Source organism: Rhamphochromis sp. 'chilingali' (genome assembly GCF_963969265.1).
Source record: "Rhamphochromis sp. 'chilingali' genome assembly, chromosome: 17".
NCBI classification, from domain to species: Eukaryota; Metazoa; Chordata; class Actinopteri; order Cichliformes; family Cichlidae; genus Rhamphochromis; species Rhamphochromis sp. 'chilingali'.
The window spans coordinates 22,794,678-22,917,657 of NC_137944.1; the positions used below are offsets into that span (position 1 = coordinate 22,794,678).

A 122,980-nucleotide genomic window follows, 5' to 3' on the forward strand; every position below is an offset into this window, starting at 1 on the left:
ACAAGTGCAGATTCATGTAGATGGTGTGGAAATTGAAAGAGTACTTGAACATAAGTTTCTTGGTGTGATTATAGATGATAAATTAAACTGGAAGTCTCATATAAATCATATACATAACAAAATTTCAAGAAGTGTCTCAATCTTGAGTAAAGTAAAACACATTCTGGACCACAAATCACTCCACATTCTCTATTGTTCCCTGATTGCACCGTATTTGAATTACTGTGCAGAGGTTTGGGGCAATACTTACAAATGTTCGCTATCATCAATCTTTATATTACAAAAAAGGGCCATAAGGATAATCCATAAAACTGGTTACAGAGATCATACAAATCCACTATTCTTAAAATCAAAAATTCTAAAATTCACAGATCTGGTTCATTTTCTCACAGCACAAATTATATATAAAGCAATAAATAACCTGCTTCCTGACAATATTCTAAAAATGTTTTCTAAAAGGGAACGGGGATACAATTTGAGGGGGGAATTAAATTTAAAACATCCTCGTATCCGTACAACATTAAAAAGTTTTTGCATCTCTGTGTGTGGAGTGAAGCTGTGGAACAGACTAAGTAAAGATATGAAGCAATGTCCAAGCATGGCGCAGTTTAAAAAGCGGTTTAAGGATATGGTTTTTACAGGGTACAGGGAAAAGGTAGAGATTTGATAGGGTGTTCTTGTCTAATATTTTCATGTGTGTGCGCATGCACGGGTTTGTTGGTATGGGTATATATGTATGTGTGTATATATATATATATATGTGTATATGTGTATATGTATATATGTATGTGTATGTATGTATGTATATATATATATATATATATATGTGTATATGTATATATGTATGTGTATGTATGTATGTATGTATGTGTATATATATATATATATATATATATATATATATATATATATATATATATATATATATATATATATATATATATATATATATATATATATATATATATATATATATATATATATATATATATATAAATAAAAAAAATTGTAGGTTGTGTATCCTTCAGGTGTTAATGGGGTTATTGAAAATGTGTATATGTGCGTATGTGTGTATATACGTAGGTATGGATAGATAGAAACATATATGTGTATATATTAAAAAAAAAAAAAAAAAAATTACACATAACATATAATGTAATTACAAGGAGGTATTTCTGTAGTCTATTGATACTAGATAGTGGAAAAGGGGTGGGATTAAATAAGCTTATGCTTCTTCCTGCTCCTTTTTGAACATGGACGTTATTTGGAGTTGTGGTTGCTCGTTTTCCTTTTGTTTGCTTTGTTCATTTGTCTCTTTTAATTCTATTTTTTTTTTTTATACTTTTTCAACATGTTCAAAATAAAGATTCAATCAATCAATCAATCAATCAATATAAGAAGCAGTCCACTCACCATTTATATTCCCCCGTTGTTCTAAAACCAAGAAGAAACAGAGAGCTTTGCAATACATAGTAGAAAAAAACTATACAAGGCAACCGATAATGAGGATAATATTAAAATTAAGTCCAGTATGTGTTCATGTGATTTATCTGTATGTTGATAAAGTTTTAATCTGTAATACAGCTAATGCTAATAATGTTGTAATTACTTTGGTGTAGCCACAACTGATAGAGTCAGGAGAAGTAACATACATCTGTTGTAAACATGCATGAAAACTAATTTAGGAAAATTCAGTCAACGAATTGGTAAAATATTTTCTGGCCAAACCAGCAAAAGTGGTACAGTAACAAAAAAGTATATTCATTTTATTTAAAGTAGTAAATTTCCTACATAGAGTTTAAATGTTTGCTTTTGATTTCTTAGGTTGAGATTCGGAAAGGCAATGACAAGGGAAAGCAGGGGAAAGTTATCCAAGTCTTCAGACGCAGAAACTGGGTCATCCTGGAGGGACTGAACACAGTAAGGAAGTGTTGTTTATTTTTTTTTATTTGTTTATTGAGAAATGCGCATTATAGATTTTGCTTTTGAAATGTAAGTTACATGCCTTTTATTGAGTGAGCATTGTGTAAGTGTTGGGAGAAGATGAAAGGCTATCTGTTTTCCTACAAAAAATTTTCAGCATACACTTGAACTGTCCTGGACATGATTACATTACAGATTTTTTCATTTCCCCCAAAATTATATTAGCTGTTCCATTTCTTTTTTAGCTCTTTTAAAAATGCTTCATACTTATCTCGTTGCTCCACCAGGTGGAGCCAGATGTCTGGGATGTGGGTGGTCAGGGTGTAGCTGCAGACAAAGCACACCATTGAAAGCCTTTTGGCATTCATCTGTTTGCATTTTGTGCCTTTTAAATGGGAGAACTGTGAACTTTTTTTTCCCATCGTAGCATCACAGGTATATTGGAAAAACTGCAGATTACCGTGGGACGTACATTGCCAGTGAGGCTCCCATCCTGGTCCGTGATGTTGCCCTCGTTGACCCCTCAGACAGGTATGCTGAACTCAGCCTCAGTCCTAACATCTGTTGCTATGCTTATGCAGAACCTTAAACTAGATGGACCACGGGTTAGTTCTCAGTCTTAGTTTGGCTCCTTAAAAAAAACAAATAAATAAATAGTTAATTTTTGTAACCGTAAGTGTTAAAACTTACAGCTGTAATAGATTTTAACATAAGATTTTCTAGTGAAAAAACAGCATTCTGTAATCTCTGTGCATCTGTACAATATTCTTTTCCTTTACAGCACCATTAAAATAATTGTGATAACACAGCAATCTAAAGTCAAAAAATAGTTCACCTTTTCTTTTTCTTTTTCCTTTTCCATTTAAATGCTCCTGCTCTTTGGCATTTTTCCAGACCAGTTTTAACTTACTGATCTCGATCTTACAGGAAACCCACCGAGGTCGAGTGGAGGTTCACAGAAGAGGGTGAGAGAGTCCGAGTGTCGCTCAGGACGGGGAGAATCATCCCGAAACCAGTTGTGGAGCGACGAGATGGCATTGTGCCGCAGCAGTGGAAAGGTAAGGGTCTGTGTGTGTGTAAATTTCAGTAGCCATTTTATCTCAGGGGTTGCTTAGAGTCGTCACATTAAGACCAGCTGTTGTTTATTTTTCCGCCTGTTCAGACTTCTGTTTTTAAGTGATCCAGTTTGACTGTTTTGAAGTGGAAGAAATATTTCTTTCTAAACTTGAACGCACATAGGCAGGACTGTTTTTGCTAGTGCAGAACCAGCACACTATTTATTTCAAGTTCTTCTTGTGTGAAACTAAAAGTCTTCTGTTTGTCCAACAAAGTGATAGAAGTGTCTGATGATTGAAAAAATAGTTGGTGTCAATTGAAACGATGCATTCTGCTTTCACAGATGGACCTAAAGATACCAGTCCCGAAGATGCTCTTGAAAAGACATACATACCATCTCTGAAAACCCTGGAGGAGGAGGTCATGGAGAAACTCGGTATCCAGGAGAACAGGAGGCACCGAACGTCCTACTGGTACTGACCAGACAAATCAGAGACACTTAGCCTCCCCTTTGTGCTGACCAGTTTTCACAGGAGCTCTGGACATACCTTGTTCTGGAGTTGAGCAGAAGGTCAGGTCAAACAGAGACTGTGAAGATACCAAGTGGAGGCTGTACGGACTCTTAACAAACTGCTGCACCATGAAAATGATCTGTAAACAATATGAGGAAGTGAAGTCAGACTGCAGTTCACTTAGGTGTCCCTTTGTTTCTTTATAGTGTTGTGAATAAATGTCAGACTAAAGTGTTTGCATTTTCATGTGGAAAATCACAATCACGGGGTGCAAAGTTTAAAGATTTCATACAAAAAAAACCCAATGATCCTTGTTGCCCATTTTAAGTTTGTGTCAAACTTGTTTGGATACAAACCTATGAGGTAATAATATTAGTGTTTAAGACACGCTCCCTCGTGTGACTAAAAATCAGTTTATGCAGATTTTCAACAGTCAAAGCTAATGATTAGCCAATTGGCATCATGGGTGGGACAACTGATGTTGTCGAGCTTAAATGAAGGATGAGTGATAACAGAAGCACAGACAGTAGAAAGGGAATTCTTGTAGCAATTTGCTGAAACGTGCAAACATACATGAAAATGCAGTACATAAGACACAGTTTGTACAATTCTAACAAGCCCGAGTCAATGTTTTGTGCGACTTCCTTTATTCTTCAACACAGCCTGTTCTCCAAACTTCTTGAAGGACATTCAAAGCTCTTCTTTGGGTGTTGGCTGCCTTTTGTTCTGCTCTCTGTCAAAATGATCCCACACATCTTCAGTAATTTGGGGGTCCGGATTCCAGGGGAGGCCGAACCACGACTGATAGCGAAAGTTTATCTATCGAGGTATGCTTTTGCTGCATTGGGTTTGTGTTTGGGTCCCTTTCGACAGTCACTGTTGTCCTGCTCTTCTGACGTCCTCCATACACATTGATTTGAACCAAAACCTTTCATTTCCTAAGACCTGTTGCCATTGATTTTCGGTCCAGTTCTTGTGTAAGTTGAGATACCTCAGCCTTTTCTTTTCTTGCCGTTTCCCTTCTATCTGGTGAGGCTTCAGTGAACAATAGATTGATAAATTGAATGGCCAAGAGGTAAGTTGTTTATTTGTACAGACCACAATAGTTGGATCCCTTGAGTCAGATGCCTTTTTATCCTTGAATGATTCATAGGTCAGTGTTAAGTAGCTCAACAACCAAAAAAAACCACTTCTCTGAAAATAATTAGATACAAGGACTGAACTGAAAATGAGGGAAAAATCAGCCAAGGTCCAAAGAAAAACATTGAAAGACCTTTGGAAAGCCTGGAGAACTGTTTCTCAAGACCACTTTTAAAAATGTCAAGAAAATCTGGCTACCTAAAAGAAGAAACAATGGGCAGTTGAAGCACTTTTCTTTGCTCCCCTCGTACATGATTATGCTGACATGGCTACAGAACATAAAATCACATAAAACCAGGAACTTTGGTGTTGAGCGATTGGGTTGAGAAAATCCCCTCCTTCATGGAAATGGCTAAAGTCATCACCAGAACATTTGGCACTGGTGCAAATTTCTATTATTTGCCAATAAAAATCTTTGAAACTTCTTAAATGGTTATGAATGCTCTTGACTATATCATAGAAAGAATAATATAAATGGAAACCAAAGCAGCTTATTGTAAGAAACACATTTTCTGCCACTGCTAAAACATCTGGCTCTGACTGTAGAGTCATTAACAGACTGGAGATGGAAACGCAAACCTTTTGCTCTTAGAAGCACAAAACAGGTAGATAATTAGTATCTAAAGCTTATTTATCATTTCAACTAAAAAGTGTTACATAAGCTTGAACAGGAGCCTTGCATTAGGAGAACAGCAGTGCTCGTTCACAGCAGGCTTCATACATACAGTCTAATGTCAGAGAAGCGACAGTACTCTGGCTTTTGGCAGCATTAATAACGGTGGTGGTTACAGCCTGCTTGGATGATTCGTGAGGCTGAAAATAGCCATATTATTTTACAGAAGCCCAGACACAGAGCTCTCCAAAACTGAAAACCTTCAGACAAATGAGTCTGTCTTTCCAAAGTGTCTGGACAACCATGTGGAGAAAGAAATGGCTCGTCAGGAGCCAACATGGACTGGGTAGTCTCAACAAAGTCCTCACTCACCTCATTTGACATTTTATGCACTGGCACTGTGTCACACCTGCGTTGTGTAACACTTTTTCATGTTTCAATTATGACCTCATTCGCGAACAACTGTAGAAACTGACAAAGGCAGGAAAAAAGCTTTGAAACATCTATTACAGTTTCTTCACTACTTACATATCAATATACTGGTTAAATTACCCCAATCGTGCTTAATCACATATACATGGTTTTAATTTGGTTATTTGTGATGTGGTTTAAGATGTTTAGCTAGCTTTTTTCTTCCTTAACCTCTCAGCTTATTACTACATAGGATTTGCCTCTTGCTGTAATGCTTTAACTGTAAGCTTAATTTGTTTATTACTAAAGCATTTCAGGCCCAACTGATGAGAAGGAGCAAAAACTTCATAGTACGTTGTTTTCTTAGCTACACTTTACACTTAGTACTTTCAAGATTAGGCTCAAAACGTTACTTTTTCAATTGGCAAATTAATGATGATTCATTTAATAAATAATGACACACTGTTCTCACCTTCATAAGCTGCTTTTATAGGTTTAAAGTATTGGTATCTGCAATACCTGGTATCGGATCAATATCAAAATCTGCAGTATCACACAGCACTAAATTTGGCTTCCCATCATTGCCCCTGGTTCCTTTTCCTGTTAAAAGGAAGTTTTTCCTTCCCGCTGTCGCCAAGTGCTTGCTCATAGGAGTGCGTTTCATTGTTGGGGTTTCCTTCTAATATTCTTGAGAATTTACCTTATACTATAAAGTGCTTTGAGGCAACTGTTGTTGTGAATTGGCGTTATATACGTTTAATTATTTGAACTCAATTGAAACGGCTTGTTTCAGACACTACATGAACTGAAGTGTTGCACCAAGATTATTTTGAGCTGTGAATCATGCAATGGTGCTCTCCAAGAGTCCAAGAGGAAAAATATGGAGCTGGAATATATGATAATAGTATAATAGGCCCCATTAAAAGAGCAGTCAGCCCAAACAAAAACAGTTACTTCAGTAAAAAATATCTTAGCGTTGCTATAAATATCCAGAATTATCCTTATGAATAAAATCAGCTCTAGTTTTATCACTGATATATAAGTTTGGCAGCTTATGAAGCAAACGCAGTCTCTTTTTCCTCACTGGTTAACCACACATATTGATTTACTAAAAGACCAACTCGACTTGCTTCCAGATCTCCAGCTGGCGAAGCAACTAGCGTCACTGCCAGGCATTGAAACAAAAAAACGATGTGTCACAGATAATATAATTGCATCAAAATTTCACAGTGGCTCTCCATACCCTAATTTTTGGTCAGTGCAGTCAACATCATGCAGAAAGCATGGCAAGTTGATGGTTTGGCCAGTTTGCGGGATGAGTGCAGCAGTTTTCCCAGACTCGTCCCTCCTGAACCGGTTTGCCTCTGCCGCTCTGCATCCAAGAGGGAATAAAAGCAGCCAGTCAGCGGAAACTGGGTTTTGAGGTTTTTTTTCTTTATGGGAGGAAAAATGATTCAAAGGCTCGTCGTCTTTCCTGTCATTTCATGAGTGTTGTACAGATTTTGCTCTGCAACTGCAGCAAGGTGAAGTAGAACCTCTATGCTGCTCCATTTGTCTGAACATTTTCCATTTACACTCACAAAAGCACATTTTTATGGGAATCTTAACTTCTGCAGGGGAGTTTTTTTTTGTCCATCTTATAATTTGTGGTAAATTGACAGCTATGCTGGCAACCCAGTTAAATGAAACCACTGACATGACTCAAGCAGAATTAAAACTACTTTAAATAAACTGCATGGTGGGCTCTGTGTTTTAACTGAGTCACCCTTGCTGCTGAGCAACTTAAACTAATTAATCCCACCTGGTGGTGCACGCTGTATATGAGTCTGTATATGAGTCACGTTCACCATCAGAGGTTTGTCAGTCTAACAGGTCAGATTACATTAAAAGTGTCCAAAATGTGTCTTAAGCTTATAGATGCTGTAGCAATTGGGCACAAGCTGGTTAAAAATTTGTTTCCCAGAAAGATTTGTAACAGCTCAAACATCTGAAGACACTTTAAAACTAAATTTGAGTGCTGCTCTTGACTCAGTTGATGATCTAAGCTCAGCTACAATGTAATGATAGTGTCTAATTACAGGCTGGTTGTTTGAAGGCTGCTGGAAAATGTTAACGTTAGCTTGTATGCAGGTCTGAGGCATGGCACACATGCATGTTTAACTATGTTTGGTCTAATTTAGCTGGCTCCCAGTGGATTTTTGTGCATGAACTCAATATGTCACAATTAAGAGATGAAAAAGTCGGCAAAACACAGCTCTTCCTTCTCGTCTTGGGCTTTAATTTTCTCATCCATGCTTTGCTTTTAAGATGTTATGCTCATGTTAGCTGGGTCATTTAAATGCCGACCTTTAGTTCACAGAAAAAGCAGCTGCATATGTTTTATTTAGATAGCAAAACAGCATCTCAGCACATTCAACATGTTCTAGGAAATGTTCCTGCAGTTAAACGTATTTCATCTATGCAGAGATGCCAGTTAAAATGTTTAAAGGTAATCTAAAGTAAACATCCCCCTCCAAATTCGTGTTGCAAGAAGATTTTTTTTAGTATATGAGAGCCTAAAGAAATCATTTGTTACCTCTTTAACTCCTTGTCTGAATTCAGTGTAGTCTAAGTGGGAGTGGTGTAGACTGAAGCTCACTCTGTTACTAACATTACATTATTAACCATCTGACGAGGCTCTGGCATCAGTGGTGGAAGAAGTAATTTCATCCTGTTGCTAAGTAAAAGTATCCAATAACAATGCTAACTCCTGCCAGTTTTCAGTGTTTATTGTTATTATTGATATTATTATTATAGGTAGAGAAGAATTGAAATCCTTTTGCTTGTTCAGATGTGGCAAATTTTACTTATATATATGAGTAGGTTTCACTTGTATGAGAATGTACATTTTGTAAAGTAGTCATTTGTTTTGTGTGTAAAATCTAAAAACTGATGTAGGAAACATATATATGGACACAAACACACACACAAAAAGAATAATAACCTTTAAATGTGTCATTTAAATGTTCTAATGCTGTCTAGAAACTGTGCTATTTTGGGCTGTCTCAGACAAAAGAAATCTGATGTGGAAAAAATTGTGGTTATTCCTTAGTCATGATTTCAGGACATGAGGTCATGTGAAGAAAGTTTTAGGACTAAACTGCACCCTTACTGCCTACATGGGAATTAGTAAGGTTAGCAGCAGACAGATACTGCTAATCAAATGCATTTACCATGCAATACTCAGAGAAACCCCAAGATCTACATCTCAGACTCTACAGGCCTAGGTTAGCATGTTAAATTTTAAAGTTAATGACAGCACAATTATAAAAAGACTGAAGCCTCTTCCAAGCATAGTTTAGGTTTGCAAAGTTCCATCTGAACAAACCGCAAGACTTCTGGAACAATATCCTTTCTTTGGACAGGTGATATTGAAGTGGAGATGTTTGGGCATTCACAGCACCGCATTTGGTTAAAACCAAACAGAATGTCACCACAAACCCTTAAACCAAATTCCAAGCACGGTGGTGGAGGCATAATGATTTGGGCTTGTTTTGCAGGACCTGGGCATCTTGCAGTCATTCAGCTGGCCATGAATTCCTCTGTATACCAAAGTATTTTATAGCCAAATGTGAGGCCACCTGTCCGACAGCTAACACTTGACCGAAACTGGGTCATGTAACAAGATAATGATTCAAAGCACAGCAGCAAGTCTGCAACAGCTTCAAATCTTCAGGACTGAAAAGACATTAAAGCTCTGTTTAGAAACAGCAACCCGATCAATTGAGGATCCACTCTGTGTTAAATCTAAATAACTTCATGAATATATTTCTAAAACAATTTTTAAATTGATTTTGTTTTCTTCAGCGATTGGTAAGTCCTTGTTTTGAGTATTCATCAATGAACTGCATACTTAAAACTTTGTTACAAGTAATGGCTGTCGAAAACCTAGTGAAATATAACATTCTTTGCCCACGCCCTGCCTGCATCTTCATTTCATGATTGTGTCACATTTGCCTTGACTCAGAGTGAGTCTCACTGCCTCAGCTCAGCCGCAGGTTTGCTGTATGTAGGATGGATTTCAGAACCTTAAGTGCCAAAGAGCTCAATGACAGACACTCATAGGTGTAAGTGTGACCGCTGTCTGTTCTCCGGGCTTTGACATTTCCTTCCCAGACAGTCCCGCTGTTATCTGAGTGTGAGATTCCTGAGGTGTGCAGCATCGACCGCTGCTGCCGAGTCACAGTATGACCACTACAAAGCATCATTCACTCCCGCTGCAGAGTGCACAAGTACGCTCTAACATTTGCTCCTTTCATGTGTGTGTCTGTTGCGTATTTCATTAACAGATGTTGTAGAACGTTGCTGAAAATACAAATTGAGTGCATCAAGCTTTAACTTTTCCACTTTGTCACATTTTACTGACTGAGATGAGCCAGTGCACACCCCATAAATGGCAGGACCAAAGCCTGATTGTGTGGTTCTCAGTGACGTTCGGTCTATAGTGTTTCTGCTGGTTTGTGTGAAATGAAGAATAGAAAAACAGTTTTTAAATATACAACATTAAAGCACAATATTAGCTGAAACCTCCTGCAGAACCAGGCTGAAGGAAGTGCAGCCATCTGCTGCTTCATGCTAAGGGTGAGGGGATAGAGACAAAACACACACTAATAACTCCTAATTAAATGTAGAGTGATGTATAAACACATAGTGAGTGAAATGAGATGAATGTAGAAGAAATAGTGGATAATGGAAACCCTCAGCAGCTTAGACTTGTTACTAAGATATTGTTCATGGTCACCTGCAGCCCTATATGGTCCTCCTCGTGGTTTTACAGAAGAAGGACCTGAAAGCTGATGGCTCTGCCTCCCATTTAATTTTTTAAATATTCTAGGAACCACAAGTAAGACAGCATTGTGAGAGTGGAGTGCTGTGTTGAGATGATACAGTACTGTGAGGCCTTTAACATAAAATTACCTTTTATGTGAATTTGAAAACAAGAGGAGCTAAAATTGTCTCTCTCTCTAGTCTTTCATTCTTCAGCCATCATTTTGCACTTGTATCACTTACACAACATCATGAATAAGACTGTAACTGTGGACTTTTCAACCTGCCTTTAATTTGTTCATTGAAGAAAAGTTTTATTGTTGCTCATTTCTGCCAGAACCTCGATGAGGAGTAATCACATTTCATAGAAGTGCTGCATATTTGGCCCTATGTGGGCTACTTATGATTCATTTATGGCACAGGACACCTGAAATCTGTTCTTTATAGGGAAGGCTAGTCTGAGGCTAGTCAGCCAAACATGGCCACATTTGGCCTTGAGTAAAAGCCAGATCTTTTTGTTTTATGAATTTATTTATGCATCAATTTCAAATAAAAGTTTCAACTGTAAATAACATACTTTAAAGTGGTAAAAGTGATCTTGTTGTGACCCTTCAGTCATAGCAAAAGCTTCTGGGTTGCATACTGTTTTCAGCTTGTTCCATTCAAATCAAGCATGCTCTGCAGATTCCGATTGTAAATGACAGGGCAATGCTCTTGTGCAGGATTTTCCAGACCTCTCTCTCTGCGCCAGAATGCAAAGCTATTCATGATGATTTAAAAATATACCGCGGGGTGTGACAGATAACGAAGGAGGCGGTACTTTAAATTGTCCCTTATCGTTCTCCGGGATATGTGACTGTGCTGCAATATCAATACCTGCAGCAGCTTCAGCAGCTCACTCCGGACCGCTGCGCTGACTGCTCTCCCCTCACCCTGGTTCATCCAAGTGACGCTCAGTGAGTTCTCCGCTTCCCTGCAGTAAAAACATGCAGGTCATCTCCTCTCTGCAGGCTTCACTTCATAGCCTATAACATCGGTTTCTTTACTTGTCATCCCTCCCAATCCCCCTTGACAGGCATGCGCCATCTCCATCCCGATTGTTGGGTGAAAAAGTGGGCAGTTCAGGGTTTCATATCTGGCGTCACTTTCTCCCAACTCCCTCTTTTCTCCCCGAGCCTCTGAGTGTGCCGGTCCCAGCCACCGTTTACCTGCGCAGAGCATCCAGAGCCGCTTTTCCCGTGACAGGACAGTCGCACTGCAGCACGCTGACAGGCGCTCACGGAAAATACTCTTTACAGCAAAGAAGTGCAACCTGCATCAGCTGAGATGCTGCTGAGAGTCATCCGGTAGGCTTACCGTCTCTGTCTCTTTCTCTCCCTTAAGGTCGATGGGTCAATGATACGCAGTAGATGATGCGATTTGGTCTTTCCAAAGTTCTTTTGAATCTCCTGTGTCAGGTTAAATGGACGTATGATTAAAGACAATTATACTCATTGCCACTTAATTGCGCTGTAGTAATTGATGTTCTCCGAAAGGTCCTAAAATTAATTGTAAACTGCTGTCCCCCACTGTGTTTAAACCGTGTTTCCGTGTTTTACGCATGCACACCTACAAAGGTAAAGGAAGGATAACGGGCTATTTTAAACGCATTTACTATCAATTTGGACTCCTACAAAGCCCCCCCCCCCCCTGCCATTCAAAAGCTTTTCCTGGGATTTCACACTCAGTGCTTTTATTTGCCCTGTGGGAACAAAAAGCTGCTTTTTGTTTTAAGTGCGTATTTTAACTCTTCACTCGCTGTGGTCCACCTCAGGTGGAGTTCAGTAATGGACAGGTAGAAAGACAGAGGGCAAATTGAATGATGAAGCAGACTTTTAAGGATTTCTTTCTTCTGTTTAATAGGTTTGTGGCTCTCTGGTCAGATTTGAGCAGATATAGAAAGCAGTGGTGTGGTTATGCTGTAATTTCATGACAGAGTAATCATGTTATCATCTTCCAGTGGGATGCCATCGAATTGCTGGACCACAACCCTCTTCAAATCCTGATTTTATATTGATCTCAGCTGCACAGCTTAAAGTTTAGTGACTGTCTTGCACAGCTGCAATTCTCTCATGTGGACAAACTCTGTCCACAGACAAACACAGGCAAACATACAACAAGAAAAACCCACAAAAGTGGCCTTCCCCTCTCTACATGTTAAATTGGTCAGTACACAAAAAAATCACAAAGTCAAAACTAGCCACAGTCACAGCTGGTAAAAATGTGGCTCACAATCTATCTAGAGATCTGACCCAAACTAGAGTGATGAACTCTACACTAAATATAAGATGAAATGTAAAGCATGGTGGAGAATGGACGGCCATCTGCTCCAATTTAGAGCCAGATATGTTGTTGATCCTCCACTGCACCAGTAGGTTGTTCAGCTAAAGCTATAGTTACAGAAGTTGTTCTTGTTTTTGTTGTTGTTGTTGAGGATGAGTTGCACTCAGGTGTATAATTAGATAAATAGCAAGCCTTGCTCAGACCTCTGAATCGCTGCTCATGTCAAAATATTCAAAATGAATGAGCAATCCTGGCAATTCAAACTGAATATTAAGCTACTGCATATGACGGAGGACAACACATTTGTGCCCCGTGACACAAATGTCATGCAAAATAACCCCTGTGAGCCAAAAGTGCAGGCTCCAGGGTGCTTGAATAGCTCTGTTGCCATACCCACCTAGTATTCAGACCTTCTTCTTGAGAGGGGCAGCCAGTCAAAATAAGATTTATTTAAAGGGGTTCTTCTCTAAAAGGGAAGGAGCTTGTTTCAGAAAGCAGGTAAGCTGAAAGACTTTGCAGTGTTTCTAACTATCGCTCATGCAAAGCTACTTTAGTAGAGTCTGTGTATCTGAGTATTTGAGTGCAGATTTGAGCTCAAACTGCAGGTGCCTGACTCCTGGGCATGTTTGCCCTGAACGAAGAAAGTGATGCGTCTCAGAAAGCAGAGCCCACCTGATCCTGAACACAAGCGGAAATTGCCTCCTGTGTATAAAAGGACAGCTGTACAGGCTGAGCTTCATCTGTGGATCCACTGAGTCAAGCCTAGGATCAGGTGTTTGCGCAAAACACACTTTAATTTGTTCCCAGACAAAGTGGGTGGTGAATCAGCTGGTGGGTGGCTCTTCCAAAGTGGTAATCTTGTAGACAGGAGACAGACCACTGATGATGTAGGGAGTTGGAGGTGTGGTGCTGAGTGAATAGCCTCATTTACCAACTCGCTCTGCTGTTAAGTGTACAGTAGCCAGTGTTTATATTCAAAGTCTGGGTTTGATGTTTCTGAACTGAATCACCTCCTTTGACCCTGCCAAGGTCTCCAAATGAAGTAAAGACTGACATTAAGTTTATTTGTTTTGAGCTGGATGTAAAAGTGGTTTCTGTCTGGTTTAGGTCAGGCAAATGTCATCAACATAAATGGATTTGTTATTAAGGCAAATAGCAGCAAGAATGTATACTTGTGGGAGTCAGTTATTCAATCACAACTGTCCAACTGAATATCCAGCTGCTGACCAGAGTTCTGGTGTGTAGGGCCAATAAATAAAATTGATTTAGTTAATATGGTTTAAACTTCTTGTTCAATGTTAATTGCATTAGGAAGCAGCTGCTGGATAGAGTATAAACTCTGTGCTTAAATAATTTTTTCATACACTAGAAAAAGAAAAGAAGTTGAAATAAATGAACAGGCTGCTTTATGTTACATTTAACTTCTGTTTACATGTAGTCTGAAAACTGAAATCTTCTTTTAGAAGGAGAAGAAAAGAAGACAACAAATAGACCATAGTTGCAAAAACTGTGCATTTTTATGGGACCCTGTTCTGTTTTATCCTGGACATATCCCTCCTAAAGCCAGTTCCAGCTCAGCACTCCTCCAAGTTTACAGCACATCAGTCAAACTGACATGTCTGAGCTGGCTAAACTGGGATCAGGAGCCTCTTCCTGGTTTGTGTGCATTGACACTGATGCAGGCTGCAGAGGAATGTCTGTGCAGCACTGACAGGGATGTTTGCATAAAGTTGATGAGGTTTATTTAACGCCAATTTCTTATGTTTTCTTTTCCATAAATGCGTTAGTCTGTAGCTGATTATTCCACAGAAGATTCTGGATTAGTTGCCCTTTTGGATAGAGTGCTGGCTGCAGTTTGTGGGCCGTAGCTGCAGTGGGTGGCATTGATTTCAGCTTGACTTGTCTTCACTGCTAACCTCACTAAAACAAGCAGACCTGCAAAGTGCTTGGCGAAGGCGAGGCCGAAAAATGCGATCTAAAGACGGCACAAAACAACCAGCAGCAACTAGGATTTTCTCTGCTGTCATCAATCTGAAAGCACAAACCGGTATTTAAGCACACTGTCACATTATACCATTTGAATCAGTGTGCAGGGTCTTAATGTGGCCCTTTCTTTTGTACAAAGCCTGCCCTAGAATGATTCTTAGTGCTTTTAAACTTCCTTCTCCATCAATGAAAGGGGTGAAAGAAAGAAAAGAGAAAAAGCAAGCAAGTGTGCCAGTGCCCTGTCCTTTAATTTTCCCTGAAGCCCTTTGTAAGGGACTTGGTATGAAGTGAAAGCACAGTGTGCAGCTGTCCTCTTGGCCCGCTCCTCGCTTTTTTTGTGAAACGTCTTCTCAAGAATACTAATAGTGATACCAGCATCATGGAGTCCACCCAGCTGGCAAGAAAACAGACAACAGTTATTCTACCATCAAAGAAGGCCATTTAATGTGACACAAGTTACTGAGCTGTGTGTGCCGACTCCTTACCAGGGATCTACTTGATATACAGGAGGTCAATTCTTGTAGTACCGTACCTTGCAGAAGACAACTAGAGGCTCTGAGGCTCATATTGAGAAAGTTTATGGAAAAAACTAAGTGATGTGATAACATATATGGCTGTTTAAACCATCATCTTTAACGCTCTTTGCAAATTACAGCTTTATTGGATCGGTGGTATCAGCAAAGCACTAATCAGTGCAAAAGCTCCACCTTCCTTAGCTGTTAATGACGGAGATTGTGATCTCCGTCATTACAAGAACAGTAAAAATTTAAGATTATCAGTGGTGTGATTGTTGCTACTGCTGGACTCGATGTGTTGGATTGTCTGCGCTGGGTTGGGGTTTAAAATTTGGCATTGTAAAAACACACTGGTCTTCCACTAAGAAACAGAGATCCTGTTAGGCACCGGATAGTCATGCTGATTAGAGAGCGAGAGGGAGAGAGGAAATTTAAATCCACCAATCAAATGTCCACCAGCTGTCAGTTGCTTCCACCTGTGTCGCTCAAGCCCGGTTAGTTACCATGGTCATGGCATTTTGTGTAACTCAGAGTATCCAACCGTCCAAATCTCTCAAATGAGCTTCGCTCACCTCTTGTGAAACTGCTTATATCCTCTACACAGGTTTAAAAAGCATAAGGATCCCAAGTCATTGCTCCACAGTATCTGTAATTTTTTTTTAATGTTTCTGATGTTAAAATTGTGGTCGCAGGGGTGAGATAGAAATAGAGATCACTTTCATTTTTCTCCAGAAACCCTCGATCACTCAGATGCCTTGAGATCTAAAAGTGCAAGTCTGATGACTTGGAGGAACAGAGCATTTGAAAAAAGACTAATTTTCCTATGAGTCAGTGATAAAATGACATGTGTGGCATGAAAATTGTGGCCTCTGCCACAATTTTAAGTTTCTGCTTCTCCCACTATGTCAGTTAATCACTCGGTATACTGTAAATACTAAACTTTCTTTTGAAAGAAAACACAAGCAGGCGTCACAGGTTTTTACAGTGCTTGGACTGTGTTTCTATGTTTTTTTTGTACAGCAATATACAGTCAGATTGCTTGCTTTGCAATGGTGCCACCGGTTATTACCACCAGCCTCACATTGTACACATCCTCGTCATGGTGCCAAAACAGTTCTGACCCATTTGGGCACAGAAGGAGACCAGGGAATCCTCTGGGTCCTGTGGTTTGTGGGCTGGGTCTTAATGCGATCAGGATTATTTAGGCGTCTGTCGTTGATGCTCAGTCTAGTTATGCTGTTGCAGAGAGCATTCTTCTGTTGGGGGAGAGTGCTGCCATCGTGCTGTGCTGTTCGTTTAGGCTGAGCAGAACATTGCAGTATAATGAGATTATTAATGGTATTTACTCCAACTTCAAGTGTTGTGGCTGAAGTTAATACTATAAAGACTTGTATTGTACAGTGTAAAATTTCTGTTTTATAATAAAAGAAATTTCTTATCCGACAACTTTAGGTAGCAAGATTAAAGGTCTAACCTTGCACTATCAGTGTTTCTGGTGAAGTGTGAGGTTGGTTGAATATGACACTGACAGGAATACTGATGAAACACCTTGACGACTGTTGAAACTGTCCAGTATTTAATTGTTTTTCAATGACGGCCCAATCAGGAGGTTGTGTGAAGTCGCTGTGGATGTCTTGCCACGGCTGCTGGGTTAATAACAGGGCCAGACTGGTGACGGAGAACTGGCAGGATACCGCTGGGCTGAAACGCCGTGTCATTAGCTCCTGGAGGTGATGAATGAATTGTGGTCAGGAACCTCTGCTTCCAGCTTCCTTTCGAAAACCAGAGAAGTTGGTCTTTTATACTGTATGGCTGAGCTTTTTTTGGGACACGTGTGTTTTACTCAGAGCTTCTGCTCCAAAGTTACAACTTAAAACAAAGGGTCTTTCTCACAAAATTTTATAGTTATTGTATTTTTTTAATGTTTAAACTCTGTTGCCAGTTTTCTAGTGTGCTCAGCTAAAACTAATCCTGACTTATAGGAAAAAGGCCTGCTGTAAATTGTAGTTTTATGAGAACCATAATGCTCAGTGTTTGTTGAAGCAGTTTCACTGATGTGTTGAGGCCAAGTTTATGGTAAATTTAAAAGCTCTGGTATTATACTGAGACCTGTTTCTGACATTTTATGGGATAGAAATTACATTTGTGCAGCTAATAAAACATTATTACAGCTCCTTTATGTCAGCGGGATAACACCAAGTCTGTTCAATATAATGTGGATAGTTATTTCAGTCTTTCAACTGATATCCTGAAAACTGAAACTGAATCCCTCAGTTTTCTTATGTGTCTGGGACATTTGTTCCTTCTTATAGGTTAGATAAGATAAGATGAACCGACACAACATATGACCTCCGATGTCAGAAATCATTGTACTTATTAAAAATCCATTTTTATTTAATTCTACATATTTGTGAAATTGGAAGAAAAATATCTGCTTTTCTTCTTCATTTTATTTATTTTATTAATATTTTATTGTGTTTGCCTTTTTAATCTCCACAGACATGTGCAGATACTTCCACTTCTTTATGCAGTCTGCCATCTCACACTGGCCTTTCCCACCCAAACTCTACGGTACACATACGGTACGGTGTCTACATTTCCCCTGATCACTTTTTGATTCCATAAACAGAGACTACAAAAGTGCATTGAGAAGTGGGAGCATGATTCACTTTTCTTTTCTTTTTATTAATTTCCAGATGAGGTGGAGCAGCTCCACGTGAGCATCCCCCACTCAGGACCAGTTGTTGCTCCACTGAGCAGCTCCATTTCCATCCCTTGTGTGGTGTCTCTGTCCCCCATCTCCAACTCCACCTCCGCGACGCCTGTTGTACCGAGGGTCAAGTGGTCAGTCATATCAAGGGGGGTTGAAACGCAGATCTTAGTGGTACAGGGTCACAAGGTGAAGGTCAATGAAACGTACCGAGACCGAGCGGCGTTGCTCAACTACACCTCCTTCCCTGATGATGCGTCACTTTGGTTGGGAGATCTGCGCTCCAGCGACTCGGCTCACTACCGCTGCGAGGTGCAGCAGGGCCTGGAGGACGCCAGTGACCTCGTGGAGCTCAAGGTCAAAGGTAACGCGATGAAAGACATGGCTCATTAGTAAAGTTTGGGGTAGATTACACAGAATTATTAGAGACTGTGTTTTTTAACTACAATTCTCAGAAAAAGAAAGAAAAACCACAAGAAGGATACTGACTCTGCTAAAACTCCTGTGTTTTGAAATCATATCGCAGTTTGATTATTGGTTCCACACTGTGATTTTGGTAAGAAAATATCTGAATCTCTCATCTTAGTAGAATCCACTGAAAACTGCCTGAACCCAAAGATACCCAATCCTCTGTGTAATGATAATTAATGAGTTGTTTCTAGTTGTGTAGCTCAGTTTCCAGCTCAGTTTCTTTCCATTTAGTAAGATGTCTTTGTTCCTGGAGCTTTTCCAAATTATTGACTTAAAACAGTTGAAACAGGTAATGCAGTTAATGTATTTGTAGGTATGTTATTATGTGCATGCTGTGTGTGTTTTTAGGTGTTGTGTTCCACTACAGAGATGCTTTGGGTCGGTATGCCTTCACCTTCCATCAGGCCCAGAGGGCTTGTGAGGCCATCGGGGCACGAATCGCCACCGCCGACCAGCTGCTTGCATCTTATTACGACGGATATGAGCAGTGTGACGCGGGCTGGCTCGCAGACCAGTCTGTCAGGTATTTCATCACCTGTGTGCCCTCTGTATCATGCTCACAGTACAACTTATTAAAAAGACAGAGATAGATAAAACATATCTTACAGGCTCATGCAGCTGATATAGATGTTTTTGTTGTTTTACTCGACTTCTTGATATAAGTTTGTAATCACTGACGTCTTCATCGGTCAGACAGTGTTTCAGAGGTTGCTTACTTACAAAGTATAGCGGTACCGTTCTCCACCTGCCCCTCAGGTGTGCTTCACATCTCAATACAAACAAAATTATCTTACTATGGTAGCAACATTACAAAACAATGTCATATTATACTTACCTAACATAAGAAACCACTCACCAACCTCTAAACTGACCCATTTATGCACCTATAACAACTTCATTAGCAACACACTGTCCACCCTCTTTAACTGTATAGTGCAATATTCATTTCTGTTAAACATACACCCATACAGTAAAAGAGGCTCATGACAATAAAATCTAATTTATATGAATGACACCATCTAACAATGATGTAAAAAAACATTTTATATAGTAGAACAGCACCTGAGTATTGCAAGGGACCCACAAAACTAGTTTACTGTATTTAGAGACTATATCAAAAATGTAATGTCAGTTAAATAACTGTATAAATGTACTTAAGGCAATGAGATTTGAAACTATGTGTCAAACCCACAAGATCAAAATGGCATGCCATTATATGCATGTTGTCGATATACATAGGTAAATTGGAGTTGGAGTGGAGTTATGAAATCCTGTATTACCTACCATCCATCCATCAGCATAAACAAAGGAAACAATAAAGTAGCATGGGCATGTAGGCCTTTTAGTATGATAAAAAAAAAAACACCCAGACTCTTAAATAACATTATAGTTATTGTATATAGTTATTGTTATATGTAAATACATTATATTTGTGTTGCTCTATAAGTACCCATGTGTGAGCTGGTTATTGAGTGGCCACAGAGTAAACGTGTCATAACATTACCAGTTGGTAATGTTGCAGATTTACCAAGCTATCGCCAAATGCAGCATTGATGTTATGTCACATGTTTGTCGAGTCTTAAGTGAGGATGATGGTTGTTTTGCTGCTTTGTTGCAGGTATCCAATCCAAGTGCCTCGTGAAGGCTGCTATGGAGACATGGATGGGCAACCAGGAGTGAGAAACTATGGGACAATGGATCCAGATGATCTGTTCGATGTTTATTGTTATGTAGACGAAATTAATGGTAGGAATTTAACAGTTTAATAACTTCTATATGTAAATAGTAGGATTTGGGTTTTTTGTTTTTTTGCCAGTAGGCTTAATGCAATAATGATACATCTGGCCTAATTTGTCAGTAAGTCAAATTATACATTTTACATTTGGAAAACGGCATTAGGGATCTGTGATGGACAATAACTATTACAATGATTTTATTTAGTTCAAACATATAATTATATGTTTTTACTTTCTGTAGTGAAATGTCATGTGTCACATCAGATAAAAACATGCCACTTACTATATACAAATATCCATTATAAATTAAGACTGGCACATAATTGCAGTCGTGCCATTATGTGCCAGCATTTTACTCACTTGTATCCAGAAAAAGTAAAAGACTGAACAAATTTTCTGTCTGTAGGGGAGGTTTTCCATGACTTCATCCCACAGCAATTAACATTTAATGAAGCGCAGTCGTACTGCAGAGCTGCAGGGGCAGAGCTGGCTACAACAGCACAGCTTTACTTGGCTTGGAGTGAAGGACTGGACCATTGCAGCCCTGGCTGGCTGTCTGATGGCAGCGTACGGTACCCCATCATAACCCCAAGGGAACGCTGTGGGGGTGCTCTGCCTGGCGTCAAAACTCTCTACCAATTCAGCAACCAGACTGGCTTCCCAGAGCCATCCAGCCTTCATGATGTTTACTGTTTCAAAGGTGATAATGTTGTGCCTTTAAATGCAAACTGTTGATTGTTAATTTGACAAAAACTCTAAAGTGGACCTTTTATGATTTTCCCTTTTTTGGCTCGTATTTACTCAGTTTCTCCCTGGGATTAATACAGTTTCTCTAATTTGATCTGATTTAACAAGGCCACAGTTTGATATAATAACATCCTGCTTCAGATTGCAATAAATACCTGGCTTCAAAAAGGTCTGGTCTGTAATCTACAGTGGCTTGCAAAAGTATTCGGCCCCCTTGAACTTTCCCACATTTTGTCACATTACAGCCACAAACATGAATCAATTTTATTTGAACACGTGAGAAGTGGAACAAAAATCATACATGAGTCCAAACATTTTTTACAAATAAATAACTGAAAAGTGGGGTGTGCGTAATTATTCAGCCCCCTGAGTCAATACTTTGTAGAACCACCTTTGCTGCAATTACAGCTGCCAGTCTTTTAGGGTCTGTCTCAACCAGCTTTGCACATCTAGAGACTGAAATCCTTGCCCATTCTTCTTTCCAAAACAGCTCCAGTCAGATTAGATGGACAGCATTTGTGAACAGCAGTTTTCAGATCTTGCCACAGATTCTTGGCTGGATTTAGATCTGGACTTTGACTGGGCCATTCTAACACATGGATATGTTTTGTGTTAAACCATTCCATTGTTGCCCCGGCTTTATGTTTGGGTCGTTGTCCTGCTGGAAGGTGAACCTCCGCCCCAGTCTCAAGTCTTTTGCAGACTCAAAGAGGTTTTCTTCCAAGCTTGCCCTGTATTTGGCTCCATCCATCTTCCCATCAACTTCCCTGTCCCTGCTGAAGAGAAGCACCCCCAGAGCATGATGCTGCCACCACCATATTTGACAGTGGGGATGGTGTGTTCAGAGTGATGTGCAGTGATAGTTTTCCGCCACACGTAGCGTTTTGCATTTTGGCCTAAAAGTTCCATTTTGGTCTCATCTGATCAGAGCACCTTCTTCCACATGTTTGCTGTGTCCCCCACATGGCTTGTGGCAAACTGCAAACAGGACTTCTTATGGTTTTCTGTTAACAATGGCTTTCTTCTTGCCACTCTTCCATAAAGGCCAACTTTGTGCAATGCACAACTAATAGTTGTCCTATGGACAGATTCCCCCACCTGAGCTGTAGATCTCTGCAGCTCGTCCAGAGTCACCATGGGCCTCTTGGCTGCATTTCTGATCAGTGCTCTCCTTGTTCAGCCTGTGAGTTTAGGTGGACGGCCTTGTCTTGGGGATCATTTCTGAATGATCGCTTGAACAGTGCTCCGTGGGATATTCAAGGCTTGGGAAATCTTTTTGTAGCCTAAGCCTGCTTTATATTTCTCAATAACTTTATTCCTGACCTGTCTGGTGTGTTCTTTGGACTTCATGGTGTTGTTGCTCCTAATATTCTCTTAGACAACCTCTGAGGCCGTCACAGAGCAGCTGTATTTGTACTGACATTAGATTACACACAGGTGCACTCTATTTAGTCATTAGCACTCATCAGGCAATGTCTATGGGCAACTGACTGCACCCAGACCAAAGGGGGCTGAATAATTACGCACTCGCCACTTTGCAGTTATTTATTTGTAAAAAATGTTTGTAATCATGTCTGATTTTCGTTCCACTTCTCACGTGTACACCACTTTGTATCGGTCTTTCACGTGGAATTCCAATAAAATTGATTCATGTTTGTGGATGTAATGTGACAAAATGTGGGAAAGTTCAAGTGGGCCGAATACTTTTGCAAGCCACTGTATATGATGGCATCTGTATATGAAGATAACCTGGTAATCTCAAACACAGCTTGAAACTTGGCTTGAAGGGAGATGGGCCCAAACATATTGATTTAGACAGAGAATGAACTGAGAGTTCATATCAAAGCCCATCATCAGATAAATAAGCATTATTTTGACTGTTATGACTCATGAAAAGCTACTCTAGAAGGGAATAAAAATATGATGTTGGAACAATATGTAGTGCATATTTAACAAGAAAGAAAGCATAACTAGATTTGTTTGTTCCATATTTCACATGTTACATTTAATTGTTTGTCTGCTCTCTGCAGAAAACAGAAATGCTTCCACTGACTCTCCGATGGACTATGTGGGCACAGAACCTGAAGACATTGAACACAATGTTGTTATTCTTACGGAAAAATATCAAGAAATTCAGTTGAACCAACTAGCAGAACAGGTGGAGCGAGAGGCCCAGAGCATGCTTGAATCATTGCCTTATTTTACTGTCTCTGTAACTACAGAAAGCCCGGTTGATACACACCCAATGCTGATATCAGACACAACAGAGTCTCCCCTCCACACAACGCCTGCACTACACGAGCCGCTCGACCAAACTTTATCTCCCACAGAAATGAGCTACAATTCCCAGCATCCTACAGCACTGATGAGCAGCACTATCACAGAAACCCACAATTCAGCAGAGAACACATCATTTCTGCCCACTGATTACAATGAAACATATTCCAGCCAGAACTCGAGTCTCACCTTTCAGCAGTCTGAAAGACCCACATTTGAGCCTGAGATGCAGAACCAGACAGAGCCAGACACAAATATTGAAGTAAACACAGAGCCATCTGGAACTCTGAATGAGACCAAAGAAGTACAACAGACCACCCTGTCTTTTAACAAATCAGAACCCAACTACAGTGAGACCGACAGCAACCGTACTAAAGAGGACAGTTTATTGGAGGCTACTACTTTAACCCTTAACCCCATGGTTGAAGTGGAGCTGGAGGAGACCCGTGTAGACTCTGAGCAGATGTTTCCCCCAACTGAGGCCTCAAAAGAAGAAGAAGAAGAGGCAACACTTCTTACACAATTATCCCAAACTACTGAATCTACTCCGGAGGTGCTAACCTCAGTGTGGGCTCCTTTGGATGGTTCTGGAGATATTTCTGAAGGTATGTGCATGTCCCACAAAAGTTCAAACATTATTATCTTAGATAAATTACTTTCTTGTCAAGAGTTAGGCTAGCATGAGATATCCATGTCACATTTTATGTTTTTTATTATAATAGAAGAACTAAAAGGGTTATATTCTGGACTACCTTCTGGCTAAGAGCTGTAACGTCCTAGAGTTTGGTCACCTATGTGAAGAGGGCAGATTTTGTTACCTTCTGAAAAGCTAGCTGTTTTCCTGTTTCTAATCGTTTTGGTCTGAAGGTCAGAGATTGACAGTAGACTTATTGTTTCTTCTAATTTTTCTCATCCAAGCAATTAAATATACTTCTCAAAAACAATATGTAATCCCATAATGTTCTATGCTCTTTTCCAGAAAGCAAACTCGATATGAGTCCAGCCAGTTTCATCTCCACATCAGATTCCTCAACTTCTGGCTTCACCACTCACCCGTCTCCCATTGCTTCTGCCAGCAGCACCCATGCTGAACCTCAGACAGTGGTTCCACATTTGACAGCCTCATCTCAGTCACCCCTTTCTGACAAACTGGGCTTGGATATTCTTTCTACAGCCTCACAGCTGTGGGAGTCCCCCAACTCTAAACAGGAGGGAAGTGCAAGCTTAGAAATTGAAGATACGCTCAGTTTGGAAAATGAGGATAAAATGCTGCCCACATCAAAATCTGAAGACCTGCAAGTGTCTGGAGCAAGTTCAGTTACCACTCGCTCTCCAGACGTCTCAAACACTTCTCACTCATCCACCAGTTCGCCCACAGCACTATATCTAACATCAGGCTACAGAATGTATTTGGATACTGTGACCGATACTTATGAAGAAGCAAGTGGTCATGTACCTGATACACTTAGGACCACCCTTCAAGAAGACATAAAATTTGCTCCAACCTTTGAAGGTGAAGTGTCTTTAACTCTTGAAGAGGAAGCCAACATTTCCGTTTCTCTGGAAAAAGAAATAAAAATTTCCCCAACCCTTGCTCTTCAAAAAGAAGCAAATTTTTCTTTAAATTTTGAAGAAGAGAACATTGTTTCTCCAACGGTTGATTTTGAAGAAAATGTTTCCTCAGCCCATGAAAGTAATGCTGTCCCAACTGCTGTTTTTAAAGATGAAGAAGCTAATATTACGCCTACCTTTGAGTATGAAGAAAAGATAAATGCTTCTTTAACCCTTAAAGAGGAAGCTGATGTTCTCCCAACTATTGTCCTTGAAAAAGAACCTAATCTTTCCTCAAACATTAGCTTGCAAGAAAAGGCTAACACTTCCTCAGCTCTTGAAAAAGAAGCCAATATTTCTCCTACCTTTGAGTATGAAGAAAAAGCCAACACCTCTTCAACCCTTGAAGAAGAAGCTAATGTTTCTACTACCTTTGAGTATGAAGAAAAGGCTAACACGTCCTCAGCTCGAGTCTTTGAACAAGCTAATGTTGCTCCTTCCTTTGAGTATGAAGAAAAGGCTAACACGTCCTCAGCTCGAGTCTTTGAGCAAGCTAATGTTGCTCCTTCCTTTGAGTATGAAGAAAAGGCTAACATGTCCTCAGCTCGAGTCTTTGAACAAGCTAATGTTGCTCCTTCCTTTGAGTATGAAGAAAAGGCTAACACTTCTTCAACCCATGTCTATGAACAAGCTAATGTTAGCACAGCTCTTTTTACTGAGAAAGAAGCTGATGTTTCCTCAGCCCTAGAAGAAGATAGTGATTTTTCCCAAACTGTTGTGCTTGATGAAGACGAAGCCAACGTTATCCCAATCCGTGTCTTTGAAGAAGAGGCTACTGTTGCCCCGACCCTCGAAGATGAAACTAATGTTTCCCCGACATCTCAAGAGAAAACTGATGCCTCTGAGGACTTCGCCATCTTTCCTTCCAGTTCTCAAACATCCAAGTGGGATCTGTTGACCAGCACAACTCAACCCCAAGAATCTCGCAATGAGTACAGCCAAAAAACCTCCACAGCAGCTTCAAGTTCTTCTCGAGGTACAAAGCCCACAAAGACGACCACTGTCGCCACCACAACCACAACCGCAGCTACCACCACCACCACCACACACCGGTCCAGACACACCTGGAGCCCAACCACCACCACCCCCAAAATGTTGATACCACCAGTGGGTCACGCTCTGGAAGATGTTGACATTACTTTCACCCAGCCGCCAACTCTGCTTATCATGCCCAATGAGAGGGCAGCCGTAGGCGGTACTGGGAAATCTTCAGGTAATGTTAATGCCACTTTCATCAGTCTAACCGTCCTCTTCCTGCTCGACACAGTGATGCACTAAAACTCCTCGTCTTTCCTCTGCCCAACCTGCCTCTGCTCCATTTTCTGTAAAACACCCGTCCTGCTTTTCAAATGACTTCCCACGTTTTTTTCACCTGTTGTCTCAGCAAGCCCACTCACCCTTCTGACTCTTCCCACTTCCCCTTAAACACTCCTTACTCCTCTCCTTGTGACTCCCCCGCTCTACCCTCCAAGATTCTCACACTGGGACAGCTCCCATTTGACATTTGTCCACAGTCCAGTCTTGTTATGCATGATGTTTTTTCCTCATCCAAAGAATGACTTCTGTGAAGTACTGTATTTACTAGTGTTTTTGAATGACGGGTTTCTTCTCCAGTGAGGACCTGCCAGAGTGATGGTTATAGCTAAATTCATCAGATTTTATTTGTAAATCATCCATCTCTGGACCAAACAGGTGCAAAAGATATTATAAAATCATTTTCTTCTTGCTATCTTTCAATTTTCATAGTATCTTTTCCATTAATTGGGAAGCAACATAATAAGGGACTTAATCGTTCTCTGGAAAGTAACAATTACTTTGAATGTAACAGCACTGACCAATGAAGCTGCAGTAATGCTTTATATTTAAGTCTTAACTGATTTTCTTTCTTCCTTTTCATTGCTGTTTTAGTCACTGTGGTACAAAAAGCACAGATTATTATGTTTACAAGCACAAAACCTTTTCATTGTAGATTGCACGAGTGTTTGCATTTAGCAACATGTTCACGTGTCCTTTTGTCATTAATGTTTCATACTCGACTTAAAAATTGTTGTTTAATCACAGTTGTTCTAGATTTGTATTGTGTTTTTAGGTCTAATAATGATAAAGGCAACAAATCTTTATTGGTTTCTTGTCTTACCACAAGTTGATAAATGCATTACTTTATATTCCTTCCCTTTGGTACATTCGTTTTTTGACTTCATGTGGCAGCTGTGGATATTGATGCATTGTATGGAAGCTTATTTGTTCCACAAAACAAACAAACAAACAAACAAACATAAAACACAGTTCTCATGGTTTTAAATTCATCTTTTAAATGAAATATTTTTGAATTTTAATTCTCTTATTTAAAACTGCACTTTATTTTTCCATTGGAGCACTTGGCTTCCATATAATCGGGTTTATTGAATCTTCAAAAGAAGCAGCTGCCATTGTGGACTCAACTTCAAGAAATATGGGAAATTTAGGATGGAAACTTATTTAAGAGAAAAGCTGCTTTTAAGCTCTTAACATCCACCAGGTCACCAACAAACCATTTAAGGCTTGACTTGCATTTCATCAAGCACAGTTTCAGAAACTGGAAAAAGTCGACTTCAGAGTTCTTCTATTAAGATTTCCATGTGGGTATGTCAATAAAGGCCACTGACAACCTGGTGTATGTTAATATTGTAAGTCAAACACTATTCAGAATAATTCAGCTTTTGAAAAAAAACTAAGATATCGTGTGGATCTTGAGAAACAAAATATTTACACTAAAAATCTTTACTGAATGTAGAATTCGAGGTAAACGAAATTGAGAACTGTAGATTCGAAATCACAGCAAAAAAAACGTTAAAAAAAAATCAAAATCACAGTCGGATCCAACTTGTCTCATGATGTAGCAGTAATGTTTATTGCCCCATGTGCACTCCTGACAATGTGACAATGTCTGGTCGTGCTCCTGACTCGATGGCAGGTGGTGTTGTGGGGGATCTACTCCCAGACCTGAATCTCAGAGGCTCTCAATAAGATTCAGGTCTGGGGGATGTGTGGGTAAATCAATGGCATCAACGCATTGGTTCCCCAATAACTGCCTATACACACCGGCCACCCACTCTCAAACCAGAATGCGTAATGTTTGTCACAGCTTTTCCAGACTTTTTCGCCTCTGTCACAGAAGCTCAGTGTGAACCTGCTCTTTTTTGTGAGGTGAAAACGGCTACAGTGGTGGACCTGCCAGTACTGGTGTTCTCTGGCAAATGCCAATTGAGTTGTACGATGCTGAGCTGTGAGCACAAGTCCCAGTAAAAGATGCTGTACTGTCACGCCACCCTCATGGAGTCTGGATCTGATGGTTTGATCAGAAACACGCACATAAGTAACCTGCAGGAGGTTAAGGTTTTTGATAGTGCTTCTCCTGTTCCTCCATCCACATTGGAGCAGAAATTATTTTGCTGTTGGCTTAATGCCCATCTATAGCCCTGTCCAGCTCTCCTCACCGAAAAACATGTGTACTGGTATCTCCTCCACACTCAATAGTCACAATAGTCTGTGGCCGCCATATGCCAAACCTTATTACTTTAATTTGGACCCAAGTGGGCTTTACTTGCTGTTGTTTTAACCTCCTGAGACCTGAACTCTTTCATGGCATGCATTTTTAATTTCTCTTTGCTGTTTGGGCTGATTGGGACCTGATGAATATAAAAAAACAAAGAATTACCAGATTTTTTTTTTACCTGATTTTTGTTTCTGAGAAAAATGAGATCCACATATGAGGACATTCATTTTAAATTTCGATAGCGCAGTGGAAGTATAATGTCCTCCTAAGTGGATATTAGGCCCTTGTAGAGCAAAATTTTGTATTTTGGTTTAGACAGCCCAAAATGTGATGTCCACATACAACACATGTGGATGCCAGGTCCTAGGAGGTTAAGTAAAGTTTATATATTTTAAGTAAGTAAGTAAGCTTTTCATGGTTTTACTCCACAAATGGACTCATAAAGATGAAAAATATGGAAAACATGTGCATTCTCCAAGCTGCACTTCTATTACAAGACAATTTTCAAGCATCCAAACTGTTTGCCTTCCCCCCAAAAACCTCAGTATTACATAGATTAGTGCATGCAGAAGCCTTTCCTATTTCTCATACATAATTTCAGCTTCAGCACCATAATTAAGCCTTTTTTGGGGTGAATAATGATCTTTATACAATGGACTCTTCATGGTGATAAAATACTGCAGTCGGCAGCCTAAAGAGGAAAGGAGGCAGAGAAACACAATGAGAAAGTCATCAATCATTCAGTAATTGAAATTACTAGCCTTGCATTGTCGTCTGCAGACAAGTTATTGTTGTGTTGTTTGACAAAAGGGAAGGAAATCGGCTCACAGATGGAGCCGTGAATCTAAACTCTGTTTCTGTTGAAAAGCAAACAAAAACAAGTCTCAGATGTGAACACCGTCACAGTATAAAGTTTCATTTTTTGATAGGTAAGACTTGAAAGGCACCTCAGTGGTTTTCCATCCACCATCTGTGTATTCTTCATCAAAACTGAATGATGGTTTAACTTTGAGTGCACGTGAATCTCATTTGATTCGTGTAAAGCAGTTATTACCTTTCATACACACGATCTGAGCAATGAAAGAGATTTCTGAAGAGAGCAATATGTGGGGATAATGACAGGCAGCACATAGTTCTTGTTTACAGGGTGTCAAAGGAAGCAAACAAACCGAATCCACTTGTAAAATGTTTAATTCCAGCTTGAACACTCATGGTTTCGTTTTTCCTTTGTTTTACAAATTTAGAAAAGCAAAATGAAGCTTCAGAAGTGTTTTTCTCTTTAGATATCATCTGATTGTGATAAATATAACAAGATGCCAGTAGACATTCCCCAACCCCCCTGCAGACCCAGAACTAGATAAGCAGTTAGGAAAATGGATAAATATACAGTACACACGAAGTATTCACAGTGCTTCACTTGTTCCACGTTTTGTCCTGTTACAGCATTATTCCAAAACCCACTAAATTCCTTTTTTGACATTGAAATTCTACATACAATACCCCATAATGACAAAGTGAAAAAAGTTTGCTTGAAATTTTTGCAAACTTATTAAAAATCAAAAATCAAAAATATAACATGTACATAAGTACTCACAGCCTTTGCTTACGACTTTTTTGAAGAACCTTTAGTAGCACTTAAAGCCTCTTTTTGACTATGATGCTTCAAACTGGGCACACCTGTTTTTGGACAGTTTTTTCTTTGCAGAACTTCTGGAGCTCCATCGGGCTGGATGGGGAGCATCGGTCCGCAGTCATTTTCAGATCTTGGGTTGAAGACTGGGCTCTGGCTGAACTAATTAAGAACATTCACAGAGTGATCCCGAAGGCACTCCTTTGTTTCTTGAGTTAGTGCCGAGGGTATTTGTCCTGATAGAAGATGTCCAAGGTCCACAGTACTCTGGAGCAGGTTATCAACAAGGATGTCTCTGTACATTGCAGTATCCTTATTTCCCTTGACCCTGACTACTCTCCCAGTTCCTGCTGCTGAAAAACATCCCAGCATGATGCTACCACCACCATGCTTCACTCTACGGATGTTATTGTCCATGTGATGAATTCTGTTTGGTTTCTTCCAGACATGGCACTTCATGTTCAGGTTAAAAAGTTTAGTTGCCTTTTAGCAAACTCCAAGTATGCCCTCATGTGCCTCCTACTGAGCAGTGGTTTCAGTCTGGCCGCTCTACCATACAGGCCTGACTGGTGGAGTGCTGCACAAATGGTTGTCCTCACAGGGTAATGCTGTTACTCTGTCAATGTGAACAGAGTGGATTCTTGGTCACCTCAATGATTAAGGCCTGTCTACCCCAATCGTTCAGATTGGCCAGGAGGCTAATTCTGAGTCCTGGTGGTTCCAAATTTCTCCCATTTACGGTTGATGGAGGCCACTGTGCTCATTGGTACAATCCTGATACAATCCTGTCTTGGCGCTCTACAGACAGTTCTTTGGACTTCATGGCTTGGTTTGTGCTCTGGCATGCGCTGTTAGCTAAGAGACATTATAAAGACAGTTGTGTCTTTCTAAATTGTTTCCAGTCAACTTAATGCACCACAAGTGGACTCCAACTAAGTTGTAAAAATGTCTGACTTTGATGAACAGTGGAAACAGTATGTAACGTAGCTAAATTTTCAGTGTCAATGCAAAGGCTGTGAATACTTTTATGTTTTTGCAGACATGTGATGCAAACAGGGAATTTGCAGAGTGCCTTCTGGTGGACAAACTATGCAATGTCAACATTTAGCACGGCTGAAGGGTGTTTCTTTAGTTTTTTTCATCTTTTTAAAATTTTCACTTATAAATGTACACAATTCAACATTTTAATGAAAAGCAGCAGCAGGTCAGAAGGTGGTCAGTTGAATATTACTGTCCAATGACTTTAAAAAGGGCATGTTTTTCTCATCTCATCATCTCATCTTTTGATTAAAATGGTAAACAAAGCAAACAAAAGAGTTCATTGTACCACTGGCACACCAGCAAATCAGTGCATACCGCTTAATAAAATGACCAGTGGGCCCTTTTTTTAATTGTTAGAACCACAGGGCTCCATATTATAGGAAACAACCCCCACCCCCCCCACCCCCCCAACATTAATACATCCATGTCTAGATTCCCTCTTCCACAAGATTTTTGAGAGCGTTTATTACTAATGAAGAAATGAAGAAGAAAGAGAAGGAAGCATCGCACACATGCCAGAAGAAGATTTGACGATTTTTCCCTCTCAGGCCACGCTGTAAAGGTTCTCCTCTGCTGCCATCTGTTGGCTAACATCGACCCTGATGCCCTTTAGTTTCTAAATGGTTCCTGCTACATTTACTTACAGCTGTTTACCTAATGTCAGCATACGTGCTTCAACTGCCTTCTAATTAACACAGGCACCAATTAGACTTACACATAAATGAAGGCTGTCTTCCTGTACATGTGTAATTATTCAGTTACATAACAAATGAGTCTTTGACCAGTGGTTTCAGGTGCACAGTGATTTAAAGTTGCCCTCTGTTGTGTTTCAGATGCCTGTTTGCTCAACCCCTGTCTTAACGGAGGCACCTGCACGGACAGAGGTGGTCACATTAAATGCCTCTGTTTGCCGACGTATGAAGGAAACTTCTGTCAGGCCGGTGAGCTCGCTTCTGCTCTTTAATGGACGTTACATATGATGGGAATCAGCCAGAAGTTTCCAAACAAAAATAAGCCAAGCAGTAATTTTCTTACAATGCAGCCTGAAGTGAAAATTATATAATTATTCAGTATAAAAGCCTGCAGATACATCTGAAGACTCTTGTTGGTTTGGCTGTCCTGTTCTCTTCTCTGTGATGTTTTCAGACCGGGAGCGATGTGAACCGGGCTGGGATAAATTTCACGGTTTCTGCTATCGACACTTCAGCCAGCGTCTGAGCTGGGAGGCTGCAGAGCAGCATTGCCGCATGATGGGAGCTCACCTGGTGTCCATAATAACCCCTGAAGAACAGGCTTACATCAACAGTAGGTTTCCTTAACACATTTGGGAACGAGAAAACAATGTGGCTTTCATTTCTTTCCTCATAAATTCAATTCCACTTCTTGGTCAACAGACAACTACAAGGAATACCAGTGGACCGGTCTGAATGACAAGACCATTGAGGATGATTTCCACTGGTCTGATGGGAACCCACTGGTGAGGAGGTTTTATTATGTGTGCAAAAAACAAAACAAAACTGCAGAGTACAAAAAAACAAAAACAGGGAAATGCTCAAACTGGAGAACCAGACACCCGGTGTATTAATTAAGATCTACTTTCTATTTATCAAGATTCTTTTTCTTTTGCAGCCACGATAACTAAAATATATTGTTTCTTTGTGTTTGCTTCGTGATTAATTTTAGTTGCCTTGTAGTCTATTTAAGTTACTTGGAAGTTTTGATGTCAGATTGCATGCTATCCAGCACCTGTGCTTAGTTACATTTTTCTGGGTTCTAGAACATCTGAGGGTGACGGGGAATGAAACACTGATGCATTTGCTAGGCAGGCACTGAGATGTGACCGTAAAATTGAACCTAAAAGGCAATTATGTCAAGTGGTAGCACAAACAACAAGGGAAAAAAAAGACACAGTGAAAACAGTGAGGAATCCAGCGACCCCTTGTGAATAAGGGAGCATCTGAAAGTAGCACATCTGTAGGTTATTATTTATGATGGCCAGGATGATCATGAATGAAAATCTATTATCATAACGAGTTTTGCTGTTTATGTTTTTCTTTTTGAAACCTCTTATGTAAGACACAAACCAAGCAGGATGCAGGAAGGCACCAGACTATTAAATATTAACTACCTCAAAGAAGAAGAGGAGAATGAAAACATTATGTATATTATGCTTTTTCAACTATTTCTATTGTGATTATTGTTTCTTTGTATACACATAAAAATAACATACATAACACATACCTCACAGCTTTATGAGAATTGGTACAGGGGTCAGCCAGACAGCTACTTTCTCTCCGGAGAGGACTGTGTGGTGATGGTGTGGCACGATAACGGACGCTGGAGCGATGTGCCCTGCAACTATCACCTTTCATACACCTGCAAGAAAGGCACCTGTGAGTAACACTAATGGGACATCATTAAGAGCACTTCATTACTCATTAACTCCCTCGTGAGCTTGATGCTTCGAGCTGTTTTCTACTTATTCTAGCCCAGAGAAGGCACTTAAGCATCTTAACTCCTCCCACAGCCTCCTGTGGACCACCACCAAGGGTCAGAAATGCCTCCATATATGGAAAAGCTCGACAGACTTACGAGACCAACGCCGTGGTGCGCTATCGATGCGCAGAGGGCTTCCAGCAGAGGTTTAACCCCCTGATCAGGTGTCTGTCTGGAGGGTTCTGGGAGAGGCCGCAGATCCTCTGCTTGACTGGTGAGATAAGAGAAAAATCAAGAAAAGACATGAAACATACATTTAATATTCAATCGTCTTTTAATAGCTGATATGAAGTGATTAATAAATGTTAAATTAGAAGAAAAAAAGAGCAAATTCAGTCTTAACCACGGTGATTTTTTTCTAATTCAGAAGACGGGGGCCTGCTGTCAACGACCGACAACGATTTTGCTGCAGCCGAAGATGATTTTGAGGCCACTAAAGCGACGCTGCAGTACTGGGACATCAGGTTCTAAAAGTCAGCCGTGCTCTTCTTGTCTTGCTTTCTCAAACTTTGTTACTGTAACGTGACAGGGTGTAAAGAATCAGGTGCTTTTTACCAATGAACCAATCAAAACAGGATAAAAAAAACCCCACAGACGCACAAAAAGACACAAAGCAAAACTTCCCACCAGCCAATGAGAACAAGACTGAGTGCACAGGCAGGGAGATGAAACGCCCTATTTCTTGTCCTTTGTAATATTTTCTACCGTGTTTGGATAAGTATGCTTTAAATAGTTAGCAAAAAAAAAATCAAAAATTCTCCCAGTGATTCCCTGTTAAATCCCTTTGACTGAAAAGAAATAAATGTGTGAACTGTTTGTTACCAGGTCAGCTCTAAATCTATTTTTTCTCATTGTTATATCAAGAACCTTTTTAACAAAATGGTGCTAAAGTCTTTGAGACATTTGTAAAGTATCCAGTAGAAATGTTTTGCTGTTCTTTGTGTCGTCTTCCTTCTTTGTCAAAGATTCCTAAAACTCCAAAGTGAACCTTCAACAAACGCTCAATAAATACTGTACATAGAGTCCTTTTCAAATGATGTCCGCATTTTCCAGAGAGAAACTTTTCGTGTCCGGCAGACGCAGTTTTGTTCGTCAGCTTTATGTTGTAATAAAGTTTTGTAGAACAGAGCAAAGAATAAAGCTTTCTCCTATTTCACCTTCAGTGCTGTGTGTAGACTTCATGTCATGTATTGTATTTTCTGCCAGTGTGTTACCTGAAACTACAGTCGTGAGAAAGGAAAAGTACACCTCTGTCAGTTCTGAGATTGTCCGCATCAGGACATTAAAAAAATCATCTGGTCCTTAGCAGGTCTTAAATTGATTTAAATACAACCTCAGATGAACATCGTCACATGACATATTACAGTGTGTCAGTATTTATTTAAAAACTAAGCCAGAATGCAGAAGTAGTCTGTGAACATTGCAACACCTTAAATCATTCTGTTGGAGATTTGTTGCTGTGCTCGAGGTCACTGTCCTGCTGCATGACCCAGTTTGAGCTTTATTTGTCAGACAGATGGCCTCACAGTTTACTTTACAACACTGTGGTACACAGAGGAGCTCATGGTCGACTCACTGAATGCAAACAAGCCCAAATCATTAGCCCTCCACCACCGTGCTTCACAGTTATTTGTCTGTCATGGACTTTGATTTAACATGTTAAGTGAGGCCTTTGGGGTTTTTTTTTTCTTTTCTTGCACTATCTGACCTTGGGTTGAATTTTCTGAGACACCCACTGCAGGTAAGATATGATTATTTGTGTTATTACACACCAGTAAGAGTGTACTTGCAGTACAGGTGAACTTGGGGTGGGATTTTTCACATGCTGATTCTGTATCTTGGCTCAGTATTTGTTAAATACATAATGTAATGGTGAGTAATTTCATGTTTTTAGTTTCCTCATTACCTCGATTTTGACCTGTTGAGAAGAAGATGATTAATGTTCTAATTAATGTTCTAACATGTAAAACCTTTGAAATGAACGAGGGTGTACTTTGTTTTTCAAAATTGTATATTGGTTTTCTGCAGCGGCTGACACTCTGTTGTGTTTCTATGTGATTCCACTTTAGTAAGATATACTATAGACTGTGTTTTTAACTAGGTTTTTTTGTTAACATAAGGAAACTCTGAGGATAATATGGCTGCTCATTCTTTAGAAATAAATCACCTTCATATTTGCAGCTTACTGAATTGTGACCTGTTTCTCCTATACCATCACCAGAGAAAGAAAAAGAAAAAATATCAGTCAGTAAATCAAAAACTGGAGACAAGTTTTAAACAGGTGAGACTGAAATTTAATTAGTGACACTAATTTATGATACTACACAAATTCATTCATAAGCTAGACGAGTTTTCTTTAGACGAGATGATCATTTCAAAGAAATACAGATCAGTGAAGTTAAAAATGAGGGAAAGGCTGTTCTTAATACTCTTGATAAATTAGGTAAAGTCTAAGAAAAAATAACCAAGAAAAAGAAGAGCTCTTATTTTGAAATTTCCTCAGGGTTTAATGCGTATTTAGTGCACCCAGGAGTCATCTACTATAAATTTACTACATGAATGTTACTTTGTGGTATTTTAATTCAACACAGCTTTCTTCTGCCGTGTGAGCACTGCCGTGTACATAAACAGAATCAGTGTGACTCTCATTTTTATTTCACGCAGTTTAGTGAAGTTTTACTTGCAGCAGAGTAAAATAATCACAAAACATTGACAGCATTAACTGATATGAGGTGAATCCGGTTAGTTTAAACGTAGGTGGCTGCTAAAATCAGGGGGGGAGGGGGGTGATTGTATAGACGTTCCTATTGGTAATCGAGTGATCAATCTAAATGCTCATTGGCTACCAAAATGTGTGTCGTGGTTTCGGGTGGGAAAGTAAGGAAAATTGAGGGACAATAACAGCGAGAAAGTAAGTTTTAATGCATTTTTAATTTATTTTTTTAATTTTTTGTTTTATAGCGGATTAAAGTGTCAGTGAATCAAATGTGCAGTGATAATTGAGAAAGAGAAACTGAGTGTTTTCGGACGCTAGCATGTGCAGCGTTTCAAAGTAAAAGGTGAAAAGCGTCGAGAGAGCCATTTAAACGGGCAAACAGACATAATTGTAATTAATTAATTATTATTTACCGTAAGTATTATTGCAGATACACCAAGTTTCTATTTCTCGATTTGTAATTAATAATAATAAAGAATTTTAACCAAGCGGTATTTTTCAAAGCGATCAATCATAGCTCACATGCTGCACGTTACAGTTTTTTTCTACCACCAGGTGGCAGCATTGTTCCACGATTTGTCGCACGTGAGAGACTAAATGGCAAACTGTCAGGAGACGACGATGGAGTGTTTAATGTCACAGCTGAGCACTTACAACAACAACAAAAAACGTGTCGCTGACTGCCATACTAATAACCAGAAAGGCTCAAATAAACACAGCTGCTATGAGACTCAGGCACTGCAGTCTCAGTATTTGTTAAATCTTCTTCTACCTTGAATTTTCCACCACTTTCTTTCAAGTAAGTTTCTTGAAATAAAAGGAATAAAATCGTTTGCAGCTATAGAGAATAATCCATTTGGGAATTTCTAATCTGCAACCTACCGAGGTCATACCTCAGACTGCTGTGGATTATAATGCGTTCAGTTTAAAAATCTGTTTTATCTCCTTATTCTTGTATTTCCTTTAATTTACTGATAGAAGGAAGCTGAAACTTCCAATTAATCTTCAGTGTAAGCCTGAACTCTGATTTATGCTAAAAACCTTTACTAATAAAAATTAATCAGTTCATTTAGGATGTTTAGCAGGAAAGTATAAAAGTATAGAATTGTCTTGGTGTGCCGTTCAACACAACGATACTCACCTGCTTTATTAATGTCAACACCTTTGTGTGTTTCAGTATATTTGTTACATCTTGGGATTATTTAAAAGCAAACATGTCTAAGCACAGACTTGGATATGTCTGCTCCACCTCTTCCAAGTGTTGAATTTTCTTTCTGTAACACGTGAAACACACATGTTGTATTTAACTTTCTTGCAGTTGTGTTTTTTAGATTTGCACCACTCTCTTGCACGTTGTCAGTCTTACTTTTTCCTCATCTTCAACTTTATATTTGTTTTTTATTTTCTTTGTCTTTTTTATCACTGCTGTGTATATATAAAAACTGCACGTCTCACATTATAAGCCCCTCACTATGCACTTGTGGCACTTATTTATTTTAAACTGTACTAGTTTTAATGTTTATTCCGCTGCTGTAACGCAATAATTTCCCCTGTGGGATCAATAAACTATCTATCTATCTATCTATCTATCTATCTATCTATCTATCTATCTATCTATCTATCTATCTATCTATCTATCTATCTATCTATCTATCTATCTATCTATCTATCTATCTATCTATCTATTTATATTGGATAGCTTGCCCTCAAGGAATCAGTAAAATCCCAGCGTAACCATTTATAATAAATCATAATTTATTTGGAGTTTAGATTTGTAGTTAAAGTACAATAATTAAAAGTAGAAAGTAGAAAGTTAGATAATAATAAAGTAAGATAAAAGTAGAGGTTTCAGCCACAACTGACGTAACTTTGAAAGAGTAGTTTTGTGTGAAGAAAAACAGGAATTGCTTTTCTTTCCCAGTACTTCCATTGATTTACTTCTGCTTGAAACAGTTCCTCATTAGTGCTGCTCACTGATCACACGTACAGGTATGTAGTTGCCCCAGGCAGCTTCCCTGCTGTGCACTATATGTGTGTGCAGTTCAGGTCTGTACTATCTGAAGTGATCGAGGGGTGAAGCTGAATTCACAGAGCAGAGCTGATGAGAGTGGTGTCCCTGCCAGAGCAGGACCACAGTTCTCAGGCCCTGAATAGCCTCACACAGCTCGGCCTGAAAGCGGGAGGTCGGTATCCGTCCCCTTTGTCGTGGAGCCGATAACACCGTTCCGGACGGGAGCGCATTGTGGCCTGTGACCCCCGAGGTCATGGGGTGAGGGGAGAGTGAACAGAGGCCAGGCTTTAAGGACTGCTTATGGAGTTCCTCTTTCTTCCACGGGACACGTGGCTCGCTAATTGAGGAACCACCTCCTCAAACCTCAAGTGTGAGGCGCTTGACGCCCAAAAGTGACTGCTGCAGAGAAGTGCAGGGAGAGGAGTGAAACAAAGGGACAAAAATTGAGTGAAGAGTACTTTTTGTGGCAGTTTTGCTCAGCTCCGTTACTATTTTTTACAATTATTGGTTATTTTTGGCATTTATAGGTAATATTTTAACCTTTAAAATATATACATGTAAGTTGAGTCTTGAAAACTCAGTATGAACTAAATATATGTGTTTCCTAAATGATTATAAAGCTCAGAAATTTGGGAAATCTCCACATTTTTAAAAGCTAAAAATAGAAAACGTTTGTACTGAAATTAACCCCCAAAATTAATGGTTTCTTTCCATCAGCCAATCAGCTACTAGTCAGAGTGAAACTATTTCCACAGGCAAATAAAATGTAATAATAAAAAAAAAACATTTACGTTAAAAATGAGACCATAAATATCAAAATAAAGAATTATTGCTCTTCAAATTTTCTCAATGAAAAGCTTTCTCCACATCACGTGTGGCAGATTTTACACGATTCGATGTGCGATGGCGGCTGAGAGTTTCAGGAGAAACGGAGGATGATTTACCCCCGAAGATATCGCTAATGATCGGGCAATCCTTTCAAGACTTAACACGATTGCGTTCGTCTGCACAAGTAAGAGAAAGAAAGAGGGGGGTGGGGGGGGGGGCGAAGTTGAAAAGGAGTGCCAAGTTGGCTGGGAACCTCGGCACTGAGCTGTACCCACAGCCCTTCCTTCACCCCACCATCACAGCTCGCTGGGATACAAACAGCCTTTGTTGCTGCTCGTGCTTCTGAATTCCAATTTGGAAAAATGCAGAAGCTTTCTGTTTGTTTGTTTATTTGTTTGTTTTGGGTGTCTGATTTCTGGACTTAATACTACAATATTCAGGGATGTAACTGACATGTAATTGCGTGTGCGTGTCTACAAATTGCATTTTCTTAATTTTGCATTTAAAAAAAGAAAATCATATTTACATTTTCAAAGGTGCTTAAGAGACAGTAATGAACATAGACCTCAGTAAACAGACTGAAGAATTTCAGGCTTATTTTACAGTAATCGGTGAGCTGATCAGAACTGCGGAGAAGGAGGGAATGACCTTTTTTTGAACGTTCGTGTGTATTTTGCAGCAGAATCATTGGAATGGATGAGATTTAATTTAACGTGATCCACAGGTCTGAATCCTCACCAGTTTTGCAGCCTGTTACTGACAAAGACTTTACTCTCAGCATGATGTACCACATTAAGCCTTATGATGGCGTTAGGATAATAGCATTTCCAGTAATGAAAACTGAGATGGTAAATTGCACTTTTTTAAAAAGAGATCTTAATCCATTCATTGTCTGTAATGTAAATGGATGATATCACAAAAAAATCTAGAAAGTAAAATTATTTGGGTGTTTTTAACGTAGGTTATTATGCATTGGTTTTACTGCTTCAAACTAGAGCTTAAAGCAGTTTGAGACCACGGCTCTTGACTAAAATGTCACTGGTTAAGCACTTTTCATGCTCTAAATGTGCAATGCTGCAAACCATACGACTGCCAGTGATGGCCATTAAAGGCTAAGCTCTTGTTCAGTTATTTCTCATAAAACATAAAATAAGGAAGCATCTGTGCTGCTTTTTCTTTTGTTTGTAACACTATACACTGTTTCATGAATACATATCTAACACAAGCATTTCTCTCTCTCGCTCTCTTTTTTTAAAATTTTCAGTCCTTACTGTTTCTCGCTGTCACAGCCAAACACACAATTAGGCCTGCCTCCAGTATTGATTACTAAAGATTAGAATTATATGTCAGCTAGTATTCTTTTTAAAATTAATCATTTGTTGCAAACAGCCAGTGACAAATATCAGAAGGAGTCGTTAGCTTCTGTGGAGTGTAAGGCGAGTGCAGGCTGAGGCTGCAGCAGCTGGATGCAGCTGTATCGGTTTCTCAGCACGATGAAAAGTACGGGCCGCCTGCAGACTGCAGCTTTCAGATCAGCTCCACTGATATAATGGCTTCTTAAATCCGAGCCAATTAGACCCCACGGGGATCAGGGAGTGGCTGTTTTCACACTGCACCAATTTGCGCTGGGGGTGGGAGAGCTGATTGACAGGCAGCCGTGTGAACACGGAGACAAATAGGTTATAATTTGAACCTGTGGAGGTGCAACAAGGAGGAGGCGGCAGCCTGCGTGGGAAACACTTCACGTGGGAGTATAATTTACTGGGGTCTAAACTTTGACCACGTTCAGGGGTTTTTTGGTTAAATGAAATATTTGCACCGGTGAGGTACTTCCTGAAAAATGACTTTATTTCATCAGTTTATCTTCCATGTTGGAAGAGTTGTTTGCATGTTGATGTTCATTATTATCTGAAACCCTCCTTCCCCGTTTCTTTGGAGTTGCAACCCCCATAAACCAAACTCCCCATCTTTGTTTGAACATGTTTATGAGCTGCAAAGAGCTCTTTTATAAATTTAAATACATAGATTTTAAACAGGTATCTCCACAATAGCAGCAAAATGATTTTGATCTTTATTTCTTCAGTCATTTAAAATGAATTCTGCTCCCTCTCAGGTTTATCTTGGCTACAGGATGAGAAGAAATCTTGAAATGCTGAAGCTATAATAAAAAAATAAGATAAAGCAGAATTTCTAATTATTTCTAGTGCAGTAAAAATAATTAAAATCATTAAAAAAAACTTCAAATTGGCTGTTTTTAGTCATTTAGAAAGGGAAAAAAAATCACATTTTTAAATTTCAAGATCAACATGATCGCCATCTGTGTTGAAAATCAGAAAATTATTAGAAGAAAAGTTCAGACACATTGGAAGTCATATTTTTTTTTTGGTCCTATTTTCTGAGTGTTCGGACCTCACGGTGCTGCTCAGTAGCTGCAGTTGCTGCAGAGCTCCAGCAGGAGGCACCAGGAGCTGAAGTTGTACCTCCTGGATGACTGCATGAGAGTCATTCTTTTTGAATATTCATCCTCTGTTTGTGTGAAAATGTCCTGGGGGTGATTGTCAGTGCTCACATCAGCATCATACACGTCTGTTCTCACAGCTATTCCTCTACAATAGCCTTCATAACACTTTTGTGAGCGTCAAACCCCATTTTTAGTGAGATAGTGTAACATTGTTCTATTTTGTGTAATATTTAGTGTATTTTGAGGGTGTTGGGTGGGAGGGTTATTTACTTTTTTATGTAGATGACAGTAAAGACTTGGTGGGGGAAAGAGAAACAGCAACAAAAGGTCCTTGCAGTCTCAAGCCAGCGATACCGTGATTACACCATCAGCTCTCATGTTGTTGCTGCATGACCAAAGTGAGTCTTTAAATGCATTAGCTGGTTAAAACTCAACCCACACACCCCTGATTTTTTCTTTTTTTTATGACACTCTTGGGTTTCGGTCAACAGTGGCATTTTGAGGTCTTAAGACCTCCTCAGTGCTGGTTGTGTACAGTTAGGTCCTTGATTTGCTTGACCAAGACACATTTTGCTGCAGTTTTTGCTGCCGTAGGCACACCGTCACTGAGGATTTTAAATTAAACACAAAAAAAAAATCTGTATGTTGTTGAAAGGTTAGACTTTCAGCTTTAATTCAAGGAAGGCTACAAATATGTTGCTTTAACCGTTTCTATACATAAACCACTATTTTCAGAGGCATCATTTTATACTTTTAGATTTAAGGGTTGTTTTTATTGCTTGGATGAAAATCATTTACAGTCGGTGACTACCTGATGTCTAGAACCCATAATCATCACCAAATACCATTTTTTCTCCCTTGAAATTCTCAGCTGGCCCACCTTCCCTGGCTGCTTGTTTGTGGGTCCTTCCTTCTTCAGTTTTGTATTTAATAACTGGAAAGCTGGGTGCTCTGTTAGGTTGAGATCAGCTGACCGGCTTTGCTATCGAAGAACATCACAATTTCTTTGCCTTGAGAACCTCTTAGACTCATTTTGCATTATCTATTGGGTCATTATCCTTTTGCACTGTGAAGCAGCACTTGGCTGAATCTGAGCAGCGATTATAGCCCTGTACACTTCACAGTTCATTCTGCTGCTTCTAACAGCAGTCACATCACCAACAAACACCAGTGAGCCGGTTCCACTGGCAGCCATACGTGCCCGTATGACAAGACTGCCTCCACTGTGGTGCAGTATGTTTGTAAGCCTGTCTATCTAAGCCCAGGACACACTCACAGGAAAAAAAGAAGATTTAGGATTTATCCTCTTACTTAAACAAAGGTTTTTGTTGTTGGGGGTTGAGATGTGTCCTAACTAGTTCACTTAATGTTGGGTGGATTCAAATATACCAGTGTTTGAAAAGATTTTAGAGTGTTTTATTTTGTAAAGTAACAAGTAGTGTCAGATGGCGTGGCATTAAAGTGCAAAATGCCTATCTGAAAACACTGAATTGAACATGAATCACTCAGTTAAAGGTTTTACACCATAATTAATATATTCCTCTTTCCACCACTGTGCATAACATGCTAATAACTGACTGGCTATGACTCTCTAAATGCAGCTGGATCATCACAATTGTCTCTACCACCCTACCCTGTTTCTCTGTATTTTCTTGTGTTGATTTTAAACAGTTAGCACCCCGGTCTCATTTCTACTCGCCAGTTAAGCAGATGCATCCATCAAACATGAGTTTACGACACATTTCACTAAACAGTGTCCTAAAAACATTATAATCACCACTGTGTTTTTCTTGTGCCGTGCTGGAACATTAACATGTGAAAGCATCGTGTTCCTGTGAACTTATTTGACCTCTGACCTCCCCTCTATGTTTCACAGACAACAAATAGCTGCAGCTGGGATGGAGGGTTCCCAGTTGGTTCTCACCCACGGGCTGACTTAGAGATGTCTGCTCCAAGCAACACTGAGTGAGTAAGAATAAGTGATTATTATAAGTGGTTGTTTCGACCGTTAACGACTTCTTGGGACACATTCTATGTAGTCCCTGATTCACTTAATGTAGTTTAAACATGTTGGAGGCCGGGTCAGTCTAAAGAGACACGGTGGAGGCTAAAATTCAAACAGTTAAACTAGGGTTAATATCAAAACCTGCTCAGATATGTAGTATTTAATGTCCTGAAGAGGGTGCTGTGTTGAAATGAGAGGACAAATACACAGTAGACACTTCATGAGGGACATCGTTCAACTGCCCGTTAACTCCATTATCCAGTCAGCCAATCACATGGCAGCAGGGTAATACATTTAGTCATATTTATATATAATCAAGACAGCATGCTGAAGTCCAAACTGGGCATCAGAATGAGGAAAAAAGGTGATTTTAACTGATTTTGGACATGGTTGTTGGTGCTGGATTTTCCCATTTTCCCACACCACCAACAGAAAATAAAAAAATAATAAAGAGAGAGAAAATCCAGTGAGCGCCGATTCTGTGGGTGAAAATACCTTGTTGATACCAGTGGCCAGAGGAGAATGATCAGACTGCTTGGAAATGATAGAAATGCATCACTCAGAAAAATAACCACTCGTTACAGCCAAGGTATGCAGAAGAGCATCTCTGAACACAAAACATGTCAAACCAGGAAGCAGATGGGCTACAGCAGCAGAAGTTTTCTGAAAATCTTGTGAATGCGATAACTGCTTTCCTTACCTTTCCTAAAGGTCATAAACAATAACACAGGCGATAGAGGCGTGCACCTTTCAATGTTGTGAGGCAAACTTTCCAGATATCTTGTTCAAAGGAGTTTTTCAACTTCACATTTGCACCCTGGTTTTTAAAAATGCTTCATGTTTGTGTGGATAAAAGGCCAAAACAGATAGAAAAAGCTAAGTTTACCAAAACATGGGTGCCTTAGAGACACTTAAAAACACATTCACCATGTTAAATATGCATAGCATTTGACTATTGTACTCTAATAAACTAATCAAACTCCTATACAGCTATCATGAATGATATGTTTAAGGATGCAAATATATTTATTTCTTCTGCAAACTGGGTTCTTTACCATGTGAAGTCTGGAGATTGACTCGCTGTTGGAGCCAGCCTCAAGTATCTACTTTCCCATGTGCTTCATTTCTCCGTCAAGGTTTTCAGTCAAACAGTTTTACGTCAGCACACAAGATAATACTTGTGAGCACATTGAGGAATTTTTAATGGATAAACAGAGTTGGAGAGCTGATGTAGTGATTAACACATTTGGTTGACAAGTGAAAGTTGCTGGGTTGATTCGAGTCAGACACACTGATTTCTGTTGGGTTTGTGTCAGGAAGAGTATCCGGCATAAATTCTGTCTGATCAAACAGAGCTACTTGCTGTGGTGGCCACAGGGAGCAGCCAGCAGTAGGTTTTTTGGGGTTTTTTACCCCTCAGCCATTAAAGATTGATGGAGTATTTTCGTTATTGTGCTGGGCAGGCTTGACAGACAGGCAGACTTGAGAACAAAGCGATGTAGAAGTAGAGGTGTTTCTCCTAAAGATCTCAGATGAGCTATGATCTACATATGGGGGAAAAGGGTTTATTTTACAGCATAAACATTAAAGTCGCCATTGTTTAAGAAAGGATTAAACACAATAAAGTGTAAAGTCCAGGAAAGCCAAAAATAGTCCCCTTATGAGGGTGCAGGGTGGCAGGAGGTTAAATTTCAACCTCAGCCATGTTTACATCAGGCTAGATGAATGAACTACATTTCATAATATTGTAGTTTGACCACAGCAGAACACATTAACAACGCCAGCTGGTTAGTCCTGCATCTGAGCACCACGGCTCTCTTTCACCTCATGACGTTTTCCAGTTAAGAGTTTTTAGCTCAACCTTGCAACATACACTCCAACTTCAGTTTTAAACAAAGCTACAACCTGAAGCTACAAACACTTCATGTAAGCAGTGAGGCTCCTCGTCACCCTCAAACAGACCTCGAAGTGCAAACTTCTTGGTGACTCCTTGTCGCTGATTTCTCATAGTTTGACCTTGTGGTATATAAATAACTTTTAGAGAAAAATGATTCAGTGATGCTGATAATTTAATCTCTGAGAATAAAAAATAAAGAGCAGGGGGAGGCCTGACAGAAAAATGTAATATGATGTAGTATTTACCTTCTTTGCTGCTCTGTTAATCAGTCATGCATCTTAATAATCTCGACCCCCGCGAGGGTTGAATCTGCTGGCCGACAACGGCGCGATTCAACCAACCGAGCTCTGTATTCATGAGCACGTATTTTTAGCATGTGTTATTGCTTCATACCACAAAAGTAGTTTAATGTTTTTATCTTTAAGATTCCCATTCTGATGCTTTTTGTGTGCTCTTAAACTGCTGCATGTGTTTCTATGTGTGTGTGTGTGCCGTACACGTCTGGTTTAAAGCAGATTTACACAACCAGACTCCGTTACACCAAACAAAAAAAGCCACCACAGCGCGCCTTAAACATGTTATTCAATAACTCACACGGATGCACCAGACAGACACATTCCTGCACGCAGTCGGACGCAGACCCACACAGGCGAGACTCAGACATGCAAACGACACGGCGCACACTTTCTCACAGCGCCATCCAGACACACACACTCCCACAGTGTGACGCAGACAATTTGAAGGGCCTCATCTCGCCAGCCTTTCTTTCCCTGTCTGCTCTGTCTGACCCAGCCTTTTTATATGTCTAATTAAGTAGTCAGACCCTCCAGCGTGCCATGACATACTCATGGCTGATTTCTAGCCATGTTTTGTGCCGGTGTCTTCGCCTGGATGGATCGGTTTTTGTTTTGTTTTTTCATTGCAATCTATGAGATATTGTTTCCCCATCGAGCTCGCCGCCCCCCTGTCAATGGTCTGAAGGATAATTCACAAAGTGTTCACCAGTGTTCACTAGACATGGGTTTTTTTTTTTTAATGGAAAACTAGCAAGTGAAGGACTTCTGGGTGGAAAATAAAATTCAGACAGCTTTCATTTGTGGGGAAAGACTGAGCCGAGCATTCCCATGCATGATCTCTAGCAAAACGTGGCAACAGAAACTAAAGTCAGGACATTCTTTCTAACATGTGTGTTTATTGTTTCTGCACCAGCCTGAACATATTTGCATACATTTAGAAATTAACCGTTAGATTCTGGTGAGCCTGAGCACGCACGTGTTTTAAGTCGACTGCCACCGTCCGCTGAGGACCGACGACACGCTTCATCCTCCTGCCCACCGTCCGGGGAAGACTTCCCCTTTGACCCCTCCTAACTGAGTCCCAGCCTCTGAGCTTTCATCACAAAGGGGGGCAAGAGGTTAAACTCCAGGAGACCAGCAGGTCAACAACCTCTTTATCCAGCACTGACCCCCCTGACCCCCACCCCAGCCATGGACAGGATGTGTCAACCTGATATCTGTCTATTATTTCATCAAAACGCACTCCCATCAAGATGTGATACATTTCAATTTACTTGATTTTTGTTTCATTACCATATATGGTACCATGGTTGCGTCCATTTACCAAGATATTTTTCTACAGAGAGCCTATGAAGAGGGGTTTTCAACCATTGCAAACATGCTACCATTTGAGATAGATGATACAGCGTGTTGGTAGAATGCTGATTGGTTGACTAATGAGCCAGAATAGGGATGGGATCGACAGTGAAGTTCATCGGAAATAGGAAAAATGTGAAAAAAGATCAGAGATTGAAAAAAATGCAGTATTAAAAGCACAGACTGGCTGTAGTGGACATTGTTCATCATTTTTAACACTTGGTTTCACGTCAGCTCTTTGTGTTATAACTTTGCTGGTTGGACCAAGAGCAGCACAAGCATGAGTGGCCCACAGAGAGGTTTCGCCTCATATTTTTGACTCTCTGCAGGTACACGAGCACTCAAAGCTGCCAAGGGGCCGCTCATGTGCTGCCTCGGCTGAACCATAATTTCCCCGTTAGTCTTTAAAGAGAAGTTTGAACTTTTTGACCAAGCACAGGCAACTGCTGTTTATTTTGAACCTTTTTCATTATTAGTTTCACAGGAAACGCCTATAACTTTTAACTTTAACAGCTCAATGATTTAAAAAAGGTTTTTTAAGCCTTTATAAAAATGTAGATTTTTAATGTTTGAGCAGTTAATAGGAGTGGATCACTGCTTGTAATGCTGCTACACTAACTTGACTGTTTCATCCCCTGCTCACTGTCCATTTCAGCAAGAATTAATAATACTAAATCAAGCGTGTGAGTCAGCATAAAAACCAACCAGCAGGATTTCACAGGTGTCTTTATGGGAAATCCCAAAAGACCTGCAAGGAAGCAGAACAACAATCACAGGGATCAAAGGTCAAACAACTTGTGGATTTAAAAGGCCATCAACAAGGGTCATGCAGTGCAGCCTCCTCCCGTCACACTCTCCCATGACTCACAAACACGCACACACATGCATGAATGCAAACACTTAAACGTGTGTAGAAAGGTGATGAAGTAAGGAGGAAGTGACCATTGTCCTTGTGCCCTGAGGTCAGACCTCTTGATGTCACACTTAATTTCTGACCTCAAGCAGGGTGAGGACGTTGATATATTCAGAGTTTGTTTTGCATAATCTTTATAAACAGCTTCCATTTATATCTGCGTATTTCTGCAGGTGAATACCTAGTGGTGTGGAGAAATCTGTCCATCATGGTGATTTAAACCTTTACCTAACATATATTTAACATGTTAATATAACTAAAGGTACTTACAAATTCCACATGAAAAAAAATAAAGGAAGGACAGTCAGTCCCATTCATTGGTAGATCTGTTGGCTGACATTTAGCATAAAATCAGCTCAAAAATGGTATATCCCCCACCAGTAACTAGTAGAACCAGTATATTAAAAAATCAATTTCTTTTAATATCCCATGACAACGCTTTTATATGGTGTTCTTCCAAATCATTCGATTTATTATGTTAAAGATGTTGCCTCTCTGAAGTGAAGAACTTTGTCTAAACCTGGTGATTCAGTTGGTAGTTAGAATAAGCACAGAAGAGTGCAAACAGTGTATTGTACCCCATCAGTCTTTTATATCTGAGGGGTATTGTTGGGATATTCACGAGGGGCGGGTGTGTAGCTTGGACATCCAAGTTTGTAAATGCGATCATTTCAGAACTAGAGCATGTAGCATTTTGAAATTGATACCATAGGTGGATCTATTAAAGATCTCGGAGTTCAAATATTAGTGAACTCAACCTCAAGGCCAACGTCAGAGGTCAGGTTTTCTGAAAATCTTATAAATGTGATAACCTGAGAATGAGGTAACGTGGAATTTTGAAATTGATACCATAGGTGGATCTACTAGGAGGCCGAGGGGTGGAACTGGCCTGTATTTTTGCCTGTATTTTATATAATCCTGGAGGATTTTAGTCTGAGAAACTTTATTTTCATTTCACAATCCAAGAAAAAAACAAGTAATCTGTAGGATATGTGCGTTGCTGTTGTGTGGTTTGTGCGTTGATCAGTGAGTGATCGGGAATCTTAGAAATCTGTGAGAAGGTTTTTGGCATTGTCAGTTCTGATCTGCAGGAAATTTACAGTGTTTTGTCATCAGCTGCTTGCCATCTAATCCACTCTTTAAAGGTTATTACTCCCAGCTGCACAGTGATTTAAACAAATAGAAATATTTGATGCCAGCTTGATGCTGAGATTCAGAGTATTTCGATGTACTTGTGAACCAAACACTTGTGTAAATGTTTAATCTTCGCATGTTTATATTTTCTTCTTTGCTTTGGTATTGGCTTCAACTAGTGATGTCCTTCTTTGACACGTACTCGTCAGTGGTAAATGGAGTTCTGGTGAAGGAGAAGGTTCCTCTCTGTTTAGTTTCATTTGAACACCAGGCGCACTCAGATGGGATGAAGTCACAGTTTGAGTCAATCAGGATTCTTCATTAAAGTCTTCTTCTACGCTTCGTCTTCATCACCTCAGCACGCAGATGGGGATTTGCTGTTGAACTTGAACCCAGTTCCCTCGCGCTGCCTGATTTCACGGTGGCAGCCTCGAGCCCCCCCGACACCTCCCCTTGTCTCCCCCTCCTCAGCACCATGCCTTCCTTTGTGAAGCTGTCTTCCTTGACTTTCCACATCCCCCGTCTGGCCCTCTGCAGCCTCTTCTCAGCGCCCCCTCCCCTCCCGCGCAGCCATTCTTCACTTGTGGGTCTGGGGGCTCTAGGAGACGGCCTATGGGGACTCGCAATACAGAATGCTAATCAGGCCCTCGGCGGCACTTCCCACGATTTTCCTCCCAGACATGGTCTTTTGTTTTGTTATTGATTCCATCGTAATCAGACGGTTCCCGTAACTTTCCTGCTGTCTGGAGGCCGAGCTGCAGCGCTGACTGCAGCAGAGGGCCTACCTGTCATATGGCACATTCATTCAGGATTTATCTTTTTCTTTAAAGTGAGTGTGCGCACTATTAATTCTCACGTTTACCACAGCAATTGTGGCGCCTAGGCTTACAGTAGCGGTGGCATGTTCAAATACATTTAAGTTGGCACTTTTAGCAGCTAAATTCCCCGAAAAGACATCGAATTTAGACAAATGCACGAACTGAGAAATGTTAATAATATTTTAATCGTGTTGAAAGTGACCTACATCAGACTAGAAACGGCCTTGATCTTGATCGCTCTGTAATTAGGCTCCTGTAAAAGACAGCACACTCTGTAATTGGGCTTACAGCTGAATTCAAGTACTGTAATTTTCACACGAGGAGGCTGGACTGATGCTTTACGATCAGTGGTTTCGCCGTGTAGTTTGCTGCAACATTGCTCACATTTAATGTGCGGGTACACTGAGTTGGGTGACCATCCATCTCCTACAACGCAAAATTATGTTAATTTTCGTGTTTGCAGAACAAGCGAAACTAGATCGTTTCCAGAAATGACAAATGATGCAAATGGTCTTAAAAACACTTTTCATTTCTTTCTGACATTATAAATTATTCTGTGTGGCTGATGTCCCCTGCATTTGTTATTTTTCCATGTATGGTAGACTTTTTTGTCTCTTTAAGACCAAGTTATCCAGTATATTTGAGTTATAATTGAGCTGACATTTGGCTCTCGTGATGACTGCTCAGCTTTTAGAGCCTATTAATTAAGGTATTGGATTGTAGCTTGCTAAAGGCAGGTGAGAGGTCAGTCAGTGAAGCACATGTGCTGGAATCATTTGTAAGGCAGTCTAGTACTTCTGCTGATTGTGATTTTCACTTACACGTACAGTATGTGGGGTTGCATGTGAAATTTAATCAATAGCATTATGAAGTAACCACTTTGGACTTTTAGTTTTATTTAGAACAAATCACACGTATTGTTATTAAACCTAAAATGTCAAAATGCACCATGTAGACACATTAGTTCATCAGCATCTGTTACCAAAAGTCATTTCTCAAATTCGGAAGTAATATAACAGGTGTTTTAGATACAGCTTTGTTTTTAATGCTTCCTGATGGTTTGTTAAAGTCTGGTCATCATTAATGTTTCAGAGCTCTAATGTGCAGCGAGGCACAGAGAGAGCGCTCAGCATTAAAATAAACATATTAACTGCAGCAATAATCTCTTATTTACAACAGCATTGCCTTATATTTTTTATGATCTTTATTTTTAGTCACCATTTTATCATCATCTGATATTGTTTCTGATTAGAGTAGGTGGCGCGCTCACAGGGATCATTTTGTGTGGAAGAAGAGTCAGGTAGCCTGTGAAACGCCCTCTTTGTTTTTTAGCCTGAAGCAGAAATCCCAGCCAGCTGACACAAAGAAACCCTCGCTGGATGATAGTTGTCTGTTTTAAGTTCAAACACTCAGCTTAAAAAAAAGGAAAAGAAGGAAAAAAGAAACAATCATCATTTTTATTAATCTTTTAACAATGTGTAAAGTCTGAACCATGATACAATTGCCAAAAACTGGAGTGTTTCTTGAACTTTCTGACCATTTTTTTGCTACACCTGGCATTTTTGTGTAAGTTATTCAGGAAAAAAAACAAACATAAAATGACGTAGCTGTCTCAAAAACTGGCAAAAACCTCGTGTATCAAATACATTTCACTTGGTGTTACAGGGTTAAAATTAGAAATGTGTCTTTTTTTTTCACTGATAAGAAGTTTACATGCCTAATTAAGACCACAAGCAAAACAATTATAAAAAACACACAGATGACTGATCTCCATCACTCATGCCGCCCTGTATGAGAGCTGAAGGCCACTTTAATACTGTAGATATTTTTATATTTGTCGTGTTTTTAACACCCAAATCCAACACTCTGGAACCTCTTTTCTTATTGTGACCTTTAACCCTAAAGTGTTTGTGTAAGGAGGTTGTCAAACCAGATGTTTTTTTTAGATGTTGCATCCATCACAGAAGCAGCTGGATCCACTGGCCTGCATGTATTTTAAAGCAGCTGTGCCATCCTGTCCCAGACACAACACATCATCCAGATGTGACTCCGATTATCGGCAATTGTGCATTGCATGTAAACATTGATCAGTGGATGTGTTCAGGAGTTTTCCAGACATTTCTGAATCTCCAGTCATTTTTAAGAGGGCTGTTTGTGTTTTACCAATGCATTTATATTTTTTGAGTATACTGTACAGTGTCATATTTATGCTGTCTTTATTATTAGCCAGTAAGTGCCACTAGAGCCAGTTTAAATTCCAACATTTTACACAATATTTTATTATATACTGAACTACTAATAGCCACGATTTTTAATATTTAAAGTCTTCAATTTAAAAACAAAAATTTCCTCTAAAAGTTGGTTTAACAGATCTATAGAGCATGGACTCATTATAAAACATATCAAACTTCTGGTGTAACATTTTTCTGATTAAATTTGTGCAAAAGAAACAAAATGTTAAATGTATGAATGCTTAAAAAAAAAAAGCAGCTTCCTCATTTCCACACAATAATCAAAGAGACTAATTAATCTTTGACTTGGGGATCTGCTGAGAACACCTGGGTAATAGAGGGAAAAAACAGGTTGTCTTTTTGACTGTCGTTGGAAAAACTGCAGGCAGCCATGAGCTTTGGAGCTGAAGGACAGAACTGAAGGACAGGTAGCGGTAGAAACAAGCTCATCTGGCTGTGTTTCATATAAAAAGTAAATAGGAAACAGATCAGGGTTATCAGGACTACTGGGGGTAAAGCTGGTCATCTAAGCAGAAGGTTAGCAGTTTGAGGCTTCTTCAATCCAAATGTTCAAGTGTATACGATGCATTGGACATTTCTTCTTCACTCCCCTTTTTCACTCGCTATGTGTTTATACACCACTCCGCATTTAATCATTAGTTTCTCTTCTGCAGTGTGTCTTTTTTCCTGTCTGCCTACCCTCCACCCTAACAGATAGGTGCCCCTCCCTGAGCCTTCTTCTACTGGAGGTTTCTTCCTGTAAACCGGGAATTTTCCTTCCCACTCCTGCCAAGGCCTTGGTCATGGGGGTCACTGGATCGATGGGGTTCTCTCTGTTATTGTAGGGTCTTTACCTTACAATGTAAATCCCTTTAAGGCAACTATACAAAAACAGCTGAGCAATGATGCAATCAGTTTCAGATTGTGAATTATTTTCAGTGCTTGTTATCTTTGGTTCACAGTGTTAACATGTTTGCGATCAATTGACAAATTCTTGAAAATGTAGTTTTTTACCGTAAGTTTAAGCATTCACAAACTTGCTACAGTTTAGCAATAATAGTAGTATTTATTCAGTTGCATCATTTCTAAACACCAATAATTCAAAAAGCAGAGACACTTTGAATCTTCAAATTAAAAATTAATAAAGAAATAAATGAAGATAGATAATTTTGGTTTTTTATATCATTATCTAGAAGTTTTGAAATTTTAAGATGCATAAATAAAAACTGTAAATTTACGTTTAATTTACACTTTTGAGACCAGTCTCAGTCATACTGTTGAGTCTTATTAGGTCCTCCCTGATATCAAATCATCTCAGAAAACACCATTTAAAATGTTGTGGGATTGAAAGATTAGTGTTTGCATGAGTTTATATAAGTTATAGACACTGTTAATATTGATCATTATTGCTTTATGATTGCCATTCACATTCTAGTAGAGATGGCACAATACCACTTTTTTTTATGTCCGATACCGATATCCAGAGGTGTGGACTCGAGTCACATGACTTGGACTCGAGTCAGACTCGAGTCATTAATTTTATGACTTTAGACTTGACTTGAAAAAATGTTCTAAGACTTGTGACTTGACTTGGACTTTTACACCAATGACCTGGGACTTGAATTGGACTTGAACCGGTTTACTTGAAAAGACTTGATATTTTACCCCAAATATAAAATTTAACATGCATATTATATAGAGATTGAAAATGTGACGTCATTCACGGGTAGAACCGCAAAGGATTCTGGGAACTCGTGGCAAGCGGTACTAGCGCACGCAGGCTTTCAATTAAAATCAGTTATACAGCGATAAAAAGAAACACAAAAATGTCAAGAAGCTGTTGTATTATTAACTGCAATAGCCGGTCGCATGACAGCCACGGGAAGCCGACGGGTAAAGAGATCGGTTGTTATCGGATTACGTCGTTGAAGAGAAATTGTTCAAGCCATGTTTCCGAAGTAACAAAGAGGCGACTGGATTGCAGCCATTCAAAGATCAAATATAACGTTCTAGAACCCTCCAGCTCACAGGTTAGTCTGCTCCAAGCATTTACACGAAGGTCAGTCTGCTGTTGTAGTTAATACGTCATTTTCACAACATAATTAGTGATATAGGTTACAAGCAAGTCTGGCGCTGAACAGAAATTGTCGCGCTATGCTCCTTTATTTATTGTGCATAAATAGTGAATTGTCCTGACACAATATTGCGTTTCGCTTCTGTTATTATGGTACATTGACAAAAACATATACTTTTATTCACAGGATAAAACAGGTTTTTTGTATCACTAATTGCCCAGTACGATTACAGCATACAATATTATTGTCACTGCTACATTTCTGTGATGCTACCAGAAATTATTTCCACTGCTAATTAATTACCGTTGAGCTCAAAGGTCCTATTAATAAACGGTTAACGAATGTGTATTTATGACGACGATTTGTGAGACTGGTAAACTTTTAAAAAAATATCATTTATTTATGTATGATATTTTTGTCATGCGATTTTAAAGCCGGTCCTACAACCGCATCCAAGAATAACATGCAGCTTATCTCAGAACTGTCGGTGAAAATTATTCTTGGAGCTAGGTTTAATTGAGCTGCATTTTAAAGAGGTGCAATTTCACAATTTGTGTATATTTTCTAAGTTCACTATTTTGTCATGTGTTGAGAAAAACACAGATTTAAAAATTACATGGTCTAATATTTACATTTAGCATAACTGCAACATGCTTTTTTCGTTTTTTTTAAAGACTCGAAAGGACTTGAAATTCAAAATTTCAGACTTGTGACTTGACTCGGACTTTTACACCAGTGACTTGAGACTCGACTCTGACTTGCCTGACATTACTTGAGACTTGACTTGAGACTTGAGGATAAAGACTTGAGACTTACTTGAGACTTGCAAAACAATGACTTGGTCCCACCTCTGCCGATATCATAAATTTGGATATCGGCCGATACCAATATGAATCCGATATACTGTGTTTTTTAATAAATAAAACTGTTTTTTTAAATATCTTGCTGCATTTTGTATAAGTTCAAACTCAAGTTAAAAAAATAAACACTAAAGCTATTCTGTTACACCTGTATGCAAAAAATACACTGCACCCAAAATATTTCATAGTTCAGCAACACTGATCAATCTAATAAACTTAAACCTACTCCATCCTCCCTATTCTGGTATTTTAAAGAGTACTTAGCAGAAATATTAAGCAACCTAACTAATAGGGTTGAAACTCCCAGCAAAAAAAAAAGAAAATAGGGAACCACCCTCCACCTCGTGATGCTTAATCGACGTAATCAACTTTAATTTGATGCAGTGTGAAACAAAATGAACAGAAATCAGTTAATTTTCAAGAATAATTAAATAGATTCAACATCTTTCTTCAACAGAACTGCAGACTGCACAGATGGTACCTTCCCAAAGGAAAAAGTACTATAGCTTACTAGGGTATATTAGACTTAATAGTTACTATATACAGTAATGGACTTCTATACATTTTCCATCAGATTAAAACTGGGTGTAAGATTCAGATAATTAATTATTTAAAACTAGACATTTTAAATGAGAATAAGAAAGAAAAGTATGTCTTTGTGCCACCTTTTCCCTGTTAATGCCCTATCGGCCCCCCTGGCTAAACTTTGCTAGATCCGCCCCTGCACAGTTACCAGCCGTCAGCTACGTAGAAAAAGATCCTCGAGTAGAAACTAATATTAAATAAATTCTAACAACAGCTGATCAAGCTTAAACGTCCTGCTGTTGTTCAGCCGATGGTTTCCTCTTTCTGGCACGAAGTGGGTCAAAAACAAGCAAGAGAGACGGTCAGAGACGACAGAAAAGCCGATCAGCTGATCATTAATCAGTTTCACGATTAAAGTAGCAGCAGGAGAGGGAGGGAGAGAGAAGAGGCAGTCGCTCCATATATCAGTTGTTAAGCTTAACGCTGGAATGCTTTACAAACATTCAGAGATGAACTTACACACTTGCTTTACTTCTCTCTGGGATAACTTTCTCGGAGATGAAATACTCAACCAGACCACCGACAGGTCTCGCACGCCACAGCCGCTCTATCACGTGATGCATACTGCTCCGACGTGCCATGTCGCAAGTTTTGTGAGGTGCTTTTTTGATATTTAATGGATCGGATTACATTTTTTATTTCTCTCCGATATCCGATCCAGTAATTTAGGTCAGTATCGGACCGATACGTAATATCGGATCGGTCCATCTCTACATTCTAGCACACATTAATTGCAACGTAGCTAAAGAAAATCCACATATAGTCCACATTTTTGTCTCACTGTAAACATGAATACTTTTATTGATTATATTTAGAAACAGTTGCATAGTACAAAGTAGATCAAGTGCAAAAGAAGCTTCCAAAACTCCTGAGACAGTAGTTTATAGTGCATAATGTTACAGTTGTCCACATTACTCCTAATACAGTTTTTTGCTGCATCCACACAGCATATTGCACAAATTCACTGAAATTCTCCACATTAAAACAAAACAGAATCCAGTGCAGTCGAGCAGTCGTATCAGATTGTCATAAAAGCTGATTTGACTCAAATGAAATGTGGAACAAACGCAGATTTCAGTGTCTTGAGACTGACAGTGCAATTACCGAACGCCACACATCTCCCACTAATTGTTTCTACCCCGACTGACAAAAAGAACAAAAAAATGCTTTTCAGCAACATCCGGCAACACACATTGCACCTGTGCTCATATAGCGCTCATCTCACTCAAACTAAACGTGTACATTATGTGCTATTGTGCAAATATAGCATCAGTACTCGTGTGCACAACACTTCCACAAATAATGCAAATCTAACGCCTCCTACTCGCTTTCTTTTGCATAGATAAAAAGTAAACATTAAGTCGTTTTGATTGGACAAAATACCTCCTGCTGTGATAATAACTACCTTGATTTTTAAAGTGTGCATCACAATCAGAGTGCAATTTAAAGATTAATAATAGATTACTGAGGTAGCGCCAACCCCACAGTACCTTTTTGTACATTTAAAAAAACCTATTTTTTTATGCTAACACATAAGAAGTGTACAGTGAACCAGAGCTTTAATCCAAATTATTTAGTGTTTTAAACATTTTTGAGAAACCCTGCCATAAACAGAAGCATAAAAAACACTCACATACACTCACCAAATGATACTGTTAAAAATGCGTTGCACACTGTTGTTGTGACTGTTGTTTATTTTACTATAATTTGTGTTCAACGCTTCGTACCCACATATCTGCGCTTTTTAAATAAACATTACGTACTTACTTATTAGACGTAATGTTGATGGACATAAATGTCAAAGAACTTACTTGATGCTTGCAGCGCAGGTAAAATTAAAAACATTTGTCATTGCACTTAAATATCAAATTTAGCTTGTTTCAAGTAATCCAGCCAAACTGATTGTCGACAGTTTGATTGAAACAAAGTTTTACATGAGACAAATTTATTTTAAGGTTAAGAAAATAAGAAAATAATGAGAAGAAAGAAATGTCAATTCTATTCAAATATTAAAATCCTCATCTAAAGAGGGATAAATTGCTAGCATTACTACTAATAATTATACTATTTCATATTTACTGGTTTTTGTTTGTATTTTTCCTTTTTCTCTAATTTCCAGAAATGTACATAAATCTCAGTGATGAGGCGATGGATTTATTTTGGTGTGTTTGTGTGTGTGTGTGTGTGTGTGTGTGTGAGGGAATAATCTAAGCTGTGACCTACATTAAAATCTAGCGCAGATGTTTCCTGAACAGATGCGCAGAGCCCCTCTAAACACACACACACACACACACACACACACACACACACACACACACACACACACACACACACACACACACACACAGTCCACTGTAGCATCCTTCAATCTGAGTTTCCGCTTCACAGTATTCAAGAGTCTGTTTGTTTACTTCATTCAGAGTCATCTGTCTTCTTGTTTCTCTCTGTCGTCAGACTGATAACGACGTTCTCGGGCGCACAGGGACCTCTGCGTCCTTTAACAAGTCCAGGCAGTTTTAACCGTCCACTGTCAGGTTGTCCACTGACAGAAGTTGTTACTGTGTTTGCTTTCTAACAACGGTTAACAACGGTGGTTGATGATGTTGTAGTCCTGTGTGAAACGGGCGTCATCACTGACTCAGAGTCTTTTAGTCGGTGTCTCCCAACGCGAGGCAGATTTGAAGCCTTAAAAGAAGAGATGGAGAGGACGTTAGAAATAGCCCAGTAATGATGTACACATCAGTATACGTAAAGACAAAAATATATATATATAGGTGTTCATAAGTTTCTGTTGTTATAACAGGAGAAACTGAATATTTTTACCACCAATTGCTCAGATTTAACTGTGTTCTAGTTTACTGCATATACAGTTTGGTTTCCTGCAAGGGTATATATCCATTTTTCTACACATTTTGTGATGCTGGAGATGTTGTTGATCTGGAGGAGCTGAAGGCAGATTTTCAGGATCAGATCATGTGCAGAGACTCGAGCATTTGTAGGGCTCTGAGCTAAGCCTGACATTAATTATCACAGAGCTCAGCGTTACTGTATTGCCTTCTACGCTATACTGTAAGCTCCCAATCATGCTGCTCATAGATGGTACAATGATAGCAGAAGGAACACACACACACACAATCAACCCCTGACAGACAAGAAAAATTCCCTGCAACCCCCAAAACACCCAAACTGCAAAACAATCAAGCTAAACACAAGCTGCTGTTCCAATCATGAACACAACATCTCCTTTCCTTTCCTTTCCTCCATCATCCCACCATTTTTGTTTCACCCAACAAAGTGTTTTTTTTCCCACGCTTTATTTTTCTCTGTCCTGTTTGTAGCCAGAGAGGAGGAGGAGTGGTGGTGGCTTGAGAAGGTGGAGAATGATGGGGGTAGTGGTGGAGTGTGTGTGTATATGGGGGGTGGGGGGGGGGGACTGATGAGGTCGTCATGGCAACCCCACATTGGCATGCCCCTGATTGGAGTATGTGGTGGCTAATTATTCAGTGCATATGCTTAAAAAAAAACAATAAAGTAGGACGTATTGAAATGCAGAGCCGAGCATCGCGTTGTGTGTGATTAACATATGAGCCCAGCGCCGCTTTTGAAGAGAGCAGCCTCGTTTCCAGCACTTAGTGTATAGCCAACATGCGTTTTTAGTGATGCAGTGGTGATGTTTTTAGTAACATTTGATCTGTATGTTTAATTTTTTTTCAGTTTATGTTAAAAAAAAATCACATCTGCAGTCATTTAATCGTTAACTTTGGTGACCCTTCTTCATCTTATTGGATAGCGGCATCTAAACAAATGCACGGGAAGGTTAATACTTGTGTATTATGTGATGATCAAGCCAAACTTTACATTGAGGCTGAAACAAACAAACAAACAAGAACAGCATGCTAATGGCCCTTTGAGCGCTGGCATGGCAGGCGCAGTATATATGTGTGTGTGTGTGTGTGTCAGAGGCAATGGGGATGGAAGGTTTGCTGTGTGAAAGAAACCAAAAGGGTATGGGTTTGTAGGAGGGGGGTTACGGTAACAATGGCCGGCATTGTTTACCAATCTCCCTCGTCCATTAATCAGGACGATCCGGCTCTAATTGGCGTTTTGGTTAAGCTGGTCTCCAGACCCCCGTTCCCTCCACTGGCCTAAATAATGGCGTTACGCCACAAGTGCCGCCACACATTGGGGAGGACAATGTGTCGCTTGTCTGAGAGCCCAGGATAGGATCCCCACCCTCTTCTCTTCCCCTCCTTTCTTCGTGCCCCCTGCGCCCCCCAAAATAAACCTTACATAGAAACACAAAGAAGGCCTCTCACTATTGAGATCTCACTGTCGCAGGCTCCCCTCTCCCTGTCTGTCTGCCCCCCCACACCCAATCCGACTTCACTCCCCCCTCCTCTGATTTTTTTTCTCACCCACTACAGTTTTCAACATATAGGAGCTTTATTCTTTCCTGCCAGCTTTAGCTTTAGAGTTGTGGGCTCAGTGATCAGGTAGAAAAACCACATGGGAGGCAATGATTTAAATTCCTGTTAAACAATTTGAATGAATTTACACTGTCCTGTGAACTCCTCTTGACTCCAAATTAAGGGATTGTTCACATGTTCACACTTCAGTATGTGACCTCTTTAGACGCAAATACTGGTGATCAAAGCATACTTGCAAACCCCCCAAAAAAGTAAAACATAAGACTAACATTGCATAATCTTACTGAAAAGCACCACATTTTGATGCAAATTCGAGGTAATTAAGTGTGTTTTTTAATAAAATCTCAAATGCTAGAGCTCCCTTCCTTTTTAGAAATCAGTGTAAGTTAATTAAATTGTCAGATAATTCATGTGGCTACACACCAGCTCATGGATTGTATGCTCGTAATGCTAAAAATAAATAACAAGCCAGAGGAGCTAATATGAACGTAATCTGAGAGCTTCATTTGCGAGCAACAAATGAACAAAACAGAGGTGATATTTTGGGTTATTTATGTCCGTTATTTAGGTTAATTTGCATGTTTCTTCAAAAAATCGGTGCAGCAACACCATTTCTTTGTCAGGCTTTCACACCACAGGGGTTAACTGCTTGTCTGAAGGTTGAGATATTTCTCAGATCCTGTCAAAACCCAATGGTTGGCATCATAATGCATCTTCGTGAAGCCAGAAAAGACAGCATGACCTTTCATCAAATCCGGACAAATTGCGACGTGACGTGTCGTTTAAGGGTTTGAGGTCTTAATTTCCACAAGGAGCGTGCTTTCGTCTGCGAGCCAAATAGGAAACGTGCTGCACATGTGTGAAAACTGTTAAGTGTGAGATTTATGAAGAATGCTGTGTTGCTAATTATGGCTCCTCGAGGGTGTGAGGGAGCATGTAGGTGTTTTTTGTTTTTTTTTCTTCTTCTTAACATCATCAAATGAAGCTGTCTGCACGTGCACGCGGCACAAAAACCACGTGGATGTTCCACATGCAGAAATACCACCACTGGTGCAAATGATAACTCTTTGTAATCACAAAAAAAAAAGGCGCTGGTATAATTTAATGTTGCCGAAGCAAAGCAATCCTAAGAGTTTTCCGCAAAATGGTCGGTCTGCAGCGTGACGACGGGCACAGCGAAAAAGCGACGCGGGAACCGCAGCTGCCCCTAAAAATGCCATCTTGTCGACACTCAAAAGCCACGGGCAGCGCGCTTTCCTCCTATCTCATCCCTTCCTGCATGTCTCTTGGGGCGATCTCTACAATTAACACACTGGCAGTAATTAACACTGTCTTGAGGCGACCAATGGCGCGGAAACGATCGGGACCAACATGAAGTGGGGGGAAGGTGCAGCGCTGGCTGTTCACCGCTCAGCTGCCATTTTGTGCCAGTCTTAACACCTAAGATGGTGGCAGGACTGTGACTTGCCGTGTGGAAGAGGAGGACAAACTGGCACGGGAGGGGTCGGAGAAGAGGAGGATTATGGGATTGAAGAGGGAGTCTCTTATTTTCACTCTTGTAGTCGGTGCATTGCTGAACGGTTACCAAGAGAGGTAGGGAGGGAGAAAGAGGCATGATCGGCAGATAGCTGCCCTACACGCACCGCACATAGAGGAGCAATTCTGCCACACATGGACGCACAAAGACGCACACTCACATCACAGAGGAAGAATAAAGTGTTTGTACAGTGTGGACGCCAAACACAACACCCTGTGTTGGTCTGCTCGTTAAAGAAAAGAAAAAAAACGTGTCATTTACATGTGCTTAATATACACAGCACACATGTGCCCATGCATGAACACACACACACACACACAAACAACACAGCCGTTCTCATGGTATGGTCTGCCCCTGAGCATGCAAATGACATTCATTATGCAAATGCATACAAATCAGAACCAACCATCTGAGAATCGAAGCTGGGAAAAACCACAAAGAATAAAATTAAATGAGGGGGGGGGGGGGGGGGGGGGAGTGGAGGGGTGCTGTTTTTGGGTGGGGGGGTTACAAAAGTAAGACGGAGCGTGGTGGTGAAAGTGGAGAAAGTACAGTGCGGTCAACCAAAAATAGACAATATAAGCTGCTTCATTAGGCCACAGATACCCAAAGCTGGATAAAAGTCGGTTTTCCGTGTGCAGATGCCAACGAACTCGTACATTTCAGGATCGGCTCAGTAAAGAGGATCTTCCCCAGCAGCCTCATGACTGCTGACGAGGCCCAGATAAACATGCTTTGTGCTTTGTTACATTAATGAAGTCGCGATGGAGCGTAAGAGGTTTGAGAGGAGATGCTGTACATGTGGCTTTAAAGATTTCTATTAAGTATTTCGACAGAGTTACACCAAAGGTGGGATGAGGCATGCGCACACATACACACACATCATCTTTCCTCACTGCCCCTCACTGCTGCCTTGTTTGTGACCATTTCTTTCCTTTAGCAGAAGATCAGCTGCAGAGTGGCATCAACTGGAGTGGAAATGATCCAAATGATGGCAAAGTGCCGCTAATTGCCTCTCAAGGTGGTCTTTGTTTTGTTTCACCTCTCTCGCCACAGCCGCTGCCTCTATAGGACGAGCTCTCTAAAACCCCAGAAGGGCTGCAATTACATTATCAGCCTTTATGAAATGAATCATCCAAACTATTAAAAAAGAGAAATGAAGCCAAACACTGATGAGTCTGAATCTCTCGGCTGGAGATTAGTTTCTGTATTCATGTTCAAAAAATACACGCTGAATAAATGAAAAAGGCCATTATGGGAGGGTGATTGGGAGATACCAACATGTTCTCCTCCCAGGGTGTCACATGCAGCTGGTGCTGCAGGGATCTAACCCAGCCTGGCAGGTGTGTGAATCAAACACCTCTACTATGTCCACTGCGACAGAAACACCACATTTGTGCAGATTATCTGGTACAGCTGAGCAAACTCAGCTACCCTAACTGAACAATTGTTTTTGTTTTAGGGTTTTTAAAAAGACTTATGGTCTAAAATGTGCTTATTTTTTTAAATAACTAGATTATTGAGCTAAATTGCTGAGTTTATTCTCACAGCCAAAAACCCTTAAAGCACCTGGCAAAGAAACTTGATTTCACAAGAAACTCGACTGGATCTGACTTCTGATCGAGTGGAGAAAAGAAGACAAAAATGCTGCTATATTACTGCGGACCCGTAATTAGCAGTTTGGGATTGGCCACAAAAAGATTTGAGATAATGAAGCTATCTGAAAAGGTGAAACTAACCCTGGAAAGTGGCTTGTCCTGAAGCGTCAGCATCAGCTGTTTGGAAAGAGTTTGCAAAACAATTTCTTGCAGAGACTCTGAATACATTTAAATTGATCTCAATCGCTTTGGACTTCCTAAAATTGAGGAACACCAATTAAGATCTTTTACTTTCCTAGAGGAAAAGTTCGTTATGGATGTAAATCTGTAAGATCGTTTTGCCAATTTTGGGGCTAATGAGTCATTTTACAGTTCACTGTGAATTCAAGTTCACATTTGGCAAGGACAAGAGAAACCTAAATGTTGCACTCACTCCTGAATGTCAGTCGGAGCTACAGAACGAGAATATCCACGCACTCACTCACCAACCAGCACGAGAACAAATGCAGCAGCACAGGCTACACCCACCACTGTACTATTGCAATGGTTTGTATTGACAACAAGCAGATCTCAGGCATTTTGTGCAAATCAAACACTTATTGTCTTTTTTGCCTCCAGATCCTCCATGAGACACAACACCCCCCTCACCCCCCCTTCTCGTTAGCCCTTATGTAACACAGCATCATACCTTCACGTCATCGCTTAGCAGGATCTTTTGTCCACCTCCCGTCCTCCCGTGCTGCTTCTTTATGTCTCATTTCTGTTGTTTCCTTTTTCCTGTGCAGGCGTGTAATGGGATTCTTGTTACTTTCGGTTATCTAGCTTTATGAAGAATGTACGTCACTCATACAGCTAGATAACCAAAGATAACAGACAACCCCTCAGGCCTGCGTACACCGCTCTCCTCCAGCAACGCTCAGACACACACACACACAACCTCTGATACACCTGTGAGGACAAACAGCGACAGGGGAAAATGCATTAAAGAGCTAATTCAGCAAGACAAAGCTAATTTCCTCCGCCTGCTGCACCGCACGCATTCCAGAGGTGGAAATAATGATAATAATAGTCATATATCTGGAGTGTTAATTGATCACATGGTGTTAAAAACACCTCAGTAAAACGATATGAAAAACAAAGCATGACTAAAGATTCACAGGGGATTCTGCTGGGAAAGCACATTTTCCGAGCTATTAAGTGTTTTTTATATGACTGAAATGTGAGCGTATTCTTTGAGGAATTCAACACAAAGCGTTACAGCCGGCCATCCAGTGAGCTAAAGACAACAACAGTAAAAGTCTTTACGAGGGGGACGGAAGCAGGATGTAAAAATACCCCTGAGGTGAGTCATACACACAAATATCTTTCATAGGGTCCTAAAGGGAAATCCAGAGAAAAATAAGCATATTTGTTTGTGTTACAGCAGGTAAACACAAAGGTGTGTAAAGTCTTACATGGAATTATTGTAATCCTTAAATTGGTATTCATTATTGTGAAAGAAAGCATTTTCAAGCTGGTGTTAAAATCGAAAACTGTGGCTGAACATTACTAAAATATTACTAATGCAAACTTCCACAGCCTTAAAATATTTCCTGGTGACTTTTGTTTAAAAGAAGTGAAAAATCACTTCAGTTTTATGTAAATATCTACAATCTACCAGCTATAGAACAAACAAACAAAAGCTTTACAAGAAGGTTAAAGGCTTAAAAAATATAAGGGAAAAAAAAAATCTAAAGGCACTGTTGAATGTGTGGTTTTTATTTAATTATTATTTAGAACCATTAACATCAGACTCCACTTTTTTATTATTTAAAATAATAGAAGATACAGCCTGTGTGTGACATCCTCCACTGATTTATTTATTTATGGAGTTTTGCTGTCATCATTTTAATAATTACTCATTCCTATATTTCTAGATCATTTTGTGAAATAACAGAATAGTCACATAATTATCCAAATGCATAACATCGCATCTCTTTTTAACGTTACACTGTAAATTAAAAAAAGAAAAAAAGGTTTTCAATATTTTTTCATGAAGTCTTTGTTGTGTGTGGGGTTTTTTTTTATTGGCTTTTAGCGAGAAAGCGAGGATGACGTCACAGGCATCGCTGGCTTTCAATTAATGCGTTAGCAGCGAGGTGTGATGCCTAATTAACACACACGCGCGTACACACTCAGACACGCTATTATGAGGAAGATGTTCTTTGATGCAACATCGTGAAAATAGGCCACAGCTCCCGTCCTCACATCAGTGTCCGCAAAACACACAAAGAGCAGAGCAAACAGGGTGTTTGTTTGCCGGGTTTTTTTTATTAAAATTAAAATAAACATGCTTTACGTTTTATTTTGCCCCTGCTCCAAGAGATTTCCGGTAAATGAAGAGAAGTTTTGGGTTTTTGGGGGGGATTTTTTTTATTTTTCCAGGGGCATCCACTAGTGGAGATCATAGTGTGGAGGCCGTGACGTGTTAACATCACTTCGAGGTTATCACACCTAAACAGCGTGGTTTTGTGATTGTGATTCATTTTCTCCCCCATCTGCTGTGTGTGTGTGTGTGTGTGTGTGTGTGTGTGTGTGTGTGTGTGTGTGTGTGTGTGTGTGTGTGTGTGTGTGTGAATAATCGTAATATTCCACTTCCTTGTTAGCTGCACTGTGTGTATGTCGGATTTCTGTCTGTAGTAACGCCTGTGACAAAATCATTTACCTGTCACCTGACAGAGAGGAAAAAAAAAATTATTTTTATTTTTTTTGATAAATAACTCTATTTTAAAATGTTAATATTTTCATTTCAAGTGTATTGTTTAGATTTCTATGTTAGGTGTTAATTAAAGATATCCACACATGGTTTATGATTTTAAACAGCTGGACAATAATTAACTTTTTTAAAATTATTTTAATTAAATATTTTAATCGGCTATATGTATTCATTTACTGTTTATGTAGGCAGCGCATGGGCTGATGCATCGTTTAAAGAGGCAAAAAGAGATAGTTTCATTCGAATAGGTTTTCTGTCCCTGAAGGGAAATTACACTGAAGTTTCTGTTAGAGGTAACTTGGCAGCGATGCTGTATAAAATGTTCTGCTTTAACAGATTTCTGGGACCATAAAAGGCTGTAAATGATGAAAATTTGTGCTTCCCTAAAGATTGTTTTTTTGTTGTTGTTGTTGTTGTTGTTTGTTGGTTTCTTTGGGGGGGGGGGGGGGGGGGTATTTCCAAGAGTCACCGCGTTGCTGCTGCTGCGGATCTTTCGTTTAGGTGTTGGTGAAGAAGATAAACAGACGGGTTTTTTTTTTTTTAACGTTTTTCTTAAACTGCAATCCAGTTTAAATCACCTGCAGAGTCATCGGGATGTGAAGATGGTGGAATCATTTATATTCACCTGGAGGTTGGAGAAGAGCCTGGAGTTCCTTTCTGTTGTTTTTAAATGTGAGTTTCTGCAGAAAAAAATGTTAAAGAAAATCAGTTATTTGAATAAAACTACGACAAATGTAATAATAACGGACTGACTTTGAACTCAATTCCACCACGTGAATGGGATCCCTCTCCTCACTCTGTCGTTGGAAAATCCCTGGAAAGCACCCTGGGTGGGAAATCTGCCTACTCGGCTCCTGACAGTGTGTGTGTGTGTGTGTGTGTGTGTGTGTGTGTGTGTGTGTGTGTGTGTGTGTGTGTGTGTGTGTGTGTGTGTGTGTGTGTGGTGCGCAGTCATTCAGCCGCACCTGCAGCTTAACTGACTCTGCACCGGCAACGCTCCTGAGGTGTTGCAGCGGTCCCACTTCAAATTAGCAACTTATCCACTTGTGCATCAGCTGACTTCTCACTTGTGATGCACTTCCGTCACCGGGACACGGCGTGAATGTAACCTGTGGGAGGAGGTCAGTGAACGCTTGATCGTGCACCTGGATTCACCTGTTCAGTTTAACTGCTGAGTCATATTGACACCTATATGCCGGTTCCTGTTTCTTATGTTGCAGGACCACCATCACTACCACCTGGTCCTTTGCTGTACATGTGCACATGTAAATTGTGCTGTTCTGGGGTTCAGTAATGAAGAAGACAGCAAATGGATCCTTTGCACGTGTTTCTTTTGCAATCAGAACAGTTTTTATTGAAGAGAGGATCTAGAATGAGCTCCAAATGAGGGAGCATCTTTTTGGAGGAGCTGCGCGTAACATTTCAATGTCAGTCAGATGTTAAAAAGTCCAAACACACACATGAAGTCTGATTCCCTCTCACACAGATTAAGCGGGCCTTATGTAAGAGCTCTCCGGGCATAGCGCTATGCTGGCACCGGGGTGTATAATCCCGGGCTACATGAAGCCCTGCAGGAGCGCTGCTGGGTTCACGTACAGTAATCACCTTGGCCTTTTTTCATGCTTGCTTCACTGCTTAGCCTTTCCAGTGCGTAATCGGCTGACAGCAAACAGGCCAAACAACACAAGGCTGCAAAAGGCTATGGCGCCCGAGGCCACTCCAACACCATCACCAACACAGGCCGGTGTTAGGCTCTCACTACCACATTATGATTACATATTAGATCAGTTAGAGGAGAACTTATGTTCCTCCAGTCTGTGAACTCTTGAAAATGACGCAACGTGAACTTATGCACAATAACAACACAGCATATGGTTGATCCAAGGTCGGCATCAACGGAAAAACGGAATAGTCCAAAAAGTAAATTCAATGTTGCTTCGTTTGCGTCAGTAAACACCAACCCACTGCTACCAAAGAGTCACCTTTTAGACAAAGGTGGGCTAAACAGAGGGAGGGGAGAGGAAAAAGGGGATCTCAGTGACCATTAATCCCGAGCGTGCAACATAAAATTTTATACCAACAGACGAGAGAGAAAACTTATCGAAAACAGATCACCTGTGACCAACCGTAAGTCAAGAAAAACCCGCTAAACTCACTCCTGCGGTCAGATTTGTGCACACATGTGCTTTCTGGTGCCAAACAAAAGTGTTTGCAGCCACAAGTGAAACTACACGTCTGCGCTGCTGCCATCGTACCATCGTTGGAGCCTTTATCTCAGATGCTGATGGTGCGCATCGTCCGCGCATCTTTTATCTTTTATCTATCAAAAACAACCCTCACTTGAAGAAAATCTCAAAGCTTTGCTGCGCCTTACGAGTCCTCACTTCATGCACAATGGGGACAAACACATCAGCATGTTGTACCCTTAAAGCCCTCAGTGCTGCTCGGCTCCTGCAGCTTTCTGTTTTTTTTTTTTTAACCCCGAGTCGTGCCGTCACACACACACACACACACACACAAATCACTTATTACACAAAACACGGTTCTTACTTTCTCCTACACGGGTGCAGCAGGGTGTGCTGCACTGGGTTCAGCTGAGCTCCTGGAAAGCGCTGGTCTCTCCGGACGTGCGGCATGCTGGGAGCCAAATGAGCGCGTTCATGAGCGGCGTACAGAGCTTTGTGGCGACGACGCATCGTGACGTCCCACCGGCCCCGTCCATTTTTAAAAATTTTACGGGTCCTCTTTATTTTTTTCTCTCCACTCACATGTCGTCAGACGGCTTCCCTCTACATCCACAGCCCCGGTCCTCCCCGCGGCACACGGGGGAGTTGGGGCTGTCCGCCAGGATGGCTACATCTCCAGCACCGTTGTCTCCAAGTGGTTTAACATCTCATTTGTCCAAAATCATATACGCTGTCCAAGGCCCACCCCCTTGTGAATCAGTGAGGTAACACTGTTCCCACCCTCTGAGATTTTTGATATTATGCAAGACGGACGATGTAATTATCATGCGAACCTATAGGAGCGACTCTCACGCCCCCCAACAGACGCATGCAGAAGTGCATGGTGGCACATCACTCATCCATCAACCAAACATCCCTCTAATTCCTATAGTGTGTGTGTGTGTGTGTGTGTGTGTGTGTGTGTGTGTGTGTGTGTGTGTGTGTGTGTGTGTGTGTGTGTGTGTGTGTGTGTGTGTGTGTGTGTTATATGTGTTGATTCTTATTCTTGTAGCATCTCTCTGTATCTTTGCAATAGCATTATAAATAACTGCTATAAATTATAGCAGCACCACAGCTGACAGTCAAAGGAATGCAGTCCCCGTGTCCCCGTGTGTCCCTGTATTTTTATGTTCAGCATCCTGAGGATATTCCCACTATATTTAATATATTATTTGAGTCAGTGGGCCTAAACAGGAGCTTGTATCTACTTCTCAATAGTGCAGCCTGTAGCAGAAGCAAAAACATACTCTCCTGCACGGCTGAATATGGACATCATTTGAGCCTGCCTTGTTGCTTAGTGTTGAAATGTTTCAAAGGTGATGCTGTCTGCAGCTGAAACTTGTAGACAGACTTGAGAGGCGCTTCGGCTTGGCTAATTACCATGATAATCACGCCAGAAGTCTTTTGAATCCGTGAAAGACGAGAATCCTCTCAAACGTAATTGTATAGGATCTCAATATGTCTGTATGCACAGCCTAGACGTGCTCGACATTTGCATAAATGAAGCTAACCCAGCCATGTTGGTCTGTCTAGAACACACCAAGTGTGTAAACTCCATCTACCAAGTCCTTAATGAATCGCTGATACCGATTCTAGCTCTACTCTACACAACAAAGTGCTTCCATTCATGTTTTAATTAAAGAATACAATTAAATTTATTTTTGTGCTTTGTGGGACATTTTGATGAGAAGCCCGCTTGAAGCTCCTCTCCTTGCATGCTGCAGATACTCTGAGCACACTGTTAGATTTGTAGTTTCATCACTGGAGGGTCAGAAGGGCTTCAGGTTACCCGGTTACCCGGTGAAGAGTTGAGGGATCCAGAGCAAATCCAGACACGTTTACTAAACTGAGAATAAAACAGAATTCAGGTTTATCCTCCAGCAACCAACAAGTTCTCTGCAGCGAGGAGAGGCGCGCTCACAGCCGCACCTGCGCGCGTTGCCAGGAAACCAGTGTAAGCGCCGACGCGCTCTGAACCCCGAAAAGGCAGAAACGCGGATATTTTACTGTCCCGAAAGTCAACACCAGTGAGCTCACCAGTTGCTTACTAATGTGAATCCTGGCAACTGGGATGTGACTTAGTCCAAGTCAAGTCAGATTCAAGTCTCCTTAGAGAACATTAAAAGAGGACACATGTGTCTACTGTTCAACAGCTGATTGAAAGAAGGCGAAGGAACAAGCTGCAAAAAAGACACAAAAAATCATAAGGAGGAGAGGGAAGTCATCTCTCCTCCAGCATGCACTGCGTGGCGCAGGTGTTGCCTGTTATAATTAGCTGCGAATTACAGACCAGACATGAGCCGCAGAACATAGCACCACAGACAGAGGTAATTTCCATCACACGGCACAGTGCGACGCATCCGACAACTAGAAGATAGCGCTGAATAGCACAGCTGGAAGAGTTGCAAAATATCTGAGTGGACAGTGTAGTCTGAACAAAATGTAGTAGTTAGCCTACAGCTACAGACCTGTGTAGAAGTTAAAGCCTCTATTTACCCCTTGAGTCTACAGAGCTAAAAGACGCTTTCAGAAGAAAACCTTATTACTAATCACTCCCGAGGAAAAATGCAAAACAAATTAGGCTAAATGTACAAAGTCTGAGTGTCATCTAGATTGTAATTTCAATTTGAGCCTGCTGCAGTAGGCTGTGCAGTATTTTAGTCCAGTGATTGACTGAGAAGAAGGTAATTTCACTACTCATTTGTTGCAGTACGTTGTGTAGTTGCCCCAATAAGCCTCATATGCCCAAATAATGGCGCACTTCCAAGCTGAGAGGCAGATTGCACATTTCCCTGTCAGGTGATAAGGAGGTCGAGAGTTTACAGGTTTATTATTAAATATTATTCTCTGCTTCCATGTTATCGCCTCTGGATCCAGTTCATATGGCTTTTGCGGGCTGCCTTCCCAAACTTTACTTGGTTCGTTAGAAACTGGTGAAAAATAATCGTCCTCAGTTTTCTTTCTCCAGGCCGTGGGAAGCAGACAGTCTTTTGGCTGCTGGGTCAAAATCTGTCTCAAACCTTCCGACAACAGTAAACCATCCTCACCATCACCCCATTGATTTTACTGCTGCCAGTCCAGACGCCGGATAGTTTCGCAGCAGCGCTTCACTGAACAGAGAGGAGGCGGTTTTTACGCACATTGTCGAGCGCACGCAAAGGACGCTTCACCTGTCGGTAAAGATGTAAATATGAACTGTAATACATTTTCGCCACCACAAGGATTCAGTGTGTGCATTTGTGCCCGTGTATGCGCTGACTCGGAGCTGGCACCCTCTCACCCCACGTCGCGCCAATATTCAAATTGGGATCCTGCGATTTGAATAGGAGCTTAATGAGATGTGGTGGTGTATATTAAATGAAGGGGGGTGAGGTACCTCATGAAGCTGAAATCCTGCTGCAGATTTAGTGGAGTTATTTAAGAAATGTGTTTTACATTTGAACATAGATGTGTAGGTGAATGTCTGTGCTGGTGTCTGCAGGTCACTGTGAAGATCCAATATATTATCTGACAGGAGACACTTTTCTTTCTTCACAGTGGAAGGCAGTTTGGATGCTTGCATGAAGAGGGAGCACCAGCTCTCCATCACCTTCTGGGGTCAGAGCACTTGTCACATATACTGCAGAGACTTTTACAGAAGGCTCTTTTGTGTTGCACAATAATTCAGACAACTGAGTAAAGACTGCACTTTCTCTCGGGGTGTGAGCACTGGAACCAGAATTTGTGACTATACAAAGATGTAGAAGTCTGGCTCTGCATGCTTCAATTAACGAAAAACTACAGTTGTTGAGGGTTTTTTTTTCTAAATTAAAATAATATCTCTAGAAAATTAGCTCTGCACCATGTTACATCTTACAGACCCAAATAACCCAAGCATTTTATTTTTTCCAGTTGTTGAATTCCCTCAGCCGTGAATTGTAGCTCAGGGGTGGTCACAGTTCACTGTTGTGTGCAGCCTCTAGTGTATTTTCCCATGTTGCTGCAGTTCCTTAAGAGAAAGTAAAACTAGATCTTTTTCTTCCTGTAGACATCAGTGTCTCAAGTACTGAACCTGTTCAGCTTCTGCTTATTGCTGCCAACCAAAAGCCAGTTTTACACTGTGTAAGACAAACCCCATACAGAGTCCTTTCATCCTCTTGGAACCAACAGGAGCACATGGGGCAATAATCAGCCAATAATCCAAGTTCTACCAAAAACTAACAGATCAATTATCTGTAATTATAAGGTTTTACTGACATTCTCTGGTCTGGAAGTAGATTTTCATCCCCTCATTATGTGGCTCTCCCTGCATGAATGACCCGTCCTATTTGTTAGAAATGAACTTTGCTATGGACTTTTAGTTGCCTGAGAAGCCGTGCTGGCCTGTGCTCGTGAATAGTGGTAATGAAAGACGGTGGCAAACTCTCTCTGACTCCAACACTTGTATTTATTGCTGTAGCTGATTTAAACATTGAGGTGGGTGCTCCAGAAAAAAATACAGAACATTTGAATTTAATTTAAAATGTAAGATATATTTGAATGTAAGATATTCTGAGGATTGGTGTTATAAAAAAATTAGATTAATAAAAGACAGTTGGATATTTTTGAGTTGTTGATGAAGGTTGAAGTTGGCTACACACCATAACAAATTCAATAAAAATGTTTTTTGATATATCTGTATTTTTATAACAGGATCTTTTCTACTGATAAACTATATTTAGGTTTTTTTAAAACTACATTTTTAAATAAAATTGCAATTAAATTTCATGGGGGGCATTATGAATGAACTGTAAATAGTTAATTACACTAATGTTGATAGGTTTTAGTGTTAATGAACAATATAATGATGGCTCTAATTTACAAACTGTTATTAACATCATAAACTGTAAATAACAGTTTGTAAATTATATATAAACATGATCTGGAAGTTGATCTGGACGTAATTCTTCTCATAATGAACCTATAAGAAGGCAGGTTGGTTGGTGGAAATAACAGGATTGTTAAAGAGTCTGAGCTTTGTGTCCTGCTTTATTCACTCATTTATTTATTTATTTATTTATTTATTTATTTATTTATTTATTTATTTATTCATTAACTTGTCTGTGTCTATGTTCCCTTTCCTGGCTGCTTGATGAAGTTTAGGAACCTAAAATAATTGCTTAGGTTTACGCAAAGGTCGAGGTTTGGGGTCTGGAGTGAGACCAGCCTAACTGTTGCCTCCGCACATGCTTCACTCACGGATTTGCACTAAAGCAGCCAGGCTTGTGCGTCACTCTGACGCGCCTGCAGCAACTCATTGCTGGCTAAACAGCCATATTTGACGTCCTGTGCATGAAAACTAACGAGAAATTAAACCTTTACTTCAAGATGCCTCTTATCGACTATGAGACCACAATTCTATACAATCCATAATAATCTATAATCAAATTTTGTAATACTCAAATCAAATAATAAATCGATCACGATACTACTAATATTATAATTCTATCGTTTGTTAAAACTACAATAACTATTTAATATTTATTATCAGCGCTGATATAACTCATCACCGGTGTTGTGCCAAAAGTGATTTTCAGTATTTGTGCAAAAAACAAAAAAAAGATTGCCCGTATTTAAACTCCTGTAAATGACTTGTTGGCCTATAATATGTCAAACATGTTTTTCATGAATGATATCGAGTCACTGTGAGCCACAAGCGACGTTTCTGTCACAAAGTAGAAGCTGCAATCAGATTTTATGGAAAAGTGACTTTTATATATCTTTTATTTGTCCAGCTAAAAAGTATCATTGACATTAAAATGTTTTTTAAGAGTGACCTGCTGAAAAAGGGAATTGCAATAAATAAAAAAAATTCACAGTCTTCTAAAGATAGTGTAAGTGGCACCAGGATTGGATTGGACTCATTATAATGTAGATACAGAGCCAAAAAGATCACGTCTTTGTAAAACCAAAAGAAGAACGAAAAAAAGCGAACAAGCACTGAAATATTTCAGACTTTCAGCTTCGCAGGAATTCAACAGGCTTTTTACCTCAAAGGAAATATAGAGTACACGAGTCGTGAGAAAATAATGTAGAACATGAGATCAATTCATACAGCCTCCATCTTAACTCGGGTTTGTCTTGTTTTTGTAGCATTTTTTCGTATTTATTTTAATCTGTTTTGTGTGCAGCTCTTTGTGAGCACTTGTCTGTGTTTGATAAATAAACGTTTCTTTTTTTAAACATTTATTTTTACACGTATTAAGTGGAAAACTTGGAGAAATATAATAATCGAAGTTGCCTGGATTCCGTGCTGTACCCAGTGAAAGTCATGCTTAAAGGTGATCCAGCAGATTATTCCTGTGTCCACTCCGCATTCAGACTGTGTAGCAGAACCACGCCTGTCACGCTTAATGTGGATGCTCTTCAGTTTAGTGATACCTTGCGAAGTAATGCACGTATAAAAAAAATCAAATCAATTTTATTCCAGAGTTAGAAACAACATTTTAATTCCTCCTCTGAAGATTTTTGAAGAAAAAATAAAAAAAGAAGCTCGCTATTAAAACAATTTTCAAACCTGCTTTTGATCTTTTATCTTTATTTCTGAAGTGTTTAAAACAGCTTCTAGTTTGGGACAGATTGCCTGGATATTATTTTTTAATTTGATTTTGAATCGCTCTAACTGATCTCTGATCTTTAAATCTTCACGAGCTCGCCACAGAAAACAAGCCACAAATCAGGTGAACTGCACCTCCAAAGCGGTCACTTACCTGTCCTGTTGTCTCACCGAAACTGTGGTTTACAGCTCACGTCTGACTTTTTTAATCTTTCCATTGTTTCCTTTACTCTCCAGTCATATTTAATCACTTATTGATCACATTCATCTTTGGAAAATGCTCAGAAAACGTACAGACAGCCTTCTGCCCTCTCTTATTTAGCCTCAGTACATATTTAAACGTTGATAGAAACTTCCTCACCTCATTATTATTATTATTATTATTATTATTATTATTATTATTATTATTATTATTATTATTATTATTATTATTATTATTATGTCTTTTTAAAAAGCGCTGCTGGTCACATGAACATGTGGTCACAGTCTGTGAGGCCACAATCTCTGGTTCTACAAGGCTGTAAACACATTTAATATAAATGCATTTTCCTGCTGAGTGAACACTAAGAAACAAACTATGAGCACTTAAAAACTGAAGTGTTAATTTACCTGCGTTCTTGTCTTGAAACCAGGTGGTTTTGTTTTCTTTTCCGCTTCTGCCATCATGCGGACGTTTTGTGTATTACAGCTAAATGCCGTCTGAATATTTGACTTCTGATCCTCTGCTGCCCCAACAGGATAAAGAATGTACATACGGGGCTTTTCACTGGATGAGTAATAACTACACGAATACGTATTTCTTTCATTTTATTTCCACTGCATTTGTTATGATGTTATGAAATCGTTTGCACAGCTGGTATGAGGTGATATCCTAGGCATTACGGCTAACATCTGCACTTTGGTCTCAGGCTTCCATAGCAGATTGTTACAGTCTTGTGGTTTGTTCAAACTTAATCTGTGCTTCCAAGTTCTTTCAGAGAAAAGAGGCTTTTTACTGCAACCCTTCCAAACGAAGCTATATTTGCTCAGTCTCGTTTTAATCGTGCTGTCATGAACTTGAGCATTTAACATGGTAACTAAGTTGGGTGACCATATTTTGATTTCCAAAAAAGAGGACACTTGACCCAGTCATGAAGAACTTTAATAATACTGTTTGTTTAAAGAGAACTAACATATTTAAACGATACCTTATCTGTGCGGTTAATGAATGGTGAAATAAAAAATGTCATATAGGCTTTTACAAGTCAACAAGTTAAAAAAAAAAAGGAAAAAAAAGAGGATGGTTGGTCACCCTATAACTGAGGCCTGTGGAGTCTTAAGATGTAGCACTTGGGGTTGCACGGTCTCGGTTGAACTCTGATGTTGGGAGATCCATAGTGTGTTACCACACACCTGCATGCTTCAGACCAGCAAACTGCCAAAACCTCTGTTTTATAGAGGTGCTGTTGCTTGCAAATGATCAGTTAATTGAGGGCATTTGATTATAATCACCTGCCTGCTACGAACCCTCTTAATTCTTATGGAAGCAGTAAGGGAAGTCCAGAGGAGGCTTTGAAACAGCCCCTTTTCACCATCAATAACATGGAAGAAGAAAAAACCCTGTTTTTTGATAGCTGTTGAGATTTTTTAAGCAAAGCTGGAGGAATTTGGAAGTCAGCTTTTCTTCCAGATGTTGTAACAGTAGCTACAGGACATCAGTACCTCAGCTCTTTTTGTAGCCCCCCCATCCCGCATCATCACTGCAGATTTATAGATGTCTTTTGTGATTGCTGAGAACAAACAAAAGCAGCCTGTCTTCATTTTCGAACTATGTGACGGCATTAATGAGAGGGTGTCTGTGACCTCAGGAGCAGAATGCTTCCTGCAGATTATAATCAAATTCACAGCCGCCGTCTAAAACGTCTCCACCGCTCTCGTTAGCAGAACATCATGTGGTATGTTTGTTGTGACGTTCGAAAACACAATCAGAAGATTTGAGTGTAAAACAAAGCACACATTTTCACAGAATGAAATGTCATTAATTTAGTGCGTATACAGTATTGTACTGTAAATATTGCCTATTTATATCTTATTACTCCCTTCATTATTATCCCAATCACAATATTAAGCTCATTTCCATCTTCATATTTCTGTTCTTGGACTTTACTATTGTCTTTTTTCATGATTCACAGTCCAAAATCATCTAATACATCTTGTTGTGGGTCTTGGTACTGCTTATAGCTTTATCCTCTGTTTGAAACAAGCAAACTTTAACTTCTTCTGATTGGCTGCCCCTCACAAATAGGAGGTTTGAGCAGCATGTGGGAGGAGCTTCTGCGCTCACAACAAAGCTGTGTGTCTGAAATACAATACAATACAATTTTATCTATATAGCATGTTTATATCCCTACTGGCCATAGTGGGGATATTCACTCTCACTGACATCACATAGAGCCAAGAGTAGATTTAGTAGATTTTTTAAAAGAAAAAACTGTCTGAAACTAACTGTTTAAAGCAATCTTCAATTCCCTCAACATCTGAAGCACTGCAGTTTTTAATGCTAACACACCTTGTACTTCTGTCATACACTCATATGCCTGGATTAACCACCTGGGGGGCTCCTAGGCAAACTTTTGTTGTTGCAGCCACATATCACGCTAGCACATAGACTGTTGCAGGCTCACATTTATTGTTTAAGTCATTTTCTTTTCAGTGTGCTTTTTACTGCTGTCCATAGTTTTCTGTGACAGCAAATCCAGTACTTTTGTACTCTGACAGGTGATCCACAACACTAAAATGAGCAGAAACTAACTTGGGCTCAAAATAGAACTTACTACACACATTTGAAGCGCCATGGTTTTATTTTTTGAACTGGTCCTGGGTGGCTTTGTATGATTCACAGTCCAAAATAATACTTGTTTTTCCTATACCGGGCCTCAGTGCACCTCTTCGGTTATTTATTTCACTGTTTGAAAGTATTAGCTCCTTCCCCTTTCAGCTAACTTTCCTCTGATTGCCTGTCTCTCACAAACAGCATGTGGAGAAGCTTCTATGCTCACAGCTACAGCTGTGTGCTTAATACGAGCATATAGGGAAGTCCCATACATCTGACAGGTACAAGAGTAGAAAAAACCAAACCTTTAGCGCAGTCAGGGGTCACCTGTACATGCATTAAACTTGTTGTTTGAAGCTGTTCAATGCTGAGCATCACCACTGCAACAGTCTACATGCCAGAAAATAGCAAAAAGCAAATAAAGAAGAATGTTCAGACTTACTGCTGTGAATAACAAGCATTACCTTGAGCTGATTGTTACCAGACAAACAAAAAGAACTGAATTCAATTACTTCTTTAAGATCAGGGTCACAGCACGTAGGTCTATGACCTGCTGCTATGGATTAATAATTCACTGATGTGATTTTCTGTTGGAGGAAGTGAGTAAATGATGGTCTGGGGGCTTTAGGGGCTCCTGAGCTGTTGAACACTTTATCGAATTTGTAATGTAGACACTCATAAACACAGTATCTTCCTTAAGTGTACTTCTTATTCACTTTGGGGAGATAAAAGCTGGTTATCACAGAGGCTAATCTGGATACTAATGCTCCTTATCAGTCAACAGGCTTCCTGTTGGGATTCCTAGTTTGGGCTGCTCATGCTGCTCTACAATCTTTGTTACAGCACATTACCACAATGCATGCACTAAGATCGGTTTATTTATATAGGCCACAGTCTTTACAGTCTATAGAACTTCTATCTTTGGACCTTCAGTTTACATAAGAAAAATAAAAATCCTCCACATTTCTAGTCCACTACACACGTAAACAGAGAAAATAAACAGGCTGACAGTATAGACAACATCTCTTGCTCTCAGGAGACTGCTGCATGTGTTTTAGTCAAATATACAGAGAGGAGGCTAGAAAAGAAGGCAGGCACTTCTCCTACACTCTTAGTTTTCTCCATCTTTGTGAGATTTTTCCTGTCATCTAAGGATGGAGGCCCTCAGCTGTTTTTTTTTCCCTTTTTCTTGGCTTTGTTTGTTATTCACTATTTGAGTCACTGTTTGGCTCTCCCTGGTGCCGTGTTATGCCGACATAGTTTAGGTTCACTTGCCCCCTCACTCGGGAGGGTCACTGCAAATGACTGCAAAGTTGTTATGAGTGATCACTTTTGATCCTGTGATGAAAAGTGTCTTTACTAACGGGAGTTTTCTCCATCAGGGTGACAGTGATCCAACCTGCATAGCTCGAGGTGTCACTGAGTGGTTCAACGAGTATGAAAATGATGCAAATCCAGTGCCCTCGCAATGCCCTGTGTTACAAGATGTCAACCCATCTGAAAGCTCTTAGAGTGTTATAAACACCAGTCCTCAGCAACACCATCATAAAAACACCAAATGAAGATTTTTAAAATTTTGGGTTTCAACATAGACTATTTTTACATTTTTCTGAAAACTTGGGAAATTTGTGTGTAGCAGTATTTTTGTGCCTTGTGCCAGCTGTCAGACAAATGCAGCCACTATGAAAATGAGCAAAAATGAGAAAAGAAAATCAAAGCTTGAAACACAATTTCATACAAGCAACACGTGTTATAATTGCTTGGATTTTTTTATTACAGAGCTATGCTTCAAAGTATAACAAATCTGTAGAAGAAGCTTGCAAAGCTGGCATCTTCTACCTCCATCCTGATGGTAGCATGTATTCACTACAAAGAGGATGTGTTGCATCACTTAGGATTTGTCGTCCATTTCCCCAGCAGGACTCACAAAGTTGTGTCATACTGTTTTGCTGGTGACCTGCAATCTTACTGCCCATATTTACAATTTTATTTAGTTTGTTCTTATTAACTACAGACAGTGAAACAGTACTGTGCAAAAATCTTGAGCAACCCTCTATTTCCTTACATTTTGCTTCCAAGGAGCCAGACTTTCTTGTAATTTTTAAAGCCAACATCCAAGGAAGAGCTGCGAATGTCCTTCAAGGAGCCTGGAGAACGATTCCTGAAAACAGATAACTTACAAGAAAGCTTGCCTAACAGAGTTCAGACTGTGCTGAAGAAGAAAGATGGTCACACCAAATACTGGATTTTAAACTATTAACTCAGTTTTTTTGCCTTATATACTTTAGTTCCATGTATGTTTGCACCTATTTCCCATTTAATAAAACAAATGAGGGATGGCTCAAAACCTTTGCACAGCGCTATACATTCATTAGTATATAGACTACATAAAACACGAGATGTAACACTGCCCAAGTGTTAGCAGTAAAAGTAAATAATACTGCAACACTTAACACACTGTGGTCTATCTGTCAAAAATGACTTGACCCATCTGATGGTTGTGGTGGTCACCCTTATCTGTGACCTTTGCATTAAGATATTATGTTGTAAGTATAACCATAGAAGATTGCTAAGACAATTTGTTATCATCAAGACTCTGATCAAGACATATATGTTGGTCTGGGTTTGTTTTTTTTTCCACCAATCTGATCAAAGAGTAAATGTAAATATTCTACCAGATGTCAGAGGAGCTCACTACTTTTCTGTGGTTACATCACTTATAATAGCAGGTTTTCCTGGATTTCATTCGCTATGCTCCTGTCTGATCCTCTGAAGAGCCACTGGAGTCATGCAGCACTTCCTTCACTCTCTTTTTTATAAATCAGATTTTTTTAACCAGTTTATCTATGATGGCTTAAAAGGAATATCTGGAACACTGCAGCCGAAAACTAAAGTCTCAGGTCTTCTTTTGGAGAAAAGATTAATAGTAAAAAAATGCATACAGCAGAGCACTGTATTGTACATACAGACTGTCATTCTAACATTTTAGTGCAAACATAATGTTTTTGGCCTTCTAAAAGCATGTGAAATAATCAAGGTATAAAAGTTATGAATTATTAAAAGATAATGAAGATTTATTCTGGCTGTCCTGTCAGATGCTTTTGCTTTATGTTGGTTTATGTTCATTTGTTTTTGTTTATTTGTTGACAGCTGAGTCCTAATGCTGTGGTTTTTATCTTGTGAAATCACTTCTGAGCTATGAGATTTTTCTTTTTGTAGAGTGGCACATTTATGGGTGCATTTATCAGCGAAAATACATTTATGAAAAACACAAACTCCCTGCAGTAATATAGTGAGGGCAGGCTGGAGGAGCATATTATGTTCAGAGTTACCTAATGGTGTCATTTGTTTGGGCCTCATTACTCAGAGCAGGGAACAGTCCACCGTGAGGAGAAAGAGCATGCAGGCAGAAAAAGAAAATCTGAAATGTCTGAGACCATTTTCCAGTAAAACTGGTTTTCAGGATTTTGTCTTAATACTTTTGTCTCCTGACATCTTGAGTAAATTACTTTTTACTGTTTTTCAAACTATTAAATTAAAATATGCACTTACCTGCCTCTTTGTTCGAAACACCTGACTAACTGCGTTATTAATGCAAATGTCTAATCAGCCACATGGCAGCAGTATAATGAATTTAGTGATGTTTGTGTTTGATGAAGATGATCTGTTGACGCTCAAACTCAAACATGTCCCTTTATATTGTCCTTTATAACCACAGTGCTCCCATCTTCTGATGGCTGCTTCCAGCAGGATAACGCGCCATGTCACAAAATCTCAAACTAGGTTCTTGTACATAACAATGAGTTCACTGTACTCAAATGGCTTCCATAGTCATCAGATCCAATCCAATAGAGCACTATTGAGATGTGGTGGAGAGATTCACATTATGGATGTGCGGTCAACAAATGTGAAACAACTGTGTGATGCTGACACTTCAATATTGACCCAAATCTCAGAGGAATGTTTCCAGCACCTGGTTGAATCTTTATTATGAAGAATTCAGACAGTTCTGAAGGCAAAAGGGGCTCCAACGCAGTTTAAGGTGTGCCTATTAAATTGTCAGGTGAGTATATTTAACAAGATAGTGGTACTTAGGGGAAATGAAAGGATTGCTGAAGTTATTTCGGTTCATCCTGAAGGGGAAATGAATATCATGGAGTAGCAGTGGGGCTCGTACCAGATGTTTATTAACAATATATTTATGTAATGATGAAATAAAATAAAAAATCTTACTGTTTTAATAAGTAGGCATGATCATTTTTCACATGTCGACGTGTGATAGTAATGTTTAACTTCAATCCTAGCTGATTTAGCTCAATACTAATCACAGCAGATACCTTAAGTACAGTTAAAAAGTAATTGCCTGGTTCCTGATTTCTTAGCTTTTTTGCATATTTGTGGCACTTAAATGTTTCACACCACCAAACAATTTTTAATAGTTGATAAAAATAACCCAAGTAAAAAGAAAATTTAGTTTTTAAATGATGATTTTATTTATTAAGGGAAAAAAACCTATCGAAGCCTGTGTCAAAAGTAATTGCCCCTGAAACCTAATGACTGGCTGTGCCACCCTTGGCAAAAAAAACTGCAATCAAGTGTTTGTAATGACTGACAATGAGTCTTTCACATCTCTGTGGAGGAATTTTGGCCCACTCTTCCTGTTTTAATTCAGCCACATTGGAGAGTTTTCAAGCATGAAGATCATGTTTAAGGTCATGCCAAAGCCTCTCAATCAGATTTAAGTCCAGACTTTGACTAGGCAACTCCAAAACCTTTGTTTTTCTTTTTTTGAGCCATTCACAGGTGGACTTGCTTGTGTGTTTAGATCATTGTCCTGCTGGAAAACCAAAGTGAGCTTGATCTTTAAGGCATGAACTGATGGCTGCACTATCTCCTTCAGATTTTCCTGGTAGAGAGCAGAATTCACAGTTCCAGCAATTACAGCAAGTCATCCAGGTCCTGAAGCAGCAAAGCAGCCCAAGACCGTCACACTACCACCACCATGTTTCACTCTTAGCGTTAGCGTCATGCCAGGTGTAAGGGGAGTCAAACCTTGCAAAAAGTTAAACTTTTGTCTCATAAGTCCAAAGAATATTTTCACCAAAGTCTTAGGGATCTTTTTGGTCAGCAGTGGTTTTCTTTTTTTCTTCTTGGTGCTCTTGGACTAATTTGGTAAGCTGGCCACTCCTGTGTGGGTTGTTCCAAGTTTTCTCCATTTGTGGATAATGGCTCTCACTGTGGTTCACTGGAGTCCCAAAGCCTTAGAAATGTGACCCTTTCCAGGCTGATAGATGTCAATGATTTTGTTTCTCAGCTGTTTCTTAAGATCATGGTATGATGTGTTTCTTTCTGAGATCTTTCCTCAATTGTCAGACCGGTTCTATTTTAGAGTCTTATTGATTCAGTAGGTCTGGCAGTAATCTCTGGGTGTGGCTAAGAAATTGAGCCTTGCTTTCCAAAAATGTGGTTAGTCACATTTAATTCATAATTTAACAAGGGGACCAGCTACTTTTTCAAACAGGGCCAGGTAGGCTTGGATATTTTTTCTCCTTGATAAATGAAATAATCATTTAAAAACTGCATTTTGTATTTACTCGTGTTATCTTGATCTAATATTGAAAATTGTTTGGTGATATAAAACATTTAAGTCTGACAATGATGCGAAACACTAAGAAATCAGGAAAGCAAATACTTTTTCACAGCAGTACATTCAGTATGTCCATGTATGTTTGCACATTTTCCATTTTCCTAGGAAAATATAAAGGAATAAAAGGTGGCTCAAGACTTTAATCTTTATTTTTCTTTGTACTGACAAAATTGATCAAACTGATGGAAAATAAATCTAAAGACACCTACACCGTGGTTTTATTTTATTTTATTTCACAACACTATTTTTAAAACGACATCTTTTTTTGTGTCAGGTGACTAAAATGTTTTCACCCCTAGGTTAAGTTTTGTCACCTATAACAACCTTGGTGTGGTTGCGTGTTGATATTTACATTGGTCTTGTTTTCCATAAAAACAGGCACCTCATATTTCTATGCAACAGAACCAAGAATTGCACCTATTTCTCATCACAGCAATTCAATCTAAATTATAGCGAGTACTAGAGAATACCCTTGTGAATAGCCTCCATGCTGAAATGAAATCATGAAAGAGTAACATGATGGCAGAGTGGAGTGTGTGTGGGAGGGAGAGAGGTGTGTGTATGTGTGCGTGTGGGCGGCGGAGTGGGGCAGACCTGCATGGAGAGCACTTTGGCTTGTTTTTGTCATTACCGCGGTGAAAGTAAAGCACATTTCCAGGCATGCTGATGGGATAAGATGACCCCCTCCGGTAAACTCAGATTATATATATGGAGACGCGCTTGTCAAACAATAGGCTGCCTTGTTATGGTGGCCTTTGCTCAGGTTGCACATGTGAACACTATGGCTTGTTTACAGCGTGTACTGCACTGTGCGCACGCTCAAATATTTGCTGAAAACTCATGGATTTATAACCACACATTCGATTTAGGCTCAAGGACACTTGCAGAGCAGAAGCTGGAGGATCAAACAAGCATCCAAACAATTAACCTGCTCTACCAGTGAATGTGCAGCCACTGTAACAAAAAGTTCAAACAGTTAATCTAAGCTTTCCTTAGCTACTATCGGATATTTAACGGATGCCTACATGTTTTTTTTTTTTTTTAACTTCTTTTGGAGTCCAAAGCCTTTCTACTTCTGAATCTTTCCTTCTCATGCAGCCAGATCTCTCTGCCCTCTGCACTGCATTTCATTTCTTACATCTGTCTCTGGACACTGTTATGCTGCAGACCTTGAGCTTCTGCATTATCCAGGTAGCTTCTATGTGCTCCTCAAAAGCTGCAGGTCATCACAGGATTCCTGCAACCCCCTTTCTGCTTTTCTTGGTGGATTTAAGTCCATTAACATGCTGTCTTTTCTCCATTCGACTTGGGCTCTCTCATCCTCCTGCGGCACAGCTCTTCTGCTTTTCTCCTTGTCCATAGTGATGGTCAGGTCTGTACTGGTTCTTGTTAGATCTGAGCGTGATGCTTGTTTGAAGTTTATGGCTTTGAGTTGAACAATTTATCTCAGCCTTTGATACTGTGTTTCTAATCCAAAATGTCGTTTATGAGGCATATTTCCAAGGTGTCAGTTGTTTTATCTCTGTCATCCTCTATTCCCTGTAGTGCCTCAGCACTGTGTCTGATACAGCATATGTTCTTAAACTAGGACATGAGTTTGCCTAGAAAGGCAGAGGAAAGAAGAAGAAGAAAGATGTGGGCAGCACATTAGTAGAAATGCAGATTTTTTTTTACTCTCTAGAGATCCGCATGCACATCAATGTGATCTGACTTACAGGATGAACCTCACCCACTGGTTTGCCACTGGCAGCATATATATTTGCCAACTGCCATGACTGGGTTAACACATTTGTAGGCCCCAGGGTGAAAATTTGCAAATGAGCTTCTGCTGACCTCCTCCTACCTCTGTTCGATGTTTATGTGCTGTTTATGTCACCTCTGAATCGCTCCGCCAGTAAAAACGTTACAGATTCTCTTACAGCGCTAGCTTTCGTGTTTTCAGTTCTTCCTTGAGAGCAAAGGTAGAGACCAAGACAGCTTCATCATCATCCAACCAGTCACCAGTGCTTGTGTAAAGTTATAATGCAGCGGCACTTCTGTTATATATTTTCAAATGTAGTCCTCTTTTAAAAGGCTCAACAGCAGTAACATGTCAAGAATAGTAGGTTTCTCCTTATCTGTTCTGAAAGACTTACTTAAAGAGCCTGTCAGGATTTTTCATTGACAAGAACAGGATGGATATGGCTGCCAGCAAGCTAACAAGCTGCTGTTGCTTGCTGCCTGCAGAACTCATTTAAATGAAGCTGGGCATGGTAGTAAGCTGTTTTACACCTGTCAAAGTCAGCACAGAGGATTTTTACTTTTATGTAACAAAGTGCTTAGTCATTATGATTCAAACCCCATGTGTAACAGAGGCTTTCTCTTTGAAGGTGCCACAGTAAAACAACTAAAATTAAAAAAAATATAAGCAAAATTCAAGCAACGTGTATACATTCAAAGGTCTGTAGACCATATAGTATCTGTGCAGGGAATGCGAGAGTCCTTTGCAGTGCAAAGAATGCTCTAATAAGTATTCAGGGCTTTAAATGGAAAGTGGACAGCTGCTGCGCAGGGAGCCCAGGAGGCTTGCATTGCTTAGCAATGACTTTGTGGTAATTTGATTAACTGACATTTAATTCAGAAATATGCATCTCTAAAGAACTGAAATAGCAAGAGCGCTGAGTATTATTGAGGGGCCCTGTGACAGTATAAAAGATGTATGACTCCTGGCTCTGAAAATAAAACCAATGCTGAAGTGCCTTAGACCTGCATTCTTTTAAGTTGCTCCCAGGGGGCGACACTTGCGGTTGCAAAAATACTTATGCAGAGGTCCTCTTAGTTCCCTTCCTCTGTGATCTCAGTAACACAGAACGCAGTCAGTTTTGAATCATTTTGAATAAAACATGAAGTCCATTTTGTAAATTATAGGGGATTATCCAGGATATGCCCACTGGCTAATGCCTTGTCAATCACAAGTCATTAGCCAATGACTTTTCAGATCCACTGTGGAGGCTTAATAACTGGACTTCACAAACCAACAGGTGAATCACAGTGGCTATGTCCACATCTTATACTGTCTTTTGTTAGAACTCAGTATGAAAACATTCAATGCCATGCTTATGTTGTGAAGAAGTGTGGAGATTGGCTGGGGGACTGACATAGGTACTCAAAGGTGATGAGGCCCCTCGGCCCGCTAACGTGTCAGCTTTGCCCTGTAATACTGTACACCAGAAATTACTCTGCACACAGAAGTCCTTTTCTTTCCAATGGATAATTTATTATGTGTACACTTCTTACACATTATAAATATATGCACTAGTGCATGTGTGCTGGGCTATAATATGTAGTCTATACACTCACTGGACACTTTATTAGGCACACATGGATTCAACAAGGTGCTGGAAACACTCCTCAGAGATTCTGGTCCACAATGATGTGATAGCCTCACACAGCTGCTGCAGATTTGTTGGCTGCATATCCATGATGTGCATCTCCTGTTCCACCACATCCCAGCAGCATATTATGACTGTGGAGACCATTTGAGTACTGTGAACTCATTTTCATGTTCAAGACGCCACTTTGAGATGATCTGAGTTTTGTGACATAGTGTGTTATCTTACTAGAAGCAGCTATCAGAAGATGGGTACATTGTGGCAATGGACTGACAGTCAGCCACATTACTCACGCTGTGGTGTATAAATGATGCTTAATGTGATAATCAGCTGCCTGAACAGGTAGAATGATTTCATACTTTCATAGCAAATTCTGAACCTACTGTCTGAATGTTGCAACAGAAAATTGTCTAACTGTGAATTGCAGCGCAGATTGTAGCCTGTTTTATGTTTTCTGATCATTCTCTGTAAAATCAGGATGTAGTATTCCAGCATTTCATCAGCTTTTGAAATAATCAGAACAGCCCATCTAGCACCAACAGCCACCCCACATTGAAAAAAGTCACTTAAATCACATTTCTTCACCATTGTGATTCAATTTCAGCTTCACCAGGTCATCTTGACCATGTGTACATGTTTAAATGCACTCATTTGCTGCCACGTAACTGCCCAATTAGATATCTGTGTTAAGAATCAGTTGAACAGGTGTACCTTATGAAGTGGTCTGTTTTATATATGTATATATCAAATCAAATCAAATCACTTTTGTCACATATGTCACATATATTATTGTCACATATATCTCACCGATTTCACCACGTGTCCCTTTATTTACTCTTAAACAATACGTGGACATTTCACCAGTCTGATATCATAGCGTCTGGTATACCGTTAGAAAAGAAGCACTTGAGGTGAAAACAATTTAAGCGGTAATTGCCTCACAACATTCAACATTTCCCACTTTGACAGCCTTCACATGCCGCAGCAGGCGGTTATTCGCCGCTAACAGGGCTGTGTTGATTGCAGACGTGAAAAACAAATGGGCTAGCGGGCTCTCTTATGGAAAGCAGGCAGGGCACAGTGGGGCTACAGTGACATTTTCCCCACATGCAAAATCATGCAAAAGGTAAATACTGAGGCGGAGGGATACCAACACTATTGCAGAACATGGCCGTCACCTCCGTCATGTCCTCTCCCGCAGACCGACCCACTCGTCTGCGATTGGACGAGAAGTTTGCACGTCAGCTCCCAATTGGACGAGCGTCACGTCGATCACGTGCTAATGTCAATGACGTCGATCGTACACTGGGTACGCTGTGTCGCCTGGGTGGATAGTATAGTTACATCAACATTAAAGGGAATAAAATGCCGCGGATTCATGTAAATAGAGACTTCGCTTCAGCGCTCATAATTAATGTTTCTTAATTAACACGGGTCACCTCTGGAGCCGGTAGTGGCAGGCCTATTTTCGGTGTTTATCAGCAATATTTCAGGGTAAGTGGAGTGATACATTTCCTTCCTGCGTCTTTTTTCCTTCACACGGGTGCAGACCTGCTTGCTTTATTATTTAAATACAAAAAAGTAATAAGCGAGACTACTGTGTTATATCACACAGATACCCAGTCTTCACGTGAACATGAAATATCCGTGATATGATTAAAAGTAGTGCGTACTCCAGCTCGCCCTGCCGAGTTATATGGAGAGAGTGAGGAAGGTAATGGCTGTCGGTCGGACTCGTAACTAGAAAATTGTGAAATGGCCTGTGTAGAGCAACGTTAGCTCGTCCTTTGCTTTCCATGTTGGCTCCGGTAGTTATGGTGTCCTAAACGGCTGCGTTAGGCTTTTAAAAAGCACGAACCGAGGATCTGACACTAGGTTTTGCCTCCAACATGTCAGATTAGATCCTGTAGGGTACCTGTCTGCCGTCAGTGGGCCTCCTCAGTATCCAGACTCCCATCTGTCATCATGGTTAGACAGTTTGGACTCCTGCACCCACTTTGTTAACAAAAAAGGGGGAAAAAAATCCACTTTAACCTAATGTGGTCTTCACATACCAGATCTCACACGGTTATTAGTTTAACGCCATTAAGGAGAAAACAGTCCAAGTGCACATAAAGGAGAGCTATTGTTCAAAGCTGTTCACCCTGCTGCTGCATTTTTTTTATTATTATTTTTTAAATTATTTTTTAGCTCTTCACAGGAGCCCGAGGGAAAATATATTTCACTTTCCTGCACTGGTTTACGTGTGTGCAGAACAATGCACATAATATTTAAAAGCGCTAACAATCAGTGGTCACACTACAATGTCCATATTTGTGTGGTCTTTTTTGTTGCGTTGTTTATTAATACTTAAACGTAATTCCAGTGAAATTGGGGCTCTGATGTGGTTTAGCAGAGAGGCTGGCCCGTGCAGCCATGATTTTTCTGTGCCCTCCTATGGTAGATGCCAGTGCTGCTGGGCTATAAGTAGGCCACTTTGACAGGGTGATCCACCGCTGTGAGGCGTCCCTGCAGATGGATTCATATCAACATCCCTCGGTAGTGCAGCCCCACTGACCATCAGCACAGATTTTACACATAATTTCTCGTTTATCGTGATGTGTACTGTATGCTGTGGATTGAGCACAAAATCCTCATGTTTAAATGTTTCAAAATGTCACCTTATTATTTGGATTGCAAATGCTTCCCAGTCCTGGTCCTCTGCTGGCCTGGCAGCAGGATCAACATGCTGGCAGGCCAAAAACTTTGCTATCTTCAAGTGAAATATCTGATTAAAATGAGGAAAACAACATTGATATAGAAGCGTGTTGCCACCTCGGGGTTAGGATTTAAGCTGACAAAGCTGGTAATGGTTGCCAAGTTGAACGGAATGAAATAGTTTCTTCACAACAACAAATCATTAAGATAGCATCGTGCTCTTAGGTTATGAGCACCCTTTGGGCTGTCAGAATGTAAGCTTTTGTCTCCTAGATGTGGTAAAGATGTGACCAAACAAACAGGCAATGGTGGCACATAAAATTAGGCAATATCCATCCAAATCTAGGAATTTTCCAGTTTTAATAATAATACACAGTGATTGCATGCAAGTTTTGTCCTTCTGACCTGGCTGAAATAGTCCATCCATGTAAGGATAGTTTTAATTTGTTTCCCTTTGTGTTTAGTGTGCCTTGAACTGAAAGCTCATTAAAATTGCAATAATTTTCCACTCAAATAACACCTCATCACATTGAATTTATTAAGGCTTGAGGCAGGTCTAAGAAATTTGGATGTTTTTGCTTTAGAAGCATAATTTGCTAGAGTAATGACATTTCTTTATATCTTCTTACGACTTTATTACTTACATGTCTAATGCTTTTTGCTCTTAAACAGTAATATTAGTTGGAAGGTTTTGGAAGGTCAGACATTGACTTGTTTGGTAAAGTTCATTTAATAGGAAGACACAGTGTAACACTGTCCTAATGCACAAGGGTTTAAACTGGCAACATATGCGAGTCCTTAGTAATATTTTTTCGCTTTTAAAATGACAGTGTCTAGTTAAATCTCGTTAAAAAAAACAGCTTTATTTAAATTGGAAAGCTTGGAGCCCTAAAGCAATTAGGTGGTTAATTGAGGAGTTGAGTTACGAAAAAATGGAGACAGATATGCGAAACACTCCCTGAATTCAGCTCCCTAAATGGTGCTTTTTTTTCTTGGTCCTATATGAAACCTAAAGATGCTACTTTAGAAATTACAAAGAGATTTTTCTCCATTGCCTGAGATTTTCTATGCAGCACCTTAATAATCAATGTGTTCTTGCCTTATGTTGTCAGGTGGATGCAAAGTCACAAACTGTGAGTGTAAATCAATTCTATCCACCTTTTGGCTGTGGGAGATTGAGCCATTAAGGCCATCAAGTACTGAATCCTTGTCTGGGAGCCGGGCAAACCCCATTGCTAGTCACGTTTGAGGCTCCGACCATTTATCTCAGGGGTTTGGCACATTTCATTGGGCAGTGCGTAATCCGCTAAAGGTCACTGTCACTAATTACACTACTCCAAAACAGGCAGATGCCTACCCTGAGCTTGATTGCGCCACCCTTCATTAGGAGACTATTCAAGGGTTGCATAAGCATCACTTGCATGATTCGAATAACATATGTGTGGCTCTTTTTCTTTTTCCTAACCAGAGTGATCAAATGCCTTTCCTCCTACGATGATGAGGCACACCTGGTCCAGCTGAAAGTCATTCATTTGCCACTGTCACAGACTTTTTAAATAGTGTCTTTTAGATCGACATGCGCCTTTTCTGGCTGATTGGCTTCCTGCGTCTGAGCGAGATTGGTTCGACTGGCTGCAGGGCTCAGTTTTAGCCCAGCGGTGATCTCGTTATCTCAGTGTCCAATCAGTCCTCCGGCCACCTCCTAATTGAGCCATCGCGCCTTAAGGGGGAAGAGGAGGGATGAACGTGTCAATTACAATAATGAGGGGGCAGCCATGCAGAGGGCAGTCGGGGAGAGGAAGGCTAGACAGAAGCCTTGCAGCGTCGCCCCGTTATGGTCAATTCACGACTAATCAAAGATAATATTGTAGCCTGACAGTGCCAAAGTTAGCAGAGTCAGTAGGGAAGAGCATTTTTTAAAATCATTTTCCCCTCTAGCTGTGGGATATTTCTACATGTCGTGTTGTGGTAATTGTTAGAGCTGCTGAGTGATCCATTAACACTGCTGTGGATATAGATTTAATATACGGAAAGCTCGGTCTAAGCACAACTCAAAGCACCTAATGCTCATGCATCTGTATGTGTCAAGTAGCTTTTTGGGCTCGAGGGTTATTGGATTAGTTGTTAGCCTGTATTTAAAAAGGTCCTTCATAAAAGGTTGTTTAATAAAGGACACCAATATTAGCAGTAATAGTAATATTATTATTACTGCAGGCTTTGTGAGCAGAGGACTCGTGCAAAAACATGACATTTTGAGCACTTTTTATGACTTGACAACGATGATGATGCTGACACTATTAAAGACTAGTAGGTACACTCATGAACGGATTCACAGCTAATAAGATGAACCTGTGTGTCGATATGGCAGCCACTACTGCTGTTTATACACATAAGGTACTTGGAAAGATTTAGCTCATTAGCAGCTTAATCAATCAGCCCATTAATTGATTGGTAATTACTCTGTGTTTTCCCAGCTTCACAAAGCTGCAGATTTTTGGTGTTGCTGTAAAAGACTTTAAAAGCTCAGATGGTCACGCAAAGCATGATGATATGAAGATGTCACATTGGAGGCTGATGTGTCACATTGGTTTGATTGTTATAGAAGTGTTAATTTCCTGTTTTTATATGTGGATTTTCCATATATTGCTGTAAGTTGCTGTTATCATTTCCATTGCATCAAATAATTACTTTTTTTTTGTCACTACGGGTCTTTTTTAGTATTGGTGCATAACGAACCATAGAATCTATTGAGCGATACACTTAAACAAACCATCATTATTCAGTTGGTAATGCTAGTGTTGTGAAGGGGGTTGTATTTTAACTCAGACCACAATCTGTAACACAACCGGACAACATAGTTTTTGCTGTCTAAACCTAACCAGTGAGTGAAAGCAAAAGTAAAAAGCGAGCGCAAACAAGATGATCATCAAGTGAAAACAAAGCACAAAAGTCAAACATCTAAAATTTTGTAGCTGAGAGTGTGTTAAAACCAAGGATGCTGTTTCTGATATCTTTATCTATGAGGAATCTGCATTATATCGAGTAACAAAAAAACACTTACACTTCCGTATAAGCCAGAATTTAAAAGTGATTGGAATCGTTTTTATGCGAGCTGACACGGGTACGGGGGCACGTCACAGCCCGCTGTGACTAAATGAATGTAAGTGATAGTGAAAATACACTGTATGGCCACACCTGACCCGCTCAGTGAGATTATTATTTTCATCTCCAGAGAAAATTGGTTGGCTGGCGAGCAGAAAAGTCATAATGGATAAATTGAGGAAAAGAAATGATAGCAGCTGCTGTGGGTTCAGGTGGCGGTAGAAGAAATTCAAAGTTGACCGAACAAAGTAAAAAAAAGACCAGTTTAATTATTTACACGATCAGGACGTCTTGTATGAATTCATAGGTGCAGCTCTGGTTTGAGTTTTCACCAGTTAATTCTCAGTCTGGACATTTGTTAAAATGTGGGTTATTTTTTTTGGGAAGCCCCATGTGCACTCCAGTGGCGTTTTCATTTTTTCCGTCTGGCCTAACAACAGTCCCACAGGAAAGCTCGGATGCGGAGGGTCAAGACTGGAGGGAAAACTTAACACAATTGCCACAGAGCCGAGCCCACATGTAGGAAAGAGAATGGGGTTTAGGTAATGTGTTTAGTAAAATGTGAGCTGAAGATAAAATTGGTTGAGGAAAGAAAAGTAGTTTTGCTGTGAATTTTCAGGCCAGTAAGGAGATTAGAACAGGTTAGTTTCGGGGTCCATTTCACAGGTGTGATGAAATCTGTTTAACATATTTTTTATTACATAAAAACATAGATTTTAAAATAACAGAGATTGCTGGAACTCGGTCCATTGACTGTCTGTTGTTGTCAGTAAGATCACAAAGAAAAGCAGCACTTTCTGAAATACCAGGATTTTCTGTCCTTCCACTAATTAATAGACAAAACAAATTTTCCTTTCAGCTCAGGGTAGCGCTTGATTTAATGTACCACACCAGGCAGCTCCCATAAATGCAAAGCATCAGCATTGCACCTGACTGAGTTTAATGAAATGTTCTTGCTAAAACTGTGATTAATGAATGATTAATTGTGCATCCCGAATGTAATATAGATTAATTAAAAGCTCTCGCTGCAGATAGGATAAGTGCACCTGTGCAGTATGTGACTCTTAATGACTTTTAACTCATTATCATGCAAAGTAAAAGTGGCCAACTGCTTATGTATTTGTAAATACATAAGCAGTTAAATATTTGTAAGTACTGCAGCTGTTATAAGATCGACCCTTTAACAAAGCTCATTACCCCGGGTGTCCCAGGTACAATCACAAAGTGCCAAGTCACTTCATTCTCAAATCTATGTTTTTCCCAAGTAGCAGATTAGAGCTACAGTGGAGTTGTTAAGGATTTCTGCCAAAAATGTGTTTTTAAACGTGTGTGTGAAAGAAAAACTAAAATAAAGTTTTCAGAGGCTTGTAAACCATCCAGTAAATGTCTTCATTAGCCGATAATAAGCCCAAAGGCCTGCTCTTCAAACTAAAATTACTTTGATTATTTCCATGGTGTCACTGAGTAACCCTGAAGGGCTGAATCCTGGAGAAAATCATACTGACAATTATCTTGACTGATGTCACGTTTACGTTTTTAGTCCTTTGGAGGACTGCATTAAATTTGTTTTAAGAATGAATGAATTTATTCTATTAACCACAGTTTAATAGATTTTAAAATATTAACCACAGGTTCCTTAGTGTTCTGTTTTGTTATGCACTTATAAACCACGAGTCACTACGGGTGACCTTTTGATAAATGTAACAGTAATAACTTCATGGATTTTGGGGCTTTCAGTGGTTTCAGTGGAAATTAAAAGCCATTTGCAGGCTGCTGGTAGTCATAATGTTGAATTGGTTGCAAAGAGGTATACAGTGCTGCACCAAAAACCTCCTTGCAAATGCTTTGATCACCTGTAGTTTGCGTGGGAAATGCTTACTCGTCAGCTTTTATTTTGAAGGCTAATGCTTATCATTTTGGGCTTGCGCTGCTGTTTTTCAAGTTTCACTACCGCTCCGTGAGTAGTTAACAAATGTTTTTGGACAAGTTTGCAAACTAAGGGTGACCATGGCAACGTGCTATTGACCAAAGCAACCAAAAGGAAGTTTTTGGTGCAACACTATATACCTCTTTGCAACCAATTTCACAATGAGGCTGCCAGCAACACTCTCTAACTGGTTGAGGAATAATCATTTTTTGGCCCTAATAACTAGAGGTCACCAAGGGGTCACTAATCAGTATATAGGCTGTGTGACTTGGGTTAACTCTTTGGAAGTAGAAAATCTGTGATTTGGTCTAATCAGTCAAAATTTTATTTATTTATTTTTTGGGGGAAATCGTGAGCTCTGCCTCCAGGTCCAAGGGAAGAAGGACCATCCAGCTTATTATTGATCAGCGCACAGCTCAAAAGCCGGCATCCATTGTGGCTGGAGGTTTTAGTGCATATTGCATGGGTAACTTGAACACTTGAACTGCTGCAGAGAGCATCATTTTTCAGGGAGGACCTTGCCTATATTAGCAAAATAATGTGATTGCCAAACTGGCTCGCGTTAATTCAGACCATAGAAAACATTAGTTGAATTATAAAGAACCAAAAATAGAGCAAAGCCTATATGTAGCACAATTTTGCCTTCAACATAACAGCGTGAAATTTGTAACCTTTAAGATAGTACTAACACGTTTAATATGTCATTGATTAAATATGAAGTTTAAATGATTTACAAATGAGCTCTTTCTGCTTTGGAACTGGGGGATGGACATATTTTTTGCTTTAGTGCTTGCTTATATTCACAAATTTTGATTGCAATGACTAAAATAAATCCCTTTCTCATTTTGACCTGCTGAAGTGAGTGTAAACAAAACACAAAACATCCGGCCTATCTTAGACCTGATCTGTTAGCTGTTACTTAACACTAAGGATGACAAAAAATCCAAATCTCATCATCAAATTCAATCTCTGGGAACATTTTCTGAGCTTGAACGCCTTTTCATATTTTTAATGCTTTGCCTGAAGAGATTGAGACAATGGCAGCCGATGAATTTAACCCATCGCGGTGGTGTCGTGTGTCGCTTGGTGCCCCCTGGCCTCATAATCAGACAGCATTGTTTCCTCAGTTGTTTTCAGGTTAATTACAGTTGAACAAGTGGGGTTAGTCATTATTTTTTTCACACAAGTGAATGATAACTTACTGATTTCTGATTGCATGATTCCCACCATTAGATATCCATTGTTTTCCTTTCCTCTGTTTGTGTCATACATAAAGAACCTTCCAGTAACGTCTTTGTCTCTTTACTTTTCACAGGAGAGGAGTGTCGTCATCCTCACCACAGCAGCTGGGGGGGAAGTTTGTCACTTTAGTCCCCGTTGAACAAATGACGAACTGAGAACCATCTCAACCTCAAGCGTCTCCGCAGCACCCGCTCGTTGAAGGAGTCGACCACGTTGCCTCGCCACACTGGACAGAGAAATGTGTCTGTGCGTGTCCTCGAGTGCATGACCGCATCTCAGTGTTTTGTGGCTGCACTTCCTCTCTCACCTTCCGAGAGGCACTTCTGCACTTGACTGACTGCAACATTTGTCTTCATCACAACAAAGCATCATGGGTAGGAAAAAGATTCAGATCCAAAGGATCACCGATGAAAGGAACAAGCAGGTGAGGCTTAATTATTTATTTGGTTGCTCGTTTAATCTGCTGAAATGAGTCATTGAAGAGACTGCAGATTGAACCTCGGTGCATTTGTCTGTATGTAACACTGTGATACATATCCGATTTTTAAAGCACGCAGCTCCAGCTTGAGCATTAACCTCCAGAGTTAAGGCGTTATTTCAAAATAAGGTTCTCGTTTTTGTTACTTTTGGCTCTGACTCTGCATGTGCTGAGATTTGCGCCTGATCTACAAATTCAAATGTCATATTAAAAGCTTACTTTTCTGCTAAATCCACTAAGAAGGAGGACACTTTTTTCCATATAAATGGAGCAGAGCTGTCAGCCAGTTAATTAAGAGCTTTAATCACCCGTGTGGTCAGGAGTTATGTGCAATTTTCTTAGTTCTCATGGTTCTAATTGTGACTGCTTTTCTTACTTGCGTCCTTTGTTTTTTCTCAGCAACACATCGTGTTTGCTTCGTACGCTTCAGTGCACTTTATCAGTGACATTTGGCGCTTGTTGCCTGTCCCTGCTTTGGTTAGTATGATGATATGTAAAACATGTAAAAAGGGAGAGCTGTATGAAAAGAGGAAGGGAAAAAATGAGCAATTTCTGAAAAATTTGTTTATTAAAAGTCTCTTCAAAAGCTGTTCTGGAGCTTTTGATCACATGACGTGACTTTCATCAGCTGAGGCAGTTTTTCTTGTAATCATAAAGTGACATCTCAGCCAAATTTGCTTAAAAGTTCAGATAAAAAAAACCAAACCTAGTTTAATCAATGAGTTAATAAAACATAGTGTAACCAGTGATAAGCTCACTTACAAGTAAAGAGTGCACATGGTTGCAGATTACTACATTTTTTTTATTATAGGTAAAGCAAACGCACCGGGTCACCCCATTTTTGTTTCCTTTGAAAAATCACTTGTGAAGTGTTCTAAAATACAGCCAATATTAATTTTAATGGTTGACTCAAAAGACGAGAGCCCAGTGAGGCTTTATTTAGAAATCCATCTGTTTTAGGTATTATACAATACTGTTTTATAATAGTGTTTTATTCTGTGAGCTGTTTAATCCAAAAATGGTGTTCTCCGGACAGTACTTTGTGAGGACTGATCTGATCTTAAACAAAAAAACTCCATGTTTTATTGCCAAAAGTGGTGAACGTTGTGTGGTCATAGAAAGGTTCAGCATGCGAAACAAAAAGAAACCAAAAACTTGCATATTATAACATGATTAGAGCTGTTTACTGCTAGTAGGCGCTGGGACAGTTTTACAGGGTCAACATAGCTGTCTAGATGTCACAGATTTCAAATGGCAGTAAGGTCATGATTTTGGGCTGGCCCCACACAGCTTTGTGATGTTGTTTGGCGTCCACATTCAAGTCCTGCAATGAAAGGTCTCAAGTACTAAATCAGGCTGTACCCCAAAATCTGCCTTTTCAGCTCCATTTGCTTCCTTTCTCTTCTCACTGCATGAGGCTGCCACTCCACTTCACAGTAATGATGGTGCTGGATGAGTGATGAGGTGATTCCTGCCAAACAGAATGCTTTGTATGACAACTGAAAACTTCAGTTTTGTTTTCATCACACCACAGAATATTTTGCCTCATGCTCTCAGGCCTCCACGTGCTTTTTTTTTTTTTCCTTTGGCAATCTTCAAGCTCATTTTTTCCACAACTGATGCCTCCAAGACATTTTGCTCGAAGACCAAATTTAAAAATCGCTGCATTGATTTGTCTTTTCAGAAGATCGTTTCTGCCAGGTTGGACGGTAGCTGTAATTTGAATTCTGTACTTTTAATTTCTTCTCTCTTTAATCTACAAAAATGTTTGACGTTCTCATGCCCTCCAGCCCAGACTTTGTGGACATAACAGACCCTGAAACCTTTTCAGATAATGTGTGACAATGGAGAGGCCAATTTCAGAGGCTGGAATTGGCCAAGGCCAGGGCTAGCCATAGAGTGTAAAAACGATGGACTGATCTGAAATGTGAAGGCAAAACCCAAGTGCCTTAAACCTGGATTCTTTTTAGCGGCCAGCAGGGGGGGTGACTCCTGGTTGGAAAAAGATGGGAAAATAGGTTTAGTTTCCCGTTGCTCTGAGATGACTTTATGGCCTAAGACGCTGTTTTCAGGTCATGTTAAAAAGAACAGAGCTGTTTTTGTTAATTCTGGTTAATATCGGAGTTATCCAGAATGTCAGTCTGATCCACCCCTTGCTTGTCACTTCCTGCTGTCTGTTGGTGTTGCAGCTGCCGGCTACTGTTGCCTGCGTCGGCAAACCTGTCAGGCAAAATGGCCACGCCTTTAACTTTAGGTCATAACAAAATCTAAAAGGATGGGAGGGGGGGTCCAAAAAGAAAGAAAATCTGTTAATATAATGTAAAAAATTACATACAAGCTTTACAGTTTTAAAACAGGCGTCTGTAGGGATTGTCCTGCTTTTGGAGCCTTTCTAAAGGGGCCACTAGAGGAACTGTAGTTATTAGTACTTAACTTCAGCTCTGTAGGTTACCTCCGGGTTAGGTAAAGCTACTTTCACCTGCTCCCTTGTCACATTTAAACACCACATCTCTTCACATCTCTTTTTTAGCAGAGTTTGATCCAGATGCCCTTCCTGATGCAAAAGGGGATTTTTTTTTTTTTTTTGTCTCGTGCTGGAGTTGAATTAGTGACCTTTCTAAATACAGATATTAAATATAAAACAGGTCACCATGAAGCACAGAAATGACTGAGCATTCAGTTGCACAATCTATGCATCTCAACACTGACCGACTGATTCACAGTCAGTTGGGAAACAAATAAAAAAATAACACAATATAGGAAAAAGTTTATGACCTGCAGTATTTATGCCAAAGTGTGCATCTCTAGTTCAACTTAGACCACATCTAATTATAGCAGAAGCAGTGAATAAATGTTAGGCTAAAAATATCAACAAATATCAAAACTGTTTGTAAACATAAAAAAACACCCAAAACACCCTTCAAGCTCGGGTCCTCTACCAGAGGCCTGGGAGCTTGAGGGTCCTGCGCAGTATCTTAGCTGTTCCCAGGACTGCGCTCTTCTGGACAGAGATCTCCGATGTTGTTCCCGGGATCTGCTGGAGCCACTCGCCTATCTTGGGAGTCACCGCACCTAGTGCTCCGATTACCACGGGGACCACCGTTACCTTCACCCTCCACATCCTCTCGAGCTCTTCTCTGAGCCCTTGGTATTTCTCCAGCTTCTCGTGTTCCTTCTTCCTGATATTGCTGTCATTCGGAACCGCTACATCGATCACTACGGCCGTCTTCTTCTGTTTGTCTACCACCACTATGTCCGGTTGGTTAGCCACCACCATTTTGTCCGTCTGTATCTGGAAGTCCCACAGGATCTTAGCTCGGTCATTCTCCACCACCCTTGGGGGCATCTCCCATTTTGACCTCGGGACTTCCAGGTTATACTCGGCACAGATGTTCCTGTACACTATGCCGGCCACTTGGTTATGGCGTTCCATGTATGCCTTGCCTGTTAGCATCTTGCACCCTGCTGTTATGTGCTGGATTGTCTCTGGGGCATCTTTACACAGCCTGCACCTGGGGTCTTGCCTGGTGTGATAGACCCCAGCCTCTATGGATCTTGTGCTCAGAGCTTGTTCTTGTGCTGCCATGATTAGTGCCTCTGTGCTGTCTTTCAGTCCAGCTTTGTCCAGCCACTGGTAGGATTTCTGGATATCAGCCACCTCCTCTATCTGCCGGTGGTACATACCGTGCAGGGCTCTGTCCTTCCATGATGGTTCCTCGTCTCCCTCCTCTTTCTTGGGTTTCTGCTGCCTGAGGTATTCACTGAGCACTCGGTCAGTTGGGGCCATCTTCCCAATGTATTCTTGGATGTTCGTTGTCTCATCCTGGACTGTGGTGCTGACACTCACCAGTCCCCGGCCCCCTTCCTTCCGCTTAGCGTACAGCCTCAGGGTGCTGGACTTGGGGTGAAACCCTCCATGCATGGTAAGGAGCTTTCTTGTCTTTATGTCAGTGGCTTCTATCTCCTCCTTTGGCCAGCCTATTACCCCAGCAGGGTACCTGATCACGGGCAGGGCGTACGTGTTGATGGCCCGGATCTTGTTCTTACCATTCAGCTGACTCCTCAGGACTTGCCTGACCCTCTGCAGGTACTTGGTGGTTGCAGCTTTTCTAGCGGCCTCTTCATGGTTCCCATTCGCCTGCGGGATCCCCAAGTACTTGTAACTGTCCTCTATGTCTGCAATGTTGCCTTCTGGTAGTTCAATCCCCTCAGTTCTGACTACCTTCCCTCTCTTTGTTACCATCCGACTACACTTCTCCAGTCCGAACGACATTCCAATGTCATTGCTGTATAGCCTGGTAGTGTGGATCAGTGAATCGATGTCTCGTTCACTCTTGGCATACAGCTTGATGTCATCCATGTACAGGAGGTGGCTGACAACTGCTCCGTTCCGTAGTCGGTATCCGTAGCCAGTCTTGTTAATGATCTCACTGAGGGGGTTCAGGCCTATGCAGAACAGCAGTGGGGACAGAGCATCTCCTTGGTAGATCCCGCACTTGATGGTGACTTGTGCTATGGGCTTGGAGTTGGCCTCTAGTGTTGTACGCCACATCCCCATTGAGTTCCTGATGAAGGCTCTTAGGGTCCCATTGATCTTGTACAATTCTAGGCATTCCAGTATCCAGCTGTGGGGCATTGAGTCATAGGCCTTCTTGTAATCAATCCAGGCAGTGCACAGGTTGGTCAGTCTGGTCTTGCAGTCTCGGCTGATTGTTCTGTCTACCAGTAGCTGGTGTTTTGCGCCTCTGGTATTCTTGCCAATTCCTTTCTGTGTCCCGCTCATGTATTGACCCATGTGCCTGTTCATCTTAGCCGATATGATGCCTGACAGGAGCTTCCATGTAGTACTGAGGCAGGTTATTGGTCGGTAGTTGGAGGGGACCGGTCCCTTCTTGGGGTCCTTGGGGATCAGGACCGTCCGGCCTTCAGTTAGCCATTCCGGGTGTCTCTCGTTAACTAGCAGCTGGTTCATTTGTGCTGCCAGACGCTCGTGGAGTGCAGTTAGCTTCTTCAGCCAGTAGGTGTGAACCATGTCGGGCCCTGGTGCTGTCCAACTCTTCATACTGGAGACCCTTTCTTGGATATCTGCCACTGTGATGGTTACTGGACCCTGTTCAGGGAGGTCGCTGTGGTCTGCCCTCAGATCCTCTAGCCACTGAGCATTGCCGTTATGGGTTGCATCCTTCTCCCATATGCTCTTCCAGTATTGCTCCGTCTCCAGCCTTGGTGGTGCTGTTCTCTTATTGTTCCCTTGCCACTGAGAGTACACCTTTGCTGGTTCTGTGGAGAACAGCTGGTTTATTCTCCTGCCTTCTATCTCTCTGGTGTACCTCCTCAAGCGGCTGGCCAAGGCTGTGAGTCTTTGCTTGGCAGTTTCCAAGGCCTCAGGTATGGACAGCTTGCTGTATTTCTTAGGCACCTTATTCGTCGCACCTTTCTGCAACTCCGTTAGTTGGCTAACCTCTCTCCGTGCTACTTTGATCTTGCCCTCTAGCCTCCTTCTCCATGGAGGGTACTGCCCCTTGTGGCTGTTCAACTTGTAGCCAAGCATCTCACTGATCACTGCTGCCGTATTGTAGATCAGCTTGTTAGTGTCGGTAATCGTGGTTGTAGGTATTACCCGTAGTGCTGCATTAACATCATCTAGCAGACCTTCTGAGGGTACTTCACGTAATATATATATATATATATATATATATATTATATATATATATATATATATATATATATATACACACATCAGGGAAAAATGATTGACTGTTTATTGTTAGCAACCAGAGTGTCTGAAGGCTATTTATTGTGATGATAAAGGGCCACAAAAACAAGGATGCTTCAGTATCGATGCTGAAAACTGACTCACTATGCTTCATTGATGCCTCTTTATTTATGATGTTATTGCTATTGTTGTCACTTGTACACTGTTATTTGTGTGTGCTTTTACCTAATGTGTCTATCTGCTGTGTGAAATATGTGTTTGTGTTAAAGGCAGTTGAAATAGTCATAGACTTACTTTGTCTTTGTAAAGATTTCATTTTATTTTGCAGGCCTAGACCTGTTTGCGTGTGGTGCACAGAAGACCTGTGTAAAGGTCTTTTATAGGAGTTACAGCGTTAATAGTGCTTTAACCCTGAGAAACCGCTGGGATTTTTTTACCCTGCCCTCTGCTGTTTTTACAAATCCTTTCTTCTGTTTTCTTTCAGGTGACATTCACAAAGCGAAAGTTTGGTTTGATGAAGAAAGCCTACGAGCTGAGTGTATTGTGTGACTGCGAGATTGCCCTGATCATCTTCAACCATGCGAACAAGCTGTTCCAGTATGCCAGTACTGACATGGACAAGGTCCTGCTCAAATACACAGAGTACAATGAGCCGCATGAGAGCCGGACCAATGCCGATATCATTGAGGTTAGTCGATGCATCCTCACCATTTGTGCAGAAGTGAGTAAGCTAAGGCCTTGATTAGATTTTAAATAATATGGAAACTGTCAGGGCTGAACTGTTGCACCAACTCTTAAAACATAAAGAGCTGTATAATGCTGGCAATATCCCATTTAATCTGTTAAATATGTAGCCATATGCTGCACAAGTGATTTGGTTTTTTTTGGTCTTTTAGCTGTATTGTCATCATTTCACCAGATTTTGATTTATTTGCTGTTTGCTTTTGTGTTTTTGATGTGACAAAACCAACAAGATTAAAAGCTTGGGCTTCTTGAAAAAGGCTTTGTGACTGTTGTTTTAATGCAGTCTCTGAAGAAAGAATTTGAAGTGTTATCTTTGTGTGATCAGAGGCAATGTAACCGGCGCACCTCAGTGTCATTGTCTCACGTCACTGCCTTCATTCAGGGGTGTTATAGAGAAAGTAGTTATAATTAATGGGAATTGTGTTTCTGACTTCACAACCGTGATCAAATAATTTTCAGTGGCAGCTGATTCTCTTCCACCTACATTTTCTGAAACACTTTAAATGATAAACTCATGATTCATACTATGATTGCAGTATCATGTCTTCTCACTTCTAAAGCCCAGTTTTTACATTTACAGACTTTGAGAAAGAAAGGCTTCAACGGCTGTGACAGCCCAGAGCCAGACGGCGAAGACTCGATCGACCAAAGTCCCCTTAATGATGACAAATACCGGAAAACCACAGAGGACCTGGATGTTCTCTTCAAACGCTACGGAGTAAGTTTTGTAAACTTCACACTTAAGTCTTCTCTTAATTCATGCAGCATTTTTTTTATATTGCACTTTGTTCTGCTTATTGGTCAAACACTTGTCTGTTGTTGTTGTTCTGCTTTGTCTTAAGTACTGACAGGAAACTGCTACTGGTAGGAAGTTCCTCTAACGAGTTGTGTTACACTTTACTGTGACCTTTATAAAAAAATGCAGATTGCTTGATTCGTGTTAGAGATGGTGGTATTATTAAGAGCTTTTGTTTGGGGGGGGTTTGGTCATTGTTTTGAAGGCAGTAAATGAGTTAGTCTAACTCATATTATTCACAAGCGAGGGCTAAAACTCAACATCTGTAAAACCACTGCTTTTTGGTTTTTCTGGCCATGCATGCCTTCAGTTCTCTGTATTTTTCTGTTGTATGCTGATGATACTCACCTATATTTTGTGCTTAAAGACTCCAATTAAATAATTGTGCTTTTTACAATAATACCATGTTCATTTATAGTCAATAGATCGGAGTTAAGATCATAACATTTGTACACTGTATCAGCTGCATGCCAGGAAATTTGCACACAAAGGGCATTTTGAAGACAAAAGAAAGCAGATAGCACTTCATGTCTTTTATTTAAATGACAAAAGATTACTTGCATCAACATGGCTGCTATTGTTGTATGATTTTTAATTGACCACAGATGCATCAGTGGAAGCAAAACAGGTAATGAAAAGTTGCAGTAATAACTGTAAATCATTCAGGAACCTTGTGTCATTGCATATTTTCAGGTCCACCAGCTTCATATGAGGGAGTTGATGGTGTTCACTGAGTAGTCTGCTAAAAACTGAGAGAGTGGCATAACACTGCTATCTATAAACTGAGACGTCTGTTTATTACCATCAGTAGTAAACTTTGTGAGAGTTCTTAAAATAAACTTTAAGGCTTCACTGGGTGCCACTTGTTCCTTTCTTTCTCTACCTTGGCACCCACCATTCACCTTACTGCATTTACCCCCATTACTCTACTGGATTTGAACAAATTTGTGTCAGACATAAATACAACACCGTGTAAGGTGGAAGTTCACATGTTGCTTCATAAGCTGTTCAGGCAGGGTTTTGATGTTATAGCCTCATGGATCGTTAACGCTTTCTCCCCATAAAGATGACATTTGATGAGCTCCCCTGTACCCGTAATAATGTGTTTGACAGCTCAGTATTTATCAATGAACATGTGGTTTGATGACATTAGAATAGTTTCCAGTGGTAGCTGTATAGGCAGAGCTCACTCTCACTATAACGTCTGATGCAAACACAGTCATTTCGTTCTATAAGAAGCCCTCAGATATGAAACCACTCAGTTCAGAAAAGAGCTTCAAAGGTTACTCCTAGTCAGCTTTCAAGGGGTAAAGAGTTAAAGAAAACTGATTAATACCCACCATAACTGCATAAATACCTTCCTATTTCCAAATGACCTCTGCTTTCAAAAATTCTTGAAAAAGTGGTTAGTAGGCAGCTCTTAGGGGTAATAAAAGGCAATAATTTCAGTCTGGTCTTAGAAAAAAAGTACAGAAACCACTTTACGTAAAGTTTTTAAGGACATTTTAATGAGCACAGATTCAGGCAACATTACAGTTTGTATTTTACATTTGGTACAGCTAGAGTCACTGTGGACAGTTTTACCTTGTTTACTGCACCCTCATGCCATATTGGGTCCCACAGGGCTCAATCCTTGGACCTATTTTCTTTAGTTTGTGTCTGTCTTACCTCTGTAATGCTGATTATTGACATTCGCTTGTCTTATTTAGTAGAAAAACACAAACATGTAGCTTGCCTGCATTCCTGCCTTGGTGCCATTAAGGACTGGATGACTTCTAATTTTTTAAAACCAAACTGTTATTGGTACTGAACATCTTACTAATAGTGTCATTCCCCGTTTTGGACAACTAATAACTGACCCAAAGCAAACTACTCATTTTTTTTTTTCAAGCTTCTCAGTTTCAACTGTTATTTCAAATCTCTCAGCCCAGTCTTTATATGGGTTAGTATATTACAAAGGTCAGATCAGGACTTCTGAATAATACAGCTGAACACCTTATCCACTCTCTGATTTTCTGCTGATTAGATTATTGCAAGTCATTGTATATATTCTTAAATGATGCAGCACTTTTGCATCTACACTTGGTACAAGACTACTCACAAACACTTTGCGCTGCAAATGCATGACTCCAGTCCTCACAAAATTTCTTTGGCCTCCCATTCAGTGCAAAATTCAAATTAAGATTTTACTGATTACTGTTAATAGAAAGGGGGACTGCATTCAGTTTTAGCCCAACAAACTTCCTCTTAAAGTTAGCTCAGCACGATCAGTTCCTCGTTTTAAAAAAACTTTTAAAAGCCCACACTTGTATATTGGCTTTTATATCGTGGTTTTAATGTCATTTTATCTATTTATAATTTTCTAATGCTACTTTTTTGTGAAAGTGAAAGAAATAAAGGTTGTTATTCTGATGTTCATCAAACAGAGAGCAATGACAGGTTTATATTTGCATTTTTTTTACTCTTTAATAATTATATTTTGACTTGTTTTTCTTTACTTTTTAACTTACAATAATAACTTAAACAATAACTTAAAATAATATTTTATAACATTGAAGGACCCACACAAGCCAGTGTGGGTCCTTCAATATTAAAACTTCTCCACTTCACAATATGTCATATGGCAACGGTTTTCAGTCGTGCTTCTTCCACAATGGTGAAATAAGGAAATGCCTGTAGACCCATATTCATATATTATGTGCACCTATTTGGAGCATGACAATACGTCTTAATTTTACCGTATTATAATAAAAAATAGGTATTACAGTGCCTAATTTTTCTTTGAAATTAGATTTGATCTTTTACAAATGAGATGACTAAAACTCTGGAGACAGTTTTTTCCATTACATGCTTTTATATTTGTAAACGATCGTGTAGTTTGTTAGTTGAAGCTGTAAAGTACACAACCTGCCAGTTTTACCACATTTTTTTTAATTCCAAAAAAGTAGCGTGAGGCTAAATCTAGGTAATGTTCTGATTGTTACCGAAGTAGTGCGGTAATGTCGCGCAGTGGGACTAAAAGTGACGTTTTCTTAATTTCGCAGCAGTCAACAGCTCCGCCTCAGACGTTCTCCATGCCGGTCACCGTCCAGGCGTCCAATCAAAGCACACTGCAGTTCAGCAACCCTGGCAGCGCACTGGTAACTACCTCCTATGTAACATCATCATCGCTCACGGATACCCACCTCCTGTCGCCACAGCAACCGGCTCTTCAGAGAAATACGGTGTCTCCTGGGTTGCCACAGCGACCAGCCAGTGCAGGTGAGCGAGATGAGGAATGGCCTGTAGACCAGCAAAAGACAGTAAACAGTCTTCAGCGCAGGGATTTTTCTACTTTTACACGAACATGACTTTTTTAAGTTGCTCATGTTTTTTCAGTGTGTTTGATCTAAAACAAAAGAAGTTGTTTAAAAAAAGAAAGATGACAAAAAAATTATCCATGTTTGTACCCCCATAGGATTCATTTTGAATTCTTTGTAAACACAAGTAAACGTTGGCCTTTATTAGTTAATAGCAGAGATAATTACAAAATCAAGCAAGGCGACACTGTCAGGTAATCAGAGACTATAGCAGACACTGGAAGCATGCAGCTCCATATCATTATGCATAATAAGCTGCTTCATTCCTCGGGGAGAAATGCATGCCGCTCTCCTCTGGACTAATTTGCTCTGTGTGACATTCGCTACACTTCACTTACACTTTTTTTTTTTTCACGTTTATATTAAATTTTAGTTGATTAGTTGATGCATGCAGGGGAGACCTGGAGTTAATATTTATTTAGATTATACTCAATTTAAAGTCCTTTTTTTGGATATACTCATACAGTTTGTGTAATGAAATGCATGGTGACATAATGCATGTGCAGCACTGGCTGGAGCTGAAACCTGAGGAGGGAATGAACAACTGTGTATAAGTCAATATTTAAGATAAAACAAAGAAACAAATAGAGTGCATATAGTATACAGTGTATGCATGAGCTGGGGTCTTTTTCAAAGTACAAAAGATTAAAATGTCCACTGTGGTAAAATGTTATGTGAGAACAAAAGGCAGTTCTCTCATATTTTGAGGCTTTTGTTGCATTAGAAATCACTGAGAACTCCATGTATTACCTTTTCTTCCACTGCCGAACCTTAAAGTGATGTTCTTGTTCTTAAGTCCCAACATTTCTATTAATTTAAGCTTTTATCAATAGGCGCTCTTCTTGGAGGCGACCTGAATAATTCAAATGGAGGATGTCCAAGTCCAGTCCGTGAGTATTAAAATATCTGAGCGCTATCTTCCACTTATTTGTTGTTTTTCACCACAGATCGTCCTTCTGTTATCCGGTCTGTATTGGGAGTATTCGTTCCTGCTCTCCTCCTCTGCACCATCTGTGATTGTATCTCACAGGGATCAGGGGAAGCCACCAGTAACAACAGAAATGCATGGGATTCCCAGCACTTCCTGCGGGGAATGCAGTCAGCCTGGCACATGCCTTAGTTCTTTATTTCAAGCCTGCACCAGGAAAACGTTTTCATTTACTTACTTTATATTGGATTTCTAGATTAAAAATGTCCAATCTTTTATTTATTAGTACTAGAGCACATTTGCCTCAACATATCCAATAATCTGTAACATTAGAGGGCTTTTACTCCTTGGTTCTGTTTGCACGTCTTTGAAAAACTGTTTAACAAAGAAACCTTTGGGAGGATTATGTAAGCCATCGTTGAGGGGGCACACCGTCTGTACCCCGCCGTCTGCTTTCACCTGTTTGATTTTCCTATTGATTTCTGTCCATTCACACCTCCGTCTCCCCGCAGCTAATGGATACACCAGTGCCAGGGCCTCCCCAGGCCTCCTCACCGTTTCCAACGGCAACAGTCTGGGGAAACTAGTTCCGGCCAAGTCTCCACCCCCACCTCCGAGCCCCCAGATGGTCAACAGCCGCAAGCCAGACCTCCGAGTCATCACCTCACAGGGCGGAAAGAGCCTCATGCAGATGGTGAGCTTAACTAAGCCGAACTTGTGTTGTCTGGGTCGGTTTCTTTAACGCTTCGATCCTTTAACGAGCAGCATAACACCTCCTGCCTTCACTAAAGTTACCCGCGATGTTGAAGCAAAGACAAACGATGAATCTGAAGGATTATTTCAGGACCACGGGAGGATTATTTTCATTTCTTATCTCAGGAAAGTTTTGTGAGTGAGATGGAAAACCATACAAAACTCTGGGAATTCATATTGATGTGTTGAATGAAATTCAAGAATTACACAGAAGATAAACAGTCTGTTATAGAGGAATGCTTGCCATCAGTTTTGTGCTTTAGTAAAGACCTGGGGGAAGAGTTTTTGTGCTCAACTCTTCTCATTATTTAGTCTAGGAAAGTGAGTAAAGTCGTGTTGAATCAGCCTACTCCCACCGACACACCGATGAGATTTCTCTCCTCTCTTTTCCTGAACCAAGCGTGCACCCACGTTTCTTGGAGGCATGTTCAGCAGTGTCTGTGCTAACAAAAAACAGTCTTGGTTTCATCGAGGACTTAAAGTTCATTTCAACAGCGAGGTCCATTTATTAGCTGTCCTTGAGTAACATAAACGTGGTCTTAAGAACTTAAAAATAAGGGGACTGTACTTCTATAAGTTTTTAAAAACATTTCACTTTCTTCAGATCTAAAACCAAAAAAGTGGAGAGTCTCAGACATTTTAAACCCTTGCGTGCTTGTCCCTCAGGTGGTCATTGACCCACTATTGATCATGAGCGTCACCACATGACCCAGGGTATGAAAAAAGGCATGGGTCATTACCACCAGAGATTTCAGGTGAATCCACCATGAGACCGATAGGTTCTCCGTCCAAAGTGTTGAACTGAACTGAAGAAGCCTCTTGGATGAGAGGTACAACATCTACAGTACAATTGCCTTATTTTCAAGCTTTAAGACTACCCTGCCCTGGATGACTGAAAACCTACACAGCTACAAGATAAACATGCACGAACTGCTGGTGTTTTAAGAGCAGAAAGCAGCCTCTGCTACCCAGCAGTATTAAAGATTTTTTGCTGCTGTACTACTTCACATTTCCTGCAGCTTTTCCTGTTTTCTCTTAGCTCGGTACAAAGTGATAAATATGTTGACACTGTAACGGCTGAGGGCGATTGTGTGAACGAAAGCTCCAGATTAGTGAGACCAGTCATTACATTTCTAATGACTGTAGGCAGGCAGAGTGATGGCACCGCCGCACATTTCATAATCAGACTGCAAGTATGTCATTGTTAAGCAAGCCACCAGTGAAGTAGCTGCCAGACTACAGTAAGTAGTTTCATTGTTGTTCCATATATCTTTTTTAATTACCCCAGAGTTGTAACCCTCTCTGTTACCACCTTTTGCAGACAGAGGATGAGCTGGAATTGGTAAACGAGGTGATTTCCCCCACGTCAGTCACTCGCATGAGTCGATGGCACATTAATAGCATGGATGCAGTTCTCTTATAGGAGTTTCACATTGTTCTGGTCTTGCTCCACTCACATTTCTTGGGATAGTCTTTCAGTTTGTGGTTCCCACCTGACTGCATGTGGTTCAGGGCTCATGGATGTGTTGTTCCAGCATTTCTTTAGTCGTGGGCTCATAAACCTGTCAGTGATCTAGAAATACTCAAGTGATTCAGACCTTCACATGAATCAGTTTTGTTTCAGCAGAAGTGTCATACTGTAATGTGCTCCTGTAAGTTTTTGAACCATGCAGGTCCATTTACTTCATCATACGATGCCACTTTAAAAGCATGGATGTCTTCTCGAGGCACCACGGAGCATGCTCCCTGCTCACTGACACTCACACCGACTCATTCCACCATCCTCCAAAAACTGTGTGAAGTACAGATGTTTAAGAACTAACTGGCATTACATTAAAGGCATTTCCTCTGTCACGTATGCATATTTAGCTCTGAAACACTAGGATTTAAACATTTTAGGATTGTGCACCTCTGTATTTATGGTGTTACTATAACAAATTAATTAATGATTAAGATGAAATAAAGCTAATTAGCTATGTTTTTGTGAGGCGATGGCTTCGGCTTTTTAAATGGGACAATTTTGTGTTGAGATTTGTTGAAAACAAGCTATTATTCCACTGTTTTCTGACTATTCATGGGCAGGATTATTATTTGAGACAAAAAAAAATGTTATAGCAACATTTTACTTTCATTGAATATTTGTGAGACAGAAAAAATACTTATCCCACTTTTAATAATACTGGGGGGAAGAAAACATTGAATTTTCTTGTTATTCTAAAAAATCTGCCTTTGATTTAAGCTGAGTTTACACAGAGAGAGATGATGGTTGCTGCTGATGGTGGTGGTGGCTACTGCCGTTCCCCCTCTTTCACAATTCCTCCCAAAGTTGACAGGCAAGATTCTCATTTTCCAGAGAAGAGTGATTAATTTTCATCGCTCTCACCTCGCCGCTCCTCCTCACTTCTTCACAAAGGCAGATAATTGAATCCGGCTCCTCTCTCCGGTCTGTCTCTTCTCTCTCTCTGTGTAAATTCAGCGTTGCAGTCATAACTCTGTCCGAATGTTTCCTCTCCGGATGATGAGCCTCAGCATCGAGAAGAGTAATTCCAGACCTGAATTACTGCGTCTTTGGCCTTTTATTCGCAAACCTTTTATTATTTCCTTCTGTTAAAAACCTCCATCTGCTTTTATCTGTGATATAATTCAGCTCAACCTGACTCTGGAGGGTTGTGTTTCTTCACAGATTTGTGTGTTTCAGCGAGTGTACATAATAATAAAACCTCAGGGCAGCAGTTCCACAGATTTAGCAGTGTGACTGTGGCACCTGTGTTGGAGAAACACTGAATATCTTGTCATGTAAATGGGTGACTGGATGTGCAAACAGTCATCTCCGTGGCTCCTATAAAACTGAGTGATAGAAACATAAACAGGATGCTTTACCACTCTCGCAGCGCACTGCAAACCTTTACTGACATCCACTGGAGAATCATGAGATGAGCTCTGCATTGAGGCAAACAGGATCAGCTTCACGATAGCTGCAGATAACGTCACCCGTTTGTAGTTTATTATAGTGAGACTGGAGAGTTTATTCTGAAATTTACCATTTAAAATTAAAACACACTATATGCACAGTAGATGATATTAAAATTGAAATGGGAGATTTTATTTCCTATTAAATGTTTATGCCATTTTTTTAAATCGAAAGGCCAAAAACACAGTGAGCAACTGTATGTATGAATACGATGGTAAACTGAATGAAGAAATCAAAGAGCCATTTTGGCTGCAAAACCCTGTGATGTACTTTTATCGCTTTTGACCTTTTTAAATCAAAAAAAATCTTGATTTATCAAGAAAATATGGCAAATACGTGCAGATGATACAGACTGGGAGGAGTTTCTGCCATGTGAAAAACTAAGTACACCCTCAATGCTTCCTTAGTTAGCATGTTACATGTTAAAGTTCATGACATTAGAATAAGAAAAAGACAGAATGAGCATGGCTTGTTTGGGAGGGTTAACATAAGACATCTTCTTCTCTCCAGGAAGAACGTGGCAGCACAGCTTAGGTTTGCAAAGCTGCATCTGAACAAACTGCAAGACTGCAAAACAGAATATCAGCACAAACACCCCATACCAGCTGTCAAGCACGGCGGTGGAGGGGTGAGGATTTGGGCTCTTTATGCAGCCACAGGACCTGGGCACCTTGCAGTCATTGAGCCCAGTGAAATCCTCTGTATACCAAAATATTCTGGATGCCTGCAAACTTCAGTGAACTGAAGCAGTCTTGTAATGGAGAGTGGGCCAAAATTCCTCCACGATGATTTGAGAGACTGATAAAGTCATACAGAAAACTATTAGTTCAAGCTATTCCTGCTAGAAGCGACTGAACCATGGGGTGTACTTATTTTATCACAGAGCTGTATTGACTCCTATTCAAACTTTTTCACATCACTGTGGATGTTTATATCCAGATAAGCCATATTAAACTTAAACAGTGATTGTATAATTTTTATTGAACATATTTGTGTAGGTTTTTACATAAAAACAAAGAGCACCAAATAGAACAGTAAAGAAAAAAAATGAGACGAGATGGATCCAAATTTTGCTAAAATATTTTAAATCTGTTGATGTTTTTTAAAAATGCATTGATAAAATATTGAATTTCTACAGAGTCTGTGTCTCGTCAGAGTCGATCTGCTTGGGAGGTTTTACTTTCACATAATCTTTTATCTAGTTAATTGATCTGATTTACATTTTGGTAATTATCATTAATATTCGTGGAAGCTTAATTTGAATAAAATGTGGCAACTGAGGGTTGAACAATGTGCCTTTAATGTAATTCTATAAATCACCGAGAACAATGAAAGTGTTTTTGATGCATGTCATCAAGAACGTCCCGACAGTAAATCCACACTTAACTCTGAGATTTACTCCATGTGGAACGCCATTATGAATCCAGCCATGTGCACATCGTCATTCCCAGCATGTCAGAGTGTACATTAAACAAAAAATAAGTCTTGACTCCTTTGGGTCACATGTGGAAGTTTTGATCCTTTCTGTCCTGCTCTCACTAACATGCTGTGGTCCTCTTTGGCAGAACGCCCAGCGACTGGCAGCTGGAGCTCAAACTCTCACCACGCCAGTGGTCTCTGTAGCCACACCGAGCCTCCTGGCACAGGGGCTGCCCTTCTCCGCCATGCCTACAGCGTACAACACAGGTGAACTCAACACGAGAGCTTTGGCAGCAGCAATATCCTTTTTAGATGAAACAGAGTTTAATAATTAAATAACAAGTTTATGTAATTATTCACCCTGATAGCTTAAAGAAGAAATCTATTTTGAATTCCTGCTGTGACCTTTGCCCCCTCTCAGAGTACCAGCTGACCAGCGCGGACATCACTGCTCTACACGCTCTGGCGTCACCAGGAGGCTTGCTGCCCACCGGCGTGTCCACATGGCAGCAGCAGACGGTTTCCCAGCCAAGTCAGCAGCAGCAGCAACAGCAAACACAGCAGCAGCTTAACTTAGCATCACTCAGCAACTTGGTGTAAGTCTGCTCTTCATCTTCAGCAGTTGAACCTGCACTCAGGTCCAGAGACGGTGGCAGCTGAGACGTTCCTGTAATGCCTCTCTAACCCTTTTAATGCTGATGTACTGAATCTACAGACTCTCCCATTTAGCTTGCATGATATCCATACCATGACCTTTATATGCAAGCAATCCACATCCTTTTTTTTAGCGATCTGGTCTCTCACCAGCATCTCACCATCTCAGCCTTCTCATAACATCAGTCTGAACACTGTTCGGCTTTTTCTGGGTTGATTAAAAAAACAAACATTACGTGGAATGAAGAAGTGGTTTTATTGCCTCACAGTGGAAACAAAATGACACAACTATCAGATAATTATTATTATCGAAACCCTTTATCACCCACACGGTTCTCAGTCAACTAAAGCTCCCCTGAATAACCTTGTTAGGCAGCGTGTTTATGTACGCTCAACTGACTAGTAAACATCAGGTGGCTCGCTTGGCTGAAAAGGCACTACTTTTCCTGTTAAAGTGAATCTTTTACTGGAAGTCATGCTCCTGTCATTGGCTGTTATTGGCTGTAGACCACTGAATAAGTCTCTTTGTTTGCCCCTGTTGCGTACAACTTTCCCTGAGCCATGCTGAGACACAAATAAAGAAAAAATATCACAGCATCAAAAACAAATATGATGAAGCTGCTTCCAGCTACACTGAGAGCTACACAAACTCCTTATATTGGAAGAAGAATACAGGTCACTGCATCTTTAAACTGTGTGCACAGTGAAATGTAGTACAATGTCTTACGTAAATAATTATAAATGGGATTGTGTGTTTTATTTCCTACAGAGACAGAGTGCAACCTTTCATTCTGCAAAATATCGTTATAAAGGCCAAAAATATAGAATTTCATTATGTCAAAGGAATCTTTTAGGCTATTGTCTAGTTAGCTGTGGCGAGTTATTGTTAGCAAACTTCTGTGACATTTTATGCTGTCCAAGATGAAAGCTGATCAGTGTGAAAGAATCAGGATAATATCCTCAATCGTGGCTACAAAACTGTGATTGTGCGTTGTACAGGGGTAAAAGTTCAACAGTTTTGTAAGCAAAGATAGCGTGGGACAAACTTAGGATGACCCTGCTGCCACAGCGTTTATCTACTCACATTCTTATCAACCAGACAGCACCAAACAAACTTAAATCGAATATATGGAAGTAAAACTTAATTGCCTCAGAAGCAAAATGACACAACGTCAGATGATTTGCACCAAACTTGGAACAGAAAAAAAAAAGGTTAAAAATGAAATCTATTTGAAGTTTGGCAGCAGAAAGTTGTTTGTATGATCTATCATCCAGCTGTTATCAGAGCCAACAGCCATTTGTCTTCATCCCAGTTCAGCATTAACCTCGTAGAGTCTACATTCATCAGACTTGTTCTACCCAAATGGATTAAATCCAGGATTCATAGCGAGGCTATATTCACCTTATAAAGATGCTAAAACTGTCGAGTGTGTGTAGGCATTTCATTGCAGACATAACGTTACAGCCTTCTGAGTTACCCACAGTTTACAAACTGACACAATCCTTTAGCTTCATTTAAAAATCATAGCGATGACAAAGTGATGTTTAGATATTTAACCAATCAGCGACAAAGTGGTGTCTGTGTACTGACAGTGGGTTAGAGCTGCGTTAAATCTGAGCTGTGGCAACATTGTAACTCCAAACCTTTCTGATACCCTCCGTAGTAGCTTCCCTAAAAAATATAACTACACGTCACTCTGATGTCACATACGTAGGCTAAATGAAGGTTGACTGTTGATGTTATGCGGTTTTTACAGTCTTAGTCTGGGTCACTGAACTCTTCTTGGTGGAGGCACCTTCACTAAATACAAATTCACAGGTTAGCTGTGTGATGGTAGGACCTAAATGCACTCTGTCTCTATAGGTTTAATTCAGCTTTGGTTTCCCTCAGCTCAGGAGGGAAACACAAAAAGGATTTCGATCCTTGGTAAACTATTTTGTCAGTCAACCTGAAAATTTATAGGAAGTGAGAAACTGTTTTAAAGAATCGCCACAGTTCCTCGGTCCTGATGTGAATGGTTCCTCATTTTAGGAAACAAACCTGCCCGCATTTGTTTGTCAGCACAACTTTGGCTCGTCCTTCATGAAAACATTCAGTCAGACTTTGCCTCATGTGAAGATGTTAGATCTTCTGCGTAGGAACGTAGGGGGAATAATTAAATGTAATTTCGATGTAATTCGGGACTTGCATGCACAGTATGATGCTATTTTCAATATGGAGGAAATGCAGTGATTTAGAGAAACTGTTATCAAGTTAAGCAGATGGTTTCACTGTTTTGCTCCCTTAATAAGCAGCATGTGGACTGGATTATATCAGTGCGGTGTGGGTGTGACTGAAGAGCTGTGTGAGCTGGGTTGGGGTTTGGTAGCGTGAACACCAGAGCCTTGAAGTGTGTTCTCTCCTCTCGTCCACAGCATGTGGGGCGTGGACAAACAGAGCAGCGAGCTGTCTAGCCAGGTGTCCAGTCTGGCTGCCAATCTGAGGTGAAAAGCCACTAATAGTGTGTGCGTGTGTGAAATGTCATGACCTTGTCTGTAGGGGGGGCTGTAGTCCACTTTGCACTTGAATGGGATTCTGTCTAAAACACAAACAACACTCAGTGCGTGCTGCCGTAGACAACGTTTCTTTTATTCTTTTTACTAACAACCGGCCTTAAAAATAAACTTTTTGAGCTTATTATTAATTTTGGGAAGACAGAGCAGGAAGAACTCTTCAATAAGAGCTTTCAAGAATATTTAGACTGTAAAAGAAAGGATTGCTCCGTCTATAATAAAGGCCTTGAAGCTACTCCTCATTTCTTTATGTTTTCTAGGAAATTTGGAAATACATGCAGCAGTTTATTGACACCCGAATGGGAAAAGAGTACATAAGGCAAAAAACTGCATGTTTTGTGTGTTCATCATCAATTTTGACATGATCCTCAACATCAAAGAAGGCCCAAACCATGACAGAGCATCCTCTGTGTTTCACTTAAGAAATCGGAACAAACTCTGTTTTTGTGACAGGCAGCTGGTAACGACGTCTCTAAAAAATACACTTCTAATTGGTTCTTTGCTTAGTTGTCTGTTATGCATAGAAAACATTTAGGGGCTTTCTTATGCTTGAATGATTCACAGGTCAGTGTTAAGTGGTTTAACAAACAAAACAAAACAAAAAATGCTCAGGTACAAGGATTGGACCGGTAATGAGTGAAAAAACAACCAATTTCCAAAGAAACACTTGGAAGGAACTTCAGAAATCCTGGAAAACTACTGTTCAAGATCAAAATACATTAATGTCTTTCTACTTGGAAGCAAAATATAAAGAAATGAGGGGTGACATAGGTATTTTACCTAATTGTTTTCACAGTGTATTTCCAAATTAGGCCAATAGATATTTACTTAAATTGATCATTTATATATATTTTTTTTAAATTTAAACATACATGGATACGGTGGCCCTTAAGGATCAAACAAAAAGCTGCAAAAACTGAACCAGCAATTGGACAAAAGGCACAAACATTAAAAGTAATAATTTGTACCATGTGATTTACATGCCATCATGTTCGCCACTCTCAAGCTTTGAAGAAAAGAACTTTGTCCATGTTTTTGCATTCGATCTTGTACTCTGTTACTTCTTTAGGGCCACCGTCCACACTCAGGTTTTCCGATTAACACGTGAATTCCTGCATAAACGCTCCACACGTTGTGTATTGTGTATTTGTAGATCAGAAAACAAGATTTTCTTATGGGTTTTGTTGTGCTCTTGCTTCCAAAACATTATGAACATTATTGCTGTTGTTGAAAAGAAAACGTTGCCCGCAATAATGTTTCACACCTCTCTCCACACATGCCTTCTCGTCCACCTGTTCCCTTTGGTTTGGGCTCCAACATTTTGTTTTCTTCCCACAGTGTTGGCTCTCCGTCCAACCTGCTCTTGGGTAGAGATGAGTGGTTGGGCCGGTACTGTATCACACTTCCTTTTTCCTGTGTGTCTGTGCGCTTTTGGCTGCCTCGCTCTCTTAGCATGTCTGGTGCCGTCTGCAGTCAAACAGGAAAAGAGACTTAGTTCCGGCTTCCGCCATGTTCTCTAACCCGAGATTACTTTGTGTTTTCTCATTCTGGAGTTTCTACACCGTCACAGCTGACTCATTGCAAACCACCCTGTCACTCGAATCATTTCACGCTTCTTCGGCTGTTCTGTTGATCTTTTGGGAGCAGTTGGGATCTTAACTCCTGCTTTTAAAAGGCTCAGATTTGATTGTTTTTATGGAATAATGGAGTGTTGCTTTTCCCTGTTGGTGCTGTGCTTCGTAATGTGGGTTATGTCTTCACATGAGTGGTCTTCCAATTTTTCCATATTCCCTTTTGTCAAGTGGCTAATTATTTGTAAATTGTCTCTTGCTTTTCCTCTTTGTTCTGCCCTTTGTCTTCCTTCCATTTTTCTTCCTCTGCCTCTGTGACCCCATTCTCAGGCCGGTGACCAACATCCCTCAAGGCGCCATGCTGACCGTCAACACAAGCTCCGGCGTGAGCATCAAATCGGAGCCCATCTCGCCCGGCCGGGATCGCAGCACCCCTTGCCCTCCTCCGTCTACCACGCCATCCTCGACCTCGGGAGGTACCATCCTGACTGCTCCGCCTCAATACCCCGGCTCCCTGCTATGCCTGGAGCCCCCGACCGGCCGCTCGCCCGCAGACAGCGTAAGCAGCAACGCCAGCTCCTTCGAAGGCAGCGACCGCGACGACGCTGGAGCAGCCGGAGGTGGCACTGCAGGTGCGGGAGGAGGAGGCGGTGGGACCGGAGGTGGAGGTGGCAGCTCGGCAGGTCCCACCAGCCGGTCCGTGCCGCCCGAGTTCAGCCCGTCGGCCGAGCTCCTCAGGGCGTCAAACGAACAAGACCAGGAGGGAGGAAACATCAAGCGCATGAGATTGGATGCCTGGGTCACATAAAGGCACCAACACCTTCTCTCTGCACCCACAGTGAAGTTTTGGTGACTCCCACAACACGCACCCACACTCATTCTTAGTCCCACCACCACTGCCCCGACCCCACTGTCATGTGACACTATCATCACACACAGTTATATTACTCAGCTGCGTCACTCAGACTTCAGAGGCTTTGCCAAAAACCCCATTAAAAACAAGCATAAAAATCCTGATGGACGGCTCCGAGCTCAGCTGGATATTTTAGCCCCTCGGATGGAGGGACAGTAGATTTTTAAAGCCTTCTTGCTTGAATGGACTCCCACATATTGATATTTTTCTTTTTCTTCTTTGGTAGAAATACGTTGTTTAAAGTGAAACCACGAAACAAACATTTCTCTTTCACACGGTTTCCGTATCGCCTCCATGTATTTACATCGACCTCCTTTCATTTTAATACAATGTGACTCGTGGCCTGTCGACATTACGGGACTAATGCCGCACGACTCGCCACTTCCTGCTCTCCAGAATCCAGCGTTTATTTAGGCTGCGTGCTGTCGATTCTCCTGTAAGGCACTTCCAAACTGCACTAAAGGAAATAACTTTATCTGGACAAAGACTGAGCAATTTTTGGCACTGACCAAAACAGACTCAAGCAAAGGTCTTTCTAGGTAACAATATTTCTGTGTCAAAGGATTTTTTATTTATTTTTATTTTTTTTTGCCTCTGCTGCCACGACCTCATGCAACCAGGCAGGCCCCGAGCCCCTCAGGTGGCACTCTGCAGCTGTGTGAGTCGAGCACCTCGCCAGAGTGCCAATATCAACTTCTCTTTGAGATTTAAATAAAAGAAGAGAAACAAACAAAATGCCAAATGCCCCTGTTCTCTATAGGGACATGCTATCGCTCGCACTGTCGTGAAACATTGAATTGTATTGGCGGTCACTTTGTTCACAGACTGGGGTGCTCCTCCCGTCCTCTCACCTCATCTCCTCTGGAACTCGGATGGAAATCCAGCCGGTTACTCAGCTTATTAGCAGGAGTAGATGCCATCCAAGTGAAATTCAATAGTAAGAGTTTTTTGAGCCTCTGTTGGCTCTTTTTTTTTTTTTTATTTGATTTGATTTTTTTGGAGTAGGGAAGTATTTGGTTCTCTAAGTCCAAGTGTTCTCTATCTGTTGGTATTTTAAAACTCTGTTAGTCGTCCAGAAGTAGGAATTCCGACTTTGTATAAAAATCACTCCTTATACAAAAAAAGCTTTGATGTCCTCTTTAGCTCTCTATAGCTCTCCTTAGCTCTTTGCCGTGTTTCGAAAAAGTGAAAGGAAAAAGACATTTTTCTATATTTCTACCGCTTCAGTTGGCGACAAAGTAAAAGTAGCTTTTCGGCTTCAACGACGTGTATGTACATATGAATATATTTGCATAGACTTTGCTAGGTATCCCTAAAAACAAGCAATGTGTTGATTCTCAGTGGATCTGTTTGCATATATGAGTGTGCATTTGATATGTTTTGAGATACAGGTGCAGGGGTTACGCCGCGCTGGGTGGTGCCGGCGGATCGGACGTGTTTCAACTAAACCTATTTTATTCTAGTGTCGATGGTGTGTGCACTTTCCGTCTCTCACTCACAGAGGCCTGCTTGGTTGTGGTGTCATCATATTCGCTTGCCACAGTTCTTCTTCTTTCTTTCTTTTGAAGAAAAGAACCCACGATCAAAGAAAGAATCCTACACCGTGACATAAACTTATTATCAGGACACTGCCATTCACTTCTAGCATAGAGAGGTAAAATACACTTTGACGGACTCGTGTAAAATCTTTTCCACGTCACGGTAAGCTGACAATTTCTTTTTTTTCCCATCGGGAAAACCAAGTTTGACGTTTAAGTGTAGCTTTTCTTGAACAAATCTGTTTTTCGTTGAACCATTTCAAGTGTGTGTATTGGTGTGTGAACCCAGGCTGTTTATTGCTCTCGATTACTTTACCTTTTTTTTCCCCCTGGAGACGATGCTCAAAGTGCAGACCGGCTGTTATTTAAACAATCCTACACCTTTCCGTCAGTGTAGGTGAGCAGCGTTTGACGCCGACTCTGGGTTCATGCTGCGAGTCGGAAAAAGACATTGGGGCCGCGTGGGATTTTCTCCAAAAGACTGACGCGTCTAGCGGCGGCGTTGCTGAGGTATTTCATCGTCATCATCATCATCATCTTTCCTAGTATGTGTGGAGGGTAGTTTTTCACTCCACTGATTTCAGGTTAGCGCTGCTTTCCCCTCTCAGTCAGCCACGGTTAGCAATTTAACAGCCAACACTTTCAAAGAGCGCTTATTGGAGAAGTTTTTTTTAAAGGAATACTTATACAGTGAGTGAGAACGAGGAGATCTGTGCTTTTACTTATGTGGTCAGTATGTACACAAAACACCAGCCAACACGCCTGATGCTTACCTCTAATGCTGCATTTATGAAAGCGAATTATTTACATTATTTACAGCTTCAGATTCAAACGTTAAAATACAAATTTCCCAAAAATCACTAAAGAAAGTGAATAATGTGTGATTCCCTCCAGAGTTTGTCAGAGTCGGGAAGTGATGCAAGCATGAAAGCTGTCAGTAATCTTTAGTGTCTCTTAACCTTATAATGCCCTTAATACAGGAGTTTCTGAGACCTCTATCTCATTAACATGATCAATACTTGCCATAATTTTAAAAACTTATGGATAAAACTCTTTTTTTTTTGGTCTAAAATTGACATTGTTGTTAACAAAAAATTGCCAAAAACACCCAGTGTATCAAACGCGATACAAAGAAATATATAGCAAGTATATAATCAAAATATATCATACACAACATGATATAGCAAAAACATTTTTTGTTGATTTTGCTTTAAGGGTTAATGAACATCTCAGTTTGAAAAAAATCAGAATTTTCTGGCTGTTTTTTGATGGGTTGGGTCTTACAGGATTAAAAAAGGGTGCCCATTTTTCTCCTTATACACAATATGAGTCTAGATTCGATTGTTTGAGGACCTGTGTGCACATTAGATATGTCACCAATCAAAGCATTTTACGTGTATTATTTAAGCATCGGCCTAAAGTGCAGTAAATCCAAGTGAGAATCTTGAACCGTTTGCAGGCCTGTGTCACCATTTGGATAATTTTTACACTTAAAATCAATTCAATTAAATTTGTTGTTTTTATCCCCCGCTTGTATAAAATGTACATAAATAAATTTGGATGTCTCCACCTGACATGTCTTGGTGTTAACGACCATAAAGTCAGCTCGAGCTCAGTTATGCGTCGTCTGCATCCATTTTCACAATACTATAAAAGTATCGAGCTCAGGCATTTACATTACACAACTACAAGCCGCGGCACATCTCAGAGTTGAGATGCAAGATCTCAAAATTAATGCAGCACTTTTTTTTTTTTAAGTTAAAATGACAGAGTGAGCTTTAGAGGTGCTGGCAGGCAGAGTGTGACCGCTGGACCGTCGCATCGAGCCTCTTCTCCGGCCTACATCCCATCAAGAAATTTCAAGATGTCAAACTATTCCTTTTGAACACTCGGGATGCGTGTCCGCCTTCCTGCAGACAGAGCTAACGATCTCCTCTCGTACCACCCGCTCATTTCCACTTTTAGAAAAACTCACCTTCAGTGGCATCTCTTCGTTTCTGTGGGCGCTGATGTTTGACTGAAATGTGACACCACACCGATTGGCTTTGTTCATGTACAAAAGGAAAAAAAAAGGTTCTCTGTCCAATCTAGCAGTGTAGTCACAAGACAATCTATATGAGAAATGAACACCTGCACCCCTGTTACTTGTTGTGTACAATGTTTTTTAGAATCTCACTATTTTTGGATTAATTTGTGCTGGTGACAGTTCCATTGTCTATTATTATTATTATTATTATTATTATTATAATGATATTATTATGGAGCTTTTATTTTATTGCTATTTTTTGTGTAGGATAGCCAACTGTTTTTAATTTCCTCTTTCTTATTTTTCTCTTCCGTATCATAAACATATAGTACTGGTTTCCTTTTTTGAGGCAACTTTGCTGACAATTGCACGATCAGTTATTGTGGTATTAGCAAATGCAATGAAGGAAATACCAGTTAAATGCTGCAGTTTTAATTAAGATACAGAATATATTTATAAAAACGGGAAACAACTGAAATTAGTAAAATCCTGAAATTTGAAACATGTAAATGCATGGGATACAGGTAACAATGACATATGTTACGTACAGTAATGATAAGGACATGCATCAGAGATGAGTTTTAAAACAACTCAGAATAATGTAGCATATGAAATACTAAAGATGAAATTTATAGCTAATATATTGTGTTGAGCTGGTCTGCTTTGGGTTTTGTTGTAAAGAAAATATTTCTTTTTTTGTTGTTTTTTTTGAGAATGATATACAGTTTGTGTATATTTTCATATACAAAGTATGCACTGATATGTTATTGAAATTCTATACCGCTTTTACAAAAAAGTGTTTGTTGTACCAAAGTATCCAAGTCCCTTGAAACCTTATCCTTTTTGCGTATGTTTTACCGTATTTTATATATTAAATAGACAAACTGAGTGAAATGAATTTGGATCTGTGATTCATTTTTTTT

General features: G+C 40.2%; 3 protein-coding genes and 1 long non-coding RNA gene across 8 annotated transcripts in view; 3 read left to right on the forward strand and 1 right to left on the reverse strand.

The window, feature by feature from the left end:
- mrpl24 (mitochondrial ribosomal protein L24) overlaps positions 1 to 3,727 on the forward strand; it is a 6,353-nt gene extending 2,626 nt beyond the window's left edge. For both annotated transcript variants that reach the window (XM_080862418.1, XM_080862417.1), the window contains 4 exons: positions 1,825 to 1,920; positions 2,351 to 2,454; positions 2,851 to 2,981; positions 3,323 to 3,727. In XM_080862418.1, coding sequence (XP_080718544.1) covers positions 1,825 to 1,920; positions 2,351 to 2,454; positions 2,851 to 2,981; positions 3,323 to 3,459 — 468 coding nt within the window. In that variant the 3' untranslated portion in view covers positions 3,460 to 3,727. The remainder of the gene's footprint in view (positions 1 to 1,824; positions 1,921 to 2,350; positions 2,455 to 2,850; positions 2,982 to 3,322) is intronic.
- Positions 3,728 to 11,363: 7,636 nt separating this feature from the next.
- Positions 11,364 to 34,694, forward strand: LOC308384678 (brevican core protein-like). The gene is made up of 15 exons (XM_080863242.1): positions 11,364 to 11,417; positions 11,537 to 11,807; positions 17,784 to 17,866; positions 17,981 to 18,358; positions 18,814 to 18,988; positions 20,084 to 20,211; positions 20,608 to 20,901; positions 22,979 to 23,830; positions 24,205 to 26,049; positions 31,876 to 31,983; positions 32,189 to 32,347; positions 32,437 to 32,519; positions 33,291 to 33,435; positions 33,570 to 33,752; positions 33,906 to 34,694. Exons 2-15 carry the CDS (start codon positions 11,788 to 11,790, stop codon positions 34,007 to 34,009), a joined length of 4,557 nt encoding a protein of 1,518 aa, XP_080719368.1. The 5' UTR covers positions 11,364 to 11,417; positions 11,537 to 11,787; the 3' UTR covers positions 34,010 to 34,694.
- Positions 34,695 to 56,501: 21,807 nt separating this feature from the next.
- Positions 56,502 to 66,896, reverse strand: LOC308385082. The gene is made up of 3 exons (XR_013969457.1): positions 66,667 to 66,896; positions 63,975 to 64,234; positions 56,502 to 58,409 (listed from the first exon to the last, which is right to left on the reverse strand). It is a non-coding gene; the product is annotated as an uncharacterized lncRNA (long non-coding RNA).
- Positions 66,897 to 87,971: 21,075 nt separating this feature from the next.
- On the forward strand, positions 87,972 to 121,589 carry LOC308383964 (myocyte-specific enhancer factor 2D homolog). 4 transcript variants are annotated; one of them, XM_080862240.1, is made up of 12 exons: positions 87,972 to 88,164; positions 95,712 to 96,062; positions 102,317 to 102,520; positions 103,157 to 103,294; positions 106,417 to 106,633; positions 107,565 to 107,621; positions 108,172 to 108,353; positions 109,734 to 109,763; positions 112,949 to 113,069; positions 113,224 to 113,398; positions 115,872 to 115,940; positions 117,911 to 121,589. In XM_080862240.1, the coding sequence occupies exons 2-12, from the start codon at positions 96,009 to 96,011 to the stop codon at positions 118,386 to 118,388; spliced, it is 1,725 nt and encodes a 574-aa protein (XP_080718366.1). In that variant the 5' UTR covers positions 87,972 to 88,164; positions 95,712 to 96,008; the 3' UTR covers positions 118,389 to 121,589. The 4 variants fall into 4 exon arrangements, with proteins under 4 accessions (XP_080718366.1, XP_080718368.1, XP_080718367.1 ...); XM_080862242.1 differs by lacking the exon at positions 115,872 to 115,940; XM_080862241.1 differs by lacking the exon at positions 109,734 to 109,763.
- Positions 121,590 to 122,980: the final 1,391 nt, after the last annotated feature.

Coding starts and splice junctions, on each gene's coding strand:
- LOC308384678 (XM_080863242.1), top strand. CDS start 11,788: ATGCTGCTGAGAGTCATCCG. Junction 18,989..20,083: donor CTCGCAGACCAGTCTGTCAG/GTATTTCATCAC, acceptor GCTTTGTTGCAG/GTATCCAATCCAAGTGCCTC. Junction 32,348..32,436: donor AGAACAGGCTTACATCAACA/GTAGGTTTCCTT, acceptor CTTGGTCAACAG/ACAACTACAAGGAATACCAG.
- LOC308383964 (XM_080862240.1), top strand. CDS start 96,009: ATGGGTAGGAAAAAGATTCAGATCCAAAGGATCACCGATGAAAGGAAC. Junction 106,634..107,564: donor ACAGCGACCAGCCAGTGCAG/GTGAGCGAGATG, acceptor TTTTATCAATAG/GCGCTCTTCTTGGAGGCGAC. Junction 115,941..117,910: donor AGTCTGGCTGCCAATCTGAG/GTGAAAAGCCAC, acceptor CCCCATTCTCAG/GCCGGTGACCAACATCCCTC.